Consider the following 144,179-nt stretch of genomic DNA (forward strand, 5'->3'; position numbering starts at 1 on the left):
CCTTAGGTAGGTTTATTCCTAGGTATTTTATTCCTTTTTTTGCAATGGTAAATGGAATATTTTCTTAATTTCTCTTTCAGATATTTCATCATTAGTGTACAGGAATGCAAGAGTTTTCTGTGCATTAATTTTGTTTCCTGCTACTTTACCAAAATCATTGATTAGCTCTAGTAGCTTTCTGGTAACATCTTTAGGATTCTCTCTGTATAGTGTCATGTCATTGGCAAACAGTGACAGGTTTACTTTTTCTTTTCTGATTTGGATTCTTTTTATTTCTTTTTCATCTCTGATTGCAGTGGCTAAAAGTTCCAATACTATGTTGAATAATAGTGGTGAGAGTGGGCAACCTTGTCTTGTTGCTGATGTTAGTGGAAATGGTTTCAGTTTTTCACCATTGAGAACGATGTTAGCTGTGGGTTTGTCATATATGGCCTTTTATTATGTTGAGGTAGGTTCCCTCTATGTCTCCTGTCTGCAGGGTTTTTATCATAAATGGGTGTTGAATTTTGTTGAAATCGTTTTCTGCATCTATTGAGAGGATCATATCCTTTTTTTCCTTCAATTTCTTAATATGGCATATCACATTGATTGATTTGCGTATATTGAAAAGTCCTTGCATTCCTGGGATAAACCCCACTTGATCATGGTGTATGATCCTTTTAATGTGCTGTTAGATTCTGTTTGCTAGAATTTTGTTGAGGATTTTTGCATCTATATTCATCAGTGATATTGGCCTGTAGTTTTCTTTCTTTGTGACATATTTGTCCAGTTTTGGTTTCAGATTGATGGTGGCCTCATAGAATGTGTTTGGGAGTGTTCCTCCGTCTGCTAATTTTGGAAGAGTTTGAGAAGGATAGGTGCTAACTCTTCTCTAAATGTTTCATAGAATTCACCTCTGAAATCATCTGGTTCTGGGCTTTTGTTTGTTGGAAGATTTTTAATCACAGTCTCAATTTCAGTGTTTGTGATTGGTCTATTTATACTGTCTATTTCTTCCTGGTTCAATCTTCGAAGGTTGTGCTTTTCTAAGAATTTGTCCATTTCTTCCAGGTTGTCCATTTTATTGGCATATAGTGGCTGATAGTATTCTCTCATGATCCATTGTATTTTTGCAGTGTCAGTTGTTACTTCTCCTCTCTCATTTCTAATTCTATTGATATTACTCTTCTCCCTTTTTTCTTGAGGAGTCTGGCTAATGTTTTATCAATTTTTTTAATCTTCTCAAAGAACCAGCTTTTAGTTTTATTTTTTTTTTAATTTTTTTATTTTTTGTGGTATGCGGGCCTTCCTCTGCTGCGGCCTCTCCCGTTGCGGAGCACAGGCTCCGGACGCGCAGGCCCAGCAGCCATGGCTCATGGGCCCAGCCGCTCCGCAGCATGTGGGATCCTCCCAGACAGGGGCGTGAACCCGGTTCTCCTGCATCGGCAGGCGGACGCGCAACCACTGCGCCACCTGGGAAGCCCCTAGTTTTATTGATCTTTGCTATTTTTTCCTTCATTTCTTTTTCATTTATTTCTGGTCTGATCTTTATGATTTCTTTATTTCTGCTAACTTTTGGGATTTGTGTTCTTCTTTCTCTAATTGCTTTAGGTTTAAGGCTAGGTTGTTTATTTGAGATGTTTCTTGTTCTTGAGGTAGGATTGTGTTACTATAAACTTCCCTCTTAGAACTGCTTTTGCTGCATCCCATAGGTTTTGGGTCATCGTGTTTTCATTGTCAGTTGTTTCTAAGTATTTTTCTGATTTCCTCTTTGATTTCTTCAGTGATCTCTTGATTATTAAGTAGTGTATTGTTTAGCCTCCATGTGTTTCTATATTTTACAGGTTTTTTTTCTATAATTCATCTCTAGGCCCATAGCGTTTTCGTCAGGAAAGATATGTGATACGTTTTCAATTTTCTTACATTTACCAAGGCTTGATTTGTGACCCAGGATATGATCTATCCTGGAGAATGTTCCATAAGCACTTCAGAAGAACGTGTATTTTGTTGTTTTTAGATGGAATGTCCTATAAATATCAATTATGTCCATCTTTTTTAATGTATCATTTAAAGCTTGTGTTTCCTTATTTATTCTCATTTTGGATGACCTGTCCATTGGTGAAATTGGGGTGTTAGTGTCCCCTACTATGATTGTGTTACTGTCGATTTCCCCTTTTATGGCTGTTAGTATTTGCCTTATGTATTGAGATCCTCCTATGTTGGGTGCATAAATATTTACAATTGTTATGTCTTCTTCTTTGATTGATCCCTTGATCATTACATAGTGTCCTTCTTTGTCTCTTGTAATAGTCTTTATTTTAACGTCTATTTTGTCTGATATGAGAATTGCTATGAGAATTGCTCCTCCATCTTTCTTTTGATTTCCATTTGCACGGAATATCATTTTCCATCCCCTCACTCTCAGTCTGTATGTGTCCCTAGGTCTGAAGTGGGTCTCTTGTATAAAGCATATATATACGGGTCTTCCTTTTTTATCCATTCAGCCAGTCCACATCTTTTGGTTGGAGCCTTTTATCCATTTACATTTAAGGTAATTATTGATATATATATATAAGGTCACATGCACAGTTACAGGTTGGGTGTGAGTTTGGCATAAGGACTGGACATATCTTTTGGGGGGAAACTCAACCCACCACAGGAGGACCCTTTCATATATTTTTGGAAGATAATAGCTAACATTTAGTAAGTGCATACTAGGAGCAAGGCATTCTTTAAAGCACTTTAATTGTATCAACTCATTTAATTCTCATGATGAGGAGATAAGGCAAAACTTGAAGCGGAGAGAGGTATTTTACCTTTCCAGGATCACATAGTAGTAAGTGGTGGAGTTGTTTCAAAACCATTCTGGCTCTACAACTCATGCTCTTAATTGCTCAACTATGCTGCTTCCTAATTATTGTTAATGCTGTAATAACAGTAGTAGTATTGTAGCTGTCCTTGTTGAAAGCTATGCACTAGGCATTGAGCTTAGTTCTTTACATGGGTTACGTCACCTAAACCTCACAACAACCTTGTATGGAAATTACATTTCTGAAGCCTAGTTTATAGTCAAGAAAGCAAAAGCACAGAGGGCTTAAGTAAAGTTTCCAACATTATACATATAGGATGTAGTGGATTCGAAATTAAGTGACTTGACTCTGGAGTTGGTGTGCTTAACAACTCTATGACACTAACTGACTCTAAGATTGAAACTTTCATTTATTCATCATTCATCTCTGTCTTCCATAGTACTTGTGCATATTATCTGCTCAATGAAATTTTGCTGAATTAATGAATTAATTAGATTAATAATTCTACAATAATCATATTTTGTCCAGAATCTCAGCCTTTTTCACTGTTCTTATTTCTCAGTGTGTCGATCTCTGTCTGACTCTATCTTTTCCTTCATGCCCATATGTCAGTACTGAAAAGGATGCATTCTTCAAGGACTTTTTTAATGAATCCAGATGGATCTATGGAATGGAAGTTCTTGAGATATGCCTGCAGGGAGACATGCTCAAAACAAGCATTGTCTCCAAACCAATCCAATTCAAATCATAGGCTTATCAAACACTTTTTGAGAACAAACTGGAACCCACACCAAATATGCTGAAAATATTCTGCAAGGATAGTCCGTATGCCAAATCAACTGAATGTCTATCTTTCCTACTATGCTCATATTTCAACTGTCAAGTCAATAATTTTTTAAAAAATCCTCCAATTATTGCCTAAGGAGGGAATTAAATTAATATGCTCTCCATCAGCCTTGATTTACCTTAGCTCTGTGAAACTAATAATCAGTGTAAAGATCTAACTTTAAATCAGTGTTTTTAAATACACTAATAAGAAATTAGAGGTCAAATTAAATTTACAACAGTATCCACAGTCCCAAATGTAGACTCTGTAAATATCAGCAGGGATGCCTGTGATATTACACAACTCCAGGGAGTAGATATTCACATTATATTCTACGTAAATGGCATCCCCTGGAGTTGTAAAGTGCACAACCTGCAGGACAGTATCTGGAGACTCTGGTCAGCAGAACTGATTTAGGATAACAAAGGAGCAATGCAAAAAAAGCAATTGATTACAAACAGTGCTGATCCACACCAGTGATATTTCAAGTTTTAGCAAAGTCAAAGAGATTGCTACACTTGCAGCTTGTTAAACTTGAGTACTAGTCTGACCTGGCTTTGATGAGTTGAGGGAATTCTAGTGAAGGGCAAAGCTCAAAAATTGGGAGTTTTATCTGAACCTTTTCTCAACTCTTCAAACCACCAGGTGCTAGATACCTCATGGGAACGAGCTTTCTTGTGAGATTTTGTTGTAATTTCCATTAAAGGTTGTTAAGAAGGGAGAAAAATATCTTAAGAGACTAACTGAAGGCACTCCAGTACTTCTAATAACAGCCGGAAACCTGGCCATGCATAAAGACCTAGGAGATCAAAGCCAGCTCTGCAAACAAGGAGGTACCCATGCTGGTCCTGGGCTTTCAGTTCTGGGCACTTCCTGCCTTCCTCTCTCCTTCCATGGGGACAACTGATGTATATTTCAACCAAACCCAGATTTTCTGTTATATTTGACTGTTGCATATGCCTGGGCACACTTTTCCAATTGCTGACTAGCATTTAATAGTTTGTATCTAAAAATAACTTTGGCTTGGTTTTGGTTTGAACATCTGATGTGACATAAATTGTGAAAGTGAGACAAGAACTGAAAAATGCTACACTTCATTGAATGCCACTGTGTGCCATAGAGATTTAAATACCTTTTTCCATTGTCTCAGTGTTGTGAATCAAACCCAAGACTGTTTGATAACAGAGCTCCTGCTATTAACTACTAAACTCTACCAACTTTTTACAAATAGGCTTTAAAAATCCTTAGGCTGCATAACATGTCCTCTTTTACACTGGCCACACCCAAAATATATACCTTGGCTTTCCATCTTTCCCCATCTCCCTCATTTATTTCACTTCTGTCATTAGATGAAGAGGACACAGAACTGTGAGAAATAGCTCAGAAGTTTTTCTAGACGTACATTACCATGAAATAACTAAATAGAAAGCAGACACCAGCAGTGTTAAATTGCTTTGAGCCTATTACAAACTTTTGATTAATTCTTACATCCAAAGACTTAATTTCTGTATATATTTTAAGGTATGAAAAAAGTGAGCGGTTTATTTTCATGACTCCACTATCATCTTTAATCCTCATTGCAAAAGGAAAATTTACAAAAGTTTTTGTAATTAAATAAGAGTTAGAATCATTGTTATTTCCATTTTACAGAAAAGGAAGCAGAGATACGGTGAGGCAAAATTCCCTCATCCATTTTTGAGAGGAATCATAGCATCAACCAATCAGTTGGTCTGAAAATCTCCTGAATAGATTCTTTTTCATTTTTTTAACATCTTTATTGGAGTATAATTACTTTACAATGGTGTGTTAGTTTCTGCTTTACAGCAAAGTGAATCAGTTATACATATACATATGTTCCCATATCTCTTCCCTCTTGCGTCTCCCTCCCTCCCACCCTCCCTATCCCACCCCTCTAGGTGTTCACAAACCACCTAGCTGATATCCCTGTTGCATGCGGCTGCTTCCCACTAGCTATCCACCCTACGTTTGGTAGTGTATATATGTCCGTGACACTCTCTCACTTTGTCACAGCTTACCCTTTCCCCTCCCATATCCTCAAGTCCATGCTCTAGTAGGTCTGTGTTTTATTCCCATCCTACCCCTAGGCTCTTCATGACATATTTTTTCTTAGATTCCATATATATTTGTTAGCATACAGTAATTATTTTTCTCCTTCAGACTTACTTCACTCTGTATGACAGACACCAGGTCCATCCACCTCACCACAAATAACTCAATTTCGTTTCCTTTTACGGCTGAGTAATATTCCATTGTATATATGTGCCGCATCTTCTTTATCCATTCATCTGTTGATGGACACTTAGGTTGCTTCCATGTCCTGGCTGTAGTAAATAGAGCAGCAATGAACATTTTGGTATATGACTCGTTTTGAATTATGGGTTTCTCAGGGTATATGCCCAGTACTGGGATTGCTGGGTCGTATGGCAGTTCTATTTATAGTTTTTTAAGGAACCTCCATACTGTTCTCCATAGTAGCTGTATCAATTTACATTCCCACCAACAGTACAAGAGTGTTCCCTTTTCTCCACACCCTCTCCAGCATTTATTGTTTCTAGATTTTTTGATGATGGCCATTCTGACCAGTGTGAGATGATATCTCATTGTAGTTTTGATTTGCATTTCTCTAATGATTAAAGATGCTGAGCATTCTTTCATGTGCTTGTTGGCAATCTGTATATCTTCTTTGGAGAAATGTCTATTTAAGCCAACTGCCCATTTTTGGATTGGGTTTTTTGTTTTTTTGTTATTGATCTGCATGAGTTACTTGTAAATTTTGGAGATTAATCCTTTGTAGGTTGCTTCATTTGCAAATATTTTCTCCCATTTGGTGTGTTGACTTTTGGTCTTGTTTATGGTATCCTTTGCTGTGCAAAAGCTTTTAAGTTTCATTAAGTCTCATTTGTTTATTTTTGTTTTTATTTCCTTTTCTCTAGGAGCTGTGTCAAAAGGGATCTCGCTGTGATTTATGTCATAGAGTGTTCTGCCTATGTTTTCCTATAAGAGTTTGATAGTGTCTGGCCTTACATTGAGGCCTTTAACCCATTTTGAGTTTATTTTTGTGTATGGTGTTAGGGAGTGTTCTAATATCATACTTTTACATGTACCTGTCCCTGTGATTTATGTCATAGAGTGTTCTGCCTATGTTTTCCTATAAGAGTTTGATAGTGTCTGGCCTTACATTTAGGCCTTTAACCCATTTTGAGTTTACTTTTGTGTATGGTGTTTGAGAGTGTTCTAATTTCATACTTTTACATTTATCTGTCCAGTTTTCCCAGCACCACTTTTTGAAGAGGCTGTCTTTTCTCCACTGTATATTCTTGCCTCGTTTATCAAAGATAAGTTGACCATATGTGTGTGGGTTCATCTCTGGGCTTTCTATCCTGTTCCATTGATCTATATTTCTGTTTTTGTGCCAGTACCATTGGCACAAACACTGTCTTGATTACTGTAGCTTTGTATTATAGTCTGAAGTCAGGGAGCCTGAATCCTCCAGCTCCATTCTTCGTTCTCAAGATTGCTTTGGCTACTTGGGGTCTTTTGTGTTTCCAAAAAAATTGTGAAATTTTTTGTTCTATTCTGTAAACAATGCCAGTGGTAGTTTGATAGGGATTGCATTGAATCTGTAGATTGCTTTGGGTAGTACAGTCATTTTCACAATGTTGATTCTTCCAATCCAAGAGCATGGTATATCTCTCCATCTATTTGTATCATCTTTAATTTTTTCATTAGTGTCTTATAATTTTCTGCATACAGGTCTTTTGTCTACTTAGGTAGGTTTATTCCTAGATATTTTATTCTGTTTGTTGCAATGGTAAATGGGAGTGTTTTCTTAATTTCACTCTCAGATTTTTCATCATTAGTGTATAAGAAGGCTAGAGATTTCTATGCATTAATTTTGTATCCTGCTACTTTACCAAATTCATTGATTAGCTCTAGTAGTTTTCTGTTAGCATCCTTAGGATTCTGTATGTATAGTATCATGTCATCTGCAAACAGTGACAGCTTTACTTCTTCTTTTCTGATTTGGATTACATTTATTTATTTTTCTTCTCTGATTGCTGTGGCTAAAACTTCCAAAACTTTGTTGAACAAGAGTTGTGAGAGTGGGCAACCTTGTCTTCTTCCTGATGTTAGTGGAAGTGGTTTCAGTTTTTCACCATTGAGGATGATTCTGGCTTTGGGTTTGTCATGTATGGCCTTTATTATGTTGAGGAAAGTTCCCTCTATGCCTACTTTCTGCAGGGTTTTTATAATAAATGGGTGTTGAATTTTGTCAAAAGCTTTCTCTACATCTATTGAGATGATCATATGTTTTTTATCCTTCAGTTTGTTGATATGGTGTATCACGTTGATTGATTTGCATATTTTGAAGAATCCTTGCATTCGTGGAATAAACCCCCTTGATCATGTTGTAGGATCATTTTAATGTGCTGTTGGATTCTTTTTGCTGGTATTTGGTTGAGGATTTTTGCATCTATGTTCATCAGTGGTATTGGTCTGTAGTTTTCTTTCTTTGTGACGTCTTTGTCTGGTTTTGGTATCAGGGTGATGGTGGCCTCATAGAATGAGTTTGGGAGTGTTCCTCCCTCTGCTATCTTTTGGAAGAGTTTCAGAAGGATAGGTGTTAGCTCTCCTCTACATATTTGATAGAATTCGCCTGTGAAACCATCTGGTCATGGGCTTTTGTTTGTTGGAAGACTGTAAATCACAGTTGCAATTTCAGAGCTTGTGATTGGTCTGTTCATATTTTCTATTTATTTCTGGTTCAGTCTCGGCAGGTTGTGCATTTCTAAGAATTTGTCCATTTCTTCCAGGTTGTCCCTTTTATTGGCATAGAGTTGCTTGTAGTAATCTCTCACGATCCTTTGTATTTCTGCAGTGTCAAGTGTTACTTCAACTTTTTCATTTCTAATTCTATTGATTTGACCTTCTTTTTTTCTTGAGGAGTCGAGGTAATGGGTTTTCAATTTTGTTTATTCTTCTTAAAGAACGAGCTTTTAATTTTATTGATCTTTGCTGTCATTTCCTTCATTTCTTTTTCATTTATTTCTCAACTGATCTTTATGATTTCTTTCCTTCTGTTAAATTTGGGGGTTTTTTGTTCTTCTTTCTCTAATTGCTTTAGGTACAAAGTTAGATTGTTTATTTGAGATGTTTCCTGTTTGTTAAGGTAGGATTGTATTGCTGTAAACTTCCCTCTTAGAACTGCTTTTGCTGCATCCCATAGGTTTTGGGTCGTCGTGTCTCCATTGTCATTTGTTTCTAAGTATTTTTTGATTTCCTCTTTGATTTCTTCAGTGATCACTTCGTTATTAAGTAGTGTATTGTTTAGCCTCCATGTGTTTGTATTTTTTACAGATCTTTTCCTGTAATTGATATCTAGTCTCATAGCGTTGTGGTCAGAAAAGATACTTCATACGATTTCAATTTTCTTAAATTTACCAAGGCTTGATTTGTGACCCAATATATGATGTATCCTGGAGAATGTTCCATGAGCAGTTGAGAAAAATGTGTATTCTGTTGTTTTTGGATGGAATGTCCTATACATATCGTTTAGGTCCATCTTGTGTAATATCTCATTTACAGATTGTGTTTCCTTATTTATTTTCATTTTGGATGATCTGTCCATTGGTGAAAGTGGAATGTTAAAGTCCCCTACTATGATTGTGTTACTGTCGATTTCCCCTTTTATGGCTGTTAGTATTTGCCTTATGTATTGAGGTGCCCCTATGTTGGGTGCATAAATATTTTCAATTGTTATATCTTCTTCATGGATCGATCCCTTTATCATTATGTAGTGTCCTTCTTTGTCTCTTGTAATAGTTTTTATTTTAAAGTCTATTTTGTCTGATATGAGAATTGCTACTCCATCTTTCTTCTGATTTCCATTTGCATGGAATATCTTTTTCCAACCACTTACTTTCAGTCTGTATGTGTCCATAGGTCTGAAGTGGGTCTCTTGTAGACAGCATATGTATGGGTCTTGTTTTTGTATCCATTCAGCCAGTCTGTGTCTTTTGGTGGGAGCATTTAATCCATTTACATTTATGGTAGTTATCGATAGGTATGTTCCTATTACTATTTACTTAATTGTTTCGGGTTTGTTCTTGTAGGTCTTTTCCTTCTCTTGTGTTTCTTGCCTAGAGAAGTTCCTTTAGCATTTGTTGTAAAGCTGGTTTTGTGGTGCTGAACTCTCTCAGCTTTTTCTTGTCTGTAAAAGTTTTAATTTCTCCATCAAATCTGAATGAGGTCCTTGCTGGGTAGTGTCATCTTGGTTGTAGGTTTTTCTCCTTCATCACTTTAACTATGTCCTGCCACTCCCTTCTGGCTTGCAGAGTTTCTGCTGAAAGATCAGCTGTTAACCTTACGGGGATTCCCTTGTGTGTTATTTGTTGTTTTTCCCTTGCTGCTTTTAATATGTTTTCTTTGTATTTAATTTTTGACCGTTTGATTAATATGTGTCTTGGCATGTTTCTCCTTGGATTTATCCTGTATGGGACTCTCTGTGCTTCCTGGACTTGATGAAGTATTTCCTTTCCCATATTAGGGAAGTTTTCAGCTATAATCTTTTCAAATATTTTCTTAGGCCCTTTCTTTTCCTCTTCTTCTTCTGGGACCCCTATAATTCGAATGTTGGTGCATTTAATGTTGTCCCAGAGGTCTCTGATACTGTCCTCAGTTCCTTTCATTCTTGTTTCTTTATTCTGCTCTGCAGTAGTTATGTCCGCTATTTAATCTTGCAAGTCACTTATCTGTTCTTCTGCCTCAGTTATTCTGCTATTGATTCCATCTAGAGTATTTTTATTTATTTATTTATTTATTTATTTATTTTGCCGTATGTGGGCCTCTCACTGTTGTGGCCTCTCGTGTTCTGGAGCACAGGCTCCGGACGTGCAATCTCAGCGGCCATGGCTCACAGGCCTAGCCACTCCGCGACATGTGGTATCTTCCCGGACCGGGGCACGAACCCCTGTCCCCTGCATCGGTAGGCGGACTCACAACCACTGCGCCACCAGGGAAACCCTAGAGTATTTTTAATTTCATTTATTGTGTTGTTCATCATTGCTTGCTTCCTCTTTATTTCTTCTAGGTCGTTGTTAAATGTTTCTTGTGTTTTCTCTATTCTATTTCCAAGATTTTGGATCATCTCTACTATCATTATTCTGAATTATTTTTCAGGTAGACTGCCTATTTCCTCTTCATTTGTTAGGTCTCGTGGGTTTTTACCTTGCTCCTTCATCTGCTGTGTTTTTTTCTGTCTTTTCATTTTGCTTATCTAACTGTGTTTGGGGTCTCCTTTTCGCAGGCTGCAGTTTCGTAGTTCCTGTTGTTTTTGGTGTCCATCCCCAGTTGCTAAGGTTGGTTCAGTGGGTTGAGTAGGTTTCCTGGTTGAGGGTACTAGTGCCTGTGTTCTGGTGGATGAGGCTGTATCTTGTCTTTCTGTTGGTCAGGTCCACATCTGGTGGTGTGTTTTGGGGTGTCTGTAGCCTTATTATGATTTTAGGCAGCCTCTATGCTAATGAATGAGGCTGTGTTCCTGTCTTGCTAGTTGTTTGGCATAGGGTGTCCTGCACTGTAGCTTGCTGGTTGTTTAGTGAAGCTGGGTCTTGGTGTTGAGATGGAGATCTCTGGGAGATTTTTGCCATTTGATATTATGTTGAAATGGGAGATCTCTTGTGGACCTGTGTCCTGAAGTTGGTTCTCCCACCTCAGAGGCACAGCCCTGATGCCTGTCTGGAGCACCAAAAGCCTGTAATCCACTCTACTCAGATTAAAAGGGAGAAATAATAGAAAATAAGAAAGAGGATAAAATAAAATAGGACAAAATAAAATAAAGTTATTAAAATAAAAAATAATTATTAAGAAGAAAAATTTAAAAAGTAAAAAAACAAAAAAAAATGGGACGGTCAGAACCCTAGGCCAAATGGTGAAGCAAAGTTATACAGACAAAACCTCACACAGAAGCATACACATACACACTCACAAAAAGAGAAAAAGGGGAAAAAATATTATATCTTGCTCCCAAAGTCCACCTCCTCAATTTGGGATGATTTGCTGTCTATTCAGGTATTCCACAGATGCAGGATACATCAAGTTGATTGTGGAGATTTAATCCGCTGCTCCTGAGGCTGCTGGGAGAAATTTCCCTTTCTCTTCTTTGTTTGCACAGCTCCCAGGGTTCAGCTTTGGGTTTTGCCCCGGCTGTGCATGTAGGTCGCCAGAGGGCGTCTGTTCTTCGCTCAGACAGGACTGGGTTAAAGGAGCAACTGATTAGGGAGCTCTGGCTCACTCAGACCTGGGGGAGGGAGGGGCACAGAGTGCAGGGCAAGCCTGCGGCGGCAGAAGCCGGTGTGACATTACACCAGCCTGAGCTGTGCTGTGCGTTCTCCCTGGGAAGTTGTCCCTGGATCTCGGGACCCTGGCAGTGGCGGGCTGCACAGGCTCCCAGTAGGGGAGGTGTGGAGAGTGACCTGTGCTCACACCCAGGCTTCTTGGTGGCTGCAGCAGCAGCCTTAGCGTCTCATGCCCGTCTCTGGGGTCCGCTCTGATAGCCGTGGCTCACGCCCGTTTCTGGATCTCCTTTAAGCGGCGCGCTTAATCCCCTCTCCTTGCGCACCAGGAAACAAAGAGGCAAGAAAAAGTCTCTTGTCTCTTCGGCAGCTCCATGCCCGTAGCTATGGAGGTCAGAAATCCGGAACACCAGACACTGGGGCTATAAGTGCCACGGCAGCGGGCTGGCTCGGGCTCGCCTTCCCTCTGCTGCCTCCACCGAGGCCGGGATGCTGCTGGTGGCGGCGGCACTGGTGGGTGGCTGGACTGCCGTCTACCTGACAGACTTGGGGCTGAAAGTGATGGCCTCTGGTCGAAGGCACAAGCCCATGGTACCCAGGGTCTGGGCGCAATGCCCGAGGCCTTTTCTCTTCCCCTGCCTGCACTGGAGGCAGGCGGCCGGTTCCCATGTGCGGCCTGCCGCTGGGCGCTGGGTCTGTCTTGTCTCCTGAATAGATTCTTAAAGTTACCACAGATTCTGGCATCAAACTTTCTTTTAAGGTTCTCATAATGTGGACTATGGAAACTACAGCAAAATTGCAGTTGCATCTGATTCTGAATTGCAAATAACATATAGCTGCAGCACCACTAAATCTCAACATTGTCAACATTATATCAAATGACTTTAAAATATTTGGAATATTGTGAGCTGCTCTGATTCCCTAGGCTTCTAAAGGCTTGGGAGTTGTTTGAAGGAGATTACATGTTTTCTAACCTATTTTCACCTGTCCCTGGATGACTCATCTCTCCCCGTATTTCTATGCTTTCCCTGGTATGAACAATGTGATAGAGATCCAGGAGTACTGTGGTTTTGGGATGGACATATATCAGGGCTTGTGAATTCACGATGCACAGCAATATTTTATACATTCCTTGGGTAGATATCTGTGAGGATAATAATGATATATACAATTTGATTCATTTATGTCAGCTATGTATCAGTCTTCTCATAATCATGTCTATTCCTCATAATAATCCTAGGCAATACTAGCTCCATTTAGTAAAGAAAACTGAGTCTCAGGGATCTTTTAGGACTTAGAGCTTGAATTAATATTCCTTTGATGTGGATTCAGGTTGAAATTCCATGACCCCTAATGTCTAAATTAAATTCCATCTACTGCCATTTAAACCTATGGTTTTTTTGTCCTGTCCTTGGAGGGAAGCAAAATCAGTGTTGCTGATTCTCAAGCTAACTTTTTTCTCTTTTAATCCATATTCTTTCTTTTCTTAACTTAAAACAGTACTGACATAAATGTATAAACTGAACTTTCTTATACCACAGAAATTCCCCAGTGTTGTTTTCTGGGTTAAATTCAATATTGGGGCAAAGGTTCAAGTGAACTGATATTCCAGAAACTCTAAATTGATCTTTTTCCTTCCTCCTAAATGCTTTTTAGTCTCCTCTTCCCCTTAAAGAAGTAATATGAACCACCAGTTTGTTCTCTGTATCTGTGAGCTGACAGAGGGTAGGGGAATGGAGGATGGACAAAATAAGTAAGTCAGGAGATGTAATATACACATAGTACATTATATAATGTAGTCAATAATATTGTAACAACTTGTGTTGTGACGGATAACTGATCTTATTGTGGTGATCATTTCAAAATGTATAAAAATATTGATTCACTATGTGACATACATGAAACTAATATAACACTGTATGTTGATTATAACTCAATAAAAAGCCCCCTCCAATTATTTTTGTTCATGGAGATTTGTTAAATCCACATATATGGACCCTAAATAAAAGAAGTAATGTGAAAAGAGAAGGCTGATATAGCATCACAGGAAAACATAAAAGTCCTTCTCCATTGCTTTCTTGTAATGAATTATCAAAAAGGAAAATAGTTTATGGGCATCCTCCTCTCCAATTGTCCACACTAATATCAGATGGAAAATGTTTCCTCATTAGGAAGGAGTTACCAAAATATATTCTTCTCTTCAGCTGGATAAAATTTAAAATGCCGAAGTTGTTTGGCGATCATTTTATCCCTGAATGCTTCTAGGTTGCCCTACCCCCAAACTTAGCTGTTTTGAATATTTCTGTCAGTTTCTTTGATGACAGATCCACCTGGTCCTTCATCACTATTCCTCCCTCCCTTCCCCTCCTCTCTCTTTCCCCCTTCCAAGTCTCTCATCCTATCAAACCAATTCAGTCGCAAAGTCCTTTAATTTAAGTGTGCATTAAAGGCAATGAAATGCTGCTGCTTTATGGCATCTAACCTTCAACTGGAACTTTTGCTTGGAATACTATATTGTTAGGCACCGTTGACATTCACCCTTGCTTTGCCCTTAGGACATATGCCATACATTCATGAATTTTAAGGAGTGTTCCTTCTCTTGATCCCTCACCCAGGAAAACACCTTGCTATGTGAAGCTGTAACCACTTTTTTGCCTGAAGAATTTATATGGCTGAGGACCCACCATATCACCTATGAAATATTAACAAGTAGCAATACAATTAGTCTTACAGAAGGAATAAAAAAAGATTAATTCTTATACTGGCAGAAATCTTGGAGAAAATAATTTATCTTTTGAGTTATTTCATTTATTACATTTTTAATAATATAATTTTATGAGTGTCTTATCTTTTAATTTTGTAAGTCTTCTATTATATTATCTTCTAAAAATTCCATATATGCTTACCCATGGAGGACAGGGTGGTAACATGGGGATTGTGATTTATGCTCTTTCTTTTGAAGCACAACTGGGCTTTTAAAGAATCTGGTTTCTCTTTTCAACACAATTTTGGCTGCCTATTAGTGCGTATATTGTACTTCTCCCCAGAGGCCTCCCTCCGATAACAGGGAAGACATTATTAAACAGTCACATGGGAGTAAGATGTGCTCCTCATTTCTTAGAAACACCAGTGGCAAAGATGTAGAAAGAGGCACATGTGAAAAACAATGGTGGAAACTTAAGCATTGGTAGCAAGTTGAGGGATATTCCTCTAAACACCCACATCCCTAAAAGAGTGAGGATTGAGCTCCATATACAAGGTCATAACAAAAATTAATGAAATTGTTCCTCAGCTTCTAGTTTGCATTTCTCACAATATCAGAGGTTTCACTTTTTGTTGTTTCTGATAAAGTTGGTCAAGTGCCAAATTTATGAATTTGCTATAATAAAAGGAGAGAGAATCAGAACAGACAGAAGGATACAGTCTTTGGGGGTCTCTTCCTGGCTGACTCCAGAGTCATTTTTTTTTTCAAATGAAGGCCATGGCTCTAATGTTAAACCACATGGCCCATCATTGCAAACTTTAATAGCCAGGGTACAAGAAGCAGCTGCACCCTTGGTACAACTCTAAACCCAGTGATCACTCATTAACTGCAGCAGGAGAGTATGCCACTTTGTAACATTCTATTGCAATAGCAGAGGCAGCAGCAGCAGGCTGAGCAGTTTTTTCCTAGGCAATGCCAGACTGGAAATCTTTGCAGCGATGCCGGGGCCTTTCTGTTTATCCAGTGATATTGAATGAAGATAGTACCAGGTCAAGTATGAGGTTGCAGCTCAGAATGGACCCATTGAAAGAGGATCAGAGAGCCATTCTGGCTTGGGTTCTCAAGATCTGTTTATTTTAAAAGGAAACATTTATGAATTGGCTAAGCTGTGTGGGATGCAAGTGTTTAATCAGTGAGACACATGCCATAAAACTGAATGTTGCACAAAGTGGAAGGATTTCAAAAATAAGCCCATTGGCTGCAAAATGTACAAGCTCTCATAACTCTACCTGGAACAAAACTCTGTCATCTATCCAAACATTACTTGTTCCTGGGAAGCACTTTTGGACACTTGACAAAAGTAAACAAATTTTCTTATTGTCCACATTTGTTCTAGTCAGACCTTTGAGATAAAGTCCTATAATTATCTTAACTCTTCAGGTGCTGGGGTAAATACAAACTAAATAAAAGTATAATGAAACTATTAGCTTACCTCCTTATTGCTAGTCATTGTGATAAGAGAATTGTCTATAGTATCTCATTTCAATCTCATAACAATCTTCTAAAGGGAGTCCCTATTGCTCAAATATCAGGTCAGCCACAAAAAACCCTATTGTACTAATTTCCTTCAAGATAGTTAAAAGTAAAACTTTTAGGTCTTATCTGCTGTATGAGTAGAGACTACACAGAAAATAGAGTGAATGAGAAGACATATATTGACATGTCCAGTTTTAATGTATTTCTAGTACATACTTTCAACTTTGTACTTACAAATATGCCTCTCAAAGAGGACAAGAACATCTGTAAAATAAAGTGAGAAAGGATGGCCTGAGATGCAGGTACATTTAAACAAATTTATGTGTTAGTTGCAATCCTATTGTTTGGAAAAAGATCAGTTTCCATTTACAAATACTAGAATATAGAGTGTATACATTGCCAATGTTCTGGAGTTTCTAAATTGTGATAGCCAATCAGTCTTTGCTGAAGAGACAGGGAACAGTATTTCCCCATTTTGTCTCTGCTCAGAAATGCAAAAAGTGTTCATATTCTTAGATATCTAAATTTAAAAAGTAGTTTTGTCATATTGCACTTTGCCTTTTTGACTAGATCTACATTAAGCCTGAGAAGATATATTATATGTGGGGATGTTTTTTTTAGGGGGTGGCTCTCAAAGAGGTATAAAGAACTCATAATATATTTATAAGCCTGCTAAAGGTGGTATACAGGAATGTACACCTTACAAATAATTTACAATATATTTACAGCAAAGAAGTTAAAACACATCAATCGCTCTTACAAATGCATTTATTGCAAGTTTGTATTCATACATTTCATTAAAAATGACTTAATATGTTCAAGTGAACTATTTATAATGAAATGGAAACTCCAGGAATAGCAGTCAGTGTGTAGTAATTGTTGACTTGACAAAGCTATGGTAAACAACTCAAGATCAAACTTTTGTGTATGAATCCATACTAATCAAACCACACTTAATAAGCCTTTAAAATATCTAAAGTCCTTAAAAGGAAAGTAAAATAGTATGAGAGGAAGGAAATTTTGTACCACTGATAGAGTGACTTAAATATGAGAGGGCTCATACAACATTTCTCCTCACTGACTATCAAGGTCATTATGTACTTACTAACCCTTCTCCAAACCTATTTTCTCCCCCCTTAGATGTAAAACTACATAAAGACATACCTAAAAATCTGAGCAGATCTTAGATATTTTCTACAGGACCATATGATCTATTTTCATCTCTTTTAGCTATGGAGGTCAGAAATCCGGAACACCAGACACTGGGGCTATAAGTGCCACGGCAGCGGGCTGGCTCGGGCTCGCCTTCCCTCTGCTGCCTCCACCGAGGCCGGGATGCTGCTGGTGGCGGCGGCACTGGTGGGTGGCTGGACTGCCGTCTACCTGACAGACTTGGGGCTGAAAGTGATGGCCTCTGGTCGAAGGCACAAGCCCATGGTACCCAGGGTCTGGGCGCAATGCCCGAGGCCTTTTCTCTTCCCCTGCCTGCACTGGAGGCAGGCGGCCGGTTCCCATGTGCGGCCTGCCGCTGGGCGCTGGGTCTGTCTTGTCTCCTGAATAGATTCTTAAAGTTACCACAGATTCTGGCATCAAACTTTCTTTTAAGGTTCTCATAATGTGGACTATGGAAACTACAGCAAAATTGCAGTTGCATCTGATTCTGAATTGCAAATAACATATAGCTGCAGCACCACTAAATCTCAACATTGTCAACATTATATCAAATGACTTTAAAATATTTGGAATATTGTGAGCTGCTCTGATTCCCTAGGCTTCTAAAGGCTTGGGAGTTGTTTGAAGGAGATTACATGTTTTCTAACCTATTTTCACCTGTCCCTGGATGACTCATCTCTCCCCGTATTTCTATGCTTTCCCTGGTATGAACAATGTGATAGAGATCCAGGAGTACTGTGGTTTTGGGATGGACATATATCAGGGCTTGTGAATTCACGATGCACAGCAATATTTTATACATTCCTTGGGTAGATATCTGTGAGGATAATAATGATATATACAATTTGATTCATTTATGTCAGCTATGTATCAGTCTTCTCATAATCATGTCTATTCCTCATAATAATCCTAGGCAATACTAGCTCCATTTAGTAAAGAAAACTGAGTCTCAGGGATCTTTTAGGACTTAGAGCTTGAATTAATATTCCTTTGATGTGGATTCAGGTTGAAATTCCATGACCCCTAATGTCTAAATTAAATTCCATCTACTGCCATTTAAACCTATGGTTTTTTTGTCCTGTCCTTGGAGGGAAGCAAAATCAGTGTTGCTGATTCTCAAGCTAACTTTTTTCTCTTTTAATCCATATTCTTTCTTTTCTTAACTTAAAACAGTACTGACATAAATGTATAAACTGAACTTTCTTATACCACAGAAATTCCCCAGTGTTGTTTTCTGGGTTAAATTCAATATTGGGGCAAAGGTTCAAGTGAACTGATATTCCAGAAACTCTAAATTGATCTTTTTCCTTCCTCCTAAATGCTTTTTAGTCTCCTCTTCCCCTTAAAGAAGTAATATGAACCACCAGTTTGTTCTCTGTATCTGTGAGCTGACAGAGGGTAGGGGAATGGAGGATGGACAAAATAAGTAAGTCAGGAGATGTAATATACACATAGTACATTATATAATGTAGTCAATAATATTGTAACAACTTGTGTTGTGACGGATAACTGATCTTATTGTGGTGATCATTTCAAAATGTATAAAAATATTGATTCACTATGTGACATACATGAAACTAATATAACACTGTATGTTGATTATAACTCAATAAAAAGCCCCCTCCAATTATTTTTGTTCATGGAGATTTGTTAAATCCACATATATGGACCCTAAATAAAAGAAGTAATGTGAAAAGAGAAGGCTGATATAGCATCACAGGAAAACATAAAAGTCCTTCTCCATTGCTTTCTTGTAATGAATTATCAAAAAGGAAAATAGTTTATGGGCATCCTCCTCTCCAATTGTCCACACTAATATCAGATGGAAAATGTTTCCTCATTAGGAAGGAGTTACCAAAATATATTCTTCTCTTCAGCTGGATAAAATTTAAAATGCCGAAGTTGTTTGGCGATCATTTTATCCCTGAATGCTTCTAGGTTGCCCTACCCCCAAACTTAGCTGTTTTGAATATTTCTGTCAGTTTCTTTGATGACAGATCCACCTGGTCCTTCATCACTATTCCTCCCTCCCTTCCCCTCCTCTCTCTTTCCCCCTTCCAAGTCTCTCATCCTATCAAACCAATTCAGTCGCAAAGTCCTTTAATTTAAGTGTGCATTAAAGGCAATGAAATGCTGCTGCTTTATGGCATCTAACCTTCAACTGGAACTTTTGCTTGGAATACTATATTGTTAGGCACCGTTGACATTCACCCTTGCTTTGCCCTTAGGACATATGCCATACATTCATGAATTTTAAGGAGTGTTCCTTCTCTTGATCCCTCACCCAGGAAAACACCTTGCTATGTGAAGCTGTAACCACTTTTTTGCCTGAAGAATTTATATGGCTGAGGACCCACCATATCACCTATGAAATATTAACAAGTAGCAATACAATTAGTCTTACAGAAGGAATAAAAAAAGATTAATTCTTATACTGGCAGAAATCTTGGAGAAAATAATTTATCTTTTGAGTTATTTCATTTATTACATTTTTAATAATATAATTTTATGAGTGTCTTATCTTTTAATTTTGTAAGTCTTCTATTATATTATCTTCTAAAAATTCCATATATGCTTACCCATGGAGGACAGGGTGGTAACATGGGGATTGTGATTTATGCTCTTTCTTTTGAAGCACAACTGGGCTTTTAAAGAATCTGGTTTCTCTTTTCAACACAATTTTGGCTGCCTATTAGTGCGTATATTGTACTTCTCCCCAGAGGCCTCCCTCCGATAACAGGGAAGACATTATTAAACAGTCACATGGGAGTAAGATGTGCTCCTCATTTCTTAGAAACACCAGTGGCAAAGATGTAGAAAGAGGCACATGTGAAAAACAATGGTGGAAACTTAAGCATTGGTAGCAAGTTGAGGGATATTCCTCTAAACACCCACATCCCTAAAAGAGTGAGGATTGAGCTCCATATACAAGGTCATAACAAAAATTAATGAAATTGTTCCTCAGCTTCTAGTTTGCATTTCTCACAATATCAGAGGTTTCACTTTTTGTTGTTTCTGATAAAGTTGGTCAAGTGCCAAATTTATGAATTTGCTATAATAAAAGGAGAGAGAATCAGAACAGACAGAAGGATACAGTCTTTGGGGGTCTCTTCCTGGCTGACTCCAGAGTCATTTTTTTTTTCAAATGAAGGCCATGGCTCTAATGTTAAACCACATGGCCCATCATTGCAAACTTTAATAGCCAGGGTACAAGAAGCAGCTGCACCCTTGGTACAACTCTAAACCCAGTGATCACTCATTAACTGCAGCAGGAGAGTATGCCACTTTGTAACATTCTATTGCAATAGCAGAGGCAGCAGCAGCAGGCTGAGCAGTTTTTTCCTAGGCAATGCCAGACTGGAAATCTTTGCAGCGATGCCGGGGCCTTTCTGTTTATCCAGTGATATTGAATGAAGATAGTACCAGGTCAAGTATGAGGTTGCAGCTCAGAATGGACCCATTGAAAGAGGATCAGAGAGCCATTCTGGCTTGGGTTCTCAAGATCTGTTTATTTTAAAAGGAAACATTTATGAATTGGCTAAGCTGTGTGGGATGCAAGTGTTTAATCAGTGAGACACATGCCATAAAACTGAATGTTGCACAAAGTGGAAGGATTTCAAAAATAAGCCCATTGGCTGCAAAATGTACAAGCTCTCATAACTCTACCTGGAACAAAACTCTGTCATCTATCCAAACATTACTTGTTCCTGGGAAGCACTTTTGGACACTTTACAAAAGTAAACAAATTTTCTTATTGTCCACATTTGTTCTAGTCAGACCTTTGAGATAAAGTCCTATAATTATCTTAACTCTTCAGGTGCTGGGGTAAATACAAACTAAATAAAAGTATAATGAAACTATTAGCTTACCTCCTTATTGCTAGTCATTGTGATAAGAGAATTGTCTATAGTATCTCATTTCAATCTCATAACAATCTTCTAAAGGGAGTCCCTATTGCTCAAATATCAGGTCAGCCACAAAAAACCCTATTGTACTAATTTCCTTCAAGATAGTTAAAAGTAAAACTTTTAGGTCTTATCTGCTGTATGAGTAGAGACTACACAGAAAATAGAGTGAATGAGAAGACATATATTGACATGTCCAGTTTTAATGTATTTCTAGTACATACTTTCAACTTTGTACTTACAAATATGCCTCTCAAAGAGGACAAGAACATCTGTAAAATAAAGTGAGAAAGGATGGCCTGAGATGCAGGTACATTTAAACAAATTTATGTGTTAGTTGCAATCCTATTGTTTGGAAAAAGATCAGTTTCCATTTACAAATACTAGAATATAGAGTGTATACATTGCCAATGTTCTGGAGTTTCTAAATTGTGATAGCCAATCAGTCTTTGCTGAAGAGACAGGGAACAGTATTTCCCCATTTTGTCTCTGCTCAGAAATGCAAAAAGTGTTCATATTCTTAGATATCTAAATTTAAAAAGTAGTTTTGTCATATTGCACTTTGCCTTTTTGACTAGATCTACATTAAGCCTGAGAAGATATATTATATGTGGGGATGTTTTTTTTAGGGGGTGGCTCTCAAAGAGGTATAAAGAACTCATAATATATTTATAAGCCTGCTAAAGGTGGTATACAGGAATGTACACCTTACAAATAATTTACAATATATTTACAGCAAAGAAGTTAAAACACATCAATCGCTCTTACAAATGCATTTATTGCAAGTTTGTATTCATACATTTCATTAAAAATGACTTAATATGTTCAAGTGAACTATTTATAATGAAATGGAAACTCCAGGAATAGCAGTCAGTGTGTAGTAATTGTTGACTTGACAAAGCTATGGTAAACAACTCAAGATCAAACTTTTGTGTATGCATCCATACTAATCAAACCACACTTAATAAGCCTTTAAAATATCTAAAGTCCTTAAAAGGAAAGTAAAATAGTATGAGAGGAAGGAAATTTTGTACCACTGATAGAGTGACTTAAATATGAGAGGGCTCATACAACATTTCTCCTCACTGACTATCAAGGTCATTATGTACTTACTAACCCTTCTCCAAACCTATTTTCTCCCCCCTTAGATGTAAAACTACATAAAGACATACCTAAAAATCTGAGCAGATCTTAGATATTTTCTACAGGACCATATGATCTATTTTCATCTCTTTTTGCTTTTCCTCAGCAGACAGGCCCAAACCCCAATTTCTGCCTTTGTGTTTGAGAAACCCTAATTCCCAATACCTTACTGCATCCTGAAAGTGATTTGATCATGGTCGTGATGTTTGTATTTTTGTACACTAAGGATCCAGAGGTGACTATGGCATATAGTTTATCATTTTGGCATATATAAATTCACTAGATCAGTGTACAGCTTCTATATCAGCCTCAAACCTAAGTTTCAAGATGTTTCTCGTGTAGCCCACATTAACCTCTTACCAACGAATGCTTTATCTTTGAGGATTCTCTACTGGTATTTATGAACCTTAAAGATGTTTTCCTATTAAAATTATCCAAGCATATTTTTATTATCTCTCAGTTTTGATTTGAGGACTTCTGAAGGCCAAGCTGAGGTCTCTTACAATTTTTCTAACTATCCTAGCACCCATCACACCACTTCGAGAATAAAAGATTCTTAATAAAGGTATCTGTTTGACAAACCAGACTTCAAGTTTCATTCTACAGCCATCACAACATGAGCTGCACACTATTATTCATGATGCTGGAAGAAAACATTTGTATGAAGTGTAGAAAGCAGTGGATCGACCTCATTGATTTAGATACATGCTTATGGCTCTGACCTGAAGTTGGTCACTTATTATGAAAGAGACTGCTGAGTTCTCTCTTTCATGGTAGGAGCAAAGTCAAGATAGAAGAGCTAACATCAGAGACTATACCAGAAAGTGGGGTGAGGTAAAAAGCAAGGATAATCCAAAATTTGCATAATACTCACTGAGTCCATAGAAAACTTCTTATCTCAGCCCTTTGAAACAAAACAGCAAATGAAAAATTGATTCTTTTCTCAGCTAGGATTGACAAGGGCTTTGAGGTTTTTTATTTGTTATAACCTACACAACATTAGAAAAAGAAAGATAAAATGAGGCTTTCCTGTTCATAGTTATCTATCCCAGAACAGCAAGGTATACATGCTTCTATTTCCCCTAAGATTCAATTCTCAAAATGGCAAAAGCTCCATGGGTTCTCTGTGATTTGTCAGAACTGTTCTGCCTGTCTCTGATCCTTCCCTTGCAAAGCTGGCTGCCAGCATGGAGTCTTGTTTTTGACTAAAAATATTCAAACTCAGGGTGTTGAATCGCAGATCTAGGATGCAGTTGGAAAACCTAAATGAATCTAAACTTTTTCTCCTGAATTAACATATAAACCATATTTATTAGGCTGATTTGTGCAAGTAATGGAGGAAAAAAAGAATAAGGAGTACAATTAGTTGATTCAGTGTAGGGGGGATTTCAAAGGTTTGGGGTTGATTTGTACCTGGATTCTGGAACTTCCCGAAGTATGCAGATCGCACCCAATGTTTCAACTATCTCATCCTTTGAAAGATGAGTGAATTCCAACTAGATGCTGGCAGAGCTACAGCTGTTAGAGCATGTCAGCCAACCTAGCAGGGAAGCCAGGGGAGCACAGAACTAGAACTATGCATGCTCTCTTTCCTCCAGCCTGACCATCTGTGTATGGACACAGCATCAAAGTTGTGCAGCTGTGCTGATAATGCCCTACGGAAGGAGATCAGTTATCTTCAGATGTAATTCATTTCTCTGCTGTCAACGGTATAGGACATTGCTGAGGCAGAGCGACGGGGTTTGGGGTGGGGGCAGAGAGTAGACAAGAGACTTCGTGGGTTTTTACATGAGTACCATAAACTCATGACGTCACCAAGATGATTTGAGCTTGGAAGGTACACTCTAAAATCCACCTGCATTGATTCAATTATCAGTTTGCAGGTGGTGAGCAGTAGCACATGTGCTATTGTGAGCCCTTTGTGTTTACAATGTGAAGCAGCATTTTTAAATGCCATGCAAGTGTTGCAGTCATAACCTGCCTAGTTTTCCAAAAGCAATTTTGTTCAAAGAGACAACATCCACTTTGCTTCAAAAAATTTACAAGAAAGAGAGGCAATCTACATACTCAACTCATATCTATTCTTAATATGAAGAAATACAGCAAGTTTTAAAAATAAAAATAAAAATAAACAACAACAGGCATTTACCAGCCTCTGGCTCTGGGCAGACATTTCACTAAAAGTGGCAACCACTTTGGGGGAGGCTGCAAGCAATTTTCCATCCAAGTCTCGTGTAGGTTAAACCATTAACAAAGTAACAAATTTAAGCTGGTGATATACCTTCTAGTTTGCAGCAGGAAAATTTTCATAGAAAAATCCTGTCATCTGTCTTTCAACCTCCGAGGAAAGTTCCATTAGATACAGTTTTGTGTGTTTATTTGTTTTTTTCCCCCCTAAACTCTTGAGCAGGAAAATTGAAAACTGCTCCAGGGCTAAGTCAAGATGCAGGATATTCTATTTCAAAAATCAAGGCCATAAGCATGTAGGAGCTCATGAGCCTCCTTAGTCCCAACTATTACTCCATTTAAGCTATATATTAAGAAAAAATTGTCAGGGATAACATGTTTTTAAAAATACCTCACACCTGAAAGATAACAGAATTGATGATAATGTTATGTAAGGGAAGGAAAATCCTTTAAAATAATACATGAATTAGAACTGCCTGCTACAAAACATCTAAGGTGATTTCATTTACTGGTCTATTCCCAGGTCTGTATTTTTGTGCTACGTATCTACTTAAATGTAACCCCTATTTGATACATAGCAGGGAAAACATCTGATGATATGGTACATTTTCTATAAATCAAGAGGCAGGCTTAGGAAACTTAATCAGACCTCTAGGCAGGAAAATTATATGTACTGTAAATACCTACATTTGGCTGTGTTGTAGTTAATGAGTAATATGACTACCACTGCTGTCTGTCCCTTATGCTTCAGCAAAGCAGAACTTATCTTCTTCTTCTCTTTTCGATGCATGTTTCTTTTCATAGTAATATTGCCTGGTATGAAAAATTATATTTGATGATTTCAATCTGTCAAGCCTCCTGAGTCCTGTGCTCAGTATATATTTAACTGTTAATTCCTTTCCAATGGAAAAAAAAACTCCTTATTAATTTCTTCCCACACTTGGTGTTTGTCTGATAGTGCTCATTCACAATATATTTTGAAATCTGAAAAGTAGTACAGACAGAAGTTCAAAACAAAGAGAAAAGCACTAAAAACTTTACCATTTAAAAAAGCATGATACCATTTATCATGCTATGTGGTAAAAACACATAGCATGATATCTACTCTTTTAATAATTCTTCAAATGTGCAGTACAGTATTGTTAACTCTAAGCACAAAGTTTCACAGCAGATCTCTAGAATGTTTTATATCTCTCTTGACTAAAACTCTATACCTATTAAACAGCAACACCCAATTTGCCCTTCTACCTTGCTCTAGGCAAGGACAATACTACTTTCTGTTTCTATGAGTTTGTTACTTTGATACTTTAGATACCTCATATAAGTAGAATCATACAGTATTTGTCCTCATGTGACTGGCTTATTTCACTAAGCATAACATCCTCAAGGGTCATCCATGTTGTAGAATATGATTTCCTGCTGTTTTTATGGCTGAATAATAATCCATTGTATGTACTCTGTGCCACATTTTCTTTATCCATTCATTCATCAACATACATTTAAGTAGTTTCTATTTTCTTGGCTGTTGTGAATAATGCTGCAATGAACATGGGAATGCAAATATCTCTTCATGATCCTGATTTCAATTGTTCTTGGATAAGTAATCAGAAATGAGCTTGATGGATCATATGATAGTTTGATCCTTAATTTCTGAGGACCTTCCATAACGTTCTCCAAAAAGGCTATAACATTTTGCATTCCCACCAATAGTTCATGAGGGTTCCAATTTCTCCACATCTTTGCAAACGCCGTTTATTTTTAAATTTTATTTCTTGTTTTATAATGGCCATGGCAACAGGTGTAAGGTAATACCTCATTGTGGGTTTTATTAGCATTACCCTGATGATTAGTGATGTTGAGCATTTTTTCATATACCTATCCTTCATTTTTATGTCTTCTTTGGAAACATATCTATTCAAGTCCTTTGCCTATTTTTTTTAAAAATTGGGTTATTTGATGTTTGCTATTGAGTTTTAGGAGTTTCTTATATATTTTGGATATTAACCCTACATCAGATATGTGGTTTGCAAATATTTTCCTTCATTTTGTAGGCTACCTTTTCACTCTGTTAATTGTTTTCTTTGCTGTACAGAAGGTTTTTAGTGGTCCCACTTGTCTATTTTTGCTTTGTTGCTTGACTTTTGGTATCAAATCTAAGAAATTATTGCTTAGACCAAAGTCCAGGTGATTTTCTCCTATGTTTCCTTCTAGGAGTTTTATAATTCCAGGTCTAACTTTTAAGTCTTTAATCCATTTTGAGTTGATTTTTCTGTATGGCATAAGATATGGGTCTAATTTCATTCTTTTGCATGTGGGAATGCAATTTTCCCAGAACCATTTTCTGAAGAAACTATCCTTTCCACATTGCATACTCTTGGCATCCTTGTCAAAATAATTTGACTCTATATGTGGGATTTATTTCAGTGTTTTCTATTCTGTTTCATTGGTCTATTGGTCTGTCTTTGTGCCACTGCCATACTGTTTTTGTTACTGTAGCTTTGTAATGTTTTGAAATTGGGAAGTGTGATACCTCCAGCTTTGTTATTCTTTTTCAAAATTGTTGAAAAGCCATTTGGGGTTCTTGCTAGTTCTATAGAAGTGTTAGAATTGTTTTTCCTATGTCTGTAAAGGAATGTCATTGGGATTTTGATAGGAATTGCATTGAATCTGTAGATTGCTTTTGGTAATTTAGGCATTTTAACAATATTACTTCTTCTGAACCATTAACATGAGAAGTCTATTTATTTTTTTTTCTTCTCTAATTTCTTTCAGCAACGTTTTGTAGCTTCCATTGTACAACCCCTTCATCTCCTTTGTTAAGTTCATTCCTAAGTATTTTATTCTTTCTGACACTATAATAAGTGGGATTGTTTTCTTAATTTTCTTTTTGGATTGTTTGTTCTTGGTGTATAGAAACAAAACTTATTTTTGTATGTTGATTTTTTATCCTGCAACTTTACTGAATTTGTTTATTATTTCTAAAAAATTGTATATAAAATCTTTATGGTTGTCTACATATAGAACATATCATCTATGAACAGAGATTATTTTACTTCTGTCTTTCTGATTTGGAAGCATTTTTTTCCTCTTGCCTAACTGCTCTAGCTTGGGTTTCCAGTAGTATGTTAAACAGAAGGAAGGACCATGTTAAATAGAAAGGATGAGAGTGGGCATCCCTGCCTTGTTTCTGATCTTAGAGGAAAGGTTTTCAATTTTTTACCATTGAGTATGATGTTACCTATGGGCTTTTTATATATGGTCTTTATTATGTTGAGGTATTTCCCTTCTACTTCTAGTTTGTTTTTATCATGAAGGGGTGTTGAATTTTGCTTTTTCTGAATCTATTGAGATGTTCATGCAAGGTTTACTTTTTTTGTTCTGTTTATGTAGTGTATCACATTGATTGATTTTGTGTATTGAAACATCCTTGTGTCTCAGGGATAAATCTCACTTACTTATGATGTATGATCCTTTTAATGTGCTGTTGAAATTAATTTGTTACTATTTTTCTGACAATTTTTGCATCTATGCTTATCAGTGCTAATGACCTATGGATTTATTTTTTGTAGTGACTTTGCCTGGTTGGTACCAGGGTAAGCCTGGCTTCATAAAATGCGTTTGGAAGTGTTCCTTCCTCTTCAAATTTTTGGAACAGTTTTAGAAGGATTGACTTTAATTCTTCTTTAAATATTTTGAAGAATTTATCGATGAATTGGGGACCAGAAGCCATCTGGTCCTGGACATTTCTTTGTTGGAAGATTTCTTGTTACTGACTCAATATCTTTACTAGCTATAATCTGTTCAGATTTTCTATTTCTTCATGACCCAGGCTTGGTAGGTTATATGTTTCTAGGATTCTATCCATTTCTTCTACATTATCCAATTTGTTGGCATATAATTTTTCACAGTAGTTTCATAATCCTTTCTATTTCTGTGGCATCAGGTATAGAGTCTCCCCTTTCATTTCTGATTTTTGTTATTTGAGTCTTCTCTCTTTATTTCTTGATTAGTCTAGGTAAGCATTGTAGGTTTAGTTTATCTTTTTAAGCAACCAAATCAGTTTTGTTGATTTTTTTCTATTTTTCTGTTCTCTATACTGTTTCTTTTCTCATAATTATTATTTCCTTCCTTCTGCTAACTTTGATCTTAATTCGTGTTCTTCTTTTACTAATTTCTTGAGGTGTAAAATTAGGTTTTTGAGATCCTTCTTCTTTTTTAATGTTGGTGTTTATCACTGTAAGCTTCCCTCTTAGTACTGTTTTCTGCTGCATTCCATGTTTTGGCATGTGGTGTTTTCATTTTCTTTTGTCTCAATATAATATTTAATTTCTCTTTGGATTTCTTCTTTAAATTATTGGATGCTCAAGAGTGTGTTGCTTATTTTACACATATTTGTGAATTTTCTGATTTTCTTTCTGGCATCAGTTTCTAGCTTCATTCTGTTGTGGTCAGAAAATATATTTGATATGATTTCAATATTTTGAAATTTGTTAATACTTATTTCATGACCTAAAGTAGTAACTCTCCTGGAGACTATTCCATGTGCACTTGAGAAGAATGTATTCTGCTGCTGTTGTGTGGAATGTTTGCACATGTCTGTTAGGTCAATTTGCTCTATAGTGTTTTTCAAGTCCTCTGTTTCCTTATTGATCTTCTGTCTAGATGGTCTATCTATTATTAAAAATGGGGTTTGAAATACCCTATTATTATTGTGCTGCTTTCTATTTCTCATTTTAGTTCTATTTTCTTTTTCTTTTTTTTTTTTCTTTTTTTTTTCTTTTTTTTGTGGTACACGGGCCTCCCACTGTTGTGGACTCTCCCGCTGCAGGGCACAGGCTCAGGATGCACAGGCTCAGCTGCCATGGCTCACGGGCCCAGCCACTCCATGGTATGTGGGATCTTCCCAGACCAGGGCACGAACCTGTGTCCCCTGCATCGGCAGGTGGATTCTCAACCACTGCGTCACCAGGGAAGCCCTAGTTCTATTTTCTTGATTTCCAAATTATTTAAAATATTTTTCTCCATTTTTATTAAGATGTAATTGACATTTAAGTCACTTATACATTACATATAAGTGTAAGTTTCAGGTATACAATGTGATGATTTGATATGTGTATGTAATGCAAAATGATTACCACAATTAGCTAGTTAACACATCTATCATCTCAGATAATTACCATTTATTTGTAGTGAGAACTGTCAACAGTTATGGTGACCAATGAAAGGGACCCAGAGCAGACATCTGTCCTTCACCCGAACTCTGTGAGGAACTGTAAACTTCGTACCAGGCAGGGGCCTCTTGCTCCTATCCACCTCCTTGGAGAGTCCTGACAAATTTTGGTGAGTGTCTCCTGGTTCTTGGATCTCCTGTAGTGGTTGATGATCCTGTGTTTTATTTGGCGGTGTGTAAAAGGCACCTGGACCCCATTTGCAAGATACTGGTGGTGGGTGGTTGAAAGAAACCAGGGAAATACCCAGCCAAGTGAAAGATACTGGGAGGGGGGCTGGTTGAAAGATACTGGGGTTTTCTCAGTTGAAAAAGGCTGAGTGATCTGGGCTGAGTGGTTAGGTTAGAGGCTGATCTGATGCTTTTCCTCCAATTGGTTTCCTTAATAGAATTTGTCCGGATAAAAGTGAAGATATTACACGAGAGCATTTACTCCAAAGAAAAGGGACAAGCCTCCTCCTGGTTGGTTACAGCTTTCTCGGACGATTGAGAAATTTATGTGAGTGGTGGAGGCAGAGTCCTCATACCCCACAGTGGTCCCATAGAGAAACCCACTCATTAATTAAAAGACTTGTTCATCCAGGGATCACACATAAAAATTGACCATTCAGTGGCCCGAGCACCCACATTGGTATTAAACCACCAAAGGGAGAAACCGATCCACTTAAAAGGGCTGAAACTACTTTATGGTGATGCCTAGAGGAGATAAGCTCACAAGCAGCACACTGGCCCACCACACAATTTCACTAGTAAATTTTACCCCTGACAAATTCAACTTTAAAATGGGAAATAGAGCTTCTCAAACACAGAAATGAGGGGTGACAGAAAGCCAGCCTCCAACTAATACCCCAACCAGGTTTATGTATGTACAAAACTTATACTTGCAAGTACATATTTAATTGGGAATTAAAGGAAAATTTTGCCCTGAAAAATGGCCAAAATGGGCTCTTTTATTGCAATGCAGTTGTTGGAGAAAGCTAGCTTGAAGAAAAAAATATATATATTTTCAGAATTCTGACCCTGAAGGAACAAGTTCTACTAGGAGAACTTAATTTTCTCTCCCTGTGCCTTGAGACCAGGGTTCTAAGAAACACTTATCTAGAGGATCTCCAATTCCTGAGATTGAGGGGAAAAAATAGGAAAAGGATCCTTTTAAAATTTAACTTATTCCAACTGTTATTTATAACTAGTGAGTTTTGTATTGTGATACCTGATTCATGACTAAATTTAGAAAATGAAGCTATGAGTTCTCTGGTGGTGTCTGTTTATATGTTTCTGTGTGCTTTGTATATGTTTTTACCTTTGGATGGTATTATCAAAGTTAATTCAAGTGAGCTCTACTTAATTGGCTTAAGGCAAAGTAAGTGCTTATATAAATTCTCAAAAATACAGAGGTAACTGGCTAGAATTAATTTTACTTTCACTTGAACTGGGAAATATTCAGTATTAAATTAATATCTGGTATTAAAATTAGTTTGTTTATTGATCTAACTAATATAGACATTCTTTCAGAGTCACCAACATTAGGTATAATACTTTGATTGCATCTAGATTAATATAAGTTAAATAAAATCATGTTATATCTGTTGCAAATTTTGCAGCAAGAAAAATAATGGTATGATAAATTTTTTGTAAGTAAATAAAATATAAATGAGATAAGAGCTTTTGGGTGAACTCTTTAGGAATAATTATTTTAGGAATATCTACTTAAAAATGATCTCTCCAGATATTCGGCAACTTGAAATTTAGAGTTGTGCTAAATTAAGTGATGGAATTTTATTGAATAGTTAGGTCATTCCCAAATAAAGTAAGATATTCAGACATCAATTACTAAACAGAGAAACTAAAGGTATTTAAGGCTATTAATGGATATGTTTGATGCCACCCTGAGATATTCTCTATAAGAAAGTAAATGTTTTAGAAATTATCACTTGTATTTATGTTCACCAATGTACAGAATGCTAATTAAAGAACCGTTTATAATTGCTTACTTCTTAGTTTTCATTAGAAATTAAGGTTTTTAAGAGTTGAGGACTCTAATTTAAATATGTAATTAAAGCTAATAGAAATAATAAAGGAAGCATTTCAGTATACCATAGGAAAGTAGGATGTGGGTTTTCAGTAAAGAAGGTCTGAAAAATGGAATTGCATTTTATTAAGGTAAGAGAAAGTAAGTCTGTCTTAGAGCTGGTTGTTTCTGGATGGAAAAATTAAAGTGATGGATACAAAAAGTGATGAAATGTTTGTGGGACATGGACCCTGAGAAATGAGTTTTGTGCACGGTCAGGATTGACTAAGTTTAGAATAAATTTAATTGAGTAAATGAATTTTAAAAGTAAACTTGTGCAAAACTTGAATCTGGCTTTTCTCTCTGTTAAGAGGACACGTTTTCTTAAAATGTTGAGCTGCCTTTGATAACAGATTTTGAGCTTTTTCTACCTTTTAAGTGATCAGCTCTGTATTTGCCTTTAAATCTTTTATTGTCACTTTGGGTAAGTGAATAACTGTTGTTTCACAATGACCTATAGTCCTATCTGACCAAGTGTTTTAAACCTTTTTAATATTTTTTTGACAGAGCTTTCTAAATCAAATTCTAATGAAGTCCTTTTGACCTCTAGCTAACTTTGGGATGCTTCAAAGGGCCTCTGAAACATCCCAAAGAGAGATATTAAACTAATTACATTCATTTGATATGTTAAATTACATGGGAAGTATTGTCAAATGAGAAATAAATCTTCTTAGGTTATATTGCATGGCAAATGTTATTAATATAGTTATTCTAGAAATTTTATGGAGTTACAAAAAATCTGGTATGTCCTGGTACAATGTTATCAGTCAAAATTCTAATTATTATCTTAAAATGTTATATGTCACAGTAGTAATGTCTTTTTTTGTCAGTTTCATTGTAACTAGGTTTTTAAAAACATGCCTTAAGTCTTCTTGTCATTAATAGACACAGTTTTACTCTGATGCCTTTACAAAAATGCTACCTCTTCAAGATTTATAGAAAGGACTTTTTGGACAAGTATGGGTTTCTGACCATAATGATGAACTGAGTAAGAAATTAAAGAATTCTAATGGGAAACATGATGGCTTCATAAAACTCTTAACAAAAAGGATTAGTTACATAGGACTGAGTGAACTGGTGAATATGGTTATAATTTTTATGGTTTCTATATGAAAAACTACTGTTTTAAATCTGTGTTTTCCAGATATAAGGAAACCTTTCCCCTCAAACTAATTATGACTTACAGTAAGTTGGCACATTATACCTTTGTAAGCAGAATTGAAACATTTATCTTTTCTCTCAGATCCCTCCAGAGATTGGAAACTCTTAGGTTCCCAGCAGCTTTATCAGATAAATTAAGGAGGCCACCTCTTAACAGGTGCAGGAATCTCAAGGTATTTTGGGGACCTTGTAAAGGGAGGAATTTACCTGAATCTGTGAGGTGAAATCTGTGACAAGTCTTTGTGTGGCTTTCCTGGCCTTGAGAGACTTTTTTGGGAATTCAGTCTGAGACTCTTTTTGAGGAGTTCCACTACAGCCACTTTGGAGGAACCTATGTGGGCAACTGACCAGATTTGTTTTGCAAACAAATTACTCTTGATTTGGCTGTGTCTGGTGGAGATGAGGGTAATTGCAGAGAGAAAAAGATTATGTTTCAGTGAATAATAAATTCCAGTTTTGTTAATGGACGTTTGTATTTACTAAAACTCACTTCCCAGACAGTTCCTTGCTATTATGTTATAATAATGTAAAGTTTAATTGAATTATTAAAAGGACACTCTGTTTGTTTCTGAAGATTATCTCAGTAATCTATCTTTGAACGAAGATCAGATGCGCCACAACCTACAACCAGGGGATTATGCATATCAGAAATTCCATAATTTAAAGGACTATCTCCAACCTAAATGGAAGGACCCTTATCAGGTACTCTTAACTAGCTCTTGCACAGTGAAACTGAAGGGAATTGACTCTTGGGTTAATTTCCACTTACAAAGGGCATTTGCACTGGAATCGTCTATAGATAGGACTACTAACCTCAAATTCATCTTAAAATGATGCTCAAACCAAGGAGAAACTACACGTATGCCAGGATGAGAAGAAGATGATATCAGAAGTAGACAGCTGGCCCAAGATACGGGACCTGACCTGTATAATCATTTATAGTGTTTTCTTTCTTTTTTTTTTTTAATTTTTTTTAAACATCTTTATTGGAGTATAACTGTTTTACAATGGTGTGTGAGCTTCTGCTTTACAACAAAGTGAATCAGTTATACATATACATATGTTCCCATATCTCTTCCCTCTTGCGTCTCCCTCCCTCCCACCCTCCCTATCCCACCCCTCTAGGTGGTCACAAAACACAGAGCTGATCTCCCCATGCTTTGCAGCTGCTTCCCACTAGCTATCTATTTTTCATTTGGTAGTGTACATATGTCCATGCCACTCTCTCACTTCGTCACAGCTTACCCTTCTCCCTCCCCATATCCTCAAGTCCATGCTCTAGTAGGTCTGTGTTTTCTTGACTTCTTGGACCTTTGCATATGAATCAAATGTTTTTTCATCATGGGTACAATCCTATGCTAGTTTTAAAAATCAATCCAATTGTTAGGTTTGTGGCCAATTACCTGTGTCTAGTTCTTCTAGGTTACATTGGTGGATTTCTTCACTCCAAGTCTCTAATTTGTTGGCCCTTAGGAAATTATTTTAGAAGAAGGAAATTATAGTTGAAGCCACTGTTGATATTACTAGGTGGGATCCCCTCACTTGGCCAATTAATAATGCCTGCTCTGACCCTGGCCATAAATATGAATTTACTTTTAGGATCACTCAAGCTCAGTCAGAACAATGGGCTAAGTTTCAATCAAAAACTGTAATCTTCCATTTATTAGAAGAGGAAACCTCCCACAATCATGGGATGGATTTATGTGCTTAACACCAGGCTGTGGTCATTTAAGTGCTCCTCTATGTTGGGATCAATTAAATCATACTAAAGATAATCAGCCTAATGACTTTAGGAAATTTGGCTGGGTGCCTTATGAACAAAGCCTACATATTATTACCCTTAGAGATATTGACTGGTATGGAACAGACTGGGTCAGACGACCAGAGATTCAGTGGGTCACACTTAACAGAACTCAGTGGATTGGTGGTACTAATTTTTGACCTTGGCGTCTGCGAAGTACCCTAGGATTTCCTAGGAATCAAGGTCATGTATGAAACAATTTAGAGATGGCCCCAGCCAACTTACCATTGGTATGAGCTCGATGGATCAAGAGATCTGTATTCCGCTAGTATGACCATTTAGCAGATATTTTTGCACCTTCAATAACGTTGGAGGAAGTAATTGGCCATATCAAGCCTTAACAAAATTTACTCCACAGGCTTTAAATGGTAGTAATCAGGCTATTAGCCTACTGAATTCTGAGGTTTCTGTGATAAGAAAAGTGGTGCTACAAAGCCTCATGGCCCTTGATATCCTTACAGCAATCTCAGGGAGGCACCTGTGCCATAATTCAAACTGAATGCTGTGTTTTCATACCTGATTAATCCTCTAATATAGCACGTTTAATGAACCATATGAAAAATCAGATTTCTGCCTTGAGTGACCCAGTCCCTAGTCTTGATGACCACTTTAAAAACTGGTTTGGTGTAGGAAGCTCCTGACTTAAATATTTACTTATAACTCTATTAATGCTATTAGCGACATTATTTGTATTTTGCCTGTTTTACAAAATTGTTTCTTGCATTAACAAATGTGTGACTGAGGCTCCGACCAAAATATGTAGTTCTATATGAGATCAATGATTGTAATAGTGTAACTCTAGACATGGTAAGATGCAACAAGAGGGAATTTTTTCCTGGACCACAACACACTAGTAAGACAGGTGGTCCAGAGACTTTTGGCTACTGTTAATAAGGCCTATTCCACTAAAAGCACATTGAGTAGCCTATCAACAAAATCTTCACCAGACCTGGGAATGACCATTCCTAGCACCTTAGGATGAAATGGTCATGAAATGCCTCCCAAACCATGGTCTAATTTATGTCCATGAAAGGGCCCTGCCAGCTAAAAATTGGCACTTGCCATGTACCTCTACAAGGATTAAGTCATGAGTCGCTGCAGCCACTGACCTTCAACACCCCATGAAAGGAGTTCAGTGTGGAGATCAGGAATGAGGCATTCTGTGCTCTGGAAAAAAACTGGCAGAATAGGCTTTCAGATAGTTAGATTTTCAAGAGAAGATGTTATGAGCCCAATTCTTGCATTTCCTCATATCTAGAAAAGCACTAAAGTCATTCATGGTGAAATCTGCTCCTCATGACTAGCAATAAACTTCATGAGAACGGCAGCAACCTTCTGCAAAAACCTGTGTGCTTGATTGAATGGACCCCCTCTTCACCAAAATCGCATACATACTGACCTTCCCCCCTACCTCTTCAGAGCAGTTTCTCAGAGCTATCTGAAATGCTGCCTCCCAGGCTATAGTCCTCATTTTGCACCAAATAAAGCTTAACTCGCAACTCTCACATTGTGCACTTTTTTCAGTTAACAGAACACTTAAGATTCACTCTCTTAGCCTCTTTCAAGTATATAATACAGTATTGTTAACTGTAGTCACCATGCTGTACTTTAGATTCACAGAATTTAATCCATCTTCTAACTGAAAGTTTTTACCCTTTGACAAACATCTTATTTCTCCCATGCTCCAACCCTTGGCAACCATCAATCTACCCCTCTTTCTATGAGTTCTTATTTATGATTTCTATCTGTTAAACTTCTGATTTTGTTCCTGTATTGTTTCCTGATTTTACTGAATTGTTTTTCTGTATTGTAGGTCACTGAGCTTCTTTTTTCTTTTTTTTTTTTTTTTTGCATCGGCAGGCGGACTCTCAACCACCGCGCCACCAGGGAAGCCCTCAATGAGCTTCTTTAAAACAACTATTTTGAATTATTTACCAGGAAAATCTCAGATCTCCATTTCTTTGGGAACACATACTATAAAATTATTGTGTTCCTTTGGTAGTGTCATGTTACCTTGATTTTTCAATGTTTCTTGTCTTTGGCTTCACTTTTTATTTCTTCTGCTTGATCAGGTCTGCTGTTGAACATTCTTGTGAATTTTTAACTCAGTTACTGTTTTTTCTGTTTGGTTCTTTTAAAATATATTTTCTATCATCTCTTTGAGATATTCCTACGTTGTTCATTCATTGTTTCCTTGATTTAGTTGAGCATCTTTATGACACTTATTTTGTATTACTTGTCAGGTAATTCATGTACTTCCATTTCTTTAGTGTCAGTTTCTGTAGATTTATTTTGTTCCTTTGTTTGAGATATGTTTCTCTGTTTCTTTGTGTTTCTCATAACTTTTTGTTGGGATATGCACATTTGAAAAATTAGCCCCCTCTCCCAGTTTGTACAGACTGGCTTGTATAGGGAAAGGCACTCACCAATCAGCCCAGCTACATTTTCTTGGGGCCTCTGAAAACCTTTTGGGAAGGATGAGACTTCTTTAGGTCGGTACATAAAATTTCTTAATAAAGAGGCTTCCCAATTTCTTTTCCTGGAGCTTATAATCTCTGCTCCTTATTTTTCTGTCTATTATCTGCCAATCATTTGGAGCTACCACAGGCCATTCAGCTCACTTACGTTCTCAGCAGCCACCAGATTTCTAGAGTATGTTGAGTCACATCTGCACTCCATTCACTCAGGCAGCTCCCTGAGAATCCAAAATATTGGATGTATTTTTCACTTTTCTCCATCCCCACAAGGGAGAGGCTGTTAAGCTGCATTGGCCTCTATCTGATGTACTGTGTGTCCTCTGGACCAGCAGCAAGCCACTCACACTTTTCCTTGTTCTTAATGGCCCCAAGGCATCTAAATCTGCTGGTTCCATCAGTATTCTGAATGAGGCAAGACAGAAACCAGTCCTTTGTGTGGCCCTTTAAGAATCTGGAATGTTGGATGCACTCTCTACTCTTCTGCTTCCTTTCTTCCCACTCTCTCAGGCAGAATTCACTATCAGTGTATTTTCACCTAGTGCTGAACTGTGCCAGCTTTGGGGAGGGGCTGATGCAGGTAAAGTGAAATTGATTGGCTTACCAGTCTCAATGCAACTGTTCTTGGATTTGTGCTCACCTGGAATACTGCTATTTTTTGAATCTTGAATTCTCATAAGGGCATTTTTGACCATATATTGTTATTTAATCAGTGTATCTGTGGAAAAACAGTATAAGGGATTTCCTATTCTGTCATCTTGCTGTGACACTCTAGAACTTTACGATTTTCTTCAGTAGTTTCAGTAGCCAATTTAATTTTGTGCAGAGGAATCAAATTTTTTAAAAAATATCAACCTATATATCCTCTTTTTTAGACATCATCTGCATTTACCCAAAAGTGAACCTGAATGTTCAGCCATTAAACAAATAAGCTGATCCTTTAGACAGCCAAATTGGATAACTGAGAAAACAAAACAAAACACACCAACATATTCAATTAACTTGGAAGTGACTACTTCTATATTTTTATTTTTTTATTTGTATCAAACTAATATATGTACCAAGTTTTGAGAGTCAAATAGTTGGTTCACCATACATCTCAGTTTGCCTGGGACAATCCTGTTTTATAACCCTTGTCCTAGTCTAATTGTGAAAGTATTTCATTTTATTTTCTGCGATATATTTTTTAATGATAAATTACATGGTTATATGAGCAATAAGTCTTATAATGAAAAATAAACCTTCTGACCCACCTCTCCCATTCCTGTTTCTCAGTATCCTGAGGCAATGAGTTTCAATGCTCTGAGATGTTTTTGGCCTATGCTTCCATTTACCAAATAATGTTTACATTGCTGTTAATTGATTTATTAATGTTAAACATTATATATTAAATTTGTACCATGAACAATGTGCCACTAACTTTCTCATACACTTCCCTATATCACACATACTTCTTCCCTCATCTTTCTAATGTAGATATATCAAAATTTGGGGCTAAACAATATTCAAAATATTTATGTAATTATAACTATGCAAATACTTTTCACACTGAGACAAGTGATAGCTAATGATTTCATTTCCCTTGTTACACAATATCCCATATATATATATACCCAGAGTTAATAATTACCTTTTTTTTGGCTCATCGGCCCAGCCGCTCCACAGCATGTGGGATCTTCCTGGACTGAGGCACGAATCCGTGTCCCTTGCATTGGCAGGCGGACTCTCAACCACTGTGCCACCAGGGAAACCCCAATAATTACCTGTTTTTGGCTTAGTTTATTATGTAAATATTCCCAAAGTTGTAAAAATATTAAAAGTAAAATTCTCATATATTACGAAGTTCTATTCTAAGCATTTTACTTGTATTAACTTAGTCCTCAAAATAGTTTTTTTTGGCTCATGGGCCCAGCCGCTCCACAGCATGTGGGATCTTCCTGGACTGAGGCACGAATCCGTGTCCCTTGCATTGGCAGGCGGACTCTCAACCACTGTGCCACCAGGGAAACCCCAATAATTACCTGTTTTTGGCTTAGTTTATTATGTAAATATTCCCAAAGTTGTAAAAATATTAAAAGTAAAATTCTCATATATTACGAAGTTCTATTCTAAGCATTTTACTTGTATTAACTTAGTCCTCAAAATAGCCCTTCAAAACAAACATACACACACACACACACACACACACACACACACACACAAAGCATATAGTAAAATATTATTATGTAGTTTTCATTGTTTTTAACTTTAAATAAAAGCATATAGTGTTATTATGTAATCTTTTTAAGCTTAATTTTTTCTTGATATTAAACTGGTAATATTTATCCATATTGATGCATATAGTTCTATTTCTTTCTTTTGAATACTATATAATATTCCATTGTGTGAATAAACCATAATTTATTTACCCATACTCCTGTTGATGAGTATTTGCATTATTCAGAGTTTTGAAATTATAAACAATCTTGTGCTGTGAACAATCTTGTACATGTCCTAAACATATGTAAGAGTTTCTCTTCAGTCTACAACAAGGAGTGAAAATTCTAGCTAATATGGCATATGAGTATTCAATTTATAAAATAATATTAAATAATTTTCCAAATTGACCAATCCATTTTACAATCTCACCAGCAATTTATGTGGCATACTTGTTGAGCCACATCTTCTGCAATGTTGAATATTATAAGATTTTCTCTTAGTTATTTGTAGATTAAATTTTTATGTTTTAAATGTTAAAGATGTTTACTTTTATTTATTTGTAGGTTTTATATAATTTTATCCTGGCTCTCTAAAGATATAATGGTTCTTTTTGCTTTTGTAATGGGGTGAAATTAATGAATTTTCTGTCTCCTCAAATTTTCCTCTTTTCTCTTTTTTGAGTCTTGATCTTTAAAGATGAGACCTTTGTTCAAATATACTATGAACCTTGGATGTCCATTTATAGTTAAGGCTGATGCACCAAAACCTAATTAAAAGCTCTGTGTGCTTGAGCAGGACTTCTGTATAGGTAGGCCTCACCCTATTTCAACAGTACAAACCTGGCCATTTCGAGACCTCCAAATATAAATCTTTCAAAGGTTCAGTTTCTTCAGAGCAGAATCTTTAATTTTCTACTTTTGAAACTGTCATCCTTGCTGTCATATTCTGGGAGGCAAACAGAGACTTGGCATTTCACTACTCAATATGCTGACTTTCACTGAATTTCATGTTTCAGTATAACACCACACTCCTCTCTTCTGGTCTGGTGTCCCTGATTTCAGAGCCTCTGCGATTCTGTTAATGCAAGAGTGAGGAAGGAGGCCTGAAAGTTTAATGGCTCCATAAGTAGATTTTCAAGCTCTCTTCCTGTTTAATCCTCTGTCTCACCCTGGTTTCTGAAGTAACTGATGGCTCCAATTTTTGAGACTTCCTGGAATTCTGTGGCCCAGTTTTTTGGGATCTGGTTAGTATTTCCCTCTGAAAGCCATTAGATTCTAGATTTACCCTATCTGTTAAGTCATTACCACTCCTGTGTTCCACTTTATATCCTTTTCAAATGTGTAGGCATGTCTTATTTACTACTGTCATCACCTTTCTCATTACTTTTATGATTGTGGATATATCCTCTTAAAATCATACTTTTCCATTTTAGTGGGGTTTCTGGAGGCAGCAGAAAATTAATACCATCTCACATGCTTAATCAGAAAATAAAAAATCAATTTTTTCTTCAATTTATACTACTTAAGTATAACTTTAGACCCTGGACAATACAGAGTCCTCTATATGGTTGCCTTGATCAGTTGCTGATAAGTGTACAACTGCTCAGATTATGAAATGATTGATTTGGTTAATTATAATGAGTCCAAATAAATGGATCCACCTTCACATTATTTCCTCATTTCAAGGTATATCTGTACAATGATACTGTATTGTAGTACGGGTCACATCTATTGTTTCTAAAGATATTTAAAACAAGTCTTCCCTACTTGATTCAGCCTTGCTATATAGACATGATTTTAGCTTTAATTTTCAAAGCAGATTTGACTAAAATATAAATTCACTGTATGGCTGAATACTAAGCACTTATATACCCCCATCAGATTTTAATATTACCAAATAAAGTACATTGTAATCCCTTCTCAGTAAAATGTAAGAAAATTAGCACAGGTAATTTTTGAGTTATCCAAATGACTAACAATTACCTTATTGCTCTCCATATTAAAGGAAGAAACCTGATAACAATAAGGATTTTTCAAGCTTCTGTGACTGGTAAATTATTGTTCAAATCTTCAAGAGAACATTTTGAATTAAATGAAGAAGTTAACCTTATCTATTACTGTATTTCTTTAGATTGTGTTTAAGTGGAACTTAGTAAACAATTTTGTTTTTAATTCAATTAATACTTAAATGCAATTTCCATGGCTTTCTAAAGGAAGAGTGAAATTAGGAACTAAAAAACAACCAGTCTCTTTTCTCACCTTGCTATAAGCATAGTAACTTTAGGAAGTTAATTAGCTGAATATTTTTACTTTTCTCAATATCTCTAGTCCCTGCTTCATCATCTGTATATAATATATGGAAACATTATCAATAGAAGTGCTCTTTAGTAATGATTTATGAACTTTCTGAAATTTGAACAAACAATAACATCATTAAAACAATAAAATAACTAGATTTTTCAATTTTATGAGAACAACTCTAAAACGAAAATTTAATTGTGGTGTTGTGATGGTTAATTATATGTGTCAACTTGGCTGGGCTACAGTAGCCAGATATTTGGCTAAATATTCTGGGTGTTTCTGTGAAGGTGTTTATTTGGATGAGATCAATATTTGATCAAGGATTTTTAGTATAGTAAATTACCCTCCATAATGTGGGTGGGCCTCATCTAATCTGTTGAAGATTTTAATAGAACAAATACCTCTCCCAAGCAAGAAGGAATTCTGCCAGCGACTGTCTTTGGACTCAAACTGTGACTCTTCACTGTGTCTCCAAATGTGTATGTCTGTGTGTGTGTGTGTGTGTGTGTGTGTGTGTGTGTGTATGTGTGTGTACACATCTTTTTGGTTGTGTTTCTTCAGAAAACCCCGACTAATATCGGTATCTTCTATGGAAAGTTACTTAACTTCTATGAGCCTCAGTTTACTCTGCTATAAAATGGAGCTAACAACACTTATCTTTCAGGGTAGTTGTGAGAACAAAATGAGATATATGTGGGCATACCTTATTAAATCATGAAGAACTGTTTTGTCTCTTCTTACTCTCGCAGGCTTCCAGGGGATATGTGAGTTGCAGTAAAATATCATTACTACTAGTTCACACCAGAGTACAGTTCACTAGAACATTATTGAGTAAATGGCTCTTCCAGCATCTCAGCCAGGGACTTTCATCTAGCTATTACCACAGTACCCTAGGATTCCCTGGACTTCCCTGTTGCACAGCAACAACATCATACCCCAGATTAAGAGGTAAACTATGGATGCCCATGTGGCCATATCATCTTGCCAGACAAGGCTGGAAATAAAAATAAACAAGCAAAAAAGCTACAAACAGTGCAGTGTCCAAACTGTGGTATAATTAAGGGGCATAAATCACTAAATTACATGTAAATGATCTGAAAGACATAGGGTATCCTTGAAAGTTGGTCAGAACTAGGGACAAATAGATCTAAAACATGTGTAGGAAATACTTCTATGTTGCTACTCTTCTTTAATTTTGAAATAAATTGTGGTATATATTGAAGAAAGACTAGTGACTTTGATTCAGAAGACCTTAGGTTGAAATGACTCTTCATTTACTACCTGTGGGATTTTGGGCAAGAAATTTTATCTCTTGGAACAATAATTTTCTCAGTTGGATGACTGTGGTGAGCAAAAAAATGAGATGAGACTCTCTTCAGCACCTAATAGTACAATGCACATAGTAGGTAATCAATATATATTTCTTGGCATTACAAAAAAAATAATGAGTTTTTTCTTTCAAAACTAATATATTCTTACTTTTATAAATATATAAGGAACATATAGAGATGTGTAAAGAAAATCTTCTCCCTTGCTTCTTGTTTTTGTGATAAGAACGCTTAGCACAAGGCAAATATGTTTATCACCTTGATTGTGGTGATGGTATCATGGGTGTATGTGTATGTCCAAATGCATCAAAATATGTGCATTAAATATGTTCAATTTTTGTATATTAAGTATAAATAAAGCTGAAAACATAAAATAAAATATTCTCTCTAATTCCACCCTTTCTCAGATAAGCCATGTTAATAGTTCCTCAGCATTTCTCCTCTGTTCTCATCCAAGTATGCACCAATATGTGAATTGTAATGGTTTAAATTTTGTTTGACAAAAATGCAATTATATTATATGCATTATTTTCTTTAACCATATAACATTGACATTTTTCTACGTCAATACATGTAGACGTCACCTTTCTTTTCAATAATTGAATCATATAGATGAACTATATTATATCCAGCCATACAATCTGTATTTCTTCATGACTGCTATATTGCCCTTAAACCCAGCTGTGGCCCTGTGCTTTGGAGGGCCTCACTCTAGCACTCATTCAGTTGCTCCACTGCCAGAGTGAAGAGCCTATGGGGCCAGGGAAGGTTCCCACCAAAATTCTACAACCTCTTATTATATGATACTTTGTTATTTAGGATCCCAAAATTCTCTTCCCAACTGCCCTGACTCCTCTTCCAGTCCTGCGCAAACTTCTATCTTAGATCTCTTCTCCCATTTTATGCACCACTATGTGAAAGGGTATTCAAGGAGCAACTGCTTACAGAGATTGTGAATGAACTGTACGTGAGGGCTCGGGAATTCCTAAACATGCACACAAGGTTTCTTTTGAGTGGGACAAAACTATGTATGATAAGGAAAGGGTAGTGGGCCAGAGGTCAGATCTCTAAACAATAGCTCTTCTTACACTACTATGTTCTGGTGCAGAATTCTGAGGAGTTCAAAAATTTTAAATTCATACCTGGACTTCCAGGTCATTTGAAAGTATACTTTTCAAAGAAAGTGAATAAAACATTTTATTTAACATTTTATTAGTCATTTAAATATTGAGACATGTGGTTTGTGGCAGCCATTTTGTATTCTTGTATGGAGCCCCAGAAATATTAGTAGTATGCTTACATAATTAAGATACAGGCTTGTATTGTACACATGATATTATCAGATTTTACACTGTTCAAGGGGCAGAAACATATCTTGTACAACTCTGTATTTGTATAGAGACTAGCATAAAATCTTGCATATAGCAGATACTTAATAAATGTTTGCTGAATAAATTAGTGAATGTATGATCTTTCCTAGATCATTAAATTATATTGGTTTGAACTCAATAGACATTCAATATATATTGTCAAGTTGGCAAATGAGTCTATGCTTTTCTATTGCATGAGATTTTTTTCTTTTGCTTAAGCATGAATACGTTAAGCAAAGACATACATTCCAGTATCTCCTTTGGAAGTATCAAGAAAACCGATTTTTAATGATGGAGGTACATTACCTTCTTGGAATTCACTTAAATTTATGTTTAATTTTAAATGCTAGATCAATCTTTTTCATGAAGAACTTAAACTTTGGCCATACAGCATAACTGAGGTTAGGTTTTCCAACTTGACTAAGAGAGCAATAAATCAAAGTATCTTCACAGACATAGAGTGAGTTCCCACTGTGCTGAATCAACATGCCATCTCCAGCCTGTAATTTCACTAAAAATAAGTAGCATATTATAAGTTTGACAGTTACAATCGTGAAGAAAAGAAAAAAAAATCCACAATGTCCATCCTAGGCTATTTTGCATAACCTGACTGATTGGCAATGGAATAAAGAAAGCTCAACAAATAAATTAAGATATGCTTGGATCTTTGTTTATTTATTTAGTTTAAGGATAGACTAAAGCAAAAGAAAAAAGTATTTTATTTTTAAATAGATGATTTTAATTTCTATAAATAATGAGAACACTGACCCTAGTAATGGAAAAGGGTATACAACAATATATTTCAAAACTGTACCTTTAATTGGCACCTGTGAGGATATGTCATTACTTTTTTAGTCCACCTGTTCTAATAAAGCTGGACTCACTTGGACAATGAATGGATAAGTGAGTATTCAAAAAGGAAAATAAGAAGTTTTCATCAAATCATACAAATAAAGCAAACCCAGGTACAAGAACTTTTGCTATCACATGAAGAAAGAAAGCTCTGGGTAATTTCTATCATCTCTTGCTCTTCACCACCTCTGTCTATGAAGCCTGTTCACCTCTCATCGTGTTTCCTTTCCTTTCAATTTGTTTTCCCATAGAGGAGATAAACTACTCTGTAAAATCTAGGATGTGTCTATTGCTACTATTGTAGGAGTAGGAAAGTAAATAGGACCCCACTATGTATATTCAAGAACTGTGCTACATCTCATAGCCCTTTAATTATGTCAAGAATTTCAAGAATAATCCTACTGATTTCTTTACTTCCTTTCATTCCTAACTCACTGTATTCATAGTCATTAAACAAAATATTCCATATGGAAATTCCAATGCCCAGATGAATCAGATATTGTAATTATCTGACAAGGATTTTTAAGCAGCTATCACAAAAGTGCTTCAATAATCAATTAAAAACTCTTGAAAAAGTGAAAAAAATTAAATCTCAGAATGAAAATAAAAGTTATTATAAAAGAACCAAAAGGAAATTTTAGAACTGAAAATACAATAATCAAAATTTTTAAAGAACGCTCAAAAATTGGTCTCAATAATTGAGTGGAGATGCCATAAGATAGAAACAGTGAACTAAATACAGATCAATTGAATTCACCCAATCTGAACAATAGAGAGAAAATAGACTGAAAACAAAAAAACAATGAACAGAGTCTTAAGGTTCTGTGGGTCAATGTCAAAAAGCTAACAATAGCATTGGAGTCCCTAAAGGAGAAAAGATATAAACCATGTCTGAAAATATATTTGAAGAAATAACATCAGAAAAGATACCAAATTTGACAAAAGATAGAAAGCTACAGATTCAAGAAGCTGAGTGAACCCCAAAAGGATAAATTCAAAGAACTCCATGCAAACACACATCATATATGAACTTTTGAATACTAAAGACAAATAAAAAACCTTAAACATAACCAGAGATAAATAACATATCACTTAAAGGAAATGCTAATTTAAATGGCTGTGGATTTTCATTGGAAATGATGGAGGACAGAAAGAGGTGGAGCACTATTTTTCAGGCACAGGCAGAAAAGAACTATCAACCATGAATTCTATATCCAGTAAAAATATCGTTAAGGAAAGAAGGACTTGAAATAAAGTCATTCTCAATGAAGGAAAACTAAGAATTGATTGACAGCAAACCTATCTTTAAAAATGGCTAAATGAAATTATCTAAACAGAAAGGGCATGGTAACAGTAGATGGCCTGGAACTATAGGAGAGAAAAAAGAAATTTGATTGGGTGAAAGTAGGGGTAAATGTAGCAAACTATTTTTCTCATGATATTCTTAAATCATATTTAATAACTGAAATGAAACAGAAATTATAATGTCATCTGATATGGTGCTCAGTATAAATTTAGAGAAAATATTTAAGATAAATTAATTTAAAAGTTTGCGAGTGTCAAAGTGCATTAACAGAAATAATGTTTCCATATTTCACTCAGAGTAATAAAATGTCAATATTGGTAGATTGTGATGAGTTATATGAGTATATTGTAATAACTAGAGGAACCATTTAGAAAACCACGTAAAACAATGTACTTTAAAAACGCTATAAATAAATCAAATGGAATCTTCAAAAATGTTCATGCAACTCACAGGAAACCAAGAAAAAAAAAACTCCAGGAAGAAGAAATAAGTGAAATAGAAATCAAGCAATAACCTGGCAGCTTTGAGCCCTAATATATCAATAACTACATTGCATCTAATTGATTTAAAAGTACCAGCTAAAAGACAGAAATTAGTAGAGTGGATAAATCAAAACAAAGCAAAACATAATCTTTTACATGAAAGTCACTTCATGTACAAAAACATAAATAATTTTAAAGTAAAATGATTAAAAATAAATACCATGATAAAAATATTAAACTTAAAAAGTATAGAGTATATTAATATCAGATAAAGTAGATATTAGAGCAAAGAAAATTATTACTGACAAAGAGGAACATTACATAATGACAAAAGCTCATGAAAACATAACATAGCATAATTGTGTACCCACCAAACAACATGAATATGTTAAACAAAATACACGAAGCAAAGCCTGATAGAGCTGAAATGAGAAAAAGACAAATCTAGAACTGTAGCTGGGGACAACCCACTCACAGCAAGTGATAGAACAACAGACAAAAGATAGAGTAGAAGTAATGGAACAACAAAATTAACAAAATCTATGTGAGATATATATATATATATATATATATATATATATATATACATATACATATATATATATAAAACACTACACCCAACAACAGGAGAATGCACAGTTTTTTCAATTGCCCACAAAACATTCATGAAGATACTCCATAACATAAACCATAAAAAGGAAACTCCACAAATTGAAAATAATTGAAAGCATGCAGTGTGTTCTGTGGCTAGAGTGCAATTGCATTAGAACAATGACAAGAACATCTACAAATATTTGGAAATTAAAAACACACTTCTAATTAATCCATTAGTAAAAGAGGAAGTTTCAATGAAATAAAAATAATACATAGAACTGAATAATAATGAAAACTCAACATATCAATATATGTGGGATGTTTCTAAAGCAGTTCTGACAAGGACATTTATACCACTAAATGCTTACATTATAAAATAGGAAATGTTTTCAATAAATAGTCTAAGACTCTACATCAACAAACAGGAAAAAGGATAGCAAAATAAATCCAAAGCAAGCGAAGGAAGGAAATTATAAAGATAACAGAAATTAAAAAAAAAACCAGAAAGATAATAGAAAAAGATCAAGTAAACAAATAACTGGTTCTTAAAAAATAAATAAATAAATTTGATGAGCTTTTAGCAAGACTGATAAAAACATAAAAAGAAAAGACACTAATTACCAATATCAAGAATGAAACACAGGATATCATTAAGGATCCCGAAGCCACTAAACAAATAATGAAGTACTAATATGAACAACTTTACACTCATAAATTCAACAACTTAAAAGAAATGAACCAGTTGCATGAAAACCACAAAGTGCCAAACCTCAAGCTAATCTGAATAATCCTATAACCATTATATAAATTGAATTCATAATTATAAAGCTTCCTCCAAAAGAAATCCCTGGGCACAGATAGTTTCACTGGTGAATTCTGCAAAGATTTAGGAAAAATGTTGACTCCAATTTTACACTATCTATTACAGAAAATAAAAGAGGCAGAAATACTTCCTAATTCATTTTATGAGGTCATTATTCCATGGCTAACAAAACCAGACAAAGACAGTATTGAAAAAGAAAATCTGTAGAGCAATATCCCTCAACAAAGTATCACCACATTTAATTTGCCAATGTACAAAAAGAAACATACAGAATTATACATCATGACAAAGTGGGATTATTGCAGGTATGAAAGTCTGGTTCATCAAAAATCAATTAATTCTCCATATCAAGAGTTTAAAAAAGAAAAAAAACCATATGCTATTATGAATTGACACAAATAATTCACCAAAAAAGAAAGCCCAATATGCACTTATGATAAAATCTTTCTGCAAACTATGAATAAGGTGGAACTTCCTTAATTTGGTAAAGAGTATCTACAAAAAATTTCAAAAGCCCAAAAACCAACCAATCAACCCAAAAAAAAAAAAAAAAAAAAAAGCAAAACAAAAATACCCTCACAGTTAATACAATTAGTAATGAAAGACAAGATGCTTTTCCCTAAGATGTGGAACAAAGCAAGGACGTCCTCTGTTACCACAGATGTTCAATATAGTACTGAAAGTCTAGCCATAGCAATATGCCATGAAAAAGAAATTATAAGCATAAAGGTTGGAAAAGAAGAAATAGAACTGTCCTATTTGAAGGTAACATGATGTTTACATCAAAAAAACAAGGAATGCACCCAAACCTACTAGAATTATTAAGTGATTTCAGCAGGGTTGTAGGATACAAGATCAACATATACATACAAAAAATAATAATTTATAATTTTATATATTAATTAAATAGTGGAAACCAAAATCAAACCTTGCAATACTATTTGCAATTACCACAAAGATAAATGAAATTGTTAAGTGTAAAATTAACAAAACATGTACAGGATCTGTATGCTGAAAATTATAAAATGCTGATGAAAAAATTTTAAAAAGATTAAATAAATGGAGAGATATAGCATATTTGCATGTTGGATGACTCACCATAGTAAAGATGGCAATTGTTTACTTTGATCTATACAGTTAAGGCAATTCTATCAAAATCATAGCAAAGTTTTTTTTTTGTAGATAGAACAAGCTTATTTACAATTCATATAAAAAGCACACAATATAGAATTGGTATATACAGATAATAAAATGGGAGGAATCCCTCTACCTGATATTAAGGCCTACTATATAGCTACTGAAATCAAGACAGTGTTGTTATTTGCATAGGGATAGACACATAGATAAAAGGAACAGAACAGAGAACCTAGAAATTGACCCACATAAATATGTTCAATGGATTTTTGACAAAGCTGTAAAAGCAATTCAATGGAGAAAATATAGCCTTTTCAACAAATAATGTTAGAGCAATTGGAAGTTCACAGAAAAAAAAAATCTTAACCTAAATCTCCTACCTAACACAAAAATTACTCAAATAAGTAACAGATATTAATGCAAAATATAAAACTATAAAACATTTAGAAACAAAACATTGGAAATAATCTTTGAACCTAGGGTTGGGGAAAGAATTCTTAAACATGACACCAAAAGCATAATCCATAGAAGGAATTGAAATATTGGATATCATCAAAATTTACAACTTTTGACCTGTAAAACATCTGTGAAGAGGTTGAAAATACAAGCTACAGACTGGGAGAAAATATATGCATACCATATATCTGACCAAGGACTACTATCTATAATATATAAAGAACTCTCAAAACTCAACAGTAAAAAAAAATCTAATTAGAAAATAAACAAAAAACATAAACAGATATTTCACCAAAGTGGATATACAGATGGCGAATGAGCACATGAAAAGATGCTCAACATTATTACTTGTATAGTTAAGATTTTCCAGAGAAAAAGAACCAATATGATGTTGACATGTATAAAGAGAGATTTATTTTAAGGAACTGTCTCATGCAATTATGGAGGCTGGCAAGTCTAAAACTGGGAGAGTGAGCCAGCAGGCTGAAGACCTAGGAAAAAGCCAAGTTTCAGTTCAAGTTTGAAATACATCTGATGGCAGAATTCCTTTCTGCTGGGGAAAGGTCCATCTTTGTTCTATTAAGGTCTTAAACTGATAGGATAACTTCTATCCATATTATGAAGGGAAATATACTTTACTCAAAGTCCACTGATTAAATGTTAATTTCACCTCTCCCCTCCCCCAAAAAACCGTTACAAAGACAACCAGAATTATATTTGAACAAATATCTGGTTACATTGGCCAAGTTGACACAGAATTAACTATCAAATTACCCATTAGGGAAATGAAAATGAGTACAACAATATAATATCAACACATGCTTATCAGAATGGGTAAAATAGAAAATAATGGAAACACCAAATGCTGGCCAGGATGCAGAGAAACTGGACCACTCATACATTGCTGATGGGAAAGTAAAATGTTATAACCACTCTAGAATACATTTCAGAATTTTCTTATAATACTAAACATGCAATTACCATACTACCCAAAAATTGTACTCTTGTACATTTATTCCAGATAAATACAACCTTTGTTCACACAAAAATCTGTACACAAATGTTACAACAGCTTTATCCATAATAAGAAAAAAAATAAAAACTGGAGACAATCCGGATGTTTTGACAAGTGAACAGTTAAACAAATATGCTATATACATATCATGGAATAATATTCAACAGTAACAAGTAATGAGCTATTGATATAGGCAACAACTTGAATGAATATCCAAGGACTATTCTGAGGGAAAAAAAGAGTCCAATTCAACAAGATTTTTATACACCATAAGATTCCATTTGTATAATATTTTTGAAAAGACAATGTTTTAGAAATGGCAAACAGATTAGTGGTTGCCGGGGATTAGGGAAGAAGGTATAGAGGTGCAGGAAAGAGATTCATGTGGTTATAAAAAGGCAACACGAAGGATCTTTGTGGTTAATAAACTCTCCTGGAACTTGGATCTGGTGCAAGTACACTTCCTTACACATGTTATACAACTAAATTGCACTAAACATTTAACCCCCTCCACAAACACATACACTGAGTACAAGTAAAAGTGGGGAAATTTACATAAGACTGGTGGATTGTATCAATGTCAATATCCTGGTCATGCCATTATACTATAATTTTGTAAAGCGTTACCATTGGTTGAAACTACTTAAAAGGCACACAGGATCTCTCTGTATTATTTCTTACAAAATGAGAATCAATAATAATCACAAAATAAAATTTTTACTTTAAAAAATGCACAAGGATATTTTCAGATCATCAAAGGCTTAGAAAAGTACTATAAATTTGTGTATTGCAAGGTATGTGGATTATATTTCAATAAAGCTGTTAAGAAAAGGTACAATTATATGAAAAAATACTCCAAGGCTTATTACTATTGTCCTTCATAAAAATTAAAAAGAAGATTTAAATAAAGGGGAAATCATGGTAGTGAGCAATGAAATCTAATAAACATACAATTGTGTATTGAATCATATTAAGCATTGCGACAAAACAAAGAAAATGCCAAAAAAGTTCTTGGTTGAAATATTTTAAAAATATAAATAATAATTTAATAATCATATATTGCCCAAGTTTCTAAATTATACTAACAAAAAATGAACTTTTAGAGAACAAGTAAAATGATTGTATGCAAATATCCTCCATTTTCATATCCACACATTAAACAGCTTTTAATTCTAGATAATTAGATAATTAGGAAATACATGTTCATATTTCAAAAAAGAAAGTATACTGCCAGATCACAAATGAGATATTTAACAAACAATGAAGAAACCCAACAGTTAATATATTAAAAAATAGAAAACAAAGAAAATCTCAGGGAAAGATAAAGTCAAAATGTGTAAAACAAGATCACAAAAGTAAAGCTCTAAAATAGAAATTGTGAAAAAAATTGTACATGGGTTGAGCTGGTCCATTCGAAGACCGAACTCCAAATGTAATAAAACAAATTCAAATTATGGATCTTTCTAAGATATGCAATTACAAAAATATGCCTTAGAAAACAAAGATTCAAAGAATGGTCCATGCTGTACCAGGAAAAAGGAAAAATAATTCACAGGTTGTAATGCTTTTTAAACATAATAGAATTTAAGGCAAAATACAATCAACAGGGGAATGTTCATAATGAATGAGTGATAGTCTTAGGCAAAACAAACAAGCACAAAACTGAAAAAAATTTTCAATAAATTACAAACAGTAGAAAATTGTAAAGAACACATGATCTGACCTAATTTAAGAAAACTAGAAATTAGCATCAAATATGAGTCAAATAATTGATGATTTCCCCAAATAGCTTGAGTCATGTACATATGAGTGTGTGTATGAAAACAAAATGAAGATGCATAAACTCTAAGCTGTTACTATAGAATATATACAAGGGTGGTCTTATACAAGGTTTTAGTTTTCTACTTCACAAATCTAAAATGTATGAATTTTAATACCAGCTTGTATTAATTTTATTTTCTATTAATTTCTGATTTATTAATTCCTCCTATTTTTAAAATTTTCTAGCCTCTTGAGTTATAGGTGTAGTTCATTTTCTCAAAATGTGTGATATTTTAAACATTTTAATTAGTTTTTCATGACAGGGGTAACACACATTGTTACATGTCAAAAAATTCAGAGATGTATAAAAGATGTAATAATCTGCTCCTATTCCATCATTATAATAGCAATGTGGTCCTACCCTTCTGAGGCATTTAGTAGCTATTGCCTGCTAAATCTTTATATATGTCTATATTTATAGATGTATATGATTCTTAAAAATAAAATAGGATCATACACATTATATACATAGTTCTACACCTCAGTTTTCTCACTCAATATACAATAGACGTGTTTCCATGTCAACACATATTACCCTGGTTAATTTAACACTGACAGACTTTATAATGTCATGATCTATCACAATATTCTCAGTGATTTCTTTACTGAGGCACACTCAGGTTAATTTCAAGTTTTTCTAGTACAATAAATATAACTGAACATATGCCCATAGTACTGGTACTTTTATTTCTGTAATAAAATATATTAGATTTCAATAGCTGCATAACATATTTATCACAAGCTTAGCAGGTTAAAACAAGGCCCATTTATTAGTTCACAGCATTGTAGGTAATAAGTCCAGCATGTTGTTGCTTGGTTGTCTGCACAAGATATTTCAAAACTGAAATCAATGTGTTGCTGGCTGTATTCTTGTCTGGAGGCTTGACTATGGCACACATCCATTTCCAAGCTCATTTATGTTGTTGGGAGAATCCAGTTTCTTGAGGTGGTAGGACAGAGATTCCTATTTTCTTGCTGAAGCAGGGGGTCTCTCTCTTCTCCTAAAGGCCATTCATATTACTTGCCACATGGCTCCCATCATCCTCAATGTCAGAATATTGATTCCTTTTCATGCTTTGAACCACTGTCTCCCTGTGTTTCTGATGCATATTTAAATAGCCCATCCAGAATATTTCTTTCTTAAAAAAATTTTATTGGAGTGTAGTTGATTTACAATGTTGTGTTAGTGTCTACTGTACAGCAGAGTGAAACAGCTATACGTATACATCTATCCCCCTTTTTGGATTTCCTTCCTATTTAGGTCACCACAGAGCATTGAATAGAGTTCCCTGTGCTATAGTTATCTATATTAGTTATCCATTTTATACATAGTATCAATAATGTTTATATGTCAGTCCCAATCTCCCAATTCATCCCACCCTCCCTTTGCCCTTAGGTATCCATACATTTGTTCTCTACATCTGCGTCTCTATTTCTGCTTGGTAAATAAGATCGTCTATACCAATTTTTCAGATTCAACATAAATGCATAAATATACAATATTTGTTTTTCTCTTTCTGACTTACTTCACTCTGCATGACACTCTCTAGGTCCATCCATGTCTCTACAAATGACTCAATTTAGTTCTCTTTTATGGCTAATATTCCATGGTACATATGTACCACATCTTCTTTATTCATTCCTCTGTTGATGGACATTTAGGTTGATTCCATGTTCTGGCTATTGTAAAAAGTGCTGCAGTGAACACTGGGGTGCATGTGTCTTTTTGAATTATGGTTTTCTTTGGGTATATGCCCAGTAGTGGGATTGCTGGGTCACATGGTAGTTCTATTTTTAGTTTTTTAAGGAACCTCCATACTGTTCTCCATAGTGCCTTGTATCAACTTACATTCCCACCATTTGATTTACTCAAAATCAGCTCAACAGTAAATTTAATCACATCTGGACTCTTTTAGTGAATTAATTTTTATTGGAGTATAGTTGATTTACAATATTGTGTTAGTTTCTGCTGTACAGCAAAGTGATTCAGTTATACATATATATATATATATCCACTCTTTTTTAGATTCTTTTCTCATATAGGTCATTACAGATTATTGAGTAGAATACACCTGGACTCTTTTGCCACACATGGAACATAATCACAGGAGTGAAGTCTCATCATATCCACAGGCTCTATAATCAACAGAAAGAGATTATACAAGGTGAAAGTCATTGATACTCATCTTAGAATTTATCTACTACATGAAGCTTCTCCAAAGTGGAATTGCTTGGTCTGTTTTGGACATTTATTATTTGAACATTATTTTTACTATTTTTCTCATTTTATCGGAATAAGAGTACATTGCAGGGAGGTGGGACATGGTTTTGTTTCCTAAATTTTGTGTTTTTTGTGGGATGGTAATTTATACCAGGTAATTTTCACCAAGTGATACCTACATTTCTACTACAAATATTCAAGGAATATCAAAGACTAAGGTACCAGAATATATTTAAATCTCAGCTCCACTACTTACCAGCTTTGTGATCATAGAAACTTTAACTTCATTAACAAAATAGAGATAAATCGTTAAAATGTTGTTTAGAAGATCAAATGAGATGTTGGCTTAAAGAGCTTAAAAGACATCTTGGTATTTAGTAACTGTTAAACAAAGGTTATTACCTTCTTTCTCTCATTGACCTTGCACACTCAAGGGATGGACATGTACTTAAGTTCAGCAAATAGGACACACTCTTCTGGGACCATAAATCCTTAACAACTGATATTCTTCTCAGCAGGTGGTGCCCTGATGTGTCACTGCATAGGCTATGTTGAGATTCTTGCTTACAAGTAATGTAGGAACTATCTTGGTTCCTATTTTCAAATCTAATTCACAAGCCTTCCCATATATCTGTGCATTCCCAATACCTTTCCAATAAATTACCCTCTTGTTTACTTTGGTTTGTAAATTTTGTATGACTTGCAATGCTCTTTTTGTGTATTTTAAATTAAAAAAATATTGTCAGATTACTTTAAACGATTGTAGCAATTCAAAAATACTAGTGATGTATGAAACTTTTTCCAGTATTTTGTAACACTAGATATTATTGCTTTAAAAAATTTTAACCATCTGAATGATGAAAATAATATCCAATATTTTAAACTTAATATTTCTCCAAAAGCCAGAGTCATAGAGAAATTTTCATATGGATTATTTACATTTCCCCCTCTTCTTCTGATTTTTCTATTGGCTACATTGTCTTTTTCTAACCATCTGCAGATATTCTTTAAGGATATCAACACTGTTTCAGTCATATGTATTGTAATATTTTTCTTCAAATATTTAAAACCCATGATTTGTTTTTCACCACTTTTAGTGGTGCCACATTTGCCATAGTTTTTCATTAAAACAATGCTCATTATAAAAAATTCAAGCAGTACCATATAATTCAACAGATATTATAAACAAATAAATATAGATCCTATCATCAGAAACAGTTAATGTGTGGTGAACATTATTCAATATATCTCTTTACACAAATCAGAATGAAATAAAGATAGATGTACAGAGTTTGACATGAATGAGCTCATACCATATATGATGTTTTGAAACAAAAATATTAAGTTAAATTCATTTGATCAAAAATAGAAATAATCAATAAATAAAATGGAAAGAATTATTGAATTTAACTTTCTTCAGTGCAGAAATTATTAATCATTAAAATATAAGAGTATAAGGAAATCATTAAGATAGAGGAATAATGTTAAAGTATATATTTCAATTTTACCAATGGATTTACTTTCTAATATGAAGGATAAAGTAATCAGCATGCTTCACATTTATTCCCACATGTCTTTCCTATATCTTTTTCTGTTGTTGTTATATTAGCTATACATTGTGAGAATTTATGAAGTATACTTTCTATTCCGTAACCATCATTCTCCTGGTAGGTAATAGGTACCATGTTAAGAAACGAGAAAACACAGTGTAAGATGTGATTTTTCCCCAAATTAATATATAATTCAAATGAAATTTCAGTCAAAATGTTAATGAGATTGATTTTTAAATGTCAGCAAACTCCAAAAATTATTTTAAAGAATAATAATGAGAAAAGTAAGGTGTGTTTATCCACTAGATGTCAAGATATGCTAATTAAAGATTGTAAGACATCAAAATATCAATTAAACACAGTAGAGAGCTCAAACAGGATTTGTGTGACAGTTGATATATACATCAGTGGGGACTGAAAATATTGGAAAAGAATGGGATGTTCTATAAATGAGACAGGGGAAATTGACTTTCCATATGGGAAAAATAGAAAATGAGGGCATCCCTCACACGATACAAGAGCCAGTGAATCAGAGCCATAAATCAAAGACTTAAGTTTTTTGGAAGAAGTGAGGTTAAAAGTACTAGATAAAATTATAGTAGAGCACGTTTATAATTTTATAATATTTTATAATTAATGTACCATAAAATTCACTCTTTGAAAATGTACAATTTAGTGATTTTTAGTATATTCACAGTTTCACAACCATCATTACTAATTACACAATATTTTAATCATTCCAAAAAGAAACCCCATATTCATTAGCACTTACTCCCCATTCCATCCTTTCTGCCCTTCCAGGCAACCACTAATTTACTTTTTTTCTCGATAGATGTACAAATATTGGAAATTTCACATAAATTGAATCATTCATATGTAGCCTTTTTTGTCTGGCTTCTTTCAGTTAGCATAATGTTTTCAAGGTTCTTTCAAGTTATAGCATGTATCGGTACTTCATTTTTTTATGGCTGAATAATATTTTATTGTATGGATATACTACATTTTGTTAATCTGTTCATCAACTGATAGCTATTTGGGCTTGTTCCACTTTCTGGCCATTATGATTAATGCTGCTATGAATATTTTTGTATAAATGTTAGTATGAATATATATTTTCAGTTCTCTTGGATATACAACTAACAGTGGAATTTTTGGGTCTTTTGACATATCTGTTTTTATTTGAGGAATTGCCAGATGTTTTTCCAATGTGACTGAAACAGTTCATATTCCCACTAGCAATGCATGAGAGTTTCTGTCACTCTGCATCCTCGCCAGCATTTGGTGTTGTCAGTGATCCAGATTTTGGCCATTCTAATACGTGTGTATTAGTATCTCATTGTTCTTTTAATTACCATTTCCCTGATTATGTATTATGCAGAGCATCTTTTCATATGCATATTTGCCATCTGTATACCTTCTTTGGTGAGGTATCTGTTAAGGGTTTTGGCCCACATTTTAATAGGATTGTTTGTTTTCTTATTGTTGAATATTAAGAGTTCTTTGTATATTTGAATAATGATCTTTTACTAGATGTGTCTTTTGCAAATAGTTTATCCCTTTGTGTGGCTTGTCTTCTTATTCTCTTGACACTGTCTTTCACAGAAGAAATTTTTAATTGTAATGAAGTCCAGCTTATCGAGTATTTCCTTCATAGATTGTGCATTTAAGGTTGTACCTAAAAAGGCATAACCACACCCAAGATCATCTAGGTTTTCTCTTATGTTATCTTCTAGGAGTTTGTAGAGTCTTGCATTTTACATTTAAATCTTGATCCATTTTGAGTTAATTTTTGTGAAGTTTGAAAAGTCTGTGTTTAGATTCATTTTTTTGCATGTGGATGTCCAATTGTTCCAGCACTGTTTTTTGATAAGACTATCTTTGTTCCATTGTATCTAATTTGTTCTTTGTCAAAGATTTGTTGATGATATTTATGGGAGTATATTTCTGAGTCCTGTATTCTGTTTCATTGATCTATTTTTCTATTTTGGTATGGTATTGGAATAAAAACAGACACATTGATTAATGGAACAGAGTAGAGTTTTTGATTTTAAACAATAGATTAAAAGCTCTGGGTAGTTTAAGCAGAAAAAAAATCAGTCAAAAATTATCATATTGGCTCACAGAATCAATGCCTGGAATACTAAGGATCAGAACACAGACAGAATCAAAGGGAATATCCCCACAACCAGAATCTCATCACAGATACAGTCTTCGAAGGTCACTGCTAATGGAAAAAACACTTGCTGCCATCACTTCTAATATCACTACCAAGGAACACTTCCATACTCTCTAATTCAATGTAGCATTTGTGAAAAGTTTTGAGAATATCCAGCTGACTGGCCTAAACAAAGTCCTTATGTCTTAACTGTCACAGAAATGGAAAGGGGGGCATATGCTACAACCCCCCACTGTCAGATCCTGTAGTAGAAGGCAGATCCTGCTTTTGACTTATCTTGCTTTCCTCCAAATTTGAAGTGAGTTTAGATACTAAAGATAGAGAAAAAGACAAATATCTACTGCATGGGTATTCATGAAAGTTGATATTAAAAACGAATGAGTTATTATCGGCCATATTAGCAAAAATAAAAGTCTGTTAAGACCAAGTATTGGTTGAAATATAGGAAAAGAAGGCCTCTCATACACACTCTAGTGGGAGTGCAAATTTATGCAATCATTTTGGATCATGATTTGGCATTATCAAATGAAGTTGAAACTAAGCATATCCTACAAACCAGATAGTCTGCTTATAGGTATGTATCTTAGATAAACTCTTGTATCTTTGTACCAGGATACTTGTAGAAGGACACACTTTGTACAACTTGGAGAATAGATAAATAAAGGTTTATTTTATTAGTAAATTACCTGACACACTTAGAATGAAAGAACTTGATCTAAATGTATCAATAAGAATAGTAATCAAAACGTAATTATGAGTGAAAAGCAAGTTGCAAAATTCTATGTAGACTGTGATAACGTTTGTAAAGTTTTAAAAAAATATATAAAGCCACATTGGACACATACATCAAATAAGAGCAAAAAATACAATTGGTAGGTGTGATGGTTAATTTCTTATATCATCTTGACAGGGCCATGGGGTACCCACATATTCATTCAAACATTTTTCTGATTATTTCTGTGAGGCTGTTTTCGATGAGGGTGTTTTCTACCAATTTAACATTTAAATTGGTAGACTGAGTAAAGCAGATTACCATCCTTAATGTAGATTGGACTCATCCATTCAGCTGAAGAAGGACTAGAACAAAAAGGCTGACCCTTTTCTGTCTGATGGACATTGACTTTTTTCCTGCCTTCAGCCTCAATTTAAAATACTGGATCTCCCTGGATCTTGAGCCTACTGGCCTTCGTCTGGAACTAAACCATCAGCTCTTCTGGGTCTCCAGCTTGCCTACTCACCCTGCAGATCTTGGGACTTGCCCGCATCCATAACTATATAAGCCAATTCCTTCAAATAATCATTCAACCAATCTCTCTATATAGAGATAGCAAGTTTGAGATAGAAATGGAGATAGAGATATCTTATTGGGTCTGTTTCTCTGGAGAACCCTGACTAACACTGTAGGATATTTGTTACATTCATGAGAGAAGATGCTTCCAGGAAGGTAGGAAGGAGTATAAGATTGGTGAGGAAGAAAAGGAAAACTCCAATTTTACCTATGTATGCGATCTTTGCTTTTAAATTTAAAAAATGTGAAACAAAATGACTAAATGTTAACATTTTTAATAATGAAGGAATTTGTTATATTTTTCTCTGTATGGTTCTGTATTTTAAATTTTTCCTTTAAAAAGTTTCTCTACATAGTACTTTCAGTAATATTCAGTTATAAACATTCCGTCATTTCCACTGGAAGTTTTTCTTTAAACTGTGATTTATTTAGCAATGCATTTGGTCATTTAAAAAAATCTTTAAAAGTTATTTTCTCATTTATTTACATCATGGTCAGAGACTGCGGTGTGCATGTTACCTATTATTTGAATTCTGTTAAGGACTTTGTGACCTGGTATCCAGTCAAATTTGTAAATCTTCCTTGTATAACTGAAGACAGTTTGTGTTCTCTACTTTTGATAAAGTTTATTATTATTGTTGTTCTAATGTTCTATATATTTACCAATATTTTGTCTGTGTGATTCAATAGCTTCTAATGAAAATATTATGAAATCAACTACTATCTTTTATGATTTTGGTGTTAGGGCATCCATGGATCCAAAATCATTATTTTTGCTCTGCCAACACTAAGATGTTTCCCATATGCATGGTCCATGAAATATCACCATTTTGAACATATTCCAAGTAATAGAATAAAAGAAAGGAGAAAGAAGGGGTGTGTTTGGTAACTTTAAGTATATATCTCAGAAATTTCACACATCACCTCTCATTATTTGTCCTTAGCCCAAACTTGGTCACATGGCCACCCATGGATATAAGGGAGATTGAGATCTGCAGTTTTTATTCTTGGAAGTCATGTGCAGCGATCAATTTGGTGATAGGAACTCTAAGGGAGATAGTGATCTATGATTCAGGAAGAAGTAGGAAACTTTATCAGTCTTGTCAGAAGAATGGATGAATGGCATCTTTTTCTTTCATCTCTTCTGGAATGGATGAGTGGTATCTTTTTCCTTCATCTTAAGGTTGACATTTCAGAAAAAGACAAATAAGAGGAGATTTGTTATTATGGAGCTGAGATATGCCATGATATGCTATCTGCAAGCTGGAGAACCAGGAAAGTCTGTGGTATAATTCGGTCTGAGCCCAAAGGACTGAGAACTAAGAAGCTGCCCAAGAACCAGGAGCTCCAATGTCCAAGGGTGGAAGATGGACATCCCAGCTCAAGAAGAGAGAGAATTTGCACTTCCTCCACCTTTGTGTTGTCTTCTGGCCCTCAACAGATTGGATAGTGCTTGCCTATACTGGTAAAGGTGGATATTCTTTATTCACTACTAATTCAAATACTAACCTCTTCTAGAAACACCCTCACAGACACACCCAGAAATAATGTTTTACCAGCTATCTAGGCCTCCCTTAGCCGAGTCAAGTTGATACATAAAATTAATCATCATAACACTTAGTTGTTCTATTCTAGTTTTCTCTTATAAATTCTTCTCTGACCAATTTAAATTACATTAAGTGGCATGGTTAGGCATGCAAGAACTGCATATTATATTTTGTGGTTATTAAGAGCTTTGAAAGAAAAAGAGTTAGGATGGTTTAGTTGCCTAGCCTGTAGCTCTCCAATTTAGCATGTGTGTGTGTGTGTGTTTGTGTGCGTGTGTGTGTGTGTGTGTGTGATTTTTGTGTATGTGTGGAGAGAGAGAGAGACAGTTCATAAGCACCAGTAAACACAGTAAGCAGCTTGCATGACATTCCCTAAATTTTAGAAAGATAATCCATTTTCTTTTCCTGGGTTTTGGAATAGCTATTAGATTTCCTTTTCTAACACCCAAAATAAGGTATTTGAGAGAAAATTTGTTTGATTGGAATATAATGGGCACAGATGGTACCACCTACCTAAATTTTATTTGTTCCTGATTGATAGTTTGTGTGTTACCAAACACTACCCGGAAAATAATTGTTTCTTCTTGTACCAAATGTATAGAGGGAGATTGTTTTAGTGACTAAATAATTACAGTGAACCACCTACCTTGTTAGAGTAAAGCAGGGCCTGTGGCAGTAAACATGACTAATATAATTACTTAGGTACCTGTGTACTCACTGACTCCCTCACCTTATATGCATAAAGAGACTGACACTATTTCTGTTTTTTGAAGTTTCTCACTGTCAGGAATAAAATGGCCTGTCTTGTGAGAGTCAATGAAACTGGTCCTAGGGCTATCATCAACGCAGTGGCAGCTTTGTATCATGCCAAGAGTTAGGAACAAATGTGTAAGGCAGGGTCCAGTGTTGCTTACTTTGGTCAGGACTGAATTTTTTTCTGAGTTCTCATTTATGAGTTCAAAGAACTAAATGGATTGTGGTGGCATTAGATCTGAACATGTACTAAATGATATTCAGGTGGCTAGCTGTTTACCACCAGTGGGATCGTTTTTCTCTGATGCACATTGTTATCCATTTTGGAACATTACAGGATCCACTGACTCTTTTAGTAGTCTTTTACCACTCTTGCTGCATTCTACATTGACATTTTGAGTAAAACCAAGATTAATAAAGACTTAATGAGTGAGTGCCTGCATTTAATTCAGTTTTGTCCTATGATCTATGTTATGAGAAAGAATCAAATCACAATAAAATAAGTCAATATGGGGATTTCATAAGTTTTGTTTGTTTCGTGTATAGCCCTCTTGTCCTAGACAGATCCAATTCGAGTTTCTGTACTTTTCGTATCTGAAAAGGAAAATCCTATGAGCAGAGTATGTAATTGTCTACATAATACAACCTACTACCAGTCATTTCACCATTATATTTTATCCCTTTAGCCCTTCTCTGTCATGAATCCCCTCTAAAAAACACAAATAAAACTGAAAGGAGATATGCTTTAAACTGGTTATTTTCTAACATCCTAGTACTTAAATATCAACTGAGTTGACATCCAGATGACAACTGAAGCCGGCTAGGAGATAGGCAATTGGGTAAGGAGGAGAATATGTCAAGAAGGAGGATTAGATGCTGTTGGGGGTCATGGGTGTAGGAAAATAACCACGGAAAAAATTGGCTTCCTTCACAGTTTTGTTGGCAGTCAGGTCCTCTTTATATTAGCAAGGGTTAGTGTTAACAAGGATGAGCCTAAGGCAACTGAACAACCCCAAAGTCACAAGAGACAGTATAATTCAAAATGAAGCTAAACTAACATTGCCACTGTGTTGGGGGATGGGTATAATCTCTAAGTTTTTTTTCTCTTCTCTTCCATCTCTATTTCATGCATCAAATAAGTTTTCAAATATTAGTTGCTTGATATCCTTATACAGAAGATACTTTAAAAGACCTTCAAAAAGCACACCCAATAACCATTTTTATGTTCACTTTGAAACTCCAAAATAAATGGGTCCTAGGGAAAAAAATTATATACTACAAAGAAATTACCTATCACCCTACAGTTTACAATATTTTCTCTATCCATTTTTTTTCATGTGAGAAATAACAAATATGTCACTATCCCCCACTTTTCAGATGATAATACTGAGCACATAATTGTTTTCTCTTTTTGGTCACACCACGTGGCATGTGGGATCTTAGTTCCCCAAACAGGGATTGAACCCATGCCCCCTGAACCCTGCAATGGAAGTGTGAAGTCTTAACCACTGGACCACCAGGGAAGTCCTAAAGTTTTAAAAACTTGTTCAAGCTCACTAAGCTGATAAGCAATGGAACCAGAGCTCAAACTCCAAATCTGACTCTAAACTCATACTCTTTCACCATACTTTGATTTTTCTGTTAATGGTAAGAGTTGATATTGAAGAAGAAACTTTAATTTTTTGACCAATATCAGCTTTACTGGCTTGGATTAGAGAAATATGCAGTTATCAGAGTGAAATGATCACTATGAAACCTGCTTCGGGGCCTTCATTAGCTCACTTGAACATGTTCTGCTTTGAAAAAAAAGGTGGGGGCTAAACAATGATCTTTGAGACTAAAGACAAAGTGAGGAGTATTGTCAGAAAACTGCCTCCACATTAATTAGTGCCTTATCTTTAACCTTATCACAAAGGCTAAGTTTAACTAGGTCCCTGCCCTGGATTTCCATTGTCATCTTGTGAAAACATTGCCTGTTCTATTAGAAATCAACCCTCTTAAATTTACATTTAATTGTGAAAGTCAAGCACACCTCATTTACTGAGAGCTACTGATGTTTAATGAAGTCAGGTGATTGTAGTTCAAATAAACAAACAATTACGGTTGACAGCAAAAGTGTAAACAAGGTCCTAATTAAATTAATGAACATGCTAAATGTTGTGGCTGTCCCCTAGGACAAAACAACCTGTATTTAGTTATCGGGATTCCCACACAAAGGGAAAAAAATGAATGTTCATGGTAAAAAAGTCGAAGTCCATAGGCTGGTGAGCAGGTAAAAGAGTAGGAATAAATTGAATTTTGCCAGTTTGTAGACTCTTTCTACATGTAGATAGATGATTATATTCTCTTTTAACTTTTCAACTACTCAAAACAGTGAGAATGGAAGGCATGGTTTCAAGCTCACAGTACACTTGAGAATTTGGTGTTGGGAACAGAGGCTATTATATCTATTTTCATATTCTAGTAAAACTACTGAATTTTAAAGAAAACAAAATTTTTTGGGCATATAGATAAAAACGACATGCAATTTATAACAGTAGGAAAATTAGATTACCATCAGATTGGTTTTTTTGCAATGCTTTAAACCACAAGTAAATGGGATGACATAACTAAGGTACTCAAGAAAAGAAAATGCAAGCCAAGATGCTGCATGTAGAAAAACTTATTTTAGAGTTAAGCATTCACAAAAATAGAAAAAGCAATCCAAAAATTCATATGGAATCACAAAACACCCCAAATAGCCAAAGCAATCTTAAGAAAGAACAAAGCTGGAAGTATCACACTTCCTGTTTTCAAACTATTACAAATTAAAAGATTTTTTGTTCTAATTCTGTGAAAAATTCCATTGGTAATTTGATAAGGATTGCACTGAATCTGTAGATTGCTTTGGGTAGTATAGTCATTTTAACAATATTGAATCTTCAAATCCAAGAGCACAGTATATCTTTCCATCAGTTTGCGCTATCTTCAATTTCTTTCATCAGTGTCTTATAGTTTCAGAGTACAGGTCTTTTGCTTCCTTAGGTAGGTTTACTCCTAAGTATTTTAGTATTTTTCATGAGATGGAAATAGAAATGTATCCTTAATTTCTCTTTCTGAAATTTTGTTGTTAGTGTAAAGAAATGCAACAGATTTCTGTATAATAATTTTGTACCAGCAACTTTACGGAATTCACTGATGAGCTCTAGTAGTTTTCTGGTAGCATCTTTAGTATCTTCTATGTATAGGATTTTCATGTCATCTGCAAACAGTTGCACTCTTAATTCTTCTTTTACAATTTGTGTCTTGTTCTTGTATGATTGCTGTGGCTAGCATTTCCAAAACTATGTTGAATAAAAATGGTGAGAGTGGGCATCCCTGTCTTGTTTCTGATCTTAGAGGATTTGTCTCCAGCTTTTCACTGTTGAGTGTGATGTTACCTGTGAGTTTGTTATTCACAGTCTTTATTATGTAGAGGTATGTTCCCTCTATGCCCACTTTCTGAAGAATTTTTATTATAAATGGATGTTGAATTTTTTTTTTGAATTTTATCAAAAGCTTTTTCTGCAACTATTGAGATGATCATATGGTTTCCATTTGTATGGAAACACAAAAGACCCTGAATAGCCAAAACAATCTTGAAAAAGAAGAATGGAGCTGGAGGAATCACGCTCTTTGACTTCAGTCTATACTACAAAGCTACAGTAATCAAAACAGTACTGGCACAAAAACTGAATTATAGATCAATAGAACAGGATAGAAAGCCCAGAAATAAAGCCACCCACTTAGAATCAGTTAATCTACAACAAAGGAGGCAAGAATATACAATGGAAAAAAGACAGTCTCTTCAATAAGTGGTGCTGGGAAAACTGGACAGCTACATGTAAAAGGATGAAATTAGGACATTCTCTAAAACCATATACAAAAATAAACTCAAAATGGATTAAAGACCTAAATGTAAGACTGGATACTATAAAACACCTAGAGGAAAACATAGGCAGAACAATCTTTGACAAAAATCACAGCAATATTTTTTTGATCTGTCTCATAAAGTAATGGAAATAAAAACAAAAAGAAACAAGTGAAACCTAATTAAACTTAAAAGTTTTTTCACAGGAAAGGAAACCATAAAGAAAATGAAAGACAACCTATGGACTGGGAGAAAATATTTGCAAATGAAGCTACCAACAAGGGATTAATTTCCAAAATATACAAACAGCTCATGCAGCTTAGTATTAGAAAAACAAACAACCCAATCCAAAAATGGGCAGGTGACCTAAACAGATATTTCTCCAAAGAAGACATGCAGAGGGCCAAGAGGTACATGAAAAGATGCTCAATATCACTGATTATTAGAGAAATGCAAATCAAAACTACAATGAGGTATCACCTCACATCACTCAGAATGGCCATTAAAATGTCTTCAAGTTATAAATGCTGGAGAGGGTGTGGAGAAAAAGGACACTTTCTACACTGTTGGTGGAAATGTGAATTGGTGCAGCCACAATGGAGAACAGTATGGAGGTTCCTGAAAAACCTAAAAATAGAGTTACCATATGATCCAGGAATCCCGTTCCTGGGCATATACCTGGAAAAGGTAAAAGTTCTAATTCAAAAAGACACATGCACCACAATGTTCATGGCAGCACTATTTACAATAGCCAAGACATGGACGCAACCTAAATGTCCATCAACAGAGGAATAGATAAAGAAGATGTGGTATATATCTATATATCTATATATATAGATATATAGATATATAGATAGTGGAATAGTATTCAGCCATAAAAAGAATAATTAATGTCTTTTGAAGTAACATGGATGGACCTAGAAATTATCATATTAAGTGAAGTAAGTCAGACAAAGACAAACATCATATGATATCACTTATATGTGGAATCTAAAAAATGATATAAATGAACTTATTTACAAAACAGAAATAAATTCACAGACATAGAAAACTAACTTATGGTTACAAAAAGGGTTAGTGGGGATGGTGAAGAGAGATAAACTAGGAGTTTGGGATTAACAGATACACTCTACTATATATAAAGTAGATAAGCAACAAGGACTACTGTATAACACAGGCAACTATGTTCATATCTTGTAATAACCTATAATGGAAAAGAATCTGAAAACAATACATATAAATCTGAAACACTTTTCTGTACACCTGAAACTAAGACATTATAAATTAACTATACTTCATTAAAAAATAGTTACAATTTTAAAAAGCTATATTAAAAAGCTATAGTAATTAAAAGAGTATGCTGCTGACATAAGAACAGACACATAGACCAATGGAACAAATTCAAGAGGCCAGAAATAAACATACGTATATAGGGTCAACTAATATTTGAGGGAGGAGCCAAGAACACTCAACGTGGAGAGAATAGACTCTTCAATAGATGGTGCTGAGAAAACTGGATAAGCACATGCAAAGTAATGAGATTGGACCCTTATCTTATACTCACAAAAAACAACTCAAATGGATTAAAGACCTAAATGTAATAATTAAAACCATAATACTCCTAGAAGAAACATGGGGGGAAAGTTCCATGATATTCATCTTGGCAATGACTTTTTCAGTTATGACATCAAAAGCACAAGCAACGAAAGCCAAAATCAACAAATTATTTTTGATCAAACTAAGCTTCATCAAACTAAAAAGCTAAAGTACAACAAAGGAAATAAGCAACAAAATGAGAAGGCAACATACAGAATGGGAGAACATACTTGCCAATCATATATCTGATAAAGTGCTAATATCCAAAATGTAAGGAATTCATATAATGCAATAATAAATCAGATTTTTAAAAAATGAAGAGGAATTTAAAAACCTTTTTTTTCCAAAGTGGACATTCAAATGCCCAACAGGTACATGAAAATGTGCTTAACATCACTAATCATCAGGGAAATGTAAACCAAAACCAAAATGAAATACCACTTCACACTTGCTAGAATGACTATTAACAAAAAGACAAAAGATAACAAATTCTGGTGAGGATGTGGAGAAAAGGGAACTGTGGTGTTGGGAATATAATTGGTATAACCACTATAGAAAACAGTATAGAAGTTCCTCAAAATATTAAAAATAAAGCTACTATATGATCCAGCAATCTCACATCTGGGTATATATCCAAAGGAGATGAAATCACTATCTCAAAAGGATATCAGTACTCCATGTTCACTGCAGCATTATTCACAATAGTCAAGATATGGAAACAACCTAAGCATCTATTGTATGGATGAATGGATAAAGAAAATCTGGAACATATACACGATGGAATATTATTCAGCCATGAAAAGAAGGAAAGCCTGCCATTTGCAACAATATGGATGACTCTTGAAGGCATTATGCTAAGTGAAAAAAGTCAAAAAGAGAAAGACAAAACCAAAGGATCTTGCTCACATGTTGAATCTAAAAAGGCCGAGTAAGAGTCTTATTTCTTCTTTTCCAACTTAGATTCCTTTATTTCTTTCTCTTCTCTGATTGCTGTGGCTAGGGCTACCAAAACTATGTTGAATAACAGTGGTGAGAGTGGGCACCCGTGTCTTGTTCCTGACCTTAGAGGAAATGCTTTCAGTTTTTCACCATTGAGAATAATGTTTGCTGTGGGTTTGTCATATATGGCTTTATTATATTGAGGTAGGTTTCCTCTATGCTCACTTTCTGGAGAGATTTTATCATAAAAGTGTGTTGAATTTTGTCAAAAGCACTGTTTGCAGATGATATGAAACTATACATAGAAAATCCTAAAGATGCCACCAGAAAACTACTAGAGCTCATCAATGAATTTAGTAAAGTTGCAGGATATAAAATTAATACACAGAAATCTCCTGCATTCCTATACAACAAAAATGAAATATCAGAAAGAAAAATTAAGGAAACAATCCCATTTACCATTACAACAAAAGTAATAAAATACCTAGGAATAAACCTACCTAAGGAGGCAAAAGACCTGTATGCAGAAAACTATAAGACACTGATTAAAGAAAGCAAAGATGACACAAACAGATGGAGAGATATATCATGTTCTTGGATTGGAAGAATCAATATTATGAAAATGACTATACTACCCAAAACAATCTACAGGTTCAATGAAATCCCTATCAAATTACCAATGGCATTTTTTCACAGAATTAGAACAAAAAATTTTATAATTTGTATGGAAACACAAAAGACCCTGAACAGTGAAAGAAATCTTGAGGAAGAAAAACAGAGCTGGAGGAATCAGGTTCCCTGACTTCAGATTATACTACAAAGCTACAGTAATCAAGGCAATATGGTACTGGCACAAAAACAGAAATATAGATCAATGGAACAGTATAGAAAGCCCAGAGATAAACTTACGCACCTACGGTCAACTTATCTTCAACAAAGGAGGCAAGAATATACAATGGAGGAAAGACAGCCTCTTCAATAAGTGGTGCTGGGAAAACTGGACAGCTACATGTAAAAGAATGAAATTAGAACATTTCCTAATACAATACACAAAAATAAACTCAAAATAGATTAAAGACCTAAATGTTAAGGCCAGACACTATAAATCTCTTAGAAGAAAACATAGGCAGAACACTCTTTGGTATAATTCACAGCAAGACCCTTTCTGATTCACCTCCTAGAGTAATGAAAATAAAAACAAAAATAAATAAATGGGACCTAATTAAACTTAAAAGCTTTTTCACAGCAAAGGAAACCATAAATGAGATGAAAAGACAACCCTCAGAATGGGAGAAAATATTTGCAAATGAAGCAACTGACAAAGGATTAATTTCCAAAATATACAAGCAGCTCATGCAGCTCAATATCAGAACAAATCAAAACTACAATGAGGTATCACCTCACACCGGTAGAATGGCCATCATCAAAAAATTTACAAACAGTAAATGCTTGAGAGGGTGTGGAGAAAACGGAACCCTCTTGCCCTGTTGGTGGGAATGTAAATTGATACAGCCACTTTGGAGAACAGTATGGATGTTCCTTAAAATACTACAAATAGAACTACCATATGACCCAGCAATCCCACTACTGGGCATATACACTGAGAAAACCATAATTCGAAAACAGTCATGTACTACAATGTTCATTGCAGCACTATTTACAATAGCCAGGACATGGAAGCAACCTACATGTCCCTCGCCAGTTGAATGGATAGGGAAGTTGTGGTACATATACAGAGCGGAATATTACTCAGCTATAAAAAGGAACGAAATTGGGTCATTTGTAGTGATTTGTATGAACCTAGAGTCTGTCATACACAGTGAAGTAAGTCAGAAAAAGAAAAGCAAATATAGTATATTAACACATATATATGGAATCCAGAAAAATGGTACTGATGAACCTATTTGCAGGGCCAGAAAAGAGATACAGACATAGAGAACAGACTTGTGGACACAGCAGGGTAAGGGGAAAGTGGGACGAATTGAGAGAGTAGCATTGACATATATACACTACCATGTGTAAAATAGATAGCTAGTGGGAAGCTGCTGTATAGCACAGGGAGCTCAGTTTGGTGCTCTGTGATTACCTAGAGAGGTGGGTTAGGTGAGGGGAGTGGAAGAGAGGTTCAAGATGGAGGAGATATGTGGATATATGTATACATATAGCTGATTCATTTTGTTCTACAGTAGAGATTAACACAACATTGTAAAGCAATTATACTCCAATAAAAAAATAAATTAAAAGGCCGAATAATAGAAGTAAGGAGTAGAATGGTTGTAGCCAGGACTGACGGCTGGGGGACATGTGGAGATGTTGGTCACAGAGTACAAACTTTCAGTTATAAGATGAATAATTTCTTGGATGTAAACGTTGGGACTATAATTAACAATACTGTATTGTACACTTGAAAGTTGCTATGAGGGTAGTGCTTTAATGTTCTCACCATAACAACAACAAAAAAAGGTAATTATGTGAGGTGAAGGATGTGGTTGCTAACCTTATGTGGTAAACATTTTGTAACATATATGTATATCAAATTATCACATTGTAAACCTTAAATTTACACAGTTATATATAAATTATATCTCAATAAAACTTGAAAAAAAGTGTAAAAGGCAACAAAAATGCCGTTAACCTGCAAGAATTCAATGAATATCTTTCCTCAGATCATTCCTGGGAAATCTAGAGAATAAGACTTACCCAACTAAAATGACTAAAGGGACAGCAACATGAGGACTGGTGGTGACTTATAAATATATAATAATAATCTATGGAACTGAGAGTAAATGAAATTATAACAGAAAAACTATGTATCAAAATGGCTATATGCTATATCATAGTAGAGATAGCACAATTATTTTAAAAAATGAATGAGTCATAGGAAGAAAGCATATATAAAAATTTTTTTCACTAACAATCTTGAGGTGATAGTTTTAGTATTGTTATTCTGAGACTTTTATGTGTTACTGGATCAAGCAAATGAGCATTTATGTAATAAATGATTTCTATCATTCTCTGTATTTGAGAAACAATGTTCTTCCTATAGAAAGGAGATACAGCTCTAATATAGTAAAAGATAAGTAAAAACCCCACACTCCTGCATTTGAATTGCAAGTATTGATATAAACTCATGAATAATTATATATACTGATAGGAAATTATATATATGCATATATGATATTTAACTTATATGTAAAATTATAACTATGATATGTATGAGTTTAATGTACTCATGCTCATATAATTTTGTTATATTTTATATATTATAAATATATAATTTATATGTAATATACATACTCTATATATAAACATATATAATATGCACGATTATAATTTTACATGTAATTTATGTACTTTGTATATATAATTTTCTATTTCTGTCTATTGAAATGACTAGAAACAATGGCTAACCCTGTAGCAATGGTACTGAAATATCATTCTCCACTAAAATAAAACAACCTGTTTTCGAGAAATGGCTGATTCCATTTCCCCACAGAAAAAAGGTCTGGGGTTGAAGAGACACATGATAAGCTTATAACGTATGATTATAACAGATAGCAAGGAGTCAATTAAAATAAACTACTTGGTCTTGTCAAATTGGACTCAGGAGCAAATTTAAGGGCTCTCACTGGACAGATATGGGACAAGCTGAGTTTCGGTAGGAATAATAATTAAAATGATATAAAACCCATCAAATATATTTAAATTCATGATTTCATAATGATATTAATACAAAATAAACAGTAACCTAAATAAAATGATAGTTAAACAATTCATTTTCTGGTAAATAAAGGAAAAGACTCAAGGATTTATCCTGCCCTTCTTATATAAATTTTACCACTGGGTAACTAATTGGTGAATGTGGAGAGGTGTCTCTTTATTTAAGTAATCCAACTAATAATTAAAACAGAAATGATACAATTAGAATATCATCATATTCCAAATGTAATAAATTAATAAATGTAGGTATCGAGTATTAAGAGCTCCTAATGTCAAAAGACAGATAGCCAGACCTTATGTCTCTCCTGAGGAAAGAATATAACACCACCATATTTTTCCAGAAGAATCAAACTTGAGTTTATCAAACTTTGGATCTAGTTGCCACCTTCAGGGAATAACAAGGAGAGAGGACTCTATTAAATAGTACCATGAAAGTGCCTTCAGCAAAATCCAGACTATGGGAAACTATAGGTCAAGTGGACTAAGTTTGTAACAGATAAATTGTAAGAGAAAATTTTTAAAAATGAAAGAGGAATTTTAGATTAAAAGAGACGTAGGGGACATACAAATTTTTAAAAAAGGAATAAAGTATGATATATAAGGATGCACATTTGTGTGATAAAAATACAAAAAAGTGTGAGGAATTGTTTTACTTTTGTAGTTAGTTGGGGTGGAGGAAGATTGTGATTAGGATGAGACACACGAAGGGGCTTCTGACTGATAAAATTTTATTTTTTTACCTAGATTGTGGTTACAAAGATGCTTGCCTCCTAATATTTCATTGAGCTACATTTGTGTGTGTTTTATTTTAAAGTGAAAAAGTTACTTCAAAAATGATTGTTTTCTATGTGAATACAAGCTAAAAATATGATCAAATTGAGATATTTGGAAATAAATTTTATGTAGCAATCAATCTCAAACCAAAACTGAAATGGCAAACTCTAGGGTCAAAGGAGGAGTTTTTGATGGGTCAGAGCACATGACTGAGCTCCCAGGAAGAATACTCTGAGACAGAGATTAGAATGCAGGAGAATGCTCTTGGTATCTCCACATGAGAAAAATGGAAGAAAGTAAAATTGGGAAGGAGAAGCTGGGCTGTGATGTAATCTCAGGGAAGTCCTCAGCTGATCCACGGTTATTTTAAAATTAGACATAACTCTTCAAAATTGTGTAACATTGGACAAAATGGCCAGACTTTTATTTTCCTCCCCCTGCTGGGCAGTGTCAGGGGATAGAGATTGGACACCTCCAAGGCAATTCTGAGGACAGCTGAAAGCTGAGAGATATCTGCTGTCAGCACTCCCAGAAGCTGGAGGAATAGGTTCTTCAATTACAAAAGAGATCTGGGTGGTACAGCACTGTATCCTCTACAGTGATTTCTTCCTGCCTCTATATGTTTCCTTTCCTGTTCCCTTCTATATGTACCTATTTCTAAACTGTTCTATTCATATTACAAACACAGGGTTATAAATTTCAGTATCCTTGTGATTTGGGGAAATCTTGGTCCCATTTTACAGATAGGAGAAAAAAAATTTCAGGAAAGTTAACATTTATAGTAACACTGCATTGTGGGCTAACTTTGGACCAAGTATGTTACCTACATTATTTCATTTGATTATCTCAATAGCCTTATGAGTTAAGCACAGTTGGTTTTCTCATTTTACACATAAGGAAGATGAAGATCATAGAAGTTAAATGATTTGCCCAGCTAGTCAGTGGTTGAGCCAGGATTATAATCAAATATGTATGAATCCGGCACCCTACTCTCAATCAATATACTATACACTTCTGCAGAAGTTGTGTAGATTCACAGAGTAAGTAGGATGATCCAGGAATTTAATTCTGATTTCCCATCTCCAGGTGTTCAATTCCTTTTCCATAATTTCTCCAGTGCTCTGTTCCCTCAGAAAGGGCTTTTTCTAAGAGTTAATGGTTACCCTTCTTAGCTAGCAAATAAGGGTCTTCAATCATTTAATCCAAAGAAGTCACAAAGACAAACATTTTATTCAAAACTGTTGGGCTAATGGGCAAAAGTGTTTTAGGGGCATGGACTCCTTTTGAACTCCTCAGATACCACCAAGCACACTATACCAATTCCTACGTTGAGGTCACCCTACTGGCCATACAATAATTAAAGGGATAGAGGGAATAATCAATAAGAACAAACTAAAAAAGAGAAAAACTCTTCAGTATGGATGCAATGAAAATTAAAGACGAATTTTTCTAAGGTAAGTAAAAGTTTAGATTGTGTAGGAAAAAATGAGAACAGACATCTCATGTCTCAGAGCATTAGAAATTTTTAAAAAGTGACTTTTTGAAGATTCACAGAGGTCAATTTAGGGCAAATAGAAAGGAAACATTATTTGAAACTGCAGGTAGCTAACCATCAAATTTCATTACACCTAAAAAGTAATATAAGCTGTCATAAATTAGTTCAAGATGTTTCCAGTCAATTTATGGATGAGAAATTCAAAATAAGAGGAGTGAGAGATGGCCCTGTCTGAGCATGAACTTGTGGAGGAAAACTCTACCCTTCCAATGCTGTCCTTTGGTACAACTGCCTGAAATGCAGTTCTGTGCTATGGGGACTATAACACTGATTCATGCTACATGCTGGCTTCCTTTATTGTCCCTGAAAATACAAACTCCTTGTGCTTCAGGGCAGTTACGTGTGCTTGGAATGCTCCTCCCTCAACTTTTTGTGAAGCTGGCTCCTTTTCATTCTCCACATCACAGTTTACAAGTTACTTATTGCTCCTGCTCAAAGCCCTGCTATTCTTTAGCTTATTACCCTCTTTTGTTTCCTTCAGAGCACTTATCACAATCTGTTATCATCTTGTGTATTTATCAGTTTACTTGTTTATTTTGTTTCCTCAACTAGAAATTAAGCCTTATGAGACAGGGCACTTAGAAGTTTTGTTCACAAGATAGGCCCTGCATCTAACCCAGTACCTGTCATAACATATATATTTATGGAATGAATGAATGAGTCAATAAATCAATGAATGATTCAAGACTCTCATTTTTGGTAAAGCAAAAATTCTCCTCCTTAAAGTGTCATCACTTGTGATTTTGTTCTTATTTTTATTTTTTTATCTGATAACTTTCTAAGAAATCATTTCATGGGCTAACATGGACACATATACACACACAGGGACAAAGAAAGAAATCTTGCCTCTTCTATTCCTTATGGAGAACCTTGATGGGAGTGGGCAAATATGCATGCATTAAGTTTGCATATCTGGCCTTGAGTGCTTTGTTCATAAGTTTTCCTGGAACGTTTTTTCAAATCAGCTTGACATTAGCAACATCCATCTGGATGCCTAAGGACCTAGTACCCAGTGTGCTGTTGCAGAACAGGCTGTACTTCATGGCAGCCTCTTTAAAGTGCAATACCTGGAATGCCTAGGAAATCTGCTTCCCCTGAAAAATCCTCCCTGAATTTGAGTAGACACCCCATTACTGTGGTTGCCAGAAAGCATGCATGATCTGGTGGCAGAGAGAACTTCATAAAGAAATGTCCCTTCAGTTTACAACAAGTAACTAACTAAGAAACTAAATAAATAAGTAAACTAGATAGATAAGGTAAAATAAAAATGATTCTAGTCCTTTGGAGTCAAGTCCAGAAACCTAAATATATATGACTTATGGAATCTGGAGATTTAAATTGTTCAAAGTGAATTCCAACCTGCTGTTCTACTTAGGATGGAACAGCTCTGATTATTTATAAAGAGCAACATTGCACTTCCTCCTGGGTACTGCTTGCTATAGACAACTCACAGAGATTTTTAACTCACCAGCAGTGTCATCTCAGGGCTAGTATTGATTTAGACATGAATATTGAGGAAGAACTAAGCCTCAAAGGGATCACCTTGTATAATTTCTTCAGTAACAAGAGGCTAGACATGCTCCTGTGGGTTCCTTTGTTCTGTAGACTCTGCAGTCCCACGATGCATTTGGAGGTATCTCAGGTCCTTAATGAACTGCAGCCAGTGTGTTGCACTGAACACAGGGCCAGTCAGGATATTTTAGGCTCTGCTGCTGGCATGTTAGCAACTGATTATATGAAAATGGATCATTGAGAATCAGCTGGAAAAAATGTAACTCATTAGCAATCTCCTTTGGTAAAGAAATGATAGCACCAATCTGCTGAAGTCCAACTATTTCAGAAAAGACATTAGAAAATGTCTGATGGTAAGAATGGAATACAGGAGATTAGGATACGGAAAAGGGATGAATTGGATATAGAAAAGGGAATTGATTTCTATAAGACTTTGTTTAATTATTTCCTCTTTTTCCACTTTGCATCACTAAGGGGCTATCAGTTTTTCATTTCAAATACTTTATTCACTGAACCCAAATTCTTAAGTATATGAAAAACTAGGATAACATTTTTCTTAAATTCGAGAGTCAGTTCATTGTTAATTGGTAATCTTTTAGACAAAGTGATGGAAAATGCAGGCAACTATCCTCTAAAGATGAGAATTACAGGGATACCGTCCAGTACTGGACCAAATAGGTGAGGATGACTGAAAAATATCTGCCATTGCTTTTCTTTTGTTGATACTCAGCTCTTCTGCCCCTTTCAGAGAATCACTTGAAGCTTTCACAGAAAAGTAGGAGACAAGCAAGACCTGGGAGAGTGATGAAATAAATCCAGTAAGCATCAGGGTTTCAAGAGTCCACTGTTAAAAATAACGTTTTTTTAAATTAAACTCCAGTTTATTCATCTTTAAATTGAAATTTAAGGGTGGAAAAATATTTCACTTACTTTTTCCCTCAAATAAATCATATCCTATAGAGCATGAAGGAAAAAGTAATCATATGTCATGTAGTAAATACATGTGTAATTGATAAGACTGATGAGTAGGTTTTGTTCTCTCTAGTAAGAATTGTAGGTATAAAGACTTTGCTCCTGTGTGGTGCAGTGCTTGAATGTGGGCCTATTCCAGAATGTTACTAAGATGTCAAATGCCACTAGAGGCAACACTCTGGCAGTGGAGACATAACTTTTCTAAATCACTCTCAAATGATTCCTTGGTGAATGCAAACCAAACAACACAATAGAAAGGGAGCAGCATAAACTGCTTCAGTCCCCTATGAGCATAAACCTCCATCCTTTTAAAAAGTTTCACACATCAAATATAAAACTAAATTTAGGAATTTGTTGAAATTGTTGTATATTTATCACAGTGCCAGATGAAGCCCTGGGCCCAGAGAAAGTTTTACATCTGGATATTCATATACTTCGCACCCTATGAAGAGTCAATGTTGGTGTAAGGATAAAGAGCTCATACATGTGAAATGAAATAAATCAGGGTAACAAACATGATAGACACTCTTGTGCCCCCTATGAGATGGTATTTTCAGGGCCATTTCTGTACTGCCACCTCTGGCATATTAATGATGAGCTTAATTCTCTCTCTGTTCTCTCCCTTTCACCCTGCAAACACACACATACACACATGCACACAAACACACATATAAGGGAGTATGCTTTGCTAAAGATGAAGGCAGCTTCACTATTCTTTGTTGTTGTTGTTGTTCCAGTAGGATAATTTTCTCTCCAAAGAACCTATCCACAACCACCAGTTTAGACCTTATACCTCTGCTGTTCAGAACATAAACTTGAAAAGAAAGAGTTGGTGCTAAGGGAATGTTGCTGCACCTTCCAGAGAATTGGAATGCCTACTAAGTGATCAGTAGGAGGCAGCACTCTTCTTGTTCTATTACCATAAAGAGGGAGCTGAATTTTCTCACTTTGGTCCACAGTTGAATAGCCTATTATCTAGACGATGGGGAATAGAATCATAAAGATTCTCTCTTCTCTAATGATGAGGAACATAATGATGGTGGTGATGATGATGATGCTGATGACAATGAAGCCGTCAGAGACCAAAAGTGTTCAAACCAATACATACGTAGTATTATTATTTAAACCATGCAGATGGTAAGGCAGGAGGGCATATAACCTAACTGTGACCTAATCTCTTCTTCTGTCTCTTATAAAGATCTGCTTCCATTGGTTCTTAAACCCCTAGTTTTGGGATTTAAGATAATGGTTCTTACTTTTCTGAATCTTTTCTAAATCTCTGTTACCTGTACCAAATGCTGCCTCTGGGCTTGTGTCCTAATTCACACCCATGCCATGACCTGTCATGCTCTTAGCCTCTTCCTCTGCCCATTTGTGCTCATCAGACGGATGATGCTAGATACACTTTCTTGCATTGATGCCAGACTCTGCTTGAAAAACTGTGTTAAATATGCAATAATGTCAACCTTATGCATGTGGTCAAAGGTTTCGCTTGTATAATATTGATACAGAACAGTGTTTTTTTCTCCTCCCTGTAGTTGCATGCATGCCATTTCAGTGGCATTTCAGGTTCACAGGACACCTCCTTGGGAATTGTTATGTCTACATCCTTAGAGCCCAGAGCTCTACAATCAATTGCCATTGTGAAAAAAGATATATTGTAACATTCTGAGCAAGTCAGTTAACTGTGTTCTTACTTTTCTGTTACCCCATCTATAAACCATGGGGTTTATACATGTCACCTCAGGAAGGTATTATGAGAGTTAATGAACCAGAGGTGGTAAGGGGGATTTAGGCTGTCGGATGAAAAGTGCTGCTTAAGTAAAGAGCATTTCAGTTTTATGTGGCCTGATTCTTCAGGGTCAAAGCAACATATCAGAAAGTCACAGTACTGCTATTAAAGGGCAGAGGGCACCATCAGTACATTCTCAAGGTAAAGTGAAAACACTGTCTCCGAAAGGAGTGGTTTGGGGTTTTATAACTAACTGTTCAGTGGTGGCTCCTTTCTTTGCTGCAGCTGCCACATCCCCTGCATGATGAAATTAGTCTCATTTTGCCCAGTTTGTCCTTGGTTCCCTTGACACAACATGCATTCCCTCAAAATCCCTTCTGGATGAAATGAGCTATGGTACAGAAATATAAGGTGTACAAATACATCAGCTAAAATGGATGATAAGAGAACAAACTTGCAGGGCAAGCAGTGCCTCTGGCAGGTTTTTAGCTGTTCCTTTTGAGGTACAAAAGCAAGAGGACATCTGCAGCTAACATGCATTAAAGAGTTTTTGTTATCACAACAGTGAGAGAAGGTACAGCAAGCCAAATGGGGCAAATGTAATATGCCACCTCCAAGTAGCATTTATGATATGTGTCACACGGAAGAGAAAAACACTCAGATTATGAGACCTTTCTAAAGCCCTCTCATTCTGCTTACATTACTTAACATTGTGACGATTATGCAGGGCCCATTCTATTTGATTTGGGGTTCACTTTTGGCTGAGGTGATTCCCCTCCTGACCACATTAACTCTCACCTGATCTGACTGAAACCTCTTCTGTCTCACACTGGCTGCTACCAAGAATACTTCCCCAAAGGCTCCTGCTGAAGCACTTAGAGTTCACTATTTTGGGAGACCTTTCTTTATTAACATTTAAAATTAGTATGTTTTAAATATATTTTTGCCTGCCATCATTGAAGAAAAATTCACATTTATAATGAGATTAGCTGTAAGGGATTTAGAATGCACCGCGTTTTGTTTGTAATTTCTGTAGACACTTCTCACATTCCATAATAAAGCTGGTTTTCCTAACCAGGGGAAAATACCATAAATATTCACAAATTTGGAGAAAAATGTATACTTTTCTGAATAATGAAAGAAAAATCAGCAGTCTGAAAACAGAAATCAGGGAATTGTGTTTCATATTTTTTTCCCTCCTCTGGGCATGCTCCTTGAATTCTTTCCTTTACTTAGTCCTACTCTCCTTGTAAGAATAAGTAAAGCAGAAATAAAAGATTCCCTCTTGGTTTTCCCCCACTCAGAGATACCCTAAGATTACAAGATACTTTCTCCATTATAGCCAGTTGCTGTAATTAGCCAGCTGTGTGAATAAGAACACCTGAATCCTTCTAGACCTGCATGTTTACTAAGTTTTACAAGCTGAAAAGCATGGGCTCTTGGGGTATTAGGGGCTGTTTTAACATTAAAACACTTCTGCCTGATGCTGTGAATACAACTACAAAAGCAAAAAAATCAGTTATTTTTCTTTCCTTTGCCATGGAGCTGCAATTTTTCCCAGGAGCCTTTGACACTCTCTAGTTTATGCCCCACTTCCTCCAATAGTGTATAGTCTCTTTGATATTCTTTTTTTTTTTTTTGAAATACTTTAATGCTCAGGATTCATTCACATTTTAATGAGAGGACAACACAGTTTGGCATGTTTTTGAAGATTAACAGTATTTACTCCCTCCCGATGAAACATTGTTAAACAACTTTGGTTACTGCTTACATTTGGTCTCTGCTGCAGAGGCCAGGGGGATATCCACAGTTACGTCTCAGCTCTTCAGGTGCCTGTTCTGCTTTGAGGAATGATTTCTGGCCACTGTGATGTATTTGGAATGGCAGAGGGAAACCTGTCTCTTTCATAGGGCTTGGGGTTTAGGGCACCTGAAAAATAGCTGAATTTTCAGAGTCAAATGTCAGGAAAAAAGATATTCCTTTCATTTTGCTTTGTAGTAGTTAATTTGCAGAGGTGCTGATTTTTCTCTCCAGATTTATAAAGCTGAGAGACACATTTCTGAAATGGCACAAAAGAATCAGAAAGGAGAAAACTGCCTAACTATAAAGGAAGAGATGCATATAGATCTTAATTGGTAAATTCTAGAGGGTGTTTTGGTTTTGTTTTGTTTTGCTTCTTGGGTGGATATTAAAGTTTGGGTCTATAAAAGTACCCTGTGCTTTTAAAGTGTAGATCAAAGGCTTGTCGGAGTTGCACTTTTGCTGCTTGTTGCCATACACGAAACATCAGCAAAGCACTGTTGCTTTGTAGGTATGAGTTCTTTGCTGCGTTTAACTCCAATTTGAGCACTGTGCCATTGGCCTGTATATTTTTTCTTTAAAAGTGAAACTGAAAGAAGTTATCTTTCTGGCAAATAACATATATGAAGTAAATTAGAGGTTTCATAGCATGCATCTAAATAGTACCCAAGCATACACTATAGTTCATGCAATGAAATCAGGGACTGATTTCCACTGGGGATTCTTATCACTGAACAAAGAGAGTGAAAAGTTCCGGGGTGTTTTACATTTCAGAATTTAAGCTCTACAAGGATCTTAGACAGAGCTATAGAATATCCTTTCTGATCTGGAAGTAAGCATCTGATGAAAAAATGCAGTGATTGTAACATGCAGGATGGTTTGTTTTTAAAGTTTGGAGCCATAGGCAGAACAATGAATTAGCTTTCAAATGAACCTGTTTCTGTGACACTACCATGAGTTCAAGGACATGTTCTAGTGTTCACTGACTGTGTCCAAGAAAGAGGGTATAAAAGCAAGCACTTAACTCCGTAATGATGGTGGTCAAATTTGAAATCTGCAGAAGACATTTCTTATTCAGTTCAAACTCAGTTTTGCTTTCTCCCCTCCTCTGCTTCCCTTCACGCACTCGCTCTCATTTCCTTCATTCTTTCCCCTTCTTATTGTTATATGCACATATTTAAGATCACTCACTAGCTTCTCAACTCCATTCAGAGTGTTTTATTAGTCTGAGTTAGCAGATATAGGTGAGCGAAAGCCATTAAGTGGATAGATGGATATATATGATGGATTGCTCATTCTCACCCTTCTAATAAAACTCTCACATTTTTCTATTTTCTCTTTGTATCACAAAGGCTCTGTTAACTACAACCCCTGAGGTACACCAGCTGTATGCCTATCTATGAGGGTGATGATGAGAACAACTGAGGGAACACAACTATTTTAGCTCTCAGTTTGCAGTTGAATGCTGCCAATAAGATCAGTCATGGAAATCTCTTAGCACAGTACCTGGCACATGATAAGCATGCAATAAAAGGTAGTAGCTGTTTCTGTCATTGCTGTTGATTTTATGATCATTATTTTTCTTCACATTCACAAAACACTTTTTATTTTTAGAGGCTCCTAGAGAAAGAAAAAAATACTCAAAATTTTTTTCTATTGAAGTATAGTTGATTTACAATGTTGTGTCAATTTCTGGTGTATAGCAAAGTGATTCAGTTATATATATATATATATATATGTATATATACAGATTATTTTTCATATTCTTTTCCATTATAGGTTATTACAAGATATTGAGTATAGTTCCCTATGCTAGGTCTTTGTTGTTTATCTATTTTACATATAGTAGTTTGTATCTGCTAATCCCAGACTCCTTATTTATCCCTTCTCCCCTTCCCATTTGGTAAACATAAGTTTGTTTCCTATGTCTGTGAGTCTGATTCTGTTTTGTAGATAAGTTCATTTGTATCATTTTTTTAGATTCCAAATACAAGTGATATCATATGGTATTTGTCAAAAAACATATTTTTATAGATATATCAGTATGCTACATAAAGTTACTCTCTTCTCACCCATTTGACATGCTCTCTTACAGTTCTTCATTAGTGTAATTCCTGAAAACCTCTGTGCGCAGCATGTTTTATCCTTCGCCATCCTACATTTGCTCTCTTGTCATCCTATTTTCTCACCCCTGGCCTCATAATGTCAGAGGTGAGATGACAAGTCCAGATGATAAACAAATAAAGTACCTTAAGTCTTCACACTTAAAGCATGTGATCGGTTTCTTATCAAAATCTTATTGAGATGAGTGGAAACACGGCCAAACTCTTTGATGTATACCATATTTAAATTGAATATTAAATTTAACAATTAGTCTTTCTGATGGTAAAATTACTATTCTTTTGGTTTTCTATGAAAGATCTTCTTACTAGTTAGAATATCTTGACAAATATCATTCAGTGGAGCCAGAAAGTTAGGGTTCCAACCAAAAAGTGAAATCACTCTGATGTTCACATGATTCATACTAATAAATGCATTTATTATCTCATGCTGCTCTGTTTCCAACCACTATTGTAAATGTGACAAGAAATCCTTAATGGCTTCTACAGAATTATATAATCTACATATGAATCCAACCATTTTATTCTAGCTAAAACATCACCCTGTATTTAGCCCAGGTATTTCCGAAATAGAGGAAATGTATCATGATTACAGTAATTCTGAACCTGCACTAAGTAATCAGAGGGGATGTCATGGGAGACATTTCCACTGCTGTCTAACTACGAACATTGGTATCCTTTCCCTGAGTACTCCTCAAAGAAAACAATTTTTTTCCAAGATCGATTTTTTGGGCATGTTTTATACATCATGAAAAGTAAAGCATTAGGTTAACTACAGAAAATGGTCAATGGATTTGATTAGACTTAAAGTAGGAGGGCATCTGTCATGTACTCACTAGGCTTCACAGTAGTTATGGCTACTCAACAAATCTACTTATTAAATGTGGTCTGAGTTATACTAGGTGGCTACATACTCTAACCTTTAGAAAACCCAAGGCCTTCCACTTTTCCATAGGGCTTTTAGCCCTCCAAGAACAAAATTAAGCAACAGAACCAGGAGGTGTGACTTTCAGTGGATGCAATAAAGGATTCTAAGTAGAACTTAGAATCAATCTCTTGGCTCTTGCTATTAAATTTCTTTGGGGCTTCCCTGGTGGCGCAGTGGTTGCGCGTCCGCCTGCCGATGCAGGGGAACCGGGTTCGCGCCCCTGTCTGGGAGGATCCCACATGCCGCGGAGCGGCTGGGCCCGTGAGCCATGGCCGCTGGGCCTGCGCGTCCGGAGTCTGTGCTCCGCAACGGGAGAGGCCACAGCAGAGGGAGGCCCGCATACCACAAAGAAAAAAAAAATAAAAAAAATAAATTTCTTTGGATTGTGCTCTTTCTTCTCTCTCATGAGAAGCTGATATAATAAGATGAGCCCATAAGAAAAGATGTTCTCCTTACTTCCTGCTGCTGACCTTAGAGCAAACCAAGGATGGGCCAAGAAAAAAGTAGAACAGGGGGCCAACTGGATTTACTTTTACACTGACTTCTACCAATGTTTATTATCTACCAACTCTGTGCTAACAACTCTACACTCTGGAAGACAGCAATAAACAAGAATAGTGTCCCTGCCTTTCGGAAGCTAAAAGTATACTTAGGGGGATAGGCAAGTCAATAGTTTCTAATCTAGTCTAGAAATTATAAGAGAGAAAAAAGAAGAGTTCCAACACTCACATTTAGTCTTAAATTAGAGTTTGAAACCACATTTTCAGATAGTAATAAGTATTTATTTTCCTGTATTTTACGCCTAGTACTACATTGTTGTAAAGTGCAAGCTGGATATCTCCAGTAACCCTAGGCCAGTGGGGAGAAATCTGGAGATTTTGGATCTTGGCCTTTTTTTTTTTTTCCTGAATATTATGACTATCAGTGTGGCTTCTGTACCTGCTGAGACTGGAAAGAAAAAAATAGGCAATTCTCTTCCTTTTAATGAGGATGTATAGAAAATCAGTGATTGAACAGGAAGACCTGATTTTTTATTGTACAAGGGGCTTCTCCTTGTGCTGCCTGTGCCCTATATTATTCTCCCAAACAGGGTAATATAGAGAACAAATGTTTCAATATTTTATAACCCTTTGAGACAACTTATTTTTATACAAGAAAAATAGGATTTTGTAGATGAGTTTTGTTGAGTTTTATTCTTTCTCTTCCATTTTCTTTTTTTCTTTTTCTTTACTTTTTTTGTTTGTTTTCATTTTTTCCTGAAAAGTATATTTTGGGAGCTAAAAAAAGATCAAACACACATTTCATTTTCTTAGAGCATCAATGTAATGTTCTATTGCCCTAATTCTCACTCTTTCTTTCTCTCTCTGGCTTTCTTTCTCTCTTTCTTTCTTTTTTTTGTTGGTAGAGTTCTGTATTTTACTTTCTAATATTTATAAAGTTTATGGTTTGTTATTCTTTTTTTATTAATTTTTATTGGAGTATAGTTGCTTTACAATGTTGTGTTAGTGTCTACTGTACAACAAAGTGAATCAGCTATATGTATACCTATATCCCACCTTTCTTCTTTTCTTTCTTTCTTTCTTTTTTCTTTCTTTCCTTTTCCCCCGCCTTCTTGCTGTATTATTTAGTTTTATAATATTCCTGTGCATTTAGATATCAGAAGCACCCAGCTAAACACTCTCTTTTCTAGTGCATTCTTATAAATTTATTCATATACAATAGTTGTAACATTAGTACAGGCCCTTGACTCTTTGTAGTTGCAAATATGATGACTTAGGCAGTGTTCCCTTTACTCCCACGTCTACTATTTTTTATATTTTAAGCAACTTTTTACTCCTTTAAGTTTCCTAATATTATTCAGATCAGTTTTCTCATCAGACTAATAATATGACACTGTTTTCTGGGGAATTTTGGCATTAAAATTTCCATAAAAATATCATCATTTTCTTCAGCTCAATCATTAGATAATGTACTGCATGACTTAATTTGGCTTTGTTCCTATTTAGCATGGTTTAACAACAGTGAGAACATGGTCCTCTTTCAGTTGGTAATATAAAGAGTAGAATATTAATTTAGGTTTTATTAGATACCCTTGTGTGTTCACTAATAGTTGTAACAAACAAATTAAATAAACAGCCAGGAAAGTGAATGAAGTAGTCTTCTACATATTATAGTTTGAGAGATATTATTAGATACCCTTATCTCTCCAGGTGCCTGAAGTTTCCAATGACCTTTTATTGACTTATGAGCCTACTCTGTGCCTCTACTAAACATTGGAGACAATTAAAAAAAAAACTCACAGTCTACTGAAGCAGAGAGAGAGAGAGAGAGAGAGAGAGGTTAACATGTAATAATGATTCAACAGTATAAATACTATGCTCTAGAAGTAAGGAAGGTTTTTCCAGATAATGGGTAGGCAGTGGAGAAGAGGAAGTTGGGGAATTTTCATATGAAATCATTTGGGTAACTTGATCAATATAATTAGCTGATTTAACTGATATGTATGGAGTCCCTCATGCAACTCCACCCTGATCCACTCTAACCTTTATTTAATTACTGCTAAATATATTTAAAACTATTAAGTAAATATTTTTCATATAGAAGTCCTAATTTATTCTGTACCTACAGAGACCTACAGTGTCATGACTATCCCAAGAGATGGGAATCAATAATCTTATATTAAATGAAGTCTTCAGAATTAAAAGGTATCATTGGAGTCCAGAGCTAGTAAAGTCTCCAGTTCTATGGCTTCCTCAACTCATAACCCCATTTATGCTCTACTCTTATTTGTGGGGAAATTCCCCTTAGGATCTGGCAGGGTTCCATCATGGGGGGTGGGGGTAATGTGAGATGATCATTTGCTGCTAAAACCCAATAGCCTTCCTCATTTAAAGGATGCATTTAGCATTTAATACCAGTAAAATATATTCTCTGCTAAATTTGAGCTCTATAAACCCAGATACCATGCATTATACTTCTTTTTACTCATCACTGATTTAGTCACAGTCTTTTATATATAGCAGACTTGTAAAAAAATGTCTGTTTTTTAATAACCTGAAAAAAGACAGCAACCCAGGAAGTATGGTATAAGAGTGAATTAACTAAAAGATGTTCTCTAAGAGCACAAAGACAAAAGTAGATGCCAAGTTTGCCCCTTGAAAGTATGAAGGTAACATTTTGACTATTCCAAGATTTGTGTTTAGGTTCATCATATTACCAAAAAAATTATTTACACTCCATCCACTAGAGGGCAATCAATTCATTAGACACGGACACTTCCCCCCACCTTGACTGGGAACCTAGTAACTTTAAGGGTATCAGGTAGACATAAAGAGAAGAGAGATATGTATGGAATTCATCTCAACAAAAATAGCACTATAGTCTCTTTTGAACTCCCTTTATGGATAGTGGACCTGGAAGAGCCAACTAAAAGCGAGCTAGACCTCTCTCTTTGGCGTTAAAGCTATGTCTCTTCCAGAGGCTGAAAATAGCTCACAAGTATATAAGCATTTCCTTGTGAGTAAAGAAGCATTTACCTGAGGTAAATGAGATTTCACTCTAAATGAAGCAGCATTTGAGTTTGTCACAGAGTTCACTATATTTGCTACCTCTACCAGGATGCAGTGGTAATACATATACAGATACAAGCATTGTATATAATGCTTGTCAAGCCATCTTGGTGATTAGACTATTTCTCTTCTGATGACACTTTCTACTAGAAAATTCCTCTAGCTTTTGCTAACGCTGACATCATAAATACAAAAGTAGTTTAAGAAAGATAATTTTAACACTTTATGATTAATAAAATACTAAAAGGACCTGGAATCAGAAAACACACATATATACACACATACACACACACACGATCTGCTCTTATTACAGGGAGCACTCATATCAAGCATGGGCATTTATCCTGGAGGCTTCAGTATTTTGGAGAATGTTTTATTGATTCATTGTAGAGGTGAGCTCCCAAATTAGTTGTGGGTCATTCATTCCTCTTCTGTGAATGGGTACAATAATATCTTCCCATCTCACACATAAGGTTTTAGGAAATTCTCACAAATCAAAAATTATTTTGTGATTCTTAGGAATACCAAGGAGATATCTTCCTTCAAAGTTGGGTATGAAACCACATGTGCACAAGGGATTTTTTTTTTTACTCATTAGTATATAAAGTATATAATAAAATTGTAGATGTGTTCCTCCACAAAGGCCACCCTTAAATAGTATAATGTTTCTTAGGAATTTAGCAAAACTTATAAATGTATACATTCAAACTATGTTAGATTTAGTTAACAATGAAAATTAATCATAATTCTCAAATTAATTGGCAAAATAAAGTTACTAGAATCTAGCGCAATTGCTTTGTGGGACTGGTTCTTAATGTTTTCTTCATTAAATGATAGTGTTCATTCAGCCTGAGCTTGTTCACACTTCCTTAAGGACCTTAGGACTCCTTTCCTAGGGAATGGATGCTGAAATTAATGCAGTGACCTTATTTCCCAGTTTCCATTGATATAATATGAATGTCTAAACTTTAGCTTTCCTCTAGACTTATCTAATATCTAGAAGTACAGGCACATGCTAATGCATATAATTTGCACCCACTCCTAATTTCCTCAGTGCTTCTAATTTCAAATCTAAGGTAATGTTTCTAATTTTATTTCTAAGGTAAATATATATATTTTTGGCACTTTCACTATCACTTGTAAATAGTGACCTCTTTCTAGATAGTTTTAGGCTCTCAGCTTAACATAAAGGTTACAAAAAGGAAGAAATAGATATTTGTGTTTTACAGAAATAAACAGTGGTCTTGAAATCAGACACATGGGTTTGGTACTTGGCACCGCAGTTTACTAATTGAGTGACCTTGGGTAAGTGTCTAATCTTTCTGATGCTCTTGTTCCTCATTTAAAAATGAGGATAATAGCACCTACCTCTTTGGGATATTGTGGGGATTAAAAACATACAATATACAATTAACGGTGGATTCTTCCTCTTTGCTAAATCCACATGTACAAGTATCTCAACAAAGATTTTGTTTGCCTCTCAGTTCTTTCCTACCTCCACCTTCACTGTCGCATAAAACCTTAGGCAAACTTTTAAATTGCCTTATATATTTTCTCTTCTTTGAGACTAGAAAACAGATATTATTGGCTGTCAAAGAAAAATAAATAAATTAGTACAACACGGAAAATTCACCTTTTTTTTTTTTTTTTTTTTTGTGGTACGTGGGCCTCTCACCGCTGTGGCCTCTCCCGTTGCGGAGCACAGGCTCCGGATGCTCAGGCCCAGCGGCCATGGCTCACGGGCCCAGCCGCTCCACGGCATGCGGGATCTTCCCGGACTGGGGCAAGAACACGCGTCCCCTGCATCGGCAGGCGGATTCTCAACCACTGCGCCACCAGGGAAGCCCCGGAAAATTCATCTTTAAAAAATTTTTCTCACGGTAATTTGGTTACAAGCTCTATTAAGTGTCTATGGTATACAAAAACACTGTGCTGGGCTCAGGAAAAAAGGAAGTTATTTCCCTGTTCCTGCAGGAGCTCGTGATATAGCAAGGGAGATTGGCATCCACGTCATGACTCTGGGATCAGAGTAGACTGCAGGAAGCATTATCACGTGGGTACAAATAAAGTGTTTATAAGAGTATGTGTCTTCATCCATTTTTAATTTTTAATGGTAGAAGTCTGAGGAGAGTCAGAAGCCAGGCTTCCTTCTGAATCATAGACACAGAAATTACCTAACGGAAGTTAGACAGATATAAGATTGCATCAGCTTCTTTCTCTAATCACTGAGTTATAGTTTAGTAAAACTGTCTATAAAGCAGAACGTTTTTAGTGTCATGCACAGTTCCATCAACTTTAGTACAATGTTGTTTTCTTACCATATTCCCCTCAGTGTTTAAAGTCATATGGCTTCTTTCTCAGTAGACATCTTTGCTGATGTCTGCTCTTGGAGCTATAGAACACTCATTCAGTGAATGGGTACTATAGTGCATTCCTACTTGTCCTCATAGTCCCTGCTACCTGAAAGGGACAATCTGTAATGCAGAAAGCTAGTGATAACCTTAGGGACACCTGGGAGAGACACTCATCAATTCTGAACAGTAATCCAGAGAGCAGAAGTAGGTGGCATTGAGGCTTTTAATGCTGTCAGCTACTTATGCTACATTGGCAGCCTCCAGAATTGGCTTGGACTCGAAGGGTTTCAGAGAGTAGAGATTCTTTTTTGCATTCACAACCCTTTCCATGCTACACTAGAAACTAGTGTATACTACACTCTATGTATTGCACAGTAAATGTAGTGTATACTACAGTTAAGAAAATAGTTAAATTCAGGTGGTACTTTATTTCCCCACTACCTTCATATATTGCTGATCCACTGCTTTGAAGTTTTTTCAGAAGGAAGGGTTCTTAGAAATTTTGTTCTACTTTGATTTGGATTTCCTCCCAGGAATTTACTTTGATAATAAAAAAATATTTTATGTATAATACTTCACATTTAAAGTTGTTGGACCACTATACAAGGAACATAAATTGTGCTTTTCTTAACTTAAGAACTTTTTGAGGAAAACATGTATCTAAATAATATACATTGATGTTCATGTGTAAGTATATATGTATTTCCACATGTACTGGAAAAAAAAGTTTGTTTTTTTCAGATCGGAGATATTTTTCTTTCAAAACCTGATACTGTGCACCAATCTCCTTGGAGGAGGTGACCTAGATTATGGCCAGAGTTCTCGTGACTGGCTATGTGACCTTTAGTTTACTAATCTGTCAATAATAATTTTTGGCCTAACTACCTCATCAGGATGTCATGAAGATCAAACAAGTTAATGTTTGTAAAAATTTTTGGAAAATATAAAGCTCTGCAAAAAATAATCAAACAGAAAAGGAACATCTACTTTGTGCAAGGAAATTATATTTTCACTGCACAACAACCCTGTAAAGTAAGTATTAAAATCTTCATTTACAGTGAGGAACTGAGGGGTTTACTCATACAAGTTCATACAGCTAGTAAGTGAAAGAGCTGGGCTTCGACCCCAGGTAGAGCTGATTACAAAGATAGCTAATACTCCCTCCCAGCAACGAAAAAACTTAACTGTTTGTGAAGAGCAAAAAAAAAGCTATTTTCGCACTGACTGTTACTAAACTCTGATCTCTCTGGTTTTTGGTGGCATGTGACGCGGGCAAGGGGTGGTTGGTTATTCAATCATCTGAATGAGAATTTAGCTTTAGAGAGTGTTGTGGTTATGAAATGTCTACAAAATTAAGATTAAAATATGACAGAGGTGTGGCAATGACACAGTGCTCAGCATGCCTTCTTTGTCAGAGGATGGTAAAATATAACTTTTCAGTATATCAATGTATCTACCACAAAAGCCTTTTCTTACCTTTTAAAAAAGTGTTTATACACACACAAACACACAGATATTAAATTTGTGGATATGACTGCCCGGCAAAAATGGTCTGTGCAATACAGAATAAAATCAGGCTTTTCCTATATATCTCTTCTTTCTTGATATTAATTTAAGTGCACTAATTATGAGAGTGGTTTTTATGAACAGTGTGTCACATCTACAGTATCATAACAATACTAAAACACAGAGGCTGTGTGTTCTCAACATTAGCGAGCTACATTCAGAAATACATTCTAAATATACGCATGTTGCCAATGAGTAGGACTGCAGGAAAGTAAGAGATGAAGGATTTAAAAAGCAAACAGCAAAATATTCTTATTATCCTGAGCTCCAAACACAAGTAGAAATCTGAAATTACTATTTATTGCATAGGGACTCAGTATATGGGGATAAGAATATTAATTCACAGATATCTCCAGATTCTTTCTGGAGATTTTGCCTCTTTGGTGTGATTTTTCATTTTCTTAAGTGAGGATTAAGCACGTACAAGGAACATCATTCTTAAGCATTTCACTTCATCAGAATTCATTAGAGGAGATCTGAAGGTTTCATTATTCTTTAAGAGTACATTAATAAAACCACCATACACTTATTTTTAATACTTTGTATATGAATTATTCTGGCAGTCAGTTGCAAAGCCAACGTATCAATCCTGAAATTAAAAATGTTGTAGGACAAATTAGTGTTTTCCAGCAACCACAGGCCAAGCTGAACAATATACTCTCTGCTTGAAACCCACAACAGAGCTATACTACAGGTGAAAAATAATAGGGACCACTAAAGTGGCAATCAGCTGGGGCCTAATTGACATTTGAATAAACAGAAAGTTTCTACCTATCAAATGTTGTTTCTCTTCAGCCCTTTGATTTCTTGCTCCCTTCATCCTCCCCAAAAGCAAGCTTTCAGCCATGCCACTTGTGCATAGAATATCCATTTTTGAAAGTCCTGACACAGTGCTTACAGCTCAGACAACACAGACCTGAAAATGGCAATCTTTTAATCTTTAGTTTCCCTCTCTGTGTGTGCATAACAAACCATATTAAAAATATTTGGAATCAAAGTGTGTTGTTAACTTATTTCTCCATGAAGTAACATACCACACTAGGTTGCATCAGTTCTCTAGGCCTAATCTAGCTTTCCCCAGTGGCTCTGGTGCCTGGGGGAGAGATACTGTATCTGTTCCATTTATGAGTAGAAAGATAAATGGTTTTGCCCTTAATAAATGTAGAGGACTAGATGAAGAGCTCAGAAAAACCTGCTTTTTTACTCCCTTAAGCAGCAAGACCTTTTTAATGCTCCTCATTCCCTCCTCCACTAATTTTGCATGAACTATGCTGTTAGCCACATAAGATGATGAATGTTTGAAATAGTCCAGTAAGGCTGAGCTAATGAGACTGTTGTCATTAAAACTGTGCACTATAGCTGAGAGGCAGGACACAAATTTCTGAGGACACTTAGGTTTTATACTTCTTTTCCCACTGCTGCTGATGTAGCATTACATATTTAGTCCTTTTCAGTATTGGAGATTAGTTAGTGGAGAGACAATTTCTGATGCAATATTGATGATATTTTTGACTGCCCTTAGCTAGGGTTTTAGCTGTGTCCTCTGTGCTACAAGGCCCTGAGTGTTCCCCATGCAGTGGCTGTGTGCTAAGCCTGTCGGTTCCTACAGTGTCACACTATGAACTCTGACTGTTTATAAACTATTTGCTGTGTGTCCTTTTACAAGTTGTTACACTCTTTCAGGTAGAGAAGAATACATGAAAATTCAAAAAAAAAAAAAGAATACATGGAGGGGTCAAGTATGAAGTTAAAATGCTTTATATCTTGGTAGGGAAAATCATGTGACTGAGCCAGATTCTAACCCTCTGCTTTAATCAGCTAAGACAGATAAAAACATAATAGGCTAAAATTAGTTGATCAGCTGTAATTATATTCATCAATTATATTGTTTTACATATTTCTTTTTTTTTAATTTATAAAAGGTACCCATCATTGCACACCCTTTAGGCACAATTAAAGAAGTTAATTAAAAGTTTGGTGTAGTAGAAGAGTTGGTTTTATCTACTTTGATAAATCCTTGCTGTTTCAAATCATACTAGTGACATAGTTCAATATTAAATTTAAATATATACTATATGGTTTCTCTCTTCTCTTTAAAATTGTCTAGTGAGAAGGTAAATTCACTTCTCAATACCTGGTTACCCACTTTTTTCCTTTGATCTGAATTCCTCCCCCAAACAAAACCATTAGAGTCTCACAGAAATAAATAATTGGAAGCCAGTATTTAAACTTAATTTGATTTTACACATCATAATATATCAACATTAAGATAGTTATAGGCATATATATATATATAGGAATATAATTGGGGAAAAATTGAGAGGCATCTTAAATAGTACAACAAATCAGATTGCTTATTATATGATCTGAATTGGTAGGAAGGAAGGGAGGGAGAAAGGGAGGAAAATGAACAAAATGATAAGAAAAAGAAAAGCCAAACACTCTTTTTCATTCTATAGAATTAATTTCAGAAGACCTGCAGATTATCATTTCAAAGTTAATCAGTGGACTTCAGTTAATGATACTAAGATCATTATATAACAGCTTTGGTGCTGTAAACCCAAGAATTCCCAGCTCTATCTCTGTCTCTGTCTCTGTATATATGGTTTCTCTCAATTAAACACAGGAAAGCCTTGTTGTTCTTGGATATTTTCAGGGGGTGCATGGGGTGATGGAGGAAGAGGCAAAATATGCAGCAATCTAAATCACTCATGTGGTGAGTTGATGCAGCTGATAAGACTGAAAAAGTAGCTATACCAACTATGTACAATTATATTTAACTATGGATTGTTGATATTTAGGCTACAATTATGTGGCCTGAGTCTTCATATTTTTCGTGAAAATATGAAATGAAATGGACAGTTGAATTCAACAACTGAATAAAAGCAGGTGAGATAACTCGGACTAAAGACCAATGAACTTCACTATCCACCTTAGATGTACACATTGTTCAAATTAACTAGATCTAAACAACAAAATTAAATTTGCCCTATAGTCACAGCCTCAGTAAAGATACAATTTACTTTTTAGTCCAACTCTGTGATTGTCTTTTCAAATTGCCAATTCATTTCATTGATAAAATTAACCAAATCCATTAAAAATATTTTAAAAATTATATTTTGCCCTAATAGCCATAGTCTCAGTGAAGATCCAGTTTTCTTATTCCAGGTCTCTGATTGACTTTTCATTTTGCCAATTTCTTTCAAGTCTTGAGAAGATGGTCATGTGGTAATTTGTGTGCTGTGAGTATCTAACACAATGGTTAGCACCATATGTGGATGTCTTTGATAATAGTCCATCAAGCCATCAGGAGGATCAAAGGGGGAATTGCTTCAACTTTATATGGGACACCAGATGCTATAAGTTTAGATATTTGAGATTTTGTAAATTAGAACTTGCACAAGTATTTCAATCTCAGTATTCCTATAAAGATCTGTTTAAAATTTTTCATCTATTCAGTTTTTCACAAGGACTATGGGTAACTCAATTCAGTCACATCTTTATTGTCTTCATGATAGAGAATAATCATAAACAAAACAAAAGTAACCACAACCACCACCACAACAAAAAGCAATCAAATAGCAATCTGTATCTTTGATTTTAAAAATTGCATAGCCATTCCAGGATCTGTTTATGTCACCTGTTTTGGCTGATGCCAATCTTACATCAAATTACTGACTGATTCATCAATTCTATCAAGTAATCATTCATCTCAGTGGAATAATTTGTTGTAATATTTGATTTACTGAAATGACCATTAAATTCCAGTCAATATTTAATCACTTCAGTAACACCATTTATATACATATACAAATATATTCTAAGTATTATTCTTAAAAATTGAGAATACAGTACTCATAAGGCAAAAAAAAAAAGAAATTAGTCATCCTAGTATTTTTAACCACATTAGATATTAACTGAGATCACATTCAGAGTCATCAATGTTACTGAATTTGGTTTAACCAGAAACTGGTCCCATGGTCAAATATGAGGCTCAGTAATGTGCCAGTGCCAGAAAAGAACAAAGAAACAGAGGATAAAACTTATATACAAGAAGATAATGACCAGTTTTCTTAATTTTACATACATAACATATACAACTTATATATATGATTTTCATTGTGTTCAATTTAGTGCTTCTTATAAAATCACAAATAATCTAATATTCAAAATATAAAGGATTTTTAGCTCATCTAAAGGATACCACTATGTATGACTTCAAGGCTTTGCATCTCATTAAAATGAAAAAAGCTTCTAACACTTATAGATTCTTATCGTCATCTTGGAGAGAAATAAAACAACCACATAACCTTAGAACACAGGCTTATTGAATAATGCATAATAAGGTCAGGCCAAAATGGAGTTCACAACTTATGAAGTTAGCTATCGCATATAGATCACAGTAGCAGTGACTCAAGTTGAGTTATATATTTCCCAAACAGCCTGATTCCATATGTTCTCAAGTGACTTTGTTTTCCTGGACCAAATTACTATGCTGACCTATATAATAGTTCATGCCTCTTATGTGTATACAAAAATATTGGTGGTGGTGGTGGTGATGGTAGCATGACAATTTAATAAGAATTCACTGCAAATTCAAATGAACATAAATGGTGTTTTTAAGTCAACTCCCCTGAATTTGTTAGGATATATACCAGCAGCTACTGCATTTGGAGTGAGGTAAAAATAGATCCTAGACAGCATCATAGATTGATTTTCTTTTTGCAGTTAAACAGAAACTGTCACCAACAAACACATTGATAACTATGCCTACACCCAAAGAGCTGAACCAAATTTTTTCCACTGTACCTTCTCTCTTATTCTCAGAAATGTTGCATTGTACCTAAAAAATAACACTGCTAATAAAATTAAGAAAGCTTATTCTAGAGCCAAGCAGTTTTTGAAAGATAGCCCCCCTCCTTGGTCTGTAAGTCTAACTTTCCATTGATGACCAGTATAAAAACCAAGGGCCTCAGGAGTTAACCTTATTAGTGCTTACTTAGGAGCTAAAATACATAGAATTTCCAATAGCAAAATTTTTAAGCCTGAGCTACTGCCTCATATATTGTTTTTACAGAGAAATTCTCCCTCTTTTCCTGCCACCAACATCTGTAGTGTGTGCATGTAACAGTAAAAATTCAGGGAAACTGCTATGTACTAACAAAGAATTCTTCCTAATTCTTAACAGCTGATGAATTTCCAAGTGGATTTGATGTTACCTTTTGCTTAGTCTTAATGGTTAAAAATTCTTCAGGCACTTGTAAACATGCTCAACATGGCTAATCATCAGAGAAATGCAAATCAAAACCACAATGAGATATCACCTCACACCTATCAGAATGGCTATCATCAAAAAGACCATAAATAGCAAATGTTGATGAGAATGTGGAGAAAAGTGAACCTTTGTACACTACTGGTGGGAATGTACATTGGTGCAGTCAGTATGGAAAATAGTATGGATGTTCCTCAAAAAACTTAAACTACCATATATCCAGCTAATCCACTCCTGGGTATATATCTGAAGAAAATGAAAACACTAAAAAGATGCATGTGCCCCAATGTTCACAGCAGCATTATTTACAATAGCCAACACATGGACCCAGCCTAAGTGTCCACCAACACTGGACAGTTAGGAACATGGAAGCAACCTAAGTGTCCACTAACACTGGACATTTAGGATAAAGAATAAGTGATATATATATATGCTAGAATATTAGCCATGAAAAAAATGAAATTCTGCCATTTGCAGCAATATGGATGGACCTAGAGAATATTATGCTTAGTGAAATAACTCAGACAGAGAAAGACAAATACTGTATATCACTTATAAGTGGAATCTAAAAAAAATAATACAAATGAATGAATATAACAAAACAGAAACTGACTCACAGATATAGAGAAAAAACTAGTGGTTACCAGTGGTGAAAGGGAGACAGGGAGGGGCAAGATAAGGGCATGGGATTAAGAAATAAAAAGGCCTATGCATAAAATAAATAAGCAACAAGGATATATTGTACAGCACAGGAAATATAGCTATATTTATAAATATACCTATATCCTAATAACTTTATATAGAGTATAATCTATAAAAATTACTGAGTCATTATGTTGTACATCCCAAACTAATATAATACTGTAAATCAACTATACTTCTATAAAAGGAAAAATTATTTCATTTTAAACAATAGCTTAAAGAGGATTGCTTGTAAAGTCTTGGCTTTATATAATGATGCTAATTTTAGCTTTAATCCCATTCTTAGTCAAATTAAAACTCTTATATGTGGAGTTATTATAAAGGCAATCCTAACATTTTTCCAATTGCTAATTCATAAGACAAAATCCAAATAGAAAAAATGGTCTAATGTCCTAGTGAGCCTGATTTTTCCTAGATATCCCTAGGATGAAATAAGGGCACGAGAGAGAGTCATGAATGTAAATCTAGCCAAAGGGGAAAGTTTGAGAGAGGGCATAAACTGGAGTATGCTTACATCTTTTATGCCTTTATGAAAATACAAATATAATATTTCTTTGGGCCTGGTCAAGAAAACCAAACTTCCAGTTTGGACTTCAGGCTTCCTTCTGCAGAGTCAGGAATCAAGTCATTACATATCTGCTGCGATATCCATGTTCTTCTCTACTCTCAAGATGGTAAGAACCTTCCCCCAAAGAAACATTTCATTGTTTACCAGAAGTTTTTGGCTACTAAAGAGACCATGTGACTTCCACTTCTAGCCAATTTGTAATAACAGGGGTCAGATTTACCTTTCCACATAAAACAACCAGAAAAAAATGGACAAAAAAATAAAGTAATGATTTTTTCAAGGCACTGCATATCAGGCAACAATGGGCAATGATCTCTAAGGGACAAGAAAGGAGATGAGCCCTGTGATTCCTGCATTGACTACATTGATGAGTTCCAGGCCGCAGAGCAGGGAAGGGGAATACAGGTGGAGCCCTGTGGATCAACTATTGAGGAGACAGAGCTAAGAGTCCAGAGAGATCAAGGTGGTTAGAGTTCCCAGGACAGTACAGGAAAAGAGAGAGCCACACAAAGCAAGAACTTCTGACACCTGTGGAGGGTTCCCTGCAAGTATTCTTCAGTGTACTTATCAGTAAATGCAAGTGAGGAAACTACCTGATTCCTCCCAAAAGGATTAAAGATAAAGGTGCCCACCACTCATGCAAAGCTGGGAACAGTGACTGTTCCACCAACCAGACTGGAAAATCTCATGATTCGCAAGATGTTGAGGAAAGTACACAGTAGGGTCTTATTTCAATAGTGGGGAATCGTTAGCTCTAGACTGAGCATTGCTCTAGTCCTCATCTAACAAAGCTTAAAAGTAAGAACTGAAAGGATCAAATTGCTTGCAAGGAATTTAACTACATCCCAAAACAAAGCTTAAGAATATCTTTGGGATACAAAAATATCCAAGGGCAAGCTCTGTAATTTGCAGAGTCCAGGGAATAATGAAATATGGAGCCTCTTGTTGAAAAGGCAGAAAAAACTGTCATTAAGGGGGCTAAAGTATGAAGCTTGTTTTTCCCTTTTACCCATCTCTCTCTCATCATGTGTTTTATTTGCTGTTTAATTTTGTCCAAGTAAAGAAAAAGTAAAATTTAAATTATTAGCTGGAATCTTTATAAGGTGCAATGGCAGTTTTAAATGAAAATGTAAGGATTCATGTTTAAATTACAAAATTCTTCATCAAGGCAACAAGAACAGAAAAATATAAGCCAAATCAGAGAGTCGAAAAAGAGAAGATCATTACAAGCATGGAATCAGCCAAAGGGATCTCTTCCTTGGACATAATGCACCCTTAGGCACATGGATCTTCTTTCAGTCACAGGGAGATTCATGGAATGAATGAAAAATCTAACAGGCACTTGGTGACCCAACTCCATGGCTTGGGGTGTGTACAATTGCTTACACCTGATGGCTGTTGGGTTTCCCCTCCCACCAGCTTCCAGACAGATGTGCTACATTCTAACCAGCAGTAGGCTTTGGAGAAGGCCAGCCAGGCATCTCTTCTTCCCACAGATTCCCACCTCAACTCATAGTGGATGAGCAATTTCCAAGGGTCTTTAAGCATGCTGTGCAAGAATGTGCTAGACACTTGAATTGGGAGTGGGAGAGAGGTTCACCCTCACCTATATATGGCTTCCTGAAGACAGCCCACCATAAATTAGGGGACACTGCCAGCCCAGAGCAGAAGTGGCTGCCTTGCTGATAATCCCTGGATGGATATGGCTGACCTTTCCCTGAGCCCATATCTAGAGCTCCATGTTATGGGACCATTTTTTCAAATGAAAATTTTAAAAGAAATCAAATATCTAAAATTGATCCCTGTGAATCTGATTTTGTTGAAGTGGGACATGGATGTCCTATATCTGAAAATTTATCTCTAGAAACCCCAGAGATTCTTAGAACACAATCTGACTCATTTTCACAAGTGAGAATTGGGAATTAAGGAAGGAAGCAGGCATAAGCTCACAGTGAAAGCATATATAGAGAGTCCATGATGATCATGACGAGTCATTAGCAAAGAAAAAAATATGAAATAGAAACTACAAGCAACAGCTATGCTTTAGAGAAAAAGATGTAGAGAGGTAAGAATCCATTTGGTCAGAAGAAAAGAAAGAAGATCTATGTTTCTCACAACCAGACGTGTCAGACAAATCAGATGTCCTTCAGAATAATCAGTAACTACTTCTAGCCATGTGGTAGTGGTAGATTTCTACCCAAGGAAGGTCCATGCTTGAAATAGCAACGGTTCGTGGATTATTGACTCCACATCATTAAACGATCTCCCTTCATTTCAAAAATAATCCTGGCTCTGAGAAAATTTGAGGGTAAGGGTGGAGACATTAATGAGACTGTCTCATTTCTGTGCTTGGGGAAGATATACACTCTGGCTTACGATGAAGAGCGAGGCTCCTTAAGTTCCCTTACAGGGGCCATTAATATTCTCTATCAAGCTAGTTTACTTGGAGTTTTATGATTGAATTTCTGCTGTCTCTCATTTTGGGCATCAGGTTGTCCAACTCTAAGCAGTATCTTTTCACACTTTGAATCTGATTGCCTGGCTCGCAGGATCAGACATGGTACTTGTGCAAACCTTTATAAGGAAGTCCTCAAATGATGTACATAGTGACCACATACATGAAGAGGAATTAGGGATTAGTTTTAGGCATGTAAGGAGTAGAATGGAAGATAAGAAGGAGAAAGAATTGCTGATATATCAAATTGATACTGCCAAGTTTTTTCCTGTTTCCAGGTTAATCTCAGACCATTTTTCCCTTTCTTTCTATGTTCCAGTCAAACTGGCATTTTTCCATTTTATGGAATATACCTTGCCCTTTCCTGCCATAAGGACCTGGAGTAATCTTTATCCTTTCCCTGCGATGTGATTCCCCCCTCTTTCACTCAGTTATGGCCTATTCATTCTTCAAATCATATAAAAATTTACTTCCTCAGGTGAAACCTTCCCTGACTGCACCTACAACCCTTTTCTAGAGCAGAAACCTTGTTCCATTCCTCCAGAAAATTTATCTCCATTTGTAATTATACATTCAGTAGTGTGATTTTAAAAATTAAATGTAAGTATTTCTATTAGAGTCTAAGCTAAATGAGAGGATAGATGTCCTCTATGGTTTGGTCATCATTTTTTTCCCAGCATTTGAAAACTATTTGTTGAACAAAGGTAAGAAAGGAAGGAGGAAAGAAGAAAAGGAAGGAAGGGAGGGAGCTGGAGGAGGAACAGAAAGCTGCAAACGAGATACATCATAAACTGCAGCAGCTATAACAGTGTCATTCTTAAGAAAGGACTGGGAAGCAATCAGAAGAAAGGGTTTTCTCCTTCCTCATTTAGTTGGGTTTTGGAAGCATACTCTGTGGTATCAGAAGGCAATAATTAAGGAGATTCTTGCTTCTGCCCTGACACCTCCAGAAAATGAAAATTCTCATTTACACAAACTTTCCCTTTATTGGTTAGTTTACTATACTTGGTATTGTTTTCCTAGAAATCACCATTTGATAGCTGTTATATTATGTTTAGGTGCATTGATAGCAATACGTTTTGTCATGACAACCGAGTCATTAATACATGAAGCTGTTACATTGCAATTTCATTCCCCCTAAACCTGTATTATTTACTCTTATTTCAATACTATTATTGGCTATCAGGTACATGTACACGATATTTTGTGAAACACTAGTTCTGGAAAAACACGACATGTTTCTTTCAGTTATCTTTTTTCTCTTGATATAAACCTTTTTAGGGACATTTTGTAAAATTTTTTTCATGAAAGAGGCTCTCATGGCTTGTTTAGTATCATCATGGACCATAGTGTCTCAATGTTTCCTACATAATAAAGCCACTCTTTTCTCAATTGCCTGATCTCTTATAGTTCCATGCTATGGAGGATGGCTGCAAAACAATGAAGATGATTCTTTTTGTAGTTTTGAACCAACACGTATTACACAGTGATATTTGGAGTGTAACAAGGCTAACAACACTACTACTTATACCTATCTAGAGTGACAATTTTGTGGCTGAATGGATGTTCTGGAGTTCAAAGTACCTAAGCCCAAATCTTGGCGTTATCATTATTAGTTTGGTAACCTTAGGGAAGTTGTTTAACTTCTCTGTGCCTTAATTTGCTCATCTATAATATAATTATAGTAATAGTGTTAATCTATCATGTTGATTTAGTGAATATCCAATAAGTTAATTAATTTGCAAAGCTTAGGACAGTTAATTGTATAAAGCAAGGGACTCGGTAAATATTAGCTATGACCGTCATTATTTGTACATAAGATGGTGACTAGACTTAAGAGAAAATTGCTTAATGTGAACTAAAATTATGCTGATTGGGTAAAACATGAAATTTGATAATATATTTGATGGGCTTCTTTACTCTCTGGTTCAAGATGTGAGAGTATTGAGCTCAGGAGAACACAGAGGTTGAGTGATAATTAATTTGGCACAATTCACATACCCTCTCTGAATTTCAGTTCCTCTTCTCTCAAATGAAAAATGTAATCTGTCCTATCTTCCTTCAAGACTTATTGGGAGAGCCAAATGAAGAGTCTTTGAAAAGACTCTGTGTACTGTAAAGCTCTGTACAAACTTGAGGTTACCAAAATGACCTTAAGCACAATTGCTCAAAGAAATATTAAGCCATACCATGAATTACAATATTTGGATGCTTGTAATTGCATCTCCAGTTTGGAGTGTCTTCCTTACCTAGAAAAGAGTAGAAAAATCACTGAACTGACAGCTGATTAAGATTCTCTTTCTTGGACTGCTACCAATTAGCTGTGTGACTTGGAAAAAGTCAATCCCCATTTCTGTGCCTCAGTTTCTTTATGTAAAATTAATATCTGTAGTTAGTTGATTTCTAAGTTGCCTTTCAGTTCTGGCATCCAGGAACATTAGTTAATCCCTGGAACTAACTCTGATAGGTTTCTAAAGAGGAAGGGTCCCTACCACCTAGGGTGCTTTTAAAGCCACCGGTGAAAGTATATTTTTACTTGAGTTCTTAAATTTCATCAATATTGATAGCCACAAAGGTACACACAGAATCAATTAAGGCAACGTTTTTTGACAGCTGTTTCAGGTTCTGATTATAGTCCAAGACGTGACCAGTGCCCAGGTAACGGCTGGTCTAATAAGTCTCCAGTAAGTTTCATATATTGGAAAGAGACTCATAAAGCCATTCTTAGACTTTATTCATGGATTGTTAAAGATGTGTGATCCCATTGGTGCTTCCCTCTAGGAATTAAAACCAGGTCTTATTTAGAACTACTGAAGCTATATTCATGGGAGCTCTTTATGTGCTGTTCCCCCCAGAGCAGTATTTCTGTCTGAGCCTTCAGGTGGTAGGCAAATTGAATGAGGAAGTTAAACACTGGCTGCCCTGCTAAAGCTTTACTGAACCTCCCACGGTGTATGGGATAAGTCATTTGGGATCTCTAGGTTCTCAGTCATCCTCTTAGAATAGTTGGAAGAATTACTTTAGAGGCAAACATGGAATAATCACTTTGAAATTTCAGTTTAAGTCCAGAGCCTTTTTGAGTTACACAAGCACTAAAGTGACCACAAGAGATTCATGTCTCAGGGCCGGGTGACAGCCCACAGTCTAGTACTGCTGGCAAAACTTCCAGCACCACAGATGTGTAAAAGTGCTTTCCTTTACTTCCCCAGTCTAAAAACACATTGCCAGAGATCCAAGTAGCTCCTATAGTGTAGATTATACTATCTCTGAGACTAAAGAGTGACTCCAAAATTGAAGAGACTATACTCATCCCTGAATAGTTATTAATAGCAAAGGAACAGCCAGACATATTATTTAGCTCTGATAAGGCTCATCACTCATGACTCTGAACTTACATGAGATGTATCATTTGATTCATGAACTTATCAGTGAGTCCTACATCTAGAAGAGAAACGTCAGTACTCACTGTTACAGTACTCAATATTGAACAGTTGATATTAAGGTTAATTACAAGCAATTCAATAATGGACTCCCCTTCTCACTTAGAAAATGTCATGGTAGGTGCCATTCACATGACAGATGCATGCAGGAATAAACATCCTGGTAGATTAAGTGTGCATTTTCATTGGTTCTCTGGAAGAGAATCATTCCTGTCTTAGACACTGGAATAGGAACTGGGTAATAGTAATAGTAATAGTAAATAGTAATAGTAATAGTAATAGTAATCCTAAAATGCTCCCAGTCCGTAAAATAGGTATCTCAAAGCTACTCTGGACAAGTGAAAAACATTGTGGGGCCTCCAGATGAAGGTTGCTACAAATTCATTTTCAGTCTTTATAATGTTTTGTTAGTTAAACACAAATAGAGTGGAACCCCACAGGACCTTGCTTCATAAGGGGATCTCTCCAGACTTCTTTCACAAAGCCTCTCTTGACAATTCAGGTACACAAGAAAATATGATTTCTCTGACTCTGATTGAAAGTCTCATCTCTATTACCCAAGAGTTATTTAACTACATTGTATTTTGTTATTTATTTCATGAACTACTTATCTTTTTCTCATTAGAGCCTAAGTACCTTTTGAGCAGAAGACATACCACATTTTCCTTGCAACTTTGCCCCAGTGGTGCCAAGCACACTCTTTGGCACTTTGTAGGTGCTTAATAAACCTCTTCTAGGTGACTGCTTTTCTTCATGCATATAAACTAGAAGTTATATCTAAGTGGGTAACCCAGGGAGTTTATCTAATTTTAAAATGCTAATTTCCAGCTAATTCTTATTCAGATTTGGCTTTTCTGACAGTGTCTACTTAGAAGAGAAAAGAGAAACTGCTCCTTACTGGAGTCATTTGATTTCACAATCTCCTTCTTCCTGAAACAATAAAGTTGAAGGTTTTTTTTTTTTTTCTTTAATCTATCAGGCTTTCTAAATGCTAAAAACTTGCATAAAACTGTTTAATATGAAGCACTCACTCTTCTGGAGAGGAGGTTGTCATTCTAACTCTGTGCTAAGAGGTGCAAGATCAAGTTACCAGTTCAGTTAGTGCACTGTAAGGCATTCTCTTACTGGCTGGATCTCTGTGCCTGAGAGTTAATGGCAAACTTAATGTCATCCAGTTCACAAGCTTCTAATCATGACCGGCTGGTGTTTATAGGTCTTATGCCAATAAAGGCATCTGAAAATGACAAATGTAACTGGATCAGATAGCATTTGGCTCCAATTCACTGTCAATTATAAATAAAATGATGGATTCCAGATCTTTTTTTCTGAATTGGTGTGTGTATCAAATTTCTATCCCCCAAACAATTTCTGCAATGCAGCAGAAAGGAGTTGCATTTGAAAAACTCATTCAAAACAAGGAGAGGCAACTTTATTTTCTCACTGCTTGCATTTTTAAGAGGTTCCAGGTTTTGTCTTCCTTTTCAAACCTTGATATTGTCCTCCTAATGGAAACAGACTTCAGGAGAGAAGAAGAAATGTTCCATTTTAACTTGACTTCTAAAGACACAAAAATAACATGAAGAAAAATGAATGAAGGAGATAAGCTCTACGAACAATTATGCCAAAGCTAAATCTTATGAAATCTCTCAAGTCCTTCCCTTTATGTCACTGACTGGTTAAATTTAGTGTTATTTTTAAACTGGGTACTCATTGGTAAACAGTCCCAGGTGCTGTCAAGAGACACCAAAAAAATAAAAGGTGTGGTCTTTATCCTGGCAGAACAAATGATGAGATTTGAAAGAGCCAAGGGAGACATTTAAGGATTACCTAATCAATAAGTGCATATTCACACTTGACACTGGGAAATGGGTACAAATGGAGTTCTTAGTGAACAGAAGGGGGGTCAATCACAGAAGGCTTCAGTTGAATTCAGTAACTTCCATCAAACCTATCACCAGGACCTAGTCCAGTTGGCCTTTGTCTCATGTGGACTATGAAAGAGATTCCTTACTAGTTTGAATTCCTCCTGTCTTGTATTCTTACTATCAATTTCACACATGGTAGTCAAACTGGCTTTTCTAAAATGCAAAGTTTAGAAATGTGTCATTTCCTTCCCAAAACACTTACATAGCTTCTCATGTTTCCCAGGGTAAACTTCAAGTTGCTTATAATTTGACAAATAAAGTCCCCCACACAGAAAAAAAAGCCTTTTTATGATCTAATCATAAAAAGCTTACTTCTTCCTCATTTCTTATTACCACCATTCCTATAGTCTATGAGTAATTCACTCATTCATTTTTTTCAACAAATATTTACTGAGCACCTACTGTGTGTCAGGCACTGTCCTAGGTTCTGAAGATACAACAGAAAGAAGAACAGATGTTAAAAATTCTCTATCTTCACTATCATTACATTCAAGTGAGCAAAGAAAGGAAAAAAGAGTAAATAAAACATTTAAGTTGCCAGATAGTGATAAATTCTGTGCAGAAAAAACATAGGAAGCATCAACGAAGACGGGTTACAATTAAAAATAAAGCATCACTGAAGAGGTAACATTTTAGGAAAGACTTAAATGAGGTAAGGGAGAGAGACTTGCAGTTATCTAGGCAAAGTATGTTCCAGGCACAGGGAACCACAAGTGAAAATCTCTGAGGCAGAAGCTTTTTTGATTTGTTTAAGAAAAAGCAAGGGGCCAGTGTGGTTGGAGATGTGTGAGTGAAGGGGAAAGTAGTAGGTGACACATTCAGAGAAGGGGAAGTATGGGTAAGGCGCTGTGGACCATTATAAAGACTCAGCTTTTATTCCTAGTGTACTGGGGAGCCACTGAACATTTTGAGCAGAGGAATGATGTGGTCTGACTTGCTTTTCAAAATATGCAAATTCCTTGATCTCCTGTTATTTTCCTTTTAAAAATTGAGATATGATCTATATTCATTAAGATTCACACTTTTTAATTCAGCCCTGAGTTTGACAAACACATACAGTCATATAACTACCATGATCATCAAGATGTGAAAGAATTTTATCACTTCCCCAAATTCTCTGGAGCCCCTTTGTAGTCAACAGCTACTCCTATGCATAGCAACTGGTAATCACTGATCAGTTTTCTACCTTATAATTTTGCCTTTTCCATGTGTTATGCAAGTGGAATTATAGCATATAGAGCCTTTTGTGTATATATTTTACTTAGCAAATGCATTTGAGATTCATTCATGTCATTGCATGTGTATCAGTAATACATTCCTGTTTATTGAGGAGTAGAATTCCATTGTAGATATGCACCAGTTTGTTTACCAATTCATGTTTTGAAAGACTTTTGGGTAGTGTCCACTTTTTGGCTATTGTGAACAATGAATAATGCTATGAACATTCACATAAAAGTCTTTCTGTGGATATATGTTTCCATTCTCTTTGATAAATACCAAGAAGTGGGATTATTGGGTCTTATGATAAGTGTTTTCCAAAGTGGCAAATTGTTTTCCTAAGTGGCTATTGCATTTTACATTACCACCAGCAATGTTTTAGAGTTGCTGGTTATCATCCTTGACAAAGTTTGTCAGCTTCTTTTTCCATTTTCATATGCATATAGTGTTATCTCTGTGGATTTATTTTGCTTTTCTCTAATGAATAATGATATTGAGTACCTTTCCATATGTTTATTTGCCACATATATCCCTTTTTTTCTTGAAGGTTCTATTCGGATCTTCAGCCAAATTTGTTTTATTGGGTTGTTTGCTTTATAGTATTTTTGAGAGTCCTTTATATATTCTAGGTACAAGTCCTTCACCAGATATGAATTTTGAAGCTGCTTTCTCCCACTCTGTAGTTTACCCTTTTATTTCTTAACAGTATCTTTCCATTTTGCAGTTACTGGCATATAACTTGCTTCTGATAAACTGCACCTATTTGAAAAAAACAACTTGGTAAGTTTTGGTATATACATACATGCATAAAACTATTACCACATTTAAGATGATGAATATATCCACTACCCCAAAATTTTTTTCATGCCCCTTTTTAATTCATCCCATCATCTCTCCTTGCTCCTCATTCCCAGGCAACCACTGAGCCACTTTCTGTCATTCTTGATTAGTGTGTGAGTTGTAGAAGGTTATAAAATGAAATCATACAATATTTACTTTGTAAATTTTGTGTCCACTTTGACTCAGATAATTATTTTGACCTTCATCCCTTTTATTTTGTGTTTCAATATTTCACTGCTTTTTATTAGTTTTATTTTATTATACATATATACAGTAATTTAGCTAGTCATCTATTGATAAACATTTGGATTCTTAACAGTATCTTTTGAAGAGCAAACTTTCCAATTTTGAAGAAGTTCAACTTACTTTTAGTTTATTTTAGGGATTTTACATTTTGTTTTTTATCTAAGTAATTGTAGACTACTACAAGGTTATAAATACATTCTCTCACATTTTGTTTTATAAGTTTAATAGTTTTTGATTTTATATTTAATAACTATAAGTCATGCTTGCATATGAAGCAAGATATGGATTCAGGTTATTATATTTTGCATGTGAATTTCCCATTATGTCACCACCAGTTGTTGAATAATATGTTTTCCTCACTTAAATTTCTTTGCATCTTTGTTGAAACTCAAATGACCAATACAAAACTGTATTGAGTAGTGTGAGTCTTCCGATTTTGTTTTTCTTCTCCAAAATTGTTTTGAATATTTTAGATACTTTGTTTTTCTATATTAATTTTATAACCAGTGTAGTTATTTCTATAAATTGTGTTAAATCTATAGATCGATCTGGGGAAAATTGACATATTAAAAATATTGAGTTTTCCAAACCATGAGAACAGTATATAGTATATCTCTCCATATATTTAGGTCTTCATTGATTTTTCTCCTCAGTGGTTTGTGTTATTCAACATACAGATATTACAAACATTTTTAAAAAATTACACCAAAGTAACTCACGTTTGTTCGTGTTATCATAAATGGCACTATATTTTAAATTTTAATTACCAATTGTTTATTGGTAGTATTTAGAAATACAATTGATTTTTAAATATTGGCCTTTTATCCTGTAACTTTGCTAAACTAATTTATTAGTTCTTGCCTTTTCAATAGACTCTTAAGATTTTCTACTTAAATTATCATGTTACATGAGAATATAGACAGTCTTATTTCTTCCTTTCTAATTTGAATGCCTTTTATTTCTTTTCATTTGTTTATTACACTAGTCAGGACTTCCACTACAATGTTTAATAGAGGTCATGAGAGTGGGCATCCCTGCTTTGTTTGTGATCCTAGCTCCAGAGAAACTTTCAGTCTTTCACTATTAAGTATGTTAGATGTAGGATTTTCATAGATGCCCATTATGTTGAAGTTCCATTCTCTTCTTTGTTTAATGAGAATTTTTGTGATGACTGAATATTGAACTTTGGAAAAAGTTTCTTCTCCATCTATTGAGATTATCATATAGATTTTCTTCTTTAGTCTTTTAATATGGTGAATCACTTTGAATTTTGAAATTTTGAATTTATTTCAGAGGTAAACCTTCCTTGTTCAGGAGATATTATCTCAGTTATATATTTCTGGATTTATTTATGTATTTTTTTATTTATTGGCTGCACCGCATGGCTTGCAGGGTCTTAGTTCCCCGACCAGAAATCAAACCTTGGCCACAGGACTGAAAGCGCTGTGTCCTAACCTTTGGACCACCAGGGAATTCCCTGTTTTTGGAGTTAATGTGCTAATATTATTTTGATATTTTTAAGTCTGTGTTCATGAGACACATTATTCTCTGTTTTTCTGTTTTGTGATGCCTTTCTCTGGTTTTGGTTTCAGAGTAGACTGGCTTGAAAAAAAAATGTTACAAAGTATTTAATTTCATGGAGATTTGTCCAAGTTGTTGCATCTGTTAATAGTACAATTATTTTTATTGCTAAGTAGTATTCCATGGTATGTATGTGAAACAGTTTGTTTGACCATTCATCCATTGAGTGGCATCTAGGTTGTGTCCAGTTTTTGGCTATTATAAATAAAGTCACTATAAACGAATAAACAAAAAAAGTGTTTACTCATACTCTAATTTCTTGAAAATTTTGTCTAAATTTGGTATTATTTCTTTCTGAAATGGTTGGTATATTTTGCCCTTGAAGAAATACATCATACTTAATGACGAGAAACTCAAAGCTCTTCCACTAGGATCAGGTACAAGGCAAAGATTTCCCTTCCACCACTCCTTTTCAACATCATACTAGAAGTTCTACCTAATGCAATAAAACAGGAAAAGGAACAAAAAGGTGTACATATAAGGAAGGAAGACATAAAACTGTATCTGGTCACAGACAATATGATCACCTATGTAGAAAATTAGCAAGAATAGACCAAATAACTACTTAAACCAATGAGTGAATAGAGCAAGGTTACAGGATACAGAGTTAATATACAAAAGTCAATTTCTTACTGTATACCAGAAATGAACAAGTAAGATTTGAAATAAAATTTCATTACCATTTATATTAGTTCTCAAAAACATGAAATACTTAGGTGTGCATCTAACAAAAATGTACAAGAGCTATATGAGAAAAATTACAAAACTCTGATGAATGATATAAACAAAATTAATAAATGGAGAAATATTCCATGTTCATAGATAGGAAGGCTCAATACTGTCAAAACGTCAGTTCTTCCCAATTTAATCTATAGATAATGAAATTCCAATTAAAATCTCAACAAGTTGTTTTGTGGATATCAAATGATTCTAAATTTTATAGGAAGAGGTAAAATACCCATAGTAGTCAACACAATATTGAAGGAGAAGAAAAAACTTGGAGGACTTCAATATTTACTATAAAGCTATAGTAATCAAGAGAGTTTGGTATTGACAAAATAATAAAATATCAATAGATTAATGGAACAGAATAGAAAGCCCCAGAGTAAACTCTCATAAATATAGTCAATTGAACTTTGACAAAGGAGAGAAGAAAATATGATAAAGCAAAGATAGCCTTTTCAACAAATGGTGCTAGAACCACTGGACATGAAAAAAAAAAAATAGAATCTAGACACAGACCTTACACCCTTCACAAAAATGAACTCAAAATGGACCACAGACCTAAATGCAAAACACAAAACTATAAAACTCCTACAAGAAAACAGGAGAAAACCTAAATGCTCTTGGGTGTGGTGATGCCATTTTATATACAACACCAAGAACAGAATCCATCAAAGAGATTATTGACAAGCTTGACGTCATTACAATTAAAAACTTCTCTGTGAAAGACAGAGTCAAGAGAATGAGAAGACATGACACACAAAGGGTGGAATTATTTCCAAAAGACACATCTAGTAAAGGACTGTTATTTAAATATACAAAAAACTCTTAAAATTCAGCAATAAGAAAATGAACAACCTTAATTTAAAGACGAGCCAAAGCTTTTAACAGAAACCTAATCAAAGAAGATACAAAGATGGCAAATAAGCATATGAAAAGATGGTCAACATCATATGTCAACAGAGAAATGCTCATTGAAGAACTGAGTCACCACAACACACCTATAGAAAGGCCAAAATCCAGAACAGTATAACACTAACTGCTGTTGAGAATGTGTAGCAAAAAAAACTCTCATGCATTGCTGGTAGGAATTCAAAATGATACAGCCATTTTGGAAGACAGTTTGGTGGTTTCCTACAAGACTAAACATACGCTTACAATACAATTTGGCAATCATGCTCCTTGCTACTTACCCAAAGGAAATGAAAACGTATGTCCTCCAAAATATAACAGAGGGAGGAACACTCCCAAACTCATTCAATGAGGCCACCATCACCCTGATTCCAAACCAGACAAAGATGCCACAAAAAAAGCAAACTACAGACCAATATCACTGATGAACATAGATGCAAGAATCCTCAACAAAATTCTAGCAAACATAATGCAACAACACGTTAAAAGGATCATACATCATGATCAAGTGAGGTTTATCCCAGGAATGCAAGGATTCTTCAATATACGCATTTCAATCAATGTGATGAACCATGTTAACAAACTGAAGGATAAAAACCATACGATCATCTCGTTAGATGCAGAAAAAGCTTTTGACAAAATTCAATGCCCATTTATGATAAAAACACTCCAGAGAGTAAACATAGAGGAAACTTACCACAACATCATAAAGGCCATATATGACAAAACCCACAGCCAATATCGTTCTCAAAGGTGAAAACCTGAAAACATTTCCACTAAGATCAGGAACAAGACAAGGTTGCCCACTCTCACCACTATTATTCAACATTGTTTTGGAAGTTTTAGGCACAGCAATCAGAGAAGAAAAAGAAATAAAGGAATCCAAATCGGAAAAGAAGAAGTAAAACTCTCACTGTTGGCAGAGGACACGATACTATACATAGAGAATCCTAAAGATGCTACCAGAAAACTGCTAGAGCTAATCAATGAATTTGGTAAAGTAGGAGGATACAAAATTAATGCACAGAAATCTCTTGCATTCCTATACACTGATGATGAAATATCTGAAAGCGAAATTAAGGGAACACTCCCATTAACCACTGCAACAAAAAGAATATAATACCTAGGAATAAACCTACCTAAGGAGACAAAAGACTGGTATATAGAAAACTATAAGACACTGAAGAAAGAAATTAAAAATGATACAAACAGATGGAGAGGTATACCATGTTCTTGGATTGGAAGACTCAACATTGTGAAAATGACTATACTACCCAAAACAATCTGTAGATTAAATGCAAGCCCTAACAAACTACCAATGACATTTTTCACAGAACTAGAACAAAAAATTCACAATTTGTATGGAACCACAAAAGACCCTGAAGAGCCAAAGCAATCTTGAGAACGAAAAATGGAGCTGGAGGAATCAGGCTCCCTGACTTCAGACTATACTAAAAAGCTACAGTAATCAAGACAGTATGGTACTGGCACAAAAACAGAAATATAGATCAATAGAAGAGGATAGAAAGCCCAGAGATAAACTCACGCATATATGGTCACCTTATCTTTGATAAAGGAGGCAAGGATATACAGTGGAGAAAAGACAGCCTCTTCAATAAGTGGTGCTGGGAAAACTGGACAGCTACATGTAAAAGTATGAAATTAGAACACTCCCTAACACCACACACAAGAATAAACTCAAAATGGGTTAAAGACCTAAATGTAAGGCCAGACACTATCAAACTCTTAGAGGAAAACATAGGCAGAACACTCTATGACATAAATCACAGCAAGATCCTTTTTGACCCACCTCCTAGAGAAATGGAAATAAAAACAAAAATAAACAAATGGGACCTAATGAAACTTAAAAGCTTTTGCACAGCCAAGGAAACCATAAACAAGATGAAAAGACAACCCTCAGAATGGGAGAAAATATTTGCAAATGAAGCAACTGACAAAGGATTAATCTCCAAAATATACAAGTAGCTCATGCAGCTCAATATCAAACAAACAACCCAATCCAAAAATGGGCACAAGAGCTAACTAGACATTTCTCCAAGGAAGTCATACAGATTGCCAACAAACACATGAAAGGATGCTCAACATCACTAATCATTAGAGAAATGCAAATCAAAACTACAATGAGGTATCACCTCACACTGGTCAGAATGGCCAGCATCAAAACATCTACAAACAATAAATGCTTGAGAGGGTGTGGAGAAAAGGGAACCCTCTTTCACTGTTGGTGGGAATGTAAATTGATACAGCCACTATGGATAACAGCATGGAGGTTCCTCAAAAAACTAAAAATAGAACTACCATACGACCCAGCAATCCCACTACTGGGCATATACCCTGAGAAAACCATAATTCAAAAGGAGTCATGTACAGCAATGTTCATTGCAGCATTATTTACAATAACCAGGACATGGAAGCAACCTAAGTTTCCATTGACAGATGAATGGATAAAGAAGATGTGGTACATATATACAATGGAATATTACTCAGCCATTAAAAGAAATGAATTTGAGTTATTTGTAGTGAGGTGTCATACTGAGTAAAGTAAGTCAGAAAGAGAAAAACATACTGTATGCTAACACATATTTATGGAATCTTAAAAAAAAAGTTGCTTCTGACGAACCTAGACACAGGACAAGAATAAAGATGAAGACATAGAGAATGGACTGGAGGACACGGGGAGGGGGAAGTGTAAGTTGGAATGAAGTGAGAGAGTGGCATGGACATATATACACTACCAAATGTAAAATAGATAGCTAGTGGGAAGCAGCCACAATACACAGGGAGATCGGTTTGGTGCTTTTTGTCCACCTAGAGGGGTGGGATAGGGAGGATGGGATGGAGACGCAAGAGGGAGGATATATGGTGATATAGGTATACGTATAGCTGATTCACTTTGTTATACAGCAGAAACTAACACACCATTGTAAAGCAAATATACTCCAATAAAGATGTTAAAAAAAAACTTATGTCCATCAAAAATCCTGAACAATGATGCTTAGAGTAGCTTTATTCATAATTGCCAAAACTCAAAGAAACCAAGATATTCTTCAGTAAGTTAGTGGATAAATGAAGGTGGTATATCCAATTTTACCAATGGAATATTATTCAGCCCTATAAAAAATGAGCTGTGAAGCCATGAAAAGACATGGAGAAACCTTAAATAGTATTACTAAGTGTAATGAGCCAATCTGAAAAGAATACATACTGTATGATTCCAACTGTATGACATCTGGAAGAGGCAAAACTATGGAGACAGTAAAAATATCAGTGGTTGCCTGGAGTGAGGAATGTGGATAGAGAATAATAAGCAGAGCACAGAGGATATTTAGGAAAGCAAAAATACTCTGTATGATAACATATTGATAAGTTCAAGTCTTTATACTTTTGTCTGAACCCATAGAATGTACAACACAAAAGTTAAATCATAGTGTAAACCATGGACATTGGGAGATTCTGATGTGTCATTGTAGATTCATCAATTATAACAAATGAACCACTCTGGTGGCATTCGTTGATAATCGGCAAGGTTATGCATGTGTGGGGACGGGATATATGACAAATTTCTCAATTTTGCTGTGAATCTAAAACTGCTCAAAAATAAAATTTAGTGATAAAACAATTGACTTTTTGGTTGAAAACTTTGTATGTACAATTTCTTTAACTGATAAAAAATATTCGGGTTATCTATTTATTCTTCAGTCAGTATTGATAGTTTGTTTCTTTCAAGGAATTGGTCTGTTTGATTTAAGTTCTGGAATTAACGCACACACAATTGTTAATATTTCATTTGTATTTATTATATGCCAGAAGGGTCTATAGTAATTTTCCCTCTTCTATTTATGATTTTGGTAATAGGTATATTTTCCCTTTTTTTCTTTGTTAGCATAGTTAGAAGTTTATGAATTTTATTAATCTTTCAAAGAGTCATTTGACTTACTATTTTCCTATTCTTGATTTTATTGATTTCTGCTGTTATCTTTATTTCCTTCTTTCTGCTTGCTTTGAGTTTATTTTGCTCTTCCTTTTCTAGTTTCTTAAAGTGGAAGCTGTATCATTGATTTTAGACTTTTCTTCTTTTCTAATATCAGCATTTAATGCTATAAATTGCTCTCTAAGCACTTATTTAGCTTGTATCCCAGAGATTTCAATTTATTTTGTCTACATTTACATTGAATTAAAAATATTTTCTAATTTCACTTGTGACTCCCTCTTTTACCCTTGAGTTATTTAGAAGTTGTTTTTTTTTGTTTTTTTAACTTCTAAATACGTGGGTAATTTCCTGAAATTTGCTGTGATTTACGTCTATTTTACTTTCCTTATGGTTAGAGAACATACTGTGAATGTTTTCACTTCATTTTTTAAGTTTATTTTTATTGAGGTATAATTGACATAAAATATTGTGTCAGTTTATGATGTACAATATATTGATTTGGTAAACTTATATATTGGAATATAAATCATCATAGTATTAATTAATTCACTATTATGTCACATAATTATCATTTTTATTTTTTTTCTTATTTTATTAATTTTTAACATCTTTATTGGAGTATAATTGCTTTACAATGGTGTATTAGTTTCTGCTTTATAAAAAAGTGAATCAGTTATACATATACATATGTTCCCATACCTCTTCCCTCTTGCATCTCCCTCCCTCCCACCCTCCCTATCCCACCCCTCTAGGTGGTCAAATCCACGGAGGTGATCTCACTGTGCTATGCGGCTGCTTCCCACTAGCTATCTATTTTATGTTTGACAGTGTATATAGGTCCATTCCACTCTCTCACTTTGTCACAACTTACCCATCCCCTTCCCCATATCCTGAAGTCCATTCTCTAGTAGGTCTGTAACTTTATTCCCATCTTACCCTTAGGTTCTTCATGACTTTTTATTTTTTTTTCTTATATTCCATATATATGTGTTAGCATACGGTATTTATTTCTCTCTTTCTGACTTACTTCACTCTGTATGACAGACTCTAGGTCCATCCACTTCACTACAAATATCCCAATTTCATTTCATTTTATGGCTGAGAATTATTCCATTGTATATATGTGCCCCATCTTCTTTATCCATTCTTCTGATGATGGACAGATAGGCTGCTTCCATGTCCTGGCTATTGTAAACAGAGTTGCAATGAACATTTGGGTACATGACAATTTTTGAATTATGGATTTCTCAGGGTATACGCCGAGTACAGGGATTGCTAGGTCGTATGGTAGTTCTATTTTTAGCTTTTTAAGAAACCTCCATACTTTTCTCCATAGTGGCTGTATCAATTCACATTCTCACCAACAGTGCAAGAGTGTTCCCTTTTCTCCACACCCTCTCCAGCATTTATTGTTTCTAGATTTTTTGATGATGGCCATTCTGACCGGTGTGACATTATATCTCATTGTAGTTTTGATTTGCATTTCTCTAATAATTAATAAGGTTGAGCATTCTTTCAAGTGTTTGTCAGCAATCTGTATACCTTCTTTGGAGAAATGTCTATTTAGGTCATCTGTGCATTTTTTCATTGGGTTCTTTGTTTTTTTGTTATTGAGCTGCATGAGTTGCTTGTAAATTTTGGAGATTAATCTTTTGTCAGTTGCTTCATTTGCAAATATTTTCTCCCATTCTGATGGTTGCCTTTTCGTCTTGTTTATGGTTTCCTTTGCTGTTGGTGTATCACATTGATTGATTTGCATACATTGAGGAATCCTTGCATTTCTGGAATAAACCCTAGTTGATCATGGTGTATGATCCTTTTAATGTGCTGTTGGATTCTGTTTGCTAGTATTTTGTTGAGGATTCTTTCATCTATGTTCATCAGGGATATTGGCCTGTAGTTTTCTTTCTTTGTGACATCTTTGTCTGGTTTTCTTATCAGGGTGATGGTGGCCTCGTAGAATGAGTTTGAGATTGTTCCTCCCTCTGCTATCTTTTGGTGACATCTTTGTCTGGTTTTCTTATCAGGGTGATGGTGGCCTCGTAGAATGAGTTTGAGATTGTTCCTCCCTCTGCTATCTTTTGGAAGAATTTGAGAAGGATAGGTGTTACCTCTTCTCTAAATGTTTGATAGAATTCAAATGTAACCCATCTGGTCCTGGGCTTTTGTTTGTTGCATGATTTTTAATCACAGTTTCAATTTCAGTGCTTGTGATTGGTCTGTTCATATTTTCTATTTCTTCCTGGTTCAGTCTCGGCAGGTTGTGCATTTCTAAGAACTTGTCCATTTCTTCCAGGTTGTCCATTTTATTGGCATAGAGTTGCTTGTAGTAATCTCTCATGATCCTTTGTATTTCTGCAGTGTCATTTGTTACATCTCCTTTTTCATTTTCTCTAATTGCTTTAGGTGCAAGGTTAGGTTGTTTATTTGAGATGTTTCCTGTTTCTTAAGGTAGGATTGTATTGCTATAAACTTCCCTCTTAGAACTGCTTTTGCTGCATCCCATTGAATTTGGGTCATCGTGTCTCCATTGTCATTTGTTTCTAGGTTTTTTTTAAAATGTCCTCTTTGCTTTCTTCAAGGATCACTTGGTTATAAATTATTGGATTGTTTACCCTCCATGTGTTTGTATTTTTTACAGATCATTTACTGTAATTGATATCTAGTCTCATAGTGTTGTGGTCAGAAAAGATACTTGATATGATTTCAATTGTCTTAAATTTACCAAGGCTTGATTTGTGACCCAAGATATGATCTATCCTGGAGAATGTTCCCTGAGCAGTTGAGAAAAATGTGTATCCTGTTGTTTTTTGATGGAATGTCCTATAAATATCAATTAAGTCCATCTTGTTTAATGTATCATTTAAAGCTTGTGTTTCCTTATTTATTTTCATTTTGGATGATCTGTCCATTGGTGAAAGTGGGGTGTTAAAGTCCCCTACTATGATTGTGTTACTGTCGATTTCCCCTTTTATGGCTGTTAGTATTTGCCTTATGTATTGAGGTGCTCCTATGTTGGGTGCATAAATATTTACAATTGTTATATCTTCTTGGATCAATCCCGTGATCATTATGTAATGTCCTTCTTTGTCTCTTGTAATAGTCTTTATTTTAAAGTCTATTCTGTCTCATATGAGAATTGCTCCACTAGTTTTCTTTTGATTTCCATTTGCATGGAATATCATTTTCCATCCCCTCACTTTCAGTCTGTATGTGTCCCTAGGTCTGAAGTGGGTCTCTTGTAGACAGCATATATACAGGTCTCGTTCTTTTATCCATTCAGCCAGTCTGTGTCTTTTGGTGGGAGCATTTAATCCATTTACATTTAAGGTAATTATTGATATGTATGTTCCTATTCCCATTTTCTTAATTGTTTTGGGTTTGTTATTGTAGGTCTTTTCCTTCTCTTGTGTTTCTTGCCTAGAGAAGTTCCTTTAGCATTTGTTGTAAAGCTGGTTTTGTGGTGCTGAACTCTATCCGCTATTGTCTATCTGTAAATGTTTTAATTTCTCCATCAAATCTGAATTAAATCCTTGCTGGGTAGGCTAATCTTGGTTGTAGCTTTTTCTCCATCATCACTTTAAATATGTCTGCCACTCCCTTCTGGCTTGCAGAATTTCTGCTGAAAGATCAGTTATTAATCTTATGGAGTTTCCTTGTGTGTTATTTGTTTCTATTCCCTTGTTACTTTTAATATGTTTTCTTTGTATTTAATTTTTGATAATTTGATTAATATGTGTCTTGGTGTGTTTCTCCTTGGATTTATCCTGTATGAGACTCTCTGTGGTCCCTGGACTTGATTAAGTATTTCCTTTCCCATATTAGGGAATTTTTCAACTATAATCTCTTCAAAAATTTTCTCAGTCCCTTTCTTTTTCTCTTCTTCTCCAGAGACCCCTATAATTCGAATGTTGGTGTGTTTAATGTTGTGCCAGAGATCTCTGAGACTGTCCTCAATTCTTTTCATTCTTTATTCTGCTCTGCAGTATTTATTTCCACTAGTTTATTTTCCAGGTCACATATCCGTTCTTCTGCCTCAGTTATTCTGCTATTGATCCATTCTAGAGTATTTTTAATTTCATTTATTGTGTTGTTCATCATTGCTTGTTTCCTCTTTAGTACTTCTACGTCCTTTAGGTCTGGTGGGTTTTTACCTTGCTCCTTCATCTGCTGTGTGTTTTTCTGTCTTCACATTTTGCTTATCTTACTGTGTTTGGGGTCTCCTTTTTGCAGGCTGCAGGTTCGTGGTTTCCATTATTTTTTGTGTCTTTCCCCAGTGGGTAAGGTTGGTTTAGTGGGTTGTGTAGGCTTCCTGGTGGAGGGTCTTAGTGCCTGTGTTCTGGTGGATGAGGCTGGATCTTGTCTTTCTTGTGGGCACGTCCACGTCTGGTGGTATGCTTTGGGGTGTCTGTGGCCTTATTATGATTTTAGGAAGCCTCTCTGCTAATCGATGGGGCTGTGTAACTGTCTTGCCAGTTGTTTGGCATAAGGTGTCCAGCACTGTAACTTGCTGGTCGTTGATTGAAGCTGGGTCTTGGTGTTGAGATGGAGATCTCTGGGAGATTTTTGCCGTTTGATATTATGTGGAGCTGGGAGGTCTCTTGTGGACCAGTGTCCTGAAGTTGGCTCTCCCACCTCAGTGGTACAGCCCTGGCGCCGGCTGGGGCACCAAGAGCCTGTCCTCCACATGGCTCAGAATAAAAGGGAGAAAAAATAGAAAGAAAGAAAGAGGGTAAAATAAAATAAAGATAAAATAAAGTTTATTAAAATAAAAAATAATCATTAAAACATTTTAAGAAGTAAAAAAAACAAAACTAAACCAAACAAAAAGAAAATACACAGACAGAACCCTAGGACAAGTGGTGAAATCAAAGCCATACAGACAAAATCTCACACAGAAGCATATACATACACTCTCACAAAAAGAGGAAAAGGGGAAAAATAATATATCTTGCTCCCAAAGTCCACCTCTGTAATTTGGGATGATTCATTTTCTATTCAGGTATTTCACAGATGCAGGGTACATCAAGTTGATTGTGGAGTTTTAATCCACTGCTACTGAGGCCGCTGGGAGAAATTTCCCTTTCTCTTCTTTGTTCGCACAGGTCCCAGTGTTCAGCTTTGTATTTGGCTCCACCTCTGCGTGTAGGTCGCCTGAGGGCATCTCTTCTTCACTCAGTCAGGACAGGGTTAAAGGATACGCTAATTCGGGGGCTCTGGCTCACTCAGGCAAGGGGGAGGGAGGGATACAGATGAGGGGCGAGCCTGTGGCAGCAGAGGCCTGTGTGACTTTGCAGCAGCCTGAGCACACTGTGCGTTCTCCCAGGGAATTTGTCCCTGGATCACGGGACCCTGGCAGTGGCGGGCTGCACAGGTTCCGGGGAAGGGAGGTGTGGACAGTGACCTGTGCTTGCACACAGGCTTCTTGGTGGCGGCAGCAGCAGCCTTTGCGTCTCATGCCCGTCTCTGGGGTCTGCACTGATAGCCGTGGCTTGCGCCCGCCTCTGGAGCTCCTTTAAGCAGAGCTCTTAATCCCCTCTCCTCACGCAGCACCAGGAAACAAAGAGTGAAGAAAAAGTCTCTTGCCTCTTTGGCAGGTCCAGACTTTTTCCCGGACTCCCTCCCTGCTAGCCGTGGTCCACTAACCCCTTCAGGCTGTGTTCACACAGCCAACCCCAGTCCTCTCCTTGAGATCTGACCTAAGCCCGTGCCTCAGCTCCCAGCCCCCGCCCGCCCCAGTGGGTGAGCACACAAGCCTCTTGGGCTGGTGAATGCTGGTTGGCACTGATCCTCTGTTCGGGACTCTCTCTGCTTTGCCCTCCGCACCCCTGTTGCTGGGCTCTCCTCCGCGGCTCCGAAGCTTCCCCCACTCCACCACCCGCTGTCTCCACCTTCAAAGTGTCTTCCTAGTGTGTGGAAACCTTTCCTCCTTCACAGCTCCCTCCCACTGGTGCAGGTCCCATTCCTATTCTTTTGTCTCTGTTTTTTCTTTTTTCTTTTGTTTTACCCAGGTACATGGGGAGTTTCTTGCCTTTTGGGAGGTCTGAGGTCTTCTGCTAGCATTCAGTGGGTGTTCTATAGGAGCAGTTCCATGTGTAGATGTATTTCTGATGTATCTGTGGGGAGGAAGGTGATCTCTGCCTCTTACTCTTCCGCCATCTTCCTCAAATCCTATCATTTTAAAATAAATTTAAATATTTATTTTATGAACCAGAATTTGGTCTACCCTGACTAATGTTTTATGATTACATGTAAAAATTTTTTAACTTGTTATTGTTGGATGAAGTTCTTTATAGATGTCTATTAGGTCAAGTTGATTGATAGTGTTGTTAATATTATATATCCTCACTGATTTTCTGTTTTCTTGTTCTTTTGATTGCTCAGAAATGAGTTTTGAAGTCTTCAAATACAATTTTTGGTCAATTTCATCTTTCAATTCTATCATTTTTTTCTTTCATGTACTTTTGAGCTCTGATTTTTTGCATATAAATAATTTGGATTGTTGCATCTTATTGTTGAAGTGACTCCCTTTATCATTTTGTGTGTGTATGTGTGTGTAACCTTTTTTTTTTAATCCCTGGTAATTTTCTTTCCAAAATATATGTACTCATATCAATACGGCCAATCTAGAGGTTTTTTGGGGGGAGAGTAGAGTTTGCATGGCATATTTTTTCCATCCTTTCACTTTTACCCTAATTATGACTTTATCTTTAAAGTGGTTTTCTTGTAGACAGCATATGGTTGACCATTGTTTGTTCAATCTGAGAATTTTTCTATTTACCTGGTGTACATAAGTATTAACATTTAATATAACTGTGGGTATGGTTGGTTTAAAATATATCATTTGCCAGTCATTTTCTATTTGTTCCATTTTTTCCTCTTCCTTCTTTAATCTTTAGATTAATAAATTATTATATAATTCTACATATCTCCATTTTTGATTTATTATTTTAATATTGATTAAATTGAAATTTTAAATTATTGTTTATATATAAAAGGTTTATAACATAAATCTTTATTTAATTGCAGTCTACATGCAAATAATATTATACCAGTTCATTTATAGTGTCTGAGGTTTATAATAATATATTCCCAATTCCACCTTCCCATCTTTTGTGATATTTTTCTCTTACATTTTTTTTACATATACTATAAATGTACATTAGATTATCTTTATTTTTGCTTTAAGTAATCAATTATTTTTATTGTTATTAAAAATAACAAAATAAATTTTGTATTTTATTCCTATTTCTACCATTTCTAACACTCTTGATATCTTTGGGGAGATCTAAGTTTCTTTCTCATATCATACACCTTTTGTCTTAAGATAAATTTTTAACAGTCCAGGTCTGTTTATTATGAATGGTTTTGACTTTAGATTGCTTGAAAAAGTCCTTATATATTTTTAAAATATATTTTTACAGAGTACAGAATTATTGGTTGATAGTTATTAATTTTTTCCTTTAATACTCTAATGATTCTAGTTCATTGACTTTTGTGTAGTTAGTGACAGTATGTCTGCTATTATTCTTATCTTTTTCCTCTGTATGTGATGTGATCTCTCTCACTCTCTTAACCTACAATACCTTCAAGATTTTTCTTTTTATTTTCATTTTTAACATCTTAAATATGATATATGTGTGTATATATGTGTATAACTATGTGAGTGTTTGTGTGTATATGTTTGAGAAAGAAAAGGAGTGAGGGAGAGAAAAAGAGAGAGAGAATTATTTATTATGCTTGGTGTTCTCTGACATTCTTGGATTTGTCATTTTATGTCTTTCTTTGCTTTAGAAAGTGCCTAGCTGTTACCTTTTCAAATGTTTGTTCTGTCAAATTCTCTCTCTCTCTTCTTTTTCTTGGAATTCAACTACACACAGGTTAAACTGTTTGATGTTGTTTCGTTGTTTAAAATCTTGGATAACCTTTTTTGTGTGTTGCAGTTTGGACAATTTATATTTACCTATCTTAAAGTTCAGTGTTCTTTCTGCTTTCTGAAATCCGGTGATGAGCCCATCAAAAGTACTGTTTATCTTTGTTACTGTGACTTTCCTCAGCATTTCCATTTGATTCTTTCTTATTTTTTTCCATCTTTGTGCTGAAATTTCACATCTGTTCATCCATGTATAGCTTTTTTTTTTTTTTCGGTATGCGGGCCTCTCACTGTTGTGGCCTCTCCCGTTGCAGAGTGCAGGCTCCGGACGCACAGGTCCAGCAGCCATGGCTCATGGGCCCAGCCGCTCCGCGGCATGCGGGATCCTCCCGGACCGGGGCATGAACCCGTGTCCCCTGCATCAGCAGGTGGACTCTCAACCACTGCGCCACCAGGGAAGCCCCGCATGTATAGCTTTTAACATTAATTATAGTTATCTTAAAATTCCTCTCTGTTAGTACCAACTTCTGAGTCATACCCGTCTTGTTTTATTGGTTGTTTATTTCTCAACAATTTTTTTCTTGCGTTGACTCATTTTTTGTTAAAGCTAGACATTATGTGTAGAATAGTAGAGACTGAGCTAAATAGTATTTATGCCTGGGCACACTTCTGTTAAGTCTTTATTGTGGTTGATTGAACCAATCTAGTCGGGATTTGAGCTGGGTTTTTCTTTTGTTATTTAATTACAGTGTATCACAATCATTAAATTCCTCTAGTTTTACTTTGTGCTTAGTATGTGAATTGGGATGCTGGAAGTTTGTTTGTTTGTTTCCTTTACTCTTCCATTTCCACCAGAAGTTTTTAAGTTTTACCTGTGGGCCAGAGCCTTAGAGAGGATCTCTCTCTTTCTCTTCCCCCACACTTCAGTTTCTCTCAGTTCTCCCTCATCCTCCAGAAGTCTGTTATCACTTGTTACTCAGTGCCTGCTGGCCTATTAGGAAGATGCTGTTTGGGGCATTCTCTGTTGTTCTGGTTCAGTAACAGTCTTAGGTGGCTCCTCCTACCTGTGACAGCCAAACTCTGCCTTGTATCTTGTATTTTTAATAGATCTTGTACAGGAGATAGTTTCTGGTTTCTTCCTTAGCAGATGTGGATTTCTAATGGTCTGAGCCCAGGATGATTTCCTGCACCTTTTTGCAGTGTAGAGGATTTTTTTTCCTTTCATCTAGGAATAGAACTTCAAGTGTGCCCTGGGGCATTTTTCTGCCCTTCCCCTCAGTGACTTAAGGTTTATTTTCTGTAGAAACAGAGAGGAATACGATCTAGTCAAAGCTTTTTGCCTTTCCTGCAGCTGACACTGATCCTTTCACCCAGGCTTGTACCAATAAGGTGAGTTCTCTCTAATATCTCACCCTGGCTTTCATGTTTCTCCTGAGGACTCAGTAAGGTCCATGGAGACAGCAGTTGGGTGCAAACCCCCCTGTATCTCCAGCTCTCAGGGTATGTATTCTGTCACATTAACCAAAACTAAGCCTTTAGTGATTAATTTAAAAACTAAGCCTTTAGTGATTAATTTAACATTTAATTTTTAAATCTTCTTCCCTGTTCTTATGGCGGTCCCCATCTTCCTCCCATGTGTTTCTTCCAGTAAAGAAATGCATGAATCCCATATTTCCTTGGAGACACCTTTCTTTCCTTAGGTTACTTCAGTTCTCTGAGGAACTCAAGAAAAGTTATGATTTTTAGGTCTTTCATTTTATTTTGTGGTTGTTAATTTGGGAATGATTCTGTTTCCAGCTTTCAATAAACATCCAAAACCAGAAGTCCTGACTTCCATTTTTAAAGGATCATTGTGGTCACTGTGTTAAGACTAAACTATAGGGCAGCAAAGTGGAAGCAGGGAGTGTAGTTAGAAATATATTGCAGAAATATAGACAAGAAACTATGCTGATATGGACAAAAATTGTTGTGATAGAGGTGATAAAATTGGACAGATTCTGTATATATATTGAAGGTAGAGTCAATAGGATTTTCTCATTTATTGGATAAGGGGTGAGAGAGAAAGGGAGTAGTAAATGATTTTTTTTAAAGATTTGTTTTTGAGCAAGTAAAATAATAAAATTGGCATTTCTTGAAATAGGTAAGCCTATGAAAAGAGTTGGTTTTGGGGGAAATCTAGGAGATTTTTTTTGAGCAGGCATCTTATGTGTAAGATGTCTATTAGATATTCAACTAAAATATATGAGTCTAAGGATATTAGAAACTTATGTTTGAAGACATCTGGACTAGATGTATAAATCTGATTATTTTCAGTATATGGATAGTGTTTCAATCTCTAAGACTGAGTGATATCTTCAAGGGAGTATGTGGGCATCAAGAAGATAAGAGGTTCAAGGACTAATGCCAAGGTATTTCAACATGAAGTGGTTGAGGAGATGAGAAATTAGTAAAAGAGAACAGCACAGGCCTAAAATGTAGAAAGAAAACCATAAGAGTGAAAAGTTCTGGATTTTCAAAAAATGTTTCAAGGAAAAGAATGGATTAGTTATATCAAATCCTGCTTACATGTTGGGTAAGATGAGGATTGATCAATGTCCTTAATTAGTCAAGAGGGAGTGGAATATTATTCATAAGTAGAGTATTTTACTTTTGATAAGAATAGAGACATGTCATACATTGTGAAAGGAGATAAAACAGCAAATATATAGTATAGTTGTTGGTAGTAGATGGTGGTGGTAGAACCTATGTCGTGTTTATATGTGTATGTGTGTGTGTGAATGAATTAGAAAGCACAATCATTAGCTGGGAGTAAAAATGGGACATAGGGATTTGAAGGTTTCAGGTGAAAGAAGAAAGTGTGAAAACAGACATCTAGATGAGTGAATAGATTAGGAAACTGTGGTCACAGATTTACAAGTATATGATACTTTTATGTGTGTTTTGAGTTAGTTAAATGTCCTTAGGGAAAATTTTGACAAATGCAAACATGAGTTTACGGATAAATTAAATTTCCTTTCCTACATGAAGTGGCTTACAGTTAGCCAATATTTTAGCTCTTTCCATAAATAACAGTCTATTTTCTACCCCTTGAATCTGTTCTGGCCTTGTGACTTGCCTTCACCAATTGAATGCAACAGAATTGAGCTTGTGTAAGTTCTCAAGAGGCTTGTAGCCTTCACTCTTACTCTCTTGGAATACTGTTGCCATGTGAAAATCATCATAAGCCTCTTTGAGGATGGGAGACCATGTGCTGACAGAGGCACAGTCGCCCAATAATGTCAGCTGTACCAGGCTTTCTAACCATCCGATATGAAGAATCTGTCTGTTCTAAGTGTAAAACCAGTGGAGCCCACATGGAGCAGTGATAAACCGACTTGGTTCGGTACAGCTCAAACTGTCAACATATAGAATCATGAGGAAATAAATTCTGTTGTTTTAAGTCACAGATGCAGCAGAAGTAAAAAGACACACCCCCACTCAGACAAAATGTCCTTAGATATTGCAGTTCAAGTGGCCCCATCCAAGACAGTCTTTCAGCATTGAGCAATCTGTTGTACTTGACACCAAGTGATGACTAGTTCCTCAGTAGGTTTGCAGTGATCTCCCCAATCTTATTTAGGTGCCTGTGATATATACTCTTATAGCAATCCCTACTCTCACTTTCACATCACTTAATTATAGTGAGTGTTTACATATTTCTATCCCAAAAGAGTGGAAACACAGTGAGGGGAAAGCAACAGTCTATCTTGTTCATTGTTATGTCTGTCACATGAATAGTGCCTGGTACATATCATATGTATAGTATTTGGTGAAACAAATTTTATCTCTTTATCTTTTTATTCTCTTTTTCAGAGGGATTATTTCAAAGAAATAGTTTAGAACTTAGAAGTTTGTGAACAACTTATCCTGGTTTTCCTGGTATTTTCTCAGTTTTATGACTGAAAGTCCTATATCTCCAGAATCCATTCAGTCCTGGGCAAACCTAGAGAGTTGGTCACCTTATTAGTAATGGACATTACAAATATAAGACTACTTAAAACAAGAATAACTTAAAATATCAATGGTATGTCTTGTGAGAGGAGTTCTCTATCACTAGAAGAGTATGAATGGATACTGGTGACTATAATCCAGTCCAATGATTACAGAAATTATGAGTAAACATTTGTATATCTTATGAGGATGCCAACTCTTCAAAGTGTGGTTCGTGGTCTTGGGTACTTATCTACAATGCTAAGGTCTAGGCCTACCCCAAATCGGCTCAATCAATGCCTTTAGAGATAGGGCCTGAACTTCTACTTTTTAATAAGTTGCATAGGTTAGTCTGATACATACTAAAGTTTGAAAATCAGAGTTCAACACTGGAATTATGATGAGCGAAAACAACACAATTATAACAATGTAATAGTATCATTACTGAATATGGAGTGATTTTCTGAGGGAATAAAGGAAGAAATAAATTGTATTTTGGTCCATTGATAAGAGTAAATAACTTCTTGAGTAATTATGAATACAATGTCCTGACAAAAGTGCTACATTTATAGTCTCATTGAGGATCTGAGATTTTATGTCATTAAATAATTCTTCATTTTATAAGTTTTATAATCTGGGAGTCACCATAAATAGAATGGAGAAAAAGTTTCTATAAGATATTTTGAAGAGGAGCTAAAACAGCATAAATTCCAGAACTTTTAAACAGAAGTTATAACAATAGGAAATTAGAAATAAACAGAGAATACTTTCAAAAATTTTTGACACGGCTCACTTGGCAGCAAACCACACTAGTCAGGGAGAACTGGGGTTCAGAAACAAGAATAGTACTACCAGGTGTAGGAAATAAATGACCATGGGAAAAACAAATACATCATAAAATGGCAGTCTTTTCAATATTTGGAGCCATTATTATGTCCTCCCTGTATCTTCTCTTTTCCAGGTGAAGCATCCACTATAGTTTTTATTATTCTTTATGTTATTTGGTTTTCAGACCCTGGTACAGCTTCATGCTTTTCCATTTCTTGTTACATTAATTATAAACTGAATTTTTTTTACTCACTTTTTTCAAAATGATGAAAGTAATTCTACCAGCACACTTAGTTGATAGTTTGGTTGCATATACACTTTTTTAAAATTTAATTTTTATTGGAGTAGAGTTGATTTACAATGTTATATTAGTTTCAGGTGTTCAGCAAAGTGAATCTGTTATACATATACATATATCCACTCTTTTTTAGATTCTTTTATTTCTCAGAAATTTGAAGACATTACTCCATAGCCCTCTAGAATCTAGCATTGCTGAGGAGAAATCTGCAGTCAATCTGATTCATATATTTTTGGAGTTTGCTTTTCTTTTAAACTGTGGATGCTTTTAGAAACTTATTTTTATTCTTAGTGTTATGAAATTTCATTAAGAATTTTTTAGGTCTTTTTTCACTTATTCTGAATGGCAGGCTGTACGCTCTTTTAATTCAACAATTTTAGTCTCACTTCAGCTCTAGGATATATTCATCGATTCTTTGTTGGATTCTGTTGGATGTCTTGGATTGATCTTCTAAGACTTTTATCTTCTTCTTATAGTGTATATCTATCTCTATGTCATGGAATTTACTTTCTGAGATAATTTCTCAACTTTTTTTTTCTAGCCCATAGGAGATTGGCACAATGATGCCCAGAGGAGTGAATAGTACTCAAATCAGGGTGGTGACCATATAAATGGAATAGAATTGGCAAATCTGACAAGTGACTTTGAGACAACTCACACTATAAACCAGTATTTTTTAAATTGCAGATGAACAAAAGACTTAAATGTAAAAGCTGGACCCAGGAGTAGATGAAATTAAAAAATTGGGGACCAGGAATGGGCAAATCATCCCCTAACCTAGAATATAAACATTGTCTTATATTTTCTGTGAAGCATAAAATGAAGACCAATGCATTTAATTAAATAGATATTAATCTCTAATTATACAACAAAAAATATATACCTTAATAGCAAACTATAAAGGGAAATAACTTGCGAATTTTATGGCATATGATGGGTTGATATCCTTAATATAAACAGAGCTCTTAAAAATCAGTAATAAAAATACAAATAAGCCCCTGAAGGCCAAAGAATAGGAACAGACAATTTTTTCAAAAGGAAATACAAGCAGCCAATAATGCATGGAGCAAGGATATTGTCATGCTCATTTCTATGTCCCTAGGAACCAGAGCAAGGCTGTTATGTATATAATATATTGACAAGAAATGCCTATATATATGTATAATATATTTAGAAATTAAAGCTTTTGTGATAAAAATATATAAGAATCTGTAGAAATCCTACGGTTATAAATGAAAAAGTAGTGTGAAATTTAACAAACATTAAATTTGGTAACCAAATAGTGATTATGGTTAGATTCCAAAAGGATGAGTGTACTAAGACAGATAATTGCCTTAATCTGGGGCAAATGAACTTTTTCCAATCTCTCAAGCCTGGAAAAACAAAAATAAATATTAAGAAAGCAGAACCTCTGAGTACTGCTTCTCAAACTATCTGTGATGAAGAAACAGCTTGTTTTGCTTTGTTTTGTTTTGTTTGCAACCTCTTGTGCGTTTATAAAATATTAAAAACTGAATTATTAAAAATATTGACTTCTTGATCCTTTAACATAACTCTAGAGATGTAAAATGAAATGTTGCAAAAACATTCAAATTTTAAGCCCAAATTATCTTATTATTAGGCTGAACAGATATGAAACAATTCTGTCAAATGGCTGGTAATGGTTTGTGCATCAGCATGTGCTGAGGATCATACTTTGAATAGCTCTAAAACATAAAGTACAAAGAATACATAAGAATAGATGGAGAATCTCTTCCCCTATTATATTCCCCTTACCTGACTTATAATTTAAAGCATACAGTTGTGGTCTTTATTTTTAAATGGATATGAAATAATCTGGGAATTGTAAGAAGAAAAAGAAAAACTAATGGTTAGAAAAACAGTTTTCATAAATAAATGTTATAACAAATAGAAGCATGAGGATAAAAGAGAAAATATTTTGTCAGAAATATAAAGATTCACTTGCTTTAGTTCCTTTTTACATTTTTTTGGCAACAAAAGATAGATGCAAGAAAATACACAAAACAAATTGATAGTTTACTTTATTGTGAGGCCAACACCCTTATAACCACCAACAAGGTCAAGAAATAAAATTCTGTTAGCCACCACAGAAGCCTCTCTCTATGCCCCATCCAAATCGCAGCCTCCTCCCTTCTTCCAAAAGTAACTGGTATCTTGACTTTATAGAAATATCTGGCTTGCATTTCTTCATGGTTATGTCACTCAGTTCCCCCTCCATCTTTTTCTCTTCCTTACAATTTATCTACTGAAAGACCTAGGCCACTTAACCTGGATTTTGTTGAATTTAGACTCTTGAAAACTGTGAAGACATAATAGAATATATTCTGCCTTGGTACATGTGGTGTATCATTTATATGAAGGCTGCAGGAATAAACTAGATGATCTTTCCAGATATTCTAACTCTAGAATATCAAGACATGGAATTAAGTTTTCCATAAAAGAATAGCTCTAATTTATATTGGGACATCTCTCAAGTTGTTTGGCATGTTGGTTAGAATAGAGCCAGAATTTGTGATTTTGCTCTGACCCCCAGGGATTACCAACTCATCTTTTCAGATTTTTACATCCTGCAAAGACTTCCACTATTTCTTCTTTAAAAAGTCATCAAAATAATGTTTCTTCAGTGCCATAGAATGGAGTCAGGTGATCTATAAGATGGTGGAAATAAAATAAATATGTTGAGGTGCTCTGGAAGTATACATTATTAAAAGATCAACTAAATCACATTAAAATTTTGAGTTTATTTGAGCAAAAATTTATTTGAATTGGGCAACATCAAATATAGCAGATTGAAAGGAGCTCTAAAGAGTTGTACAAAACGAGACTTTTATAAGCAGAAGGGGGCAGGAATGAAGAAATTTTACTAGGCAAAAATGTGGTTTAGTTATTGCAAAGTTACTTTTTTTTCAGGGATGGCCAGGGTCTATTTAGAAGATTACATAACTAGTGCTGGTCAGGCAATTCCTGATTCACTGTTTAAGATTCAGTTTCTGGGAGAGCTAAACTATAATGGAGTTAAGCCTTGGATTCATGACATGGGGCTTAGTATAAGTGACTCCGTTTTGGAGCTGTTGTCTTGTTTTTACAACACAACATTGTAGTCAGAGAAGTGAGAAAGTGAAAATAAATTGGATTTTTCAAAAAGAAAATAAATTTTCTTTTTGAATTTTGCACCAAGAACCAATTCAACACTGGCTAAGTAGAAATTGAAGGATGGGGAGGAGATCAAGATGGCAGAGTAGGAGGATGCAGAACTCACCTCCTCCCATGAACACATCAAAAATACCTCTAAATGTGGGACAATTCTCACTGAAAGCTAACTGGAGACTGGCAAAAATACTCCTTCCTGTACAACAAAGGCTGTAAGGAAGATCCTCACAAAACTGGGTAGGAAGGGAAGAGCAATAAGGTTGGGACCTGTGACACTGGGAAGGGACTCAGAGTAAAAGGGAGATTGCATTGTTGGAGATCCTCCCTGAGGAGTGAACTGTTTGGGCTGCATATTGGACACCACAGCTGGGAGGTCCAACAGAGGGAAGACAAGCCCCCTTGGCTGTTTGGAGGGCTGATGGGACTAACAGGAGGGCTATGGGAAGCATGAGCTCTGCTTGTGAGGTGTGCACATACACTTGTTGGCTCACTTATGAAACAGAGTAAGGGGTGCATATTGAAAACTGAATGAGTGGCTGGACAGCTACGTTCAACTGACCCAGCACATGCCCCAGCCTGAGCCATGCAAATTCTCCAGCCCCGCTTGTGAGCTTGGATGTGAGACATAGAAGTGGCTCATAATCAAAGTGGCATCTGAGCAGGACAGAGGCAGCCATTACTGGCACTTACACAGGTAGTGCATCAGAGGCAGCAGCATCTCTGTCTTTGGCTGTACCACTACAGCTTATGAGCTGACACACACCAAAAGCCTACACAGGCACCACCTGAACTCTGGCATAGTTCTGCAGCAGGGTAAGGGCAGCAGATGCTGAGGGTAGAGTCCAGCTGGGAGGGACAAAGGACAATCAGAACTGAAGTAACATCTGAGCCAGGTGAGAGCAGCTATTACTGGTGCTTACACAGGCAGCACATTAGAAGCAGTCCAGATCTCTGACCCTGGTTGTACCACCACAGCCTAGGCTCCACCCTAGAGCAAGTGCCAACAGCAGTCCTTGCACCAGCTTTTGCCCCTCTGAGGGGAGGGTGCTGGTGATGGGAGGTGGAGAGCACACACTTAAAGGAGTTAGAGACAGCTTAGACCTGAACCTCAAGCTTTCTTCTCTAACAACTTGAGACCCATCCCCCCAATCCCAATAAGGTGGTGAGGGCCACAAAGCACAGGGGAAGCCCTGGCTTATACCTGGTTCCTGCCCTACACCCTCCATCCCCAGTCCCACCTCATACTAAAGTGATAGCTGCCAGCACACCCTGAGGAAAGATGTGACTTGCATCCATGTCAAATCCAGCTCTTGCACCAAACCAACAGGGCACACGCAGACTTTATAGGGAGGCTCTCACATAAAGACACTCTTCAAGACCTCAAGAGGTAACTGTTTTATTTAATTTCATACAGACAAAAGAAGTTAAGCAAAATGAGAAGAAAGAGGAATTTGTCTTGAAAGACCAAGGAAAAACTACTAAAGTACAACTACTGAAACAGAAATAAATAATTTATCAGCTAAAGAATTCAAAGCAATAGTAATAAGAATGCTAACAGCCTTAGGGGAAAAAATAGATGAACACAGTGAAAAGTTAAACAAGGAACTAGAAAATATAAAAAAAAGAACCAGTCAGAACTGAAGAATACAATATATAAAATGAAAAACACACTAGAATGTATGAATAGCAGACTAGGTGATAAAGAAGAATGTATAGCTAATCTGGAAGATACAAAAATGGAAGTGACCCAAACAGAACAGAAAATAAAAAAGAAAAAAATAAATGAAAACAGTTTAAGAGACTTCAGGGACAACAGTAAGGAAACCAACATCCAAATTATAAGGGGTCCCAGAAAGAGAAAAGAGAGTGAAGAGGGTGGAAAATGTATTTGATAAAATTATGGCAAAGAAATTCCCAATCCTAAAGAAGGTAAACAAGCTTCAGCTACAGGAAGCACAAAGGGTCCCAAAAAAGATGAACCAAAGCAGACCAACACTAAGACATACCATAATTAAAATGGCAAAAGTTAAAGATAGAGTTTCTAAAGGCAACAAGAAAAACACGAGGAGTCATACAAAAGGGAACCTCCATAAGACTATCAGCTGATTTTTCTGTAGAAACTTTCTAGGTCAGAACAGAGTGGCATGATACATTTGAAGGGTTGAAAGAGAAAAACCTGCAATCTAGGACACTCTAACGAGCAAGATTATCATTTAGAATTGAAGGAGAGAGAAATAACTTCTCAGACAAGCAAAAACTAAGAGATCATTAATAATAAAACTACCCTAAAAAAAAGTTAGATGATTTTCTCTAAGTGGAAAAGAAAAGGTAATAAAAACAAGTAAGAAGCTATATGAAAGGAAAGTTCATACTAGTAAACACAAACATATAGTAAAGACTGAGGTATACCCACAAAGATTAAAAGACAAAGACAAAATTTAAAATCTTCTATAACTACAATAATTATTAAAGGTATAAACATGAAGGTGTAAAATATGACATAAAAAATACAAAATGTGGCTAGGGGAGGGGAGTAAAAACTGTAGATCTTTTAGAATGTGTTTGAACTTAAAATACTACCTGTTTAAAACAAGTAGATAAGGTTCAACATATATGAACCTAATGGTAACCACAAATCAAAAACCTACAATAGATACAAAAAAAAAAAACTAGAGATAAAGGAATATCAGCATATCATTAAAGAAAATCATCAAACCAAAAGGGAAGAAACAAAACTAAAGAGAAAATAACAGAGAAGAACTACAAAACCAACCAGAAAACAAATAATAAAATGGCAATAAGTACATTCTTATCAATAATTACTAAAATGTCAGTGAACTAAATGCTCCAATCAAAGCATAGTGTGGCAGATTGGATTAAAAAAATCTGACCACCAACACCCTGATACCAACACCACACAAAGACACTACAATACAAGAAGATTACATGACAGAATCTCTGATGAATATAGATGCAAGAATCTTTAACAAAATATAAGCAAATCAAATTCAACAATATATAAAAAGAATCATATACAATAACCACGTGGGATGCAAGTATGGTTCAATATTCACAAGACAATCAAATGTGATATACCACATTAACAAAAGGAAGGATAAAAATCACATGATTTTCTCAATAGATGCAGAAAAAGCATTTGACAAAATCCAACATCAATTTATCATAAAAACTCTCATCAAAATTGGTATAGAGGGATACAATAATGATGAAAAATCTGAAAGAGAAATTAAGGAAACACTCCCATTTACCATTGCAATAAAAAGAATAAAATACCTAGGAATAAACCTACGTGCCAACAGCAGTCCTTGCACCAGCTTTTGCCCCTCTGAGGGGAGGGTGCTGGTGATGGGAGGTGGAGAGCACACACTTAAAGGAGTTAGAGACAGCTTAGACCTGAACCTCAAGCTTTCTTCTCTAACAACTTGAGACCCATCCCCCCAATCCCAATAAGGTGGTGAGGGCCACAAAGCACAGGGGAAGCCCTGGCTTATACCTGGTTCCTGCCCTACACCCTCCATCCCCAGTCCCACCTCATACTAAAGTGATAGCTGCCAGCACACCCTGAGGAAAGATGTGACTTGCATCCATGTCAAATCCAGCTCTTGCACCAAACCAACAGGGCACACGCAGACTTTATAGGGAGGCTCTCACATAAAGACACTCTTCAAGACCTCAAGAGGTAACTGTTTTATTTAATTTCATACAGACAAAAGAAGTTAAGCAAAATGAGAAGAAAGAGGAATTTGTCTTGAAAGACCAAGGAAAAACTACTAAAGTACAACTACTGAAACAGAAATAAATAATTTATCAGCTAAAGAATTCAAAGCAATAGTAATAAGAATGCTAACAGCCTTAGGGGAAAAAATAGATGAACACAGTGAAAAGTTAAACAAGGAACTAGAAAATATAAAAAAAAGAACCAGTCAGAACTGAAGAATACAATATATAAAATGAAAAACACACTAGAATGTATGAATAGCAGACTAGGTGATAAAGAAGAATGTATAGCTAATCTGGAAGATACAAAAATGGAAGTGACCCAAACAGAACAGAAAATAAAAAAGAAAAAAATAAATGAAAACAGTTTAAGAGACTTCAGGGACAACAGTAAGGAAACCAACATCCAAATTATAAGGGGTCCCAGAAAGAGAAAAGAGAGTGAAGAGGGTGGAAAATGTATTTGATAAAATTATGGCAAAGAAATTCCCAATCCTAAAGAAGGTAAACAAGCTTCAGCTACAGGAAGCACAAAGGGTCCCAAAAAAGATGAACCAAAGCAGACCAACACTAAGACATACCATAATTAAAATGGCAAAAGTTAAAGATAGAGTTTCTAAAGGCAACAAGAAAAACACGAGGAGTCATACAAAAGGGAACCTCCATAAGACTATCAGCTGATTTTTCTGCAGAAACTTTCTAGGTCAGAACAGAGTGGCATGATACATTTGAAGGGTTGAAAGAGAAAAACCTGCAATCTAGGACACTCTAACGAGCAAGATTATCATTTAGAATTGAAGGAGAGAGAAATAACTTCTCAGACAAGCAAAAACTAAGAGATCATTAATAATAAAACTACCCTAAAAAAAAGTTAGATGATTTTCTCTAAGTGGAAAAGAAAAGGTAATAAAAACAAGTAAGAAGCTATATGAAAGGAAAGTTCATACTAGTAAACACAAACATATAGTAAAGACTGAGGTATACCCACAAAGATTAAAAGACAAAGACAAAATTTAAAATCTTCTATAACTACAATAATTATTAAAGGTATAAACATGAAGGTGTAAAATATGACATAAAAAATACAAAATGTGGCTAGGGGAGGGGAGTAAAAACTGTAGATCTTTTAGAATGTGTTTGAACTTAAAATACTACCTGTTTAAAACAAGTAGATAAGGTTCAACATATATGAACCTAATGGTAACCACAAATCAAAAACCTACAATAGATACAAAAAAAAAAAAACTAGAGATAAAGGAATATCAGCATATCATTAAAGAAAATCATCAAACCAAAAGGGAAGAAACAAAACTAAAGAGAAAATAACAGAGAAGAACTACAAAACCAACCAGAAAACAAATAATAAAATGGCAATAAGTACATTCTTATCAATAATTACTAAAATGTCAGTGAACTAAATGCTCCAATCAAAGCATAGTGTGGCAGATTGGATTAAAAAAATCTGACCACCAACACCCTGATACCAACACCACACAAAGACACTACAATACAAGAAGATTACATGACAGAATCTCTGATGAATATAGATGCAAGAATCTTTAACAAAATATAAGCAAATCAAATTCAACAATATATAAAAAGAATCATATACAATAACCACGTGGGATGCAAGTATGGTTCAATATTCACAAGACAATCAAATGTGATATACCACATTAACAAAAGGAAGGATAAAAATCACATGATTTTCTCAATAGATGCAGAAAAAGCATTTGACAAAATCCAACATCAATTTATCATAAAAACTCTCATCAAAATTGGTATAGAGGGATACAATAATGATGAAAAATCTGAAAGAGAAATTAAGGAAACACTCCCATTTACCATTGCAATAAAAAGAATAAAATACCTAGGAATAAACCTACTTAAGGAGACAAAAGACCTATATGCAGAAAACTATAAGACACTGATGAAAAAAATTAATGATGATACAAACAGTTGGAGAGATATAAAATGTTCTTCGATTGGGTAGTCTTGAAGGGAAAAAAAGCAGCAGGAGGAATCAGGCTGCCTGACTTCAGACTATACTACAAAGCTACAGTAATCAAGAGAGTATGGTACTGGCACAAAAACAGAAATATCAATCAATGGAACAGGATACAAAGCCCAGAGATAAACCTACACACCTATGGTCAACTAATCTATGACAAAGGAGGCAAGGATATACAATGGAGAAAAGACAGTATCTTCAATAAGTGGTGCTGGGAAAACTTCACAGCTACATGTAAAAGAATGAAATTAGGACACTCCCTAACACCATACACAAAAATAAACTCAAAATGGATTAGAGTCCTAAATGTAAGACTGGACACTATAAAACTCTTAGAGGAAAACATAGGAAGAATACTCTTTGACATAAATCACAACAAGATCTTTTTTGATCCGCCTGCTAGATTAATGGACCTAAATGGACATAAACAAATGGGACCTAATGAAACTCTTTTGCAAAGCAAAGTAAACTACAATTCTGGGCATATACCCACAGGAAGTCATAATCAAAAAGACACATGCACCCCAATGTTCACTGCAGCACTATTTACAATAGCCAGGTCATGGAAGCAACCTAAATGCCCACTGACAGACAAATAGATAAAGAAGATGTGGTATATATATACAATGGAATATTACTCAGCCATAAAAAGGAATGAAATTGGGTCTTTTATAGAGACGTGCATGGATCTAGAGACTGTCATACAGAGTGAAGTAAGTCAGAAAGAGAAAAACAAATATCTTATATTAACGCATATATGAGGAACATAGAAAAATGGTACAGATGAACCAGTATGCAGGGCAGAAATAGAGATACAGATGTAGAGAACAAACATATGGACACCAAGGGGCAAAGTGGCGGGGAAGTGGGGTGGTGGTGGTGGTAGTGTGATGAATTGGGAGATTGAGATTGACATATATAAACTAATATGTATAAAATGGATAACTAATAAGAACCAGCTGCAAAAAAAAAATAGTCTAGAGGAAACATCTCAAAACAATAAACACCACTTATGACAAATGCACAGCTATCATCATACTCCAGAGTGAAACACTGAAATCCTTTCATCTAAAATCAGGAACAAGACAAGGATGCAGTCTCACCACTTCTATTTAATATCATATTGGATGTCCTGACCACAGTAATCAGACAAGAAAAAAAATTTTAAATGCATCCAAATTGAAAGGAAAGAAGTAAAATGTCACTATTTGCAGATGACGATACTATACATAGAAAACCTAAAGTCTCCACCAAAAACTATTAGAACTAATAAATAAATTCAGTAAATTTGCAGGGTACAAAATTAATATACAGAAATCTCTTGCTTTTCTATACACTAATTATGAACTATGAGAAGTAAAAATCAGGAAGAAAATTTTGTTTAAAATTTCATCAAGAAGGGTACTTCAAGATGGCGGAGGAATAAGACGTGGAGATCACCATCCCCCCACAAATACATCAAAAATACATCCACGTGTGAACAACTCCTACAGAACAACAATTGAATGCTGTCAGAAGACCTCAGACTTCCCCAAAGGCAAGAAAGTCCCCATGTACATGGGTAGGGCAAAAGAAAAAAAAAAAACAGAGACAAAAGAATAGCAACAGGACCAGCACCTCTGGGAGGGAACTGTGAAGGGGGAAAATTTTCCGCACATTAGGAAGCCCCTTCACTTGCGGAGATTGGGGGTGGTTGGAAGGGGAAGCTTCAGAGCCATGGCAGAGAGTGCAGCAACAGGAGTGCAGAGGGCAAAGTGGAGAGATCTCTGCACAGAGGATCGATGTCAACCAGCACTCACCAGCCTGAGAGGCTTGTCTGCTCAACTGCCAGTGCAGGTGGAGGCTGGGAGCTGAGGCTCGGGCTTCAGAGGTCAGATCCCAGGGAGAGGACTGGGGTTGGCTGCATGAACACAACCTGAAGGAGGCTAATGTGCCACAGCTAGCCAGTAGGGAGTCTGGGAAAAAGTTTGGACCTGCCTAAGAGTCAAGAGAACATTGTTTTTGGATGTGCAAGGAGAGGGGATTCAGAGTACCACCTAAACAAGCTTCGTGGCACAAGCCATGGCTATCAGCGTGGACAACAGAGACAGGCAAGAAATGCTAATGTTGCTGCTGCAGTCACCAAGAATCATGTGTAGAAGTACAGGTCACTACCAGCACCTCCCCTCCTGGAAGACTGCGCAGTCTGACACTGCCAAGGTCCCGTGATCAAGGGACAAGTTCCCCGGGAGAACATGCGGCACACCTCAGGCTGTTGCAATATCACGCTGGCCTCTGACGCTGCAGGCTCGCCCCACATTCCATACCCCTCTCTCCCCCTGGCCTGAGTGAGTCAGAGCCTCCTAATCAGCTGCTTCTTTAACCCCCTCCTCTCTGGGCAAAGAATAGATGCCAGAGGGTGACCAGCATGCAGAGGTAGGGCCAAAATCATAGCTGAATCCCAGGAGATCTGCAATCAAAGAAGAGAACGGAAAATCTTTCCATGCAGCCTCAGGAGCAGCAGGTTAAATCTCCACAATGAACTTGATGTACCCTGTATCAGGAATATCTGAATAGACAATGAATCATCCCAAAATCGAGGCTTTGGACTTTGGGAGCAACTGTAACTAGGGGTTTGCTGTATGTGACAGACTAATTTCTGATTTTTATGTTTATCTTAGTATAGTTTTCAGTGCTTGTTATCATTGGTTGACTTATTTCTTGGATTGATTGCTATCTGCTTTTTAAATTACATTTAAAAATATTTTTATTTTAATAATGTTTTAAACTCTTTAATTAATTAATTAATTTATTTATTTATTCTTTCTTTCTTTCTTTTTCTCCCTCTTCTTCTGAACCTTGTGGCTAACAGGGTCTTGGTGCTCCAGTATGGTGTTTGGCCTGAGCCTCTGAGGTGGGAGAGCCAAGTTCAGGACATTGTACCACCAGAAACCTTCCAGCCACATGTAATATCAATCAGTGAGAGCTCTCCCAGAGGTCTCCATCTCAACGCTAAGACCCAGTTTCACTCAACGGCCAGCAAGATACAGTGCTGGAAACCACATGCCAAACAAATAGCAAGACAGGAACACAATGCTACCCATTAGCAGAGAGGCTGCCAGAGATAATTCTAAGATCACAGACACCCAAAAACACACTAGAGGATGTGGCCCTGCCCACCAGAAAGACAAGATTCTACCACACCAAGCAAAACAGAGGCACAAGTCCCCTCTTCCAGGAGCCTACACAAGCCCCTAAACCAACCTTAGCCCCTGGCGGCAGACACCAAAAACAACAGGAACTACAAACATGTACCCTGAGAAAAGGAGACCACAAACCCAGTAAGTTAAACAAAATGAGAAGATAGAGAAATATGCAGCAGATGAAGGAGCAAGGTAACAATCCTCCAGACGAAACAGTTGAAGAGTAAATAGGTAGCCTATGAGAAACAAAATTCTGAGTAACGATAGTAAAGTTGATAAAAAATCTTGAAAATAGAATGGAGAAAATACAAGAAACGTTTAAAAAGGAACTAGAAGAAGTAAAAAGCAAACAATGAATAACAACAAAATAAATGAAATTAAAAATTCTCTAGAAAAAATCAATAGCAGAATAAGTGAGGCAGAAGAACAGATAAGTTACCTGGAAGATAAAATAGTGAAATAAGTACCACAGAGCAGAATAAAGATAAAAGAATGAAAATAATTGAGGACAGTCTCATAGACCTCAGGGACAACATTAAATGTACCAACATTGGAATTATAGGGGTCCCAGAAGAAGAAGAGAACAAAATGAAAAAATATATGAAGAAATTATAATGGAAACCTCCCTAATATGGAAAGGAAATAGTGAAACAAGCCCAAGAACCGCAGAGTCCCATACAGGAAAAATGCAAGGAGAAACACGTCAAGACATATAATAATCAAACTATCAAAAATTAAAAACAAAGAAAATACTTAAAAGCAGCAAGGGAAAAGCAACTAACAACATACAATGGATTCCCATAATGTTAACAGCTGAGTTTTCAGTAGAGACTCTGCAAACCAAAAGGGCATGGCAGGACATATTTAAAGTGATGAAAGGGAAAAACTGACAACCAAGATTACTCTACCCAGCAAGAACCTTATACAGAAAGATGGAGAAATTAAAACATTTACAAACAAGCAAAAGCTAAGAGATTTCAGCACCACCAAACCAGCTTTACAACAACTGCTAAAGGAATTTCTCTAGGCCGGAAATACAAGAGAAGGAAAAGACTTACAATAACAAACACAAAACAGTTAAGAAAATGGTAGCAGGAATATACATATCGATAATTACCTTAAATGTAAATGGATTACATGCTCCAACCAAAAGATATAGACTGGCTGAATGGGTACAAAAAGAAGACCTGTGTATATGCTCTCTACAAGACCCACTTCAGACTTACGGACACATACGGACTGAAAGAGAGTGGGTGGAAAAAGATATTCCATGCAAATAGAAATTGAAAGAAAGCTGGAGTAGCAATTCTCATATCAGACAAAATAGACTTTAAAATAAAGACTATTACAAGAGACAAAGAAGGTCACTACATAATGATCAAGGGATCATTCCAAGAAGAAGATATAACAATAGTAAATATTTACGCACCCAACATAGAAGCAAAACTATACATAAGGTAAATGCTATCAGCCAAAAAAGGAGAAATCAACAGTAACAAAATGATAGTAGGGGAATTTAAAACCCCACTTTCACCAACAGATAGATCATACAAAATGAAAATATAAAAAGAAACACAAGCTTTAAAAGACACATTAAACAAGATGGACTTAATTGATATTTATAGGACATTCCATCCAAAAACAACAGAATACACATTCTTCTCAAGTGCTCATGGATCATTCTCCATGATAGATCATATTTTGGGTCACATGTCAAGCCTTGGTAAATGTAAGAAAATTGAAATCGTATCTTTTCTGATCACAATGCTATCAGACTAGATATCAATTACAGGAAAAAACAAAAGACTGTGAAGAATAGAAACACATGGAGGCTAAAAAATATGCTACTAAATAACCAAGAGATCACTGAAGAACTCAAGGAGGAAATAAAAAAATACCTAGAAACAAATGACAATGAAAACATGATGAACCAAAACCTGTGGGATGCAGCAAAGGCAGTTCTAAGAGGGAAGTTTAGAGCAATAAATCCTACCTCAAGAAAGAAGAAAAATCTCAAATAAACAACTTAACCTTACACCAAAAACAATCAGAGAAAGAAAAAAAAAATACCACAATGGCAGCAGAAGGAAAGAAATCATAAATATCAGATAAAAAATAAATGAAAAATAAATGAAGGAAACAGTAGCCAAGATCAATAAAACTAAATGCTGTTTCTTTGAGAAAATAAACAAAATTGATAAACCGTGAGCCAGACTCACCAAGAAAAAAGGGAAAAGACTCAAATCAACAGAATTAGAAATGAAAAAGGAGAAGTAAAAACTGACACTGTAGAAATACAAAGGACCATGAGGGATTACTACAAGCAACTCTGCCAATAAAATAGGTAACATGGAAGAAATGGAAAATTCTTAGAGAAGAACAACCTTCTCAGCCTGAACCAGAAAAAAAGAGAAAACATAAACATACCAATCACAAGCACTGAAATTGAAAGTGTGATTTAAAATCTTCCAACAAACAAAAGCCCAGGACCAGATGGCTTCACAGGTGAATTCTATCACACAAGTAGAGCTAACACCTATCCTCCTCAAATTCTTTCAAAACATAGCAGAGGGAGGAATACTCCCAAACTCAACCTATGAGGCCACCATCACTCTGATACCAAAACCAGACAAAGATGCCACAAAAAAAGACAACTACAGACAAATATCACTAATGAACATAGATGCACAAATCCTCAACAATATACTGGCACACAAAATCCAACAGCACATTAAAAGGAGGATACACCGTTGATCAATTGAGGTTGATACTAGGAATGAAAGGATTCTTCAATATATGCAAATCAATCAATGTGAGACACGATATTAACAAACTGAAGGATAGAAATCTTCCAGAAAAACTTTTAACAAAATTCAACATCCATTTATGATTAAAAACTCCCCAGAAATTAAGCATAGAGTGAACTTACCTCAACATCATAAAGGCCATATATGACAAACCCACAGCCAACATCATTCTCAATGGTGAAAAACTGAAAACATTTCCACTAAGATCAGGAACAAGACAAAGTTACCCACTCTCACCACTGTTATTCAGCATAGCTTTCGAAGTTTAAACCAGAGCAATCAGAGAAGGAAAAGGAAATAAAAGGAATCCAAATCAGAAAAAAAGAAGTAAAACTGACACTGTTTGCAGAGGGCCTGTTACTATAAATAGAGAATCCTAAAGATGCTACCAGAAAACTGCCAGAGCTAATCAATGAATTTGGTAAAGTAGGAGGATACAAAATTAATACACAGAAATCTCTTGCATTCCTATACACTAATGATGAAAACTCTGAAAGAGAAACTAAGGAAACACTCCATTTACCCCTGTAGCAAAAAGAATAAAAGGCTTATGAATAAACCTACCTGAGGAGACAAAAGACCTATATATATAAAACTATAAGAGACTGATGCAAAAATTAAAGATGATACAAACAGATGGAGAGATACACCATGTTCTTGGATTGGAAGAATCAACATATTGAAAATGACTATACTATCCAAGCAATCTACAGATTTAATGCAATCCCTATCAAACTACCAATGGCATTTTTCACAGAAATAGAACAAAAATATCACAATTTGTATGGAAATGCAAAAGACCCAGAATAGCCAAAACAATCTTGATAAAGAAAAATAGAGCAGGAGGAATCAGGCTTCCTGACTTAGACTAAACTACAAAGCTACACTAATCAAGACAATATGGTATTGGCACAAAAACAG

Source organism: Physeter macrocephalus, chromosome 21, assembly GCF_002837175.3.
Source record: "Physeter macrocephalus isolate SW-GA chromosome 21, ASM283717v5, whole genome shotgun sequence".
In the NCBI taxonomy this organism is placed as follows: Eukaryota; Metazoa; Chordata; class Mammalia; order Artiodactyla; family Physeteridae; genus Physeter; species Physeter macrocephalus.